This window comes from Nesoenas mayeri (genome assembly GCF_963082525.1).
Source record: "Nesoenas mayeri genome assembly, chromosome: 1".
NCBI lineage: Eukaryota > Metazoa > Chordata > Aves > Columbiformes > Columbidae > Nesoenas > Nesoenas mayeri.
Window position 1 is genome coordinate 137,927,747 of NC_137541.1, and position 143,353 is coordinate 138,071,099.

Sequence of the window (143,353 nt, forward strand, 5' to 3'; positions counted from 1 at the left end):
AGGTTTTTCCCACTGACTTCGCATTGACTCCTCCTCATCTTACTGCATCTCTCGAGGTTTTGTTGCTTCCTCTGTATTTTGATATGTAAGCGAGGTGGATGCACTGAGCTATCCCAAATGCACATGCACAAGGCAGAAGATACCTTCCTTCTTCCTCTTCTAAATTGTATTTAGTGCTGCCCACACAGACCCCAAACGCTACTTGTTCCTTTAATCTTGGCCATGGCCTCACTAGCAAACCACCTCCTGCAGGCAGGCCCCACAGCCTTTAGGAGGCTGGCAGGCAGCAGTGCCACTGCATGAGGGCTCTTGGTGTCCCCAGGTTGTTTGCATTAGCTGTGCTGGAACCAGAGCAAGTCCCAAGTCATGCACAGAAGTGGCCGTCTTCACCCCCCTCAGCTCCCCAAGTTATGGGGGAAGGAAGATCAGCTCAGGGTTTGGAGTAGGCTGGCAGCCTTGCAGCGGGCCCAAATCTGATCACAGACTACTGTATAAGCAGTAGCCAGGAAAACAAAACAAAACAAAAACATTTTCCAGGTTCATTATGGAGAGGGACAGGGAGATGAGGAGCAACAGGAAAAGAGCTTGCTTCCCGCTTGAGGTACTCTCTATTTTACCAGCAACCTGTCAGCATAAGCCAACACACATGCTCACAGCAGGGCTGTAAAACTTGCTACAGCATTTCAAAGCAACGCTAGGTAACCTTGTTCGTATATAGTGATTTATGCACATGCAATCACCCCACTACACCATCCCTACTTACATCTGCCGACATGTCCTGCCCAGTGCTCTCTCTTCTCTCAGGACCTCCTGACCCAGCAGCACATGGATGCATAGATGAAAAGGGAACGGACACCCCTGCCCCAGTGGATTATCTGTCAGTACCGGAAAGGACTGTAACCTAAACCCATCACCTTCCCAGTCCAACATAAACTCAGGAGTGGTGTTGAAAGACAAATCAAAGCGCTCTGCTCGGCCAGCTCCCAGCGCACCTTCCCTTCCTGCATGCTGTTGTGAGACACCATGTCCTGCTGAGAGATCCCCTTCCTCTCTCATCCACCCCACCTGCCCCCAAGCTCCCAGACCTCTGGCCCTCAAGATGAATCCCTCCCTGTACCTCCCAGGAGTTCAGATCTGGGGCTGGGCCAGTAGAATACCAGGGGAAGTACCAGCACTTAGTACCAGGAGAAGCTGTTTCGGTGTTTAGAGCCCTGCCCATCTCTACAGCCAGGTGTTTTATTGAACTATCAATTTAGCTAACAACTTTGTACAGTGAGGTGTTCCTAGTGCTTCATGCAAGGCTATGGAGCTAGTTGTGTAAGGTGACATATCCCTTTCTGAACCCGTTTGTTATACCCTGCCTGCATGCAGCCCTTTTGCCCCATACTTTCCCACTGAAATTCTCCAAAGCTGGTATTTTCTGACACCCCATCACTGTGATGCTTGGTCCCATTAAGCTACTGGAATCAAATCAGCCTTCTTACGTACTAAGCCACACATCAGCCACCAGCCACGCTCAAATGGTCCACCTGCCCCAGTGGCTGTTGCTGTGCTGTCTCATAGCAGCCACAGCCTTATGCCCTTATGGTCAGGAAGGGCACTGCATGAGAAGCATCTTCTTCCCAAGTGACCCTAGTATGGTAGGTCCCCCAGGCACCAGGTCTCTCTAAGCATTGTTTGACAGTGAAAGCCTCCATCCCTTTTCTGTCAGAGGATGGGGTCAGTAATGCTTAATCTGACATTGCACCTGAGCCTCCATCACCCCTCAAAGAGCCTTGCAACTTCAGTGGAAGGTTTGGTCAAACCAGAACAGCACCCTCAGCTCTATTTTCTGCTGAGCTATGCACCACAGCCTCATATGACTCAGGCAGCTGAGCTCCAGGCGAAAGCCGGGGAACTGGTCCCTCCAGCAAAGCCTGTTCCTTCCATCGGCTTCCACAACCCATGGCAGGAGAGAAAGGGCCACAAATGGCAGTAACTGGGCGTTGATTCAGTATCAGCATTAAGCCACAAATAAAACAGAGCATGCTGAACACAAATGTAAAGACGCAATTGTTGGACTTGGATGATCTTGATGGTCCCTTCCAACCAAAATGATTCTATAACTCTTACAGCCAAGAGTCTGGGATAAGGCTGATGAGCCCATTATCTTGTTTGTGCCAAATTCCTGCTTCCTACACCTTCCCACGACACACTTGCAGCTGGCTCCCACAGAACATTTACCTACACAGCTCCAGCCTGGCAAGTCAGGTCTTCCTCTGAGGAGCAGGAGGGGACCAGCAAGGGCTGCTCACCCATCACACAGGCTCTGCAGGGCAGTAGCAGCATCGTCTCCTTTCCCTGCCCATCTCCAGGAGCTGCACTGCAAACAGCCCAGGGCTGGGCACTGCCAAAGCACCGGGAGGATGAGGGGGACAGATCAAAAGCAGAGAGATCAAGGGAGGGCGGGAGGCAGGACCAAGCACACCACTATCCCACCCTTCCTGCTTCCTCCCAGGCTTTAGTTTAGTGCTCTGTATCCTAAATACATCCATCTCTCCCCGACAAGCAGAGAATTACCCACATGGATATTTCTCTCCACCAGCATTTATAGGTGTGCTGCTTATCTCCGCAACTGCTGCACTGTAATTTTCACCGCATAGCAGCATCCTGTGGATTTTTCCAGCAGTCAAAGCCACCGAGATCTGCCAGGTAGGGCACAGCTGCGAGGCCAGGTACTCCCCATCAAAAAGGGCTTTCCTGAAGAGCAGGTATCGAAGACTCTCTAAGCAAGAAGGCTGCTCCCACAGTTCCAGGTTCTCAGCTTCCTGGTGATGGAAATGGGAGGTGGAGAGAGCTGTACCCACAGGTGCTGTTGGGGTGAAATCCCCGCACATTGATTTGGCAGAGCACAGGCTCGCAACCACACAAACAAGGAGCACTGGCTTTTCCTCCTCTCACCGCTCCTCCTCCCTGCCGGGTGCAAATAAGGAGCTCTACCATGAATCCTGCACTTCATAATTCCTGTGCAAACTACCAGAGAAGACAGGAGGCAGAAAAACCTGTTCCCACTCCAGTCATGTCCTCTCCGCTCCCTCCCACCCCCCCGCCACACACCCTCACCAGCTGCATTTGCTCCCCATCCTTTGAGATTTCAGGTGTTCAAAGCACTCACCTACCAGTCTTTCTTCAGAAGTGATAAATGAGTTTGCATTTTACTGTGGCAGGGCAGATGAGAAAGGTCTAGAATGAGGGTGACAAGAAGTCAGCCTCAAAAAGGTTAAACCACATGTTTGCAGGGCCCCTCCCAGCCACAGCTAAGGAATGCTTGAAGGCCAGAAAAGCTTTGTTTTTGGTCTGAAAGGATAAGAGGAAGGAGTGTGACAATCGAATCTGGTTTCAGTTTATTTCCAGAATTTTACTGTACAAAATATGCAAAGTGTAAAACGGTTTTATGTTTCAGTTTAAAAACGACAAAACCCCATCCAGCTATAACTTAAGAGAACCCAGCTTGGAACAGAACAATTTACTAGGCTAGACCCACAGTGCATTAATGTCACAGACACCAGGAATTTGCTTACTTAAGTTCACGATTAGAAAAGAACAGAAAGACCATGTACCATTGCAGTTAAACTCACATGTGCAAAGAGGAGGAAAAAAAAAAAAAGAAATGCTGGTTAGTGTCTATTAATTAGAAAACCTTGGCAAAACCCATCTTACTATACACAGTTTGTGTAGAAAAAGAGTATTACACAGTGATCAAAAGAGGGCGAGGGAAGGGCGATCGCTCCTGCCCCCTTCCCCAAGACACGATAATGCTGAATCAAAGAAACAGGCACAGAAGAGTGTAAGATTCCTTCACAGTTACGTCTGTGCAGGTAGCGAGCCCCAGCGTCCCCCCGTGCACACAGGGGATGCCCCCCAAGCATCATCAGCACTGGTGAGAGGTGCATGGGAAGCAGCCGGAGGGAAGGACTGATTGCCGCTCCCGGCAGAGCAGACACAGGGCAGGGCTGGCTGCTGCCTGCAGGGCTCCGGGATAAAAATGCAGTCTCTTGGAGGGATGCAGAGGAGCAGGTAACACGAGCAGTACTGCTGGCGCTGCAGGGACCCGGCTCGGGAATATCCCAAAGTGATCCGCACCTGTCACAGGGCAGCTGTCAGAAACGGCAACTTTTGGTCATCATCTATAAGAGGCAGCAGCCTGAATGCAGGAGGATTCATATTCCTGTAAGAGACTTAACGGCCCAAAGCCATCTTCTTTTAGGAGAACAGAAATTTGGAGCGATTTTTAAATTTTTCTTTTTTTTTTAAAAAATACTAAACGGCTCAATCCCAAGCGCGCTTCCTTCTTAACACAGTTTAAACACCGAACCACCAAGCCTGGCTTGAGGCTTTTAGACATGTATAACACACACACCTATAAGAGGAAAAAAACCCACATAGACACGCACAAGCTGAATGAGAAAACAGACATCTGCACACACATCTCACAATCAGCTCTCATACAGCAGGGCAGAACTGAGCAGAATTGAGCAGAGGAACCTGGGATGAGACTGGAGCATTTCTGCAAAAGACTGCAGAACTTTTGTTTTACCTTTAAAAAAGGCAGGTTTACACGTTTTGGTAAGCAAGATAAAATTGGCTTGAAGAGGTTTCCACATTTAGCACAGTATGGATCTTCCCAGTTTCTTCAGCAGCAAGTGTTGGAAACAAACACATTTCAAACAAGACTTTTAAAAGCAACTTAGGCAGGGCCAGCTTTAGAAACTGCTTCCTCACAGCTTTTGGTATACTTGGCAACAGCAGATTCCCAAGGCTTTGTGTGGAGATCACCATCCCAACAGAAAAGGTTATGAGGCTCCATGAGGGTTGGGATTTGTTCAGATCTCCCTCAGATTTGTGCCTTATTGTAAGTTGTTCCCGAGCTCCAAACCGCAGCCCCAGCACCTCCCATCCCAGTGGATACTTGTTGTTCCTCACTAGGGAACTTCAGGGGAAAAAGAAATAATCCACAGCGAGTGGAGGATGAGAGTTCGAGTGACTGAAGTTGCTGGCAGGAAGATTTTGAGGCAGAGGTCAGAGGAATAGCTGAGAGAGGCTGAAATCAGATCTGCCCTTCTCTCCAATTTCCCCCTTCAGGGGGGATTGCTCTTCAAGGCACCCAGCGCAACCCCAAAAGCCGGAGCTGACCTTGTTCTGTGAGCAAGCTGCATCATGCCAACTTTTCATCATGCACGGTGCATCCCTCCCCAGCTCCCCTGCTGCCTACAGGGGGATGTGAGTGGCAGCATCTCCCCTCTGCAGGGTGAAAAGTGGTACATGCAAGCAGCTCCCTCACCTCCACAAGCTGACCACAGTGACTTGGGCAAGGACTGGTATGTGATGGAGGGAAGTGCAAGAATCCTTACACTTCTGAAAGTGCTGCCTGCTCTGCTCCCCTGAACAGGAAAGGAGTTTGAGACCTGGAGCAGCCCCACAGAGCCTATGCAGGGATGGCTGCAGTCACATGGCAATAAGAAGCCAACAGATCTGCTAACAAACTTGGCCCAGGCCTAGTTACACGGCTGGCAAGGTATTAAGGGTGTAATGTCTGCCCGCATAATCCTAAAAGCTGCAAGAAATCAGAATCTTTCACTGTTTCGCCACGAAACAGAAAGCCAGCCTTTGTGGAAACCCACAGCCATTTCCATCTGCTCCATCTGAAAGACTTAGCTGCATCTGGTTTTGGAAGATCTCAGCATGGCTTCGGATTTAAGCTCTAAAAAATCCGAGAGCAAAAAACCCAAAGCCTTTAAATTATCCAAACAGCATACTTGAGAGTCACAGGAAAAACGGCAACATAGAGGAGAGGAGTGGGGCAACACAGCACCCTATCAAATGGTCCAGCTTTTAGCGAAGGATGCCCAGTGCAAGGATCTCCTCTGAGGGGGACATTGTCCACTTCACCACAAACAGGGTTGTCTTATAAACCACTTGAATTCTAAAAAACAATTCCCAGCCAGGTACAAGCATCCAGGCGGGGATAGAGGAGGGAGAATATGTACAAGAAGACAGTGCAGGAGAGACATTTGGAGGAAAACAGCCTGGGCATGGCTGGCAAATCCTACAAGCTTTATTTGTGCTCAGCTCTTGGCAAGCTCTGCAGAAGTAAGGACTGCAGGATTTGGATCAGAGCTTCGCTCCCTGTGACTCAATTCTTACTCATTAGCTGGCTATAAACAGAGTTAAACAAACCAGTCTGCTCTCATTGCTCAGTATTTTTAATAAAGAGTCTGAATCCCTATAGATGCCACAGATGCATCTGTGGATCTCAAAGCACTTGACAAGTTGAGTTTAGCCTCACAGCACCCCAGTGAGGTAGCTATGACAGCGGTCCCCTGATTTTGCACGGAGAGAGGAAACAAGAGAGACCCTGAAAAATAAAATGTCATTTAAAAAAAAACACAAAACAAACATGGAATACTCAGGAGTCCCAATTCCCCATTTAGTCTATCCTCATCTCTAAGCAGGTTGCATCTCTAGAAAAACCATTTGAGAGGCCAAGTCCTCTCCTTCAGATTTCATCAGGCAAAGCACTCACACTGCTAACACAGGGAAGAGCATTTAATGTAGCAGCTGGCCCCTTGTTGACAGTGTCCTTTTCAGTGGCAGGCAGAAAAGGCAGCGCAGAACCACAGCACACAGACGAGAAAGCAGACTCAGAGCAAGCACACGCCGCTGCCGTCTGGTTCTCCATGCGTTCAATGACTTAACGCAATTAAGACAGGAGTTTCCTGAGCAGATAGTGTCAGACAACCCCCCGTGTGGGGGGGATAAAAAAGGGAAAGAGATCCTGGGAAAAGAAGAAAGTTTTGCAGAGGTGCCTGTGACAAGGTGCTCTCACACACACGTTGCTCCCAAGCCCCCGGCAAGGTGGTTCTTGTTCTGGCTTCACAGAAATGAGCCAATTCAGCCACAGGCAGTAGCCTCCACACAGACGGAAGTGCTCCATGGTCTCCCAAGCTACTGCGAGTCTCTCCCACCTTGCTGATTATGCACGTCGCAGAAGCCAGATACACACGTCTTTAGGAGAACAAAGCGTGAGATACTATATGCTCCCCCTCATTATTTTTAATTTTTTTAAGATAAAAGACTGAACCAATCTAATTTTTCAAAATAATACAACTGCGAAGGCCACAGTTAATAAAGGAGTCCCCACACAGACTACCGGAAATCCTGACATAGAAAGAAACCAAAATACTAAGTTCAGAGACAAGAAAACTCTACTTCCCATCCTTTAAGGGATGTGGGCATGATCCTGTAATGTACCGCACCATCTAGTTTATTTGCAACTATATCTGGCACATTACATGGAGAATACAAGACCCAGGTGACGACGATGCACTTGTAGAAAGGTGGAGGAAACTGCAGGTGTCACCTGGATGGGGAATCACCACTCCGGACCCTTGCTCTCCAGGGTGTTCCCTTGATCCCAAGAGGACTATCTGCAGGTGCTATTGAAGATGCAGCTCCCTCGCTGCTGAAGCTGGAAGATGCTGGACACCCCTGCCCTGTCCCTAGCACCCCGCTTATGGTCACTGCTCCCTTCCACCAGCTTGTGGTGGGCACTGGCCAGCCCACATGAGCCATGCCATGCAGGACTGGCAAAGATCCACTCCCTGGTCTTAGCTGGGCCACCTCCCACTGATAAGAGCAGAGACCAGCCCAGGGAAGGCCAAAGGGGATGGGAAGGGGTGTCACAGGCCTCCTCAGAAGATGATGCACCCTGGCAGTGAAAGGCACTGGCTTATGTACCTTGCTGAACTGGGGCCCTCTGTGTTAAGACATCTGTATGGAGGGCATGTCAGCTCCTGCGTGATAGAGACATTTGCATGGCAAAAGACTGGGCAGAATGAATCCAGCATTTGCATTCACACACACAAATCCACGGCCACAGAGCTGGGGGGCTCTCAGAGACGCCTGACCGAATGCAGGTCACTGCCAGCCTTGGAGGTGGCTCCAGAGTCACATGATACCCTGTGCTGGCAATCATTCAGACACCAGTTTAGGTTCATTGTTAAAAGCAAATTTTTCAAAACTCCGCAAATCTCAGATGACAGGAATCACACATGAAAGCTGCACTGATGGGCAAAGGCAGCTGGACAAACCAAACTGCAATGTAAGAGCTACGCATCTCTCACAGGAGCAGATCCCAACACTGAGCAGCAAAGAAAGGCTGAAAAAGGCAAGGAGATATTCAACATTCAGATATAGTTTGGTATTTCTTAGCTATAGCTGAAGGCGTACGGTGGGGAAGGACATACTGCAGTGTTTCCAGAGCACAGCAGCTCTCCAGAGCAAGTGCACATGGCTGAGGTCAGCCCTTCCCTGGCTCCTCTCCTCAAGCAGGGAAGTGCTTTTGCACATCTTTCCACCAGACACACTCAAAGCCAGCTAGAGAGGGAGGGGTGCATTCCTGCCTGCAGCCCCTTCCCCTCAAAGAGGCTGTCAGACACAGGGAGGGTCTGTAATTTATCTGAGGAGGAGCCAGCTACTTGCCTACCCTGTCCTGGTTCAAATACACAGCCCTTGCAGGTGCAAAAGGAAGCGGCAGTAAGGCAGACCCTGAGGGGACTGTGGCTGGAGAAACACATTCGGAAAGCCAGACAGAAGGGGACAGAAATGGGGAGCCCTGGGAGTGCCTGACAAAGATATGGGCAAGCAGGTGAGAGATAACAGGGAGCTGTGTCACACAGAACAGTTTCATTAACAAGCACTGGTAAAATAGATCTGCAAGATGGGCTGATCCAGTTCAAGACAAGCAATTTCAGATATAGAGAGACCAAAACCACCCCACTACACTCATACAGGTCCAGCACTGACACATGGAGGGGAGGAAAAGAATAAAAGTCTTCATTCTCCAGATTAGGTGGCTCACAGAGGCAGAATCCTCTCACATCCACCCTTCAATATCCTCCCTGAGTGAACAGGGACTGTCACAACGCCCCACACAAGGAGGTTTCTACAGCGGGGAGGTGAGCAACGCGCTCTTAGAAACAGCTACAGGTAGCAAAAGCAGAGACACAAAAGCAAAAGGGTGCACGTGGCATACGGCAGCACTCCAACAAAAATACCGACATTGCAATCATGTGAAGAGAGCATGAGATTTACAGTATGCCTGGAAAGGGGAGGGAAAAGAAAAATGAAAAAAAAATCTGTTCTGCCTCCAAGGCTGAGCTAACTGAGCCAAGTCACCCTGTCACCTCTTAAGATATTTCTTTCTAGATAAGATATCCCAACACCCCCCTCCCCTTTCCAAATAAAGTGCAGATGGTCAAATATTACTGGTCCATCATCTGCCAGTTTCAGTCAGCATTAGGGAAATTAAACCCAAAAGCACGATATTGAAAAAAAAATGTCCCCAAACAACCCACCCTCAAAATCCCTTAGACTGAAGTCTCAGACTGTAAGCGGAGGACAAATTTATGAGATTTAGGGTCTATGAACTCTTCTGAGAGTTTGATGAAGGGGATTTTCTTCACATTAACAACAAGGCTGAAGTCCAAGCACTTGAGGACAAACACAGTGCCGTCTTGTAACCCGCTTGTGACCGCTTCCTCGCTGACGAGCGTCCACTGCTTGGAGAACCAGCGATCCTTGTCGTACTGGAGGGTTGGGCACGGGTTGAGGTAACGCTCCAGGAATGCCTGCCAAGAGAGGGACACGCATTAGCGCCAGCCCCACACTAGCTCTGCATCGATGCTCTCTTCCCATCACCAGATACAGCTCTGCAAGCACAGGCTTGCCACACTGCAAACTGTTTCAGCTTCCACACTTCAGCAAACATCCTCTTCCCAGTCCCTCCCAGCTTTTCAGACCCCAGGAGCAGAGATAACCACTAGGAGATCCTCTCTGAGTCCATCCCAGCAAGTCTGCAAAGTTACAGCCCCAACTTCTTGCTGTCAAGACTGCCATCCAGCAGCAGTTCAGTAAAGCAGAGGTCATTTCTCCCCTACTAGCTGCATAACCCATCCCAAACAAGCAGATGAGATAGCTGGCCCTCCATTCTTCAGAATCACAGAATCACAGAATGTTAGGGATTGGAAGGGACCTCAAAAGATCATCCAGTTCAATCTCCCTGCCAGAGCAGGAACAACTAGATGAGGTTACACAGGAATGTGTCCAGGAGGGTTTTGAATGTCTCCAGTGAAGGAGACTCCACAACCCCCCTGGGCAGCCTGTTCCAGTGCTCTGGCACCCTCACTGTGAAGAAGTTTCTTCTCAAATTTAAGTGGAACCTCTTGTGTTCCAGTTAGTACCCATTACCCCTTGTTCTATCATTGGTTGTCACCGAGAAGAGCCTGGCTCCATCCTCATGACACTCACCCTTTATATATTTGTAAACATTAATGAGGTCACCCCTCAGTCTCCTCTTCTCCAAGCTGAAGAGACCCAGCTCCCTCAGCCTTTCCTCATAAGGGAGATGCTCCACTCCCTTAATCATCTTAGTTCAGGCCAAGCTAAGGTGGATAAGCAGAGGTTTCCATGTTTGCAGCCTGACTGAAGCTGCAAAACTGAAAGCAGAACGTGGGACACTGTTTGACATCACTTGTGTTTTCAAGTCTCCTTTGCAATCTTAATGGCAGCAGAACTGCTGGGCAAGGTCCCAGGGCAAGGTCCCAGGTGGATCCCAGTGAGAGGGTGCTCAACCCCATCTCTTGACAGCATTTCTGCTCTTAGCATAGTAAGTCCTGGGTAAGTGCTCAGGAGTAAACTCATATTTCTAACCCTTCTGAAGGATTGTGGGATGTTCTTAGAGGGGAAGGTGGAGAGTAGGAAGGGGATTGTGTGACCTGTTTCCCTCATCTTTCAGTTCTTTCCTGTGTCTACAAATCAACAGTCACGGGGGCAAAGCAGCAAAGTGACGTCTGATCAAGCGGCCCATGAATTAGAAACACTGTCAGACACACAGGGATTTAGGCAATAATTAGAAGCAGTCCAAAACTGAACACTGCAGAGGGAACCAAAAAAAAAAGTGGTCCTTTGCAGGTTGCCACCTGGATCATGTTGCTACCATGAGCCAGCTGGGAGAATTCCCCTTGACTCAAGGCCACCACCTTGAACACTTCTTTGGTTCTTCGTTTGTGGAACTAGATATGAGAACAATTATTTCATAGGTACTTTCAGAAAAAAAAAAGAGACAGAAGATGCTGTAGACAAAACATTACTTCCCTTTAAAACCTGATGCCACCTGCAATGCACTGATCACAGACAGGAACTATGAAAACCTCCATTTACCTCCCTTGACTGTTTTCAGTTCTGCATGCACACACAGATGTGCCATCCCTTTCTCCCTTCTTCCTGCATCAGCATTAGAGAAAGTGTTACCTTTGGTGTCATGTTATTGGTGATGCAGAAGGACAAGTGTTGCAAGATGCTCTCCATGCTGTGGTACTGTTGCTGGCGGGTGGTGCGAAGGTACTTCTGCAGAGCTCTTGCCATGGAGGGGAAGATCGCCTGGGCTGCTTCTCGGGGGTCCATCGTCTCTCCTGGAGCTTTCTGCTGTTCCTCCACCTGAAGGCGTTTGATGTGAGTGAAAGCCTCCTCTACTGCAACCACAAGCCTGCAAAAGGAAAAACAGGACAGCAAGACTCATAACAAGCGGGATAAGATGGGTCTGTGGTTAAGGCAAAGCCTGGGAGTCAGGATTTACAAGCTCCTATTCCCATCTTTGCTACTGAGTCACTGCCTGCCATCAGACAATTTACAGAAAATCTTCTCTGCTGATAGTTGGAGGGGTAAACAGCAGCTTTTCTTTCCTTGGCCAAGCCATCCAGCAATCGAGGGTCATAAACCAGGATTAACACTTCAAAAGCCCAAGTGTCGTACTTGTTTCTGCCAACACAGCATAAACATCAGCTACATGACTCAAATAAGTCACAGCTGCCCTTGCCTTCAGTGCATGCCTTTGAAAACAACGGTTCCAGCACACAGTACTGCAGCGTAAAGCATAAGGACAGGCAAGGAGTCCGGAAAAGGCTGGCTATAAACAACCGTGACCAGGATGCAGATTGCTTCGAGACTCTGTGCTCACAAGCTGCTGTCTGCTCGGATTTACACCAGCTGGATACAGAACTTGTGCTGCCGAGTTATCGCTCTGCACCCCTCCACTGAACAGTGACGGGGCTCCCGTCTTCACTCCTAACACTGCAGCTAGGGACACCTTGCAAACCATTCCCGTGTTGGCACAGGTGAGCAAACACCAAGACCACATCACAAAAATGCAAACAGAAGGATATGACACTTGCAAGTTAGCCCAGTACTAAGTAACAAGCAAGGGGCTACATTGCATTTAGTGAGGACAAAGCAACGATAACAGGTCACCCAACAAAGCTCTTTTGCCGCTCCAGCCAGGACTTGTTTCACACTAGACTTCCACTCAAGTCATCAACTACTTTCCACACTTCTCTCAATATCCAAAGCATCCTAAAGCCAGTGGAACTCCCTTGAGACAAGCAGAGGTACGGCACACGGCTTTCAGACTACATATGAGAAACAGCACGAGAGGCCTTGACCCCTGCCCATTTTGTTTAATTTGACCTGGAGGAGGTAGGGGGTGGAAATGAGTTTCTAATCTCCTCATGTCTTTTTGTTGCAGCTCTGACTTTCCTCCTTCAAAATATCTGGCCTAATCTTCTAGTGACTGATGGCTTTCCTCTGACTAAGCAGCCACTCTAATCAAACTCAGCATGGAATGGAGATGTGCCCGAGTTAGAATGCTGTGCTGCACAGAAAGGAAAGTTTAAGTTCCTATTGCTCCAAGGCTGGAAGAGACCCCAAAATAGAGCTGACATAGAGCACAGGTCAGACGGAAGCAGGCTGCAGGGACACACTGTGCCAGCACTTTCCCAATGAAATACAAACTGCCAAAAGGAAACACAAAACAAGCCAGCTCCCTCCAGTTACAGCACATTCCTTCCAAACACAGCTCAGTTCAGGGGTGCCTGTCCATAAGCAACTTGCCTCAAACTGTTAAGCATGTTAACTACAAAACATCAGTTAAGCTCCAAAGCAAAAAGAGGCACTATCTCGGGTCACCTCAACAAAGCATCAACTCTGCAATCGAGCGCAATTGGCAGAAAACATACATAAGGTCCAAAATAAAATGTAACCACTTGTGGTCTTTCCTCCTCAAGTCATTGAAAAGGGCAGTCAAACTGCCCCTGTTAGTAGTCTGCAAACACAAATATTCTCCTCGCCCATGAACAAGCAACACCAAGTGCTCCACTGATCCTGTCCCTGGATTACGTGAGCTGAGGCGACCAGCCTGGGCATGGGGGGAAATTATGGGAGTTCCTACAGCAAGTAACTACAGATTTGTCAAGCACTGGACTGTTCCCTAATCCATGACATTGCGTTAGCTTATCTGCATACTATACATAAGCTCTACTTTATGCATGTTCTTCAGGTAATTCCAGTTGCAAGTTGTTGCCATCACTTATGCATCTGGGTTTCACATGCTTCTTTGCTGTGACAGGTTTACAGCCCTTAATCATGGGTCCCTCGCCCCTTGTCAGGCTCAGCAAGCCCCCTGCGACTGAGCCTCGCACCCGGGACGGTTTTACCTTGCACGGCGTTTTTTCACTCGGCGCTCATGGTCAGCCTCTTCATAGTAGAGCTCGTTGTGACTGGAGTCCCTGCGACGTGCCGCGGCTGCGATCATGGCACGGGACTGCCCCGACACGTTGTTACCTGGGCCTTCGGGAGGCGAGAAAAGTGGTGTTACTGCCACAGGGCTGAGGCTGGGACAGACCAGCACCCCACAGCACCTGTCACAAGTGCTCTGTGGCTCCAGTTGTCCCAGCCAAATCTATAAACCCTTTTCCAGTCCTCAGGAGCTCTGGTAGAAACCCTGCGAGGCAGCACAGGCTTAGAGAAGGGGATTTGGCACGTGGAGGAGGAAAGTTAGTTGGGATGAAGGATCTCACGCAACATACACAAAGGCAGAGGTGAGGTGCACATGCCAAAGATGCAACTTACCACCCATTATATATGTTTTCAGTTTGAAGGCAAGGGCAGCTGGAACACATCACGTTTCAGCAACAAGACAGTGTGTGAGCACAAGAAGTGAGGAGTTGGAAAGAGGAGAAAGACAAACACAAGAACATCATGAGACGTGGAGATGAATGAACAAAAGCCAAACTCCAGGCAGTTACGCGCAGGGAGGAAAAACGGGAGGCGGAGGCAGCAGGGTCACCTTTAGACAAAGCACAGGGTTTTCCGGAAGGGCAAATGCTGTCAGAACAACAATCCTGCAATAGGGTACACTGGGGTCTATAAGTGTAGCAGCTTCTCATGGCACTCTGAACAGCACCTGCCATTACAGCTTCTGTTGCTGTTAACAGCTACAGCAAAGCTGCGATCTGCTCCGTAACACCCGACCAAGTGACAGAGCTGTCTACTACAAGACCTTAATTAGTGACCTTCAAATACAGTAGTAGGTTCTGCAGCTCCACCATGAAGATCACAGGTCTGGCTGTTTGGGCAGACAGAGGAAAAAAATGCTGCCCCAGAAGAGTTTATCGGACCTTCTACCTAGATAGAGCAGGGTCTACCCAGAGGGAAAAAGGAGAAGCCTTGGACTGCATCCAAGCCACCGTGAGCTGCTTTTCTGACTAACTGCTCTGAAAGCCCACACTCTCAACTGGCAGTAGTTAAGGCCAATCAATTGCACAGACATGCTTAAAATTGTTCTGCTCATGCAAGCGCAACTTGTTAATTTTTTCCTAAAAAGCACAAACCAGATTCCAAGACAGAAGCTTAAAGCTCGGCAGTGGGAAGGACGAGCATTCACACAGACAGCTTCTTAAAAGTCTAAACACTTCAGACTTTGTTTCACAGCTCTGAAATGGAAGATATGACTCAAGGGAGACACTCGCTCCCAAATTTGGTTTAGGACTGTAATTTGCCTCATTGACTATGCCTGGCAATGAAAATCCTGGTTTTGAAGGTGAGCCTACCCACTCTGTATAAGAGAGATTACAGCCTGATGTTTTTCCTTCCTGGCTGTTCCACTATCAAATACAAAAGCTGCCAACAAATTAGGCTGCCTTAATAGCATTACTCTCTTTTCACACGGAGAGTGTAAGAGACTGTCAGGATGCCAAGGTAAGCTGCAGCCAGAACTACGCTCTGCTTTGTAAAATGGACGGGAACCTTAAGGACACACCTCTAAGCCTGAGATTTCCACAACAGCCCAGGGAACTGATAAGTGCCTCAGAAGGGAAGGCATGAGTTTTTAGGCCCTGGCAAACTCATGAGCTTTGACATTTGGAAAGGCCTGCCAGCCACATCTGGAGCATGTTTCTGGTTCCTTCTCTTCCAACAAAGTTTTGTGAGGTAGGAGCTCCTAAGCTACTAACAGACTGGAAGTTTCTCCTCTAGGCTTGCAAGTCCCAGTGTCCCAGCAGGTGCTGCAGGAACAGTGACCCCGACACCTTCTGAAGAGATGCTGCAGTGCAGGAGAAGACAAGCCAGCCAGTAACCGGAATGGCACGTCCTGCAGCCAGCCTGTCGAGCCGCTGAGATTGAATGGTGGGCAGACACCCGCAGGATCGGGAAGCCCTCACTTTCCACACACCAGGCTTTGTTCAGAGTGAGAAGCTGCAATCAGAGACTTCACCTCTACAGAAGAGCAGAGTGAGTCTTGTTTGTCACCCCTCTCCAACCCAAGTTATTCTCTCCCACCTGAGAGCTTCTTCACTCCAGGCAACAGGGGATACAGAATGGGCATGCCTGCCCCTCTCACTTCACCCTGCTCCCCGCTTCCTCTGTCAGGATGGGGACATCCCACTGTAAGGATCTAAATATCCAATTAATTTTAGGGGCTCAGGAGTGCTGCATCAGGTTTGGGAAAACGTTTACAATAAGGTCTTTGAAAATTCTAAAGTCACCAAAAATTAAAAAACAAAAAACCACCAACCCTGCCCCCAAAAAACCCATCCATAATGCACTGAAACTTTACTGAAGGCAAAACAGTCATGTCTCGTGTTTCTCCATGTGACAGATATTCTTTGTATTTCAGTTCACACCCTGCACACAGAGGCACCTTGCTCAGTTAAGTCACTTCAGTCCCTTCTCCCTTCCAGCTCTCAAAGCCTTCCAATATTAACAAATTCATGAGCAGAATGTGCCGTACCACATCTTGTGACAGGCCTTCAGCCATCCTGCACTATAAAAGCTTCCCTACTCAACTTCAACTCTTCCATCAAGGGAATGCGCACTTACATAAAGGCTGTAATGGCTGCTTATCAAGCCTAGCTTTCACTGATAGGGTTTAAGAGTGTCAAATGATTAAGTCCAGTTTTCACTGCTCTGAGTGTCCACAGGGATCCACCGGGCCATCTTTCCACAGGCTTCTTTAAAGTCCAAAAAGTTTGAAACAGGTGTACAGAATGGTAAAGCTCAAGGGGAATAGTTATCTGTTGCTGAATTTCCACAAGCTGCTTAGCATCATGATGACTTGGGAGCAGGGCCATGCATAATTTACTCCTAAGGCTGCTGCTTCTTCCCACATTGGTATCAATCTCCTTCACTTTCTGGAAGGCTGCCTGTGGAAGTGGCATGGGAAACAACTGAGGAGCTCATTTAGGTTAAAATTTGTATTTATTGTACTAGCACAAGCAAGGAGATGGCCCAAGGGTGACAAAATGCAGGGGCTGCCTAAAACAAGCAGTGGTGTCGAAAAGTGCTTGACAAGCCACATAATAATTAAGCCTGATCCAAAACTTGGCCGTTTCACCTGGCAAAGACAAAAGCCTTATTGTGGGCTAAACACATCTGTAAAGTCATCTGGAACCGGTAAACTCAGCACTGTTAGGAAGATTTCCAGCAAGAGACAAGGATTTGGCAAAGCAAAAAGGTGAGAATGTGTGCATAACAAAGCATTAAGCCAACCCAGCCCTTCCCCATCCCACCCAGTCTCAGAGACTACATTTCACCTCACCTACCATCCACATTGTAGACTTTCAGTCCAGCCATATGCTTGGCTGCACGGGATTTGGAGGCTGTTAACAAAGCTGGGTTGTAGACTGTGAAATCTCTGTAGTAATTTTCCAGAACCACCAGTGCAGCTCGCTGGATGCTGGGAAAACAAACAAAAGAAAGAAAACCTAAGACCAAGTCCCCCAAAATGCAACAAGTTCTTTTGTTTCCTATAAATAAACAAACAAACAAACAAATAAATAATAGACACATTATTTGGAACAGGGTTGTCACGCCCACAGAATATGCAGAATGTTAATTACTCTCTCTAGGACCTGAAATTTCATTTAAGATGCAAGATAAATGTCTCTGCCCCTATCTCAAACAGGGGGAGAACAGGAATTCCCTACAAGGGCGGCACATAAACCAAAGCACTAGGCTGCCCAAAGTATGGGAAAGAACAGAACAAGAGCTCAAGCTGCCTAAAGCCGGTAGGTAGGGTAGATGTGACGCAGAGACCTTGCCCAGGCTGAAGATCAGAGCACCATGCTGGTTTTGCTGCAGCTGGCCAGCCTTGATGGAAGGCCCAGCTCAGGATGGATGCTTTCCCCTTTGAGTCATTTTCAGCCACACCTCGCAGCAGCTCCTCAGATCTCCTCTGTCCCAGCACTGACAAGAGCCCAATCTCTTCAGCTTTCACAGCAAGATAAGATCGCTGCCTGAGGAGTACGGCTTCGGCTTCGAGAGAAGGGATTACCTCAGTATTGCTTGTTAAATCCCAGGCAGGGACAGAATCAGGAGCAGTGACACTCCCTCTGCCCCTTTGAAGGGATGCCTCTACATAAAGTGATGACACATGGGAGCAAAACAACACACGTGCCAGCAACAGGAAAGGCTCAACCCAGAGGTATCTTCCTTTGCAATCATTTTGACAACAGAGAGATGTCCGTAGGCACTGCTACCAAGAAATAAGACAGTATTTCAAAACAAACCAGAGCTGTGGTGTTTAGAAATGCCAATACACACAGAGGATCTAGGACATGGATCTCTCCACGTTGCTCCAGCTCCATGTTCAGCCGGCAGTAGCATTCTCAGCAAAGAACCAAGATCGCCGATTCAGCCAGCAGGAATTTGCCAAAAACCGAAACTTAATTTCATTTTGAACACATAAAAATTATAAGGGAACTGCCAACACATTTGTTGCCAGTTAATTGTAAAGTTCACACTTACCAACAAAGCTTCTCCTAAGGAAAGCAACTGAGTATTCTCACACATGTTACAACATAGGAAGAAAACACTACAAGGATAGTAACGTGGGAAAATAAGACATAAACCAATTAAGACCTAAATTCAATTCTCAGCACTACTACTGAATCAGTGCACACTCCCAGAGGAGCAATTTAAATTTTCCCGTGCCTTGTGCTAATATTAAACTTCTGCATCACACCCCAGTAATTTAAATACACACACACACACACACACGCTCTGACACCCTCATTCTCCAGTTGCCCCCTCTTTCCACTGATCAGTGATTTAAACACAGATGCCAGCCCATTCACAAGATTTCTGTGAAAAAAGAACAAACCCAGACTTGTTCACCATGTACCTTCATCAGTCAGTATTATGGTACAGCACAATATAATTCATTAGTTGTATTTCCCGAAGATGATGAATTTAGCTTTTGAAGCAATTTCCACCTTTAGGACTGTTTGGTGAGGTCTTTTGCATCTAGCAAGAGCATCTCAAAAGCTTTACCTTTCAGATGCCAGTCCTTCATATTTCCTCATATCAGGTTTTTTGAAAGCAACTCCCTTTAAGCACTCAGCTACTGATATGTAATAAAAAGCCACTATGAAATCAAGGAAATAATTTTCCTTTAATGAAGTAGTACAGACTGACCCACTGCCACACACACGTAGTCACTGATACAGAACAAGGGAAAACCGGTTTCTTCCTCCCTGCCAGAGTTCTGATTTCTACTCTGAATTTGCTGCAGCTTAAAATAAAAATGTCATAACAGAAGCCATGCGGCAGCAGCACATATCCCTCTTTCTGATTGCATTCAAACACGACTAAGTTTTTCCATGTCTGCTTCCCAGAAAGGTAAAACTCCATAGAGTTTCATCTCGAAATACATTTGGAAAACTAGGACCAATTGAAAACAAGAAGATAAAAATCAGTTATACTCTGCTAATCCACTGCTCTCATTTCAGACTGCACTGGGACTTCCATTGGAGCAGTGGGAAATGTTTGGGAGGTGCTTCATTGACCAACTAGCTCTACTAGGACAAAACACAATGCATGACAGGATAGAATAATTTATTTTGATACATACACATTTTCCCTGGACCTCATAGAGCATGTTATCATCAGGATGCCAGCTTTCCCCACCCATTAACCCTTCCATCCCCTCACTAAGTAACCTACCCCATTCATTGGCACATGCACCCACAATCCAAACACAACAAAGCTTTTACATTGCAATAAGCAACCATCATTGCCTCGAAAATTAAAGCCCAGGTATTTTTTGCTGATGCAAATCCAGTACAGGCTCAGTCCCACATATGAGACACCCCAGTCACACAGAGGGTCTACCCTCTAGGGAGAGAATTTTAATTAAACATCAGTTTCCCACTTCTATCTCCCATATAGTCAATCGTAAGCATGTTAGGTTAAGAAGACAGCTGTACTGCGACTCTTCAAATTATCTTTCAAAGAAGAAGGGAAAAAAAAGAAAAAAAGAAAAAAAAATAAAAAGAATTAAAGAGAAGATTCTCCAAACAAGAAAATTAGAAGGGTCACAATAATTAGCAAGAGCGAGGAGAAGGCTGAATCAGAGCCTTCTGGGCTGCGTTGCTCAACTTCTTCACCCACATCAAGGGGAAGCCTCACCCTGCACAGCACAGGACAGCCAGCCCTGCCCCACGTGGGAGCTGCAGACCAACAAGAACCCCCTCTCGAACAGGCACAGCCATCCCAAATCCGGCAGAAAGAGACCCACCACACTTGTGCAATGCCATGTGCAAGGAGCGGGGGTAACCACAAGCAAATAAGAACCTGGAGCAGCCCTGAGGAGCAAAGCAAAAATGCTAAGGAAGACTGCAGTCTGCCGACAGAAATTCAGGTTTTTTGGGACTTTCCACTGCAGGGCAAACCCTCTCCTGCCTTGTGAGGAAGGTAAAGAGGCTGCAGCAAATCATCTCCTGACCCACACACCAGCTCCAACAGGGATGGGAGCTGGTGGCCATCCCGGGGCCCATGTTGTTCGGAGGCTGCTTCCTCACAGCTGTGTCTCTGGAGGGGTTCAGCATCACGTCAGTCACTGCGTTCATTCACCCCCCACTTCAGCAAACCGAGGCCTTCCTTGGCGTGTAGGATTTTGAAAGAATGGGGAGGGGCAGGAAGAAAACGAACAGAAAGTCTCAGTACTTAATTGCGTGCTTGGAGAAGGTCAGAGTGAGGATCCTCCTCACAATCCTATGAGGAAGGTCTGGCAGCCCAATATACTTCAAGCATCATAACAAACTACCAGAATATAGAAAAGCACATCAGGACACAAAAAGCATTTTCATGCAACAGTTCTGACTCAAAACCTATAATATGAGAAAAAGCCTCATGCACAGGCCAATGGCCTACTAGAAACCAAGTTTTCCTTGCAAGCAGTAAGGCTCTACGTTTTGGTACTTTGCATTTTGTGTAGATTGAGGGTTGCTTTCTTTTCTTTTTTTAATTATTATTACCACTACCCTGAAGAAGGCCATGTCACAGCACGCTGACAAGAGGGAAAGCAAACAAGCAGACCCAACAGAAGCACAGGGTACCTCAGTGGCATTTGGCAGCAAAGAAACACAGAGTCCTTTACAAACAGTAATGAATTAACTTTTACAGGGCATCCAAGGAAGTGGATGAGGGGACTATGCGACACAAAGGCAGCAACTATTGCCAATTTTTTCTCTCAAAAGGTAAGTCAGGAACCATTTAGCTCGAATATTTGCTGCTACATGGAATTTTGATTTGAGTCTTGCCATACTCGGCAGCTCAGAGGCCATTTTGGCTTTGTATTTGCCTTCTGTAACATAACTGTACCAATAATGAAATTGGCTTTTTTAGGAGATTTCCAGGAAAACAAGCCAGTGCTATACTGAAGCAAAGCACAAGTAATCTGTTTATATTATCAAAATACTGGCTTTGGGCCATGCTGGTTTCTAGTAAGAGTTTTGAGTCTTCTAAAGTGGTGAGGAAGGGTTAGTGAAAAAGAAAATAAGGAGGAGAAAAAAAAATTGAAGCCACAACTCTACACTCAGAGTTGCCATTGGACACACTAGGGTCAAACCCAGCTATGAGTCATTCACGTGGTTTTAGCAGTTTTGTGCTTTCCTGCTAAGCTAGAAAAGTAGCCTGTCATGGTACTATACCAACCATCAGCCAGACACCGCTGATCATCAGAGGCAGAGGAGTGCCTCATGCTTTTGCAACAGATAGAGATATAAATACACATCCAGAAAGAGCTGAGCTGTTTGCTACCAGAGCACTCACTTCCTTATCTCGCTATGGATGCAAATCCTGCAGCATCAGAGTTCAGGGTGAGCCACACACCTAAAATCCACAGGGACAGTCAGATAGGCCTGATCAGCCCTGTGCTAATTGGGGGCTGAAGAAGCCTGGGGTTATTTAATCAAATGGTTCCCAACACAGACTCCTCTCCTCCAAACAATTTTGTTTTTCTTTTTGTGTTCTCCAAAACAGATACAGCATCAAAACAAGCCAGGGTCTCTGGGCACACAAAATACATGCCACAGCCAGCTGGGAAGCTTTGATACCTCAGACAGAAGCTGAGCAAGGACAGCACAAAGCAATCTTCCACGCAGAGCTGATTTTTCCTTACTGGTTGTCTCCAGCCTACAAGTGCATCAGCTGTATCTGCTGCAAGAGGTGCTGAGGTCTCCTGGAACACTAAGCTGCTCATCCAGAGCACTTCTTACTCTATAGCAGCGCTGTCAGCTCATACCCAACAGGCTCAGAAAACTTCTGCGCCTTCCGAGAAGCACCCTACAATCATATCTGCCTCCTGGAAAACCCCTTTCCTTCACATACTCTTTTGCTGGGCCCAGAGATGGGGCTCAAGTTCCTGGTTCTTCACCACACTTGGTTGCTCTTCCAAAGCACAGTCACCAGGACTGAAGCCTCAGAAACAAAACTGGAAATACCCATCTGAAATGCAGAATTAAAGCGCTTCTCACACCAATAACATTCCTGATGGAAGCTCTTACAGAACGTATTTCCACTATCCTCTACACAGACTTGCCACTCCACCATGGCTACCATAGATAGTGGCGAGACCACCACAGGCTGCCCAGGCAGATGCACCCGGGGCAGCACAGTCACATCAGGGGCTGCCTCCCATGAGCTGGCAGGGCATGAGGGATTTGGTACTTACTGTCCTCCCCAAGCAGCACCTTGAAGCAAGGCTCCTGAGGGGACCGAGGTCATGCAGGAGCGCTTTGCAGTAGCACCGATGCCTTAGCTACAGTTTAGTCCTCTCGCGCAAACAGAGCTGAAGTCAGAGCTCCACAGAGATGCCAAGGCAAGGAACTCCTTCAGCGGCTCTGGCCAAGCAAGCAGAGCAGAAAAATGCCTTTTGATCGTCGTAACTACAACAGCATTTTCAGCTTGGTAGAGTCAGGAGAACAAGACTGCAAATTCTAGGAACATGAAAACCACATTTTCTTGTCAGACAACTACAACTGAAGTTTCTAACTCTGCTAAGGCAGCCAAATGCAATCCTCGCCCTCCCTGGAACAGGCACCAGGCAACCGAGATGCAGCAATTTTGTTTTAGATACCTGACTTCTGGCATTTGGTCAGGCCCAGAACAGAATTTGCAAGGTCAAGCCTTTAACAGGGAAGGAAAGCTCAGCATAGCTAACAGGTTGTCACTGTGATGGCAGCATGACTGCTGCCCCAAAGGAAGCGAACGTACATCTATTAATGGCACAATTTATATGGAGCCCAAATACAGAGTTTGTGCCATGGTTGCGCAGCAACCAGTCCCCATCTGTTCTCTCCCCTCCCAGTCTTTTAAAAATAAATAAACAGGATTTTAACTGTGTGTCCAGATAAGCTGTGAATATGGAAATGGGAGCTTTTGAAAAAGACAGTTTTACAGAAGGGTATGACCAAACTTTGGGGGGGAAAAAAAGAAAAAAAAATCTGCTCCTTTATGTCACACGATCCAAACAAGCTACTTATTTAAGCCTCCCTGAAGAACCCTATAAAAGTATTCCCAGGGCAGCACTAAGAAGATGCTGCTACAGATGTACAGAGTGCTAAGTTCTAGCAAGCAGCTATAAAACCACAGTAAACCCACAGGCATGCTCCCATTGCAATTCTCCTTCTGAGAAGCTTTACATCCTAATACTTCATGAAGTTAACTGGTCTTCATGGTACCAACATGTGGGCTGAATGTTTTTCCCAGTCACCTTTATTGGTAGAACTTCACATTTCGATGAATGCTTTCCCAACAGCTGCACTGACCTTGCTTCCAATTCCAACAGCTCAAGGTGGCACCTGGTATAATTAGCCAGGACAAAAACCCAGGATACTAGTAGTAATATACAGTGAGGAGAAGGAGGAAAAGAGCACAACTCTCTCAAAGAGTGGTACAAGTTACCAAATAATACAGTCTCCCAGAAAAAGACAGTCACTGTGTTGAGGTTGGATACTGTGACAGCACTGCACTTCTCCTCAGTGACACAGTAAACATCCCATTTCACAGTATACAGTGCCAAGGGACACAAAGATCATAGGGACACTTGTTACCTCCAGCATCATATTCAGCAGATTGAAAAATCAAATAAGAAATAAGCTGCAAAAGCCTAAAGTGAGTTTTAGAAACAACGGAGGACCTGGAACACTGGAGGAGCTTTCTGTGGGAGGTGTGGGACTCTTTTCACACAAAAGGAAACACTTAAGCTCCTGCTGAGCCTAAGCTGCTTCCCAGGTTCACTGAATGCAATTCTTATTGGCAGGGGTCAGCCTAGGTAACCAAAGGCTGTCTTTCACCCCCATGCAGAGCAGCAAAGGGGAGTTTGTTAGCATGTGGCAAAGGTACGTTGCACCAATTACCTCAGCCCATCCATGGGAACGGGTACAACAGGAGCAGCTTCAGGGACTGCATCTGAAAGAGCAGCTTGTGAAAGCCTGAGTGTGCGGCATGACAAACCTCTGCCCCAGAAGGCTGAGGAAGCCAGCTGCTGGGAGAGCAGGCTCCAAAGCAAACCACTCACATCCTCCTACGCCAAGACCGTCTCTCGAAGATGAACAGTGTGTGTGGGGGGGTTGTTTTCAAGCACTCACCATGCAGACACTCAGCAGAACCACTAAATCCAAACGGTACAGCTCACGGATTAGCCAGCAGACAACAGCAGCTTTCAGGCGCTAACAGCTTGGGTTGGATTTCAACCAGTCCCTCAGACACCAATAACCACAAGCAGATGCCCCAACAGCTCTCCAACTAGAGACATCCACTTCCCTTTGATCATGCATAACGCATTCAAACAGGCGAAGGTGCTACCTTCTCATCAAGCAGAGAGCTAGCCCTTGCTACCAGCAACTCACTGCCTCAGGGTCTGCTGCAACAGCAGAGAAAAAAGATGAGAGCAAACCACGTCCCAGACACCCACAGTGAACCAAACCAACGCCTGGCTGGACACCCACACTACAAGCTCAACCCAGTGCCCTCAGGAACCAGCCGTAGTTGAATCAGACATAGAGAGCAGTTGGATCCACGCGCTAGAGCTCAGAAATGGGTTTTCCAAGCACACTGACAGCACACCAAGCAGTCTGCCTGCGTGCCATGGTTTTGCAAAGCAGTAGGGTGTCCTTAAGGGAACTAGTGAGAATACTAATTTGCTTATTTAGGAGGGGAAAAAAAAACAAAACAAAACAACTACTACTGTCTGCTCACACTGAAGCAAAACCAAAGCTGTGAAAGGCTTCCTTTATCTACTGAGCAAATTGATGGGTTGGGAAGGAGGGCAGTGAGAAAAGAGCACAAAGGGGACAACTGAAGTGAAAAAATGATAAGAGGATGCTGCTGCCAGGCTGTCCCCATAAACCCACACAGCGTGGCAGATACAGGCACAACAGAGAGATGCAGGTGCCAATAGAGCAGGGACAAGCCGGCTTCCCTGGGCACTTCACGGGTGTGGCATCCAGCCCAAGCAGGCTCCACTTGTCCTCACCCAACTCTACGCAGACCTGTGACTGATTTGCAAGAGCCAGAGACATTGCTGAAGTCCATCTTGCAGTTAAGCCTGCTGGGTAGGGGAGAAGAAGCAAGGACTTGATGTTCTCCTTTCCCCAAGCTCAGCAGAGGAGCAGACCTTTGCAGATAGAGCCACCCACCACCAAGGACTGACTGCTCCTGCTCTACAGGCAGACTGTTGGGATGCATGTGTGCAACCTACGTCTTCACGCATGTAGCAGTACTGCTTTCAATGAAACCATCAGTGCCACAAGAGGCAGCAGTACTGCCTCTTGCCTTCTGCCCTGTGTCACCTTTGTACACCTCAAGCAGCAGAAGGACAGTTTAAAAGTTTGCAGAATTTGAGCTGGGTAAAATAATCCAGGAAGAAAGATAAACTAATTAAAAAGCTATATAGGTAATACAGAGATATAAATTACCAGTTCCACCATTCAGATCCCTGTGCAACCAGAAAAGATTTCTTTGGGAGGGGGGGTGAGAGAGAACCAGATTGTTGACAGGACCGATTTTGGTAACAGCATTATTTTAAGAAGTGAAGTGGAACTATCATCAAGCATTTATGTAACTGAAGGGCATACTGAGTATTTATGAGGGAGGTTTAATCTCTTTCAAAGATTTCTACACATTGCTGGTTACATTTAAGATTCAAAGAGTTCCACACAAGTCAGGGTGGATAGGACATCACCACCAAGGTGTGCTTTACCTTCTGAACACAGGAATCTGAAGCAAGACCAAGATCTTCCCCTGCATGCAAGGGTCTGACAGGCACATAGTGCAGACATGGAAGGGATGAAGTACAAACTCCCCTAGCCCTGAGCTACAGGGCACCCAGGAGCCTCCAACTTGAGCTGGTGCCTCACTCAAGCACCTAGGAACCTTGCCACAGCTGGCAATACACGGTACCCTGGATTACCACTTCCAGAGTCCCTGGGAGCAGTGTAATCCATGACAGCAATGCATTTCCTCTTCCCAACATTAAAATGCATGCTGTGCCTTTGATCAGTCTGAGCCTCAAAAGAAAAAAAAATATGCAGAAACTGGCAGGTATGGCAAGAAGTTTATGAGAGTCTACATTTTCAAAAGATAATTTAAAGCCTGACCAAGCATCAAATAAGGCCAGAGTCTTCAGACAAAGAATTCTTCAAGTTTCAGAAATGGATATGAAGCAACTAAGGGTGTTTGCTGTTGTTCTTCTGGTTCTTCTGTGTGCTTTTTGTTTGTTTGGCTTTTTTGTTGTTGTTGTTGGGGGGGGGGGTTAGGCAGGGGGCGGTGGTTGGTTGTTTTTTTGTGGGGGTTTGTTGTTATTTGGTCTTTTTTGTTGTTTTGTTTGGTTGGTTGGTTTTTTGTTTGTGTTTTTTGTTTTTTTTTTTGGGGAGGGGGTGGTGGGTTTTTTTGTTTGCTGTTGTTGTTTGGGGGGGGGCGGGGGGTGGTGGTGTGTGTTTGTTTTTTAAGTGAAAGCTAAAAAATGCAACTTTAATTCCAAGGAAACAACAAAATGTATTCAAAGATTCTGGGAACAGAACTTCAGTGTTGTAACAAGACTTGATGTTTAGATGCTGTTGCCATGAAACATCAGTATTCAGCTCTTGTTCCAACAGCGGCCTGGTAGGGTGTTCTCTCAGGAAAGACGACCAGCTCTTACTTGACCCCGCAGCAGGGGACAGGATTAACACAGCCAGACTTTGAATGAAGCTCACCATTTGAGTCAACATAGCAGCTGCTTCTTCTTCTAGGATTTCTCTCACAACACCTTGGAGCATTATTTCCCTGCAAGCCTAAACAGCCAGGCCTGAAGAGGCAGCATCAATGCTACCTGCGAGCAGATCCTTGCACACAGAGGAATATCAGCTCTCTTAAACCACATCCCAGGCCCCCCTGCACAGCACCCCTCCACTGCAGGGCATCCCCCACCCAGCTCCACCCCAGCAAGGTTTGCACAAGCAAGAGCTGCCTCATTTTATGGCCAGCGCCCAGAAACCCTACAAACAATGCTGGGTTGCCACAGGGAAGCCGTCCACGGTTCTGAGCTGAGTATCAAAAATCGAGCCCCAACAAGGATGTAAATGACCTTTGGCCAGGACTTTTGGGAGCACGAGCCAGCGGCAGCACTCCCCACACCGCTGTTAAGGTCTTTACTGCTGTGCCCGGAGCTTATTTTGCTGGTGAATAGCTCTTCCCAAAGCACCAGCCGAGGTCTCCACTTGAACTAAACTGCACAAGATGAACTTAAGCACAGAGATTCATGTAGAGAGAGCTGGAGGGGGAAATCAAGTTATAAGCAAAAATACTGCCTTCAGCTGGGTAGGGGAAGGGGGATTTTTTTTTTTTACTACCACCCAGCTCCCTATTAACTCTTCTATACTCATTCGGCACAGGGTCACTTCTCTTGGACATATTACTTGGTTGTGCTGTACAAGAACCATTTCTTGCACTTTTAACAAAACGTGAGCTTCCTCCTCCTTTTCCCCAAAGGGCACACAGCTCACTCCTTTGCAGAATATTTGTATTTCATCATTCACCACAAGAAATGGATGTCAAAGGTTGAGGGGGTGGATTTTTTTTTTGGAGCATTTGAAGATAAAAGTATCTTCATGGCCACAAAATTTGTTCTGCAGCTTAGGGAGACCATCTGTCTCTGTGGGTGGTACACACAGGCGATTTGGAGGGCACTGACAGCAGGGGAAAAGAAATTACATGACAAACCCCTTAAGTACAGGGTAGGCTGGAGTGCATGCTGTTCTTGGACTTCTGGGCAGTGTTGATTTTGAAAGATAACCCAAAAAGAAGGGAAATCCCTGCAGATAAAACCAATGGCATTTCCTCCACACCATCTCTTTCAGAGGGATGAAGCCTAGCAGCTCCCTGCCAGGGAGCAAATAATACTGTACTAACCAGGGGGATTAATAATTGACAGCAGGCCCTTCATTTACAGTAGGCTTGTAAACTTTTTAAAGTATTAAGTATTCAAAAAATGTGAGACCGCTCCAGGGTACAACAACCACCCTGCACCACTTGCCATCACCGCCTGGTCCATTTGCAGGAGCGCAATACGAGTGGTACCTGGGCTGTGATCTACTACACTCAATTCCACGCTCCTGGTGGAGAGGAGAGACAGTGTGTACAAAAGGGGCAGTGGGGGGTAATCAAATATGAAACAGGCAAGGAGAGCTGGGTAGAAAGATGACCATGGACACTTCAGTTCCCTGAGCTCTGTCATCTTTTATCAAAATGAAGAGCAGCTCTACATGTAAAGCCTCCCGAAAAGAACAAACAGAAAGGCAAGGGGGTAGAAAAACATGCTCCTTTCAAAAAAAGCAGAGCACTCTCAGGCTTTACCACATCAGAAACTCCCAGATGAGTTGTGCATGCAGTGAGATACGGACAGTCCATCCTAGACTTTCTCCTCCCTTCTAATGAGAAGCACCTGGCACTCCTGGTGTCTGCTGTTCACTACTGTCACAAACAAACATCCTCTTAATGAGGTGTTGCTCTCACTCAAGTAAGACATCCCATCTGGTCTTTGCTGCCAACACACCCCATGCGCCGTCAAACAGACCCTCATAAAACAGAGCAAGGCACCATCCCCATAACTCATCTGGAGCATCAAAGGAGACTGGTCCCTGCTCAGCAGGCAACAGCACACATTTTTTCAGGGGCTACCAGAAAATTCACTTCTCCAAGTCCACCAGTACCCTCCCAGCAAGAGCAATCAGGCAAACCGCTCTCTACAGCATCGTCCTCCTAGATGTGAGGCAGCAGACACAGGTGGGACAGGGAAAGGTATGCCCTGTGACTAAGAATGCAACTAGAATGCAGCTGGAAGTCTTTTGCCATTAAGTCATTATTGGTTCAGTCCCAAGTCAGAGCCTCCTTCCCTGCTCCATGGCATGGGATGTTTGAATGGGTGCTAATGCTCAACTGCCCATGCCCCACAACTGTTGACAGAGAGTTCTGCAAGCTCTGGAATGAGAGCATGGAGAAGCAGCCCAGCTGCAGAGATGATGAGTTGCAAATACAGCCCTTGTAAGCACTCAGTTATGTGAAGTGCTGCTGGAAAGACATTGGCTTGGAGGTCACAAGTCTAACACCTCTAAGTCAGTGCTAAAGAAGCTGCTCTGGAGCAGACAGCTCAGTCGGTTCAAGAGCTTCACACTTGCAGATGCAATTAACACCCATTTAGCTGGCTATCCCAGAACTTCTTGGGAGGAGAGACTAATGCTGGTGCTCATCAGGTTTGGTGATAGACAGGGTGGGGGGGGATGGACAGTCACACAAATGCTTATCAGGGTGCTTTGTACAGATTTCAGGCAGAAAAAATGCATTCAGGAATTAAGCCAATTTCACACACTCCATCCAGGCTCTGGCGACAGAGCTGCTCTGCAAAGTCGCTAGTTTGTGAAACATGCTAATCTAGGAAGATCCTGCAAATCAAGGCAGCAGGGCAGTTAATAAGATGTTTTGCTACAGAACAAGCTAAAAACCCATCAGCTCAATCTCTTTCATCACAGTGTTTATCACTATGGAAGACGGTGAGGGTTGAAGAAACCTCAAGGAGAAAGAGGGGGGGTGTCAGTGTAATTCCTGTGTTCACCAGGAACACAGACCAAGCAAACTGCACACAGGGCAGAGAGAAGAGCGAGCGCACAAGCTCTGAGTGCCTCCAGCTCAGTGTGCACCAGTGCTTGCTCTGCAGTGCCGCTTCTGACCGCCTGACTGGAAGCAGAAATAGCACACAATTGTATGGGATCAGTCACACTAGGAATGACCAATGCAATTAGACACACGTTATGAAGCGCCTTCACCAGAAAACCGCAAGATTTCAGTGCTTTTTCCCTCAGGCAAGAGATCCAGCTTCCTAAACCCATGGTTAAACTGATACATTTCTCCACACTAGAAACAGAAACAAAGGTGTTCATATGCCTTTTTGGGGGATAGTCAGATTTTAGGACAGCATAACCTAGAGAGAAGTGTTGACACAACTCCAGGCAAGAGAGCTCTGTACAGTTCAAGTGTTGACCAGGTGTTCTTCATTAGAGAAATTTCACCCTTGATAGGGGGAGGCATATTTGAGCAACAGCCCATTGTCACAAGGTCAGATGGCATGAGGTTTACAAATGCAGGCTGGGGTACGAAGAAGTTTATTCCTGCTCCTTAGCCCTCTACATGCTTCCTCACTAGGCAGCACAGCATCAGTGGCACCAAGGGACACAGACAAGAGAGCACTCATCAGATTAGATCAGTAAATACTAATAGCCTAGAGACCTGTTTTATAAGCAATAGCATCAATAGATACAAGTCTGCCAACCCAAAGTAGCTGGGTCAAAAGCAGCATCAGCATCCACCATGCAATTCTGGTTCAGCTCTGGTGTGTATTAAAGGTAAGGGCTCAAGAAACAGCTACTCTGGCACCTCCAGTTCAGCTGGGAGGCAGGCCAAGTGTTTTCCCCTTCCATGAAACACATCTACATTTACTTTGTTCTGTGAGCATGTAGAAGCCATGAGATTTCTCAATATGAGATGGATAGCTCCTGCAGGGAAGGTATGGGCTCTCCAGAGACAGGTGCCTGTTTTCAGGAAGCAGCTGCTTTCTTCCTGTATTTTTAAATCCCATTTCAGCAAATTTTCATCCAAATGCTGATGGGTAACATGAGTACAAGTAATGTTCTAACAGATCTTGTCCACACAGAGCTGGTATTTCTGAGTACTAAGGCTTCTCTTGATTAGGTGGGCAGAGAACATTAACCAGTTCACAGCCATCTGCAAAAGCTGTATCCTGATTCCAAAGGCCTCCCCAACCAGCTGGTTCATTGAGGTGAGCCCATGCCAGGAAGGGCAGAAAAGCAGACTGAAGCTCTAAGTACTTCATACTGTCCAACACATAATGAACTGTCATGGCCCTGCTCCTCATATCCCTACTGCTGGGATGAGAAAGTCCCACTCTCAGACATTTCTAATGTAAGAAAACCAAGACTACACAGGAGCTCAACATTCAGTCCCACTCTCAGACACTTCTAACGTGAGAAAACCAAGACTACACGGGAGCTCAACATTCAGTCTCTGTGTAAGATCATTAATTACCACATGTGTTTGAAGCCATTCATTTTCTTGATCTGTCTAGACTAGCAAAGCTCTAGGGTGGGGAAAGATAATTCACTGTAAAGAAAGGGAATATGTTTAACATCCTAGTGACAGAAAAGGAAGGTTTTCTCCTGCAACATCCTTCCTACATAGTTTCTGAGCCATCCAGAAGGAACTTAACTGTGGGTGACAGATGCCAGTGTCCCTATCTGCAGGGACAAACCGAAGCCTCAGCTGCAAATCCCAGCCTCAGTTCACAAAACTATCAGCCTTTCAACAGAAAAGTTCTCTCCACCTTTGTTCCCCTTTGTTGTTGCTGTCAAAAGTCTCACCAGCATACCCACCCAATCTCTCTCACATTTTCCTAGGCCTGACCTTTCTTGCATCTACTCTGTTCCCTGCTATTTACCCCTACATAACACCATAAAGCATTCCCGCTACATGGCAACCCTTCCTACCAGGAGCAGCAGAGCAGTCAGTGAGCTGAGACTTGGCACCACATTCACTGGGACTCCAATTTAATTTTTACCTCCCCCCCAAGCTCCTGAATCAGTGCCAAAGGGAACGCTCATTTTGGCAGTCAGGGCTCCCAGAAGAAAAGTTACAGCCAAAGTGCTAGGGGTGGGACCAAGACAGCCTATTAATAGGTTGATTATAATATGAATTTGGGGAACTACTCCCAAATATGCTTACCCTCCTGGACCCAGGGCCCTCAGGGGTGGACTGGAATACCTAACTCAGCACTTTCAGCTTCTTTGCTGCATTTGGAGCCAGGGAGAGTGGAAAATCCTGTCTGTACCCTGGCTGGCAAAAACATGGTTCTCTAGAAGGGTGGCTGAGCTATTGTTTTCTTCTCTTCTCCCCTACAAAGCCTATTTTCCTTATAGTTACATAGCAGCTCCCTCTGCCTCATCAAAAAGACCTAGAATTTGAAAACTTCCACCTTGGATTAAAAAGATTGGTATCTGCAATTTTCTTGTGGAAAATCCTGATCTATTTCAAGAGATAACACTGAGCAAGGTAAGATGTCTCAACATTCCTTTCGCCACCAGCTTCTCCAGAGCCCACTGGTCTGTTGAAACAGACAGACTTCATGGACAGCCAGGGAGCAAAACTTTTCAGATATTTGAGAGCGTGAAGAGGACCAAAGGCTGGACTGAGGCAGGAAGGCTTTGATTTCAGGAAGCAGGCAGATTGCTATACCTGTTTAAAACACGCTTCCTCCGTCCAGGTGGCAGCCCACAACCTATCTAAGCCCCCTTTACAAGTGCTGGGGTGAAGCAAGCACACACTGTGACAGAGAGCCCAGAGGCAGCAAAAAGTAGTATATGCACACTCCATCATAGCTACAATCACCTCTCCAGCACACCCACAAGGTGACTTCTCCAGTCTTCCTGAATAATCCAAACTGTCCTTTCATGTCTCCACATTTTCCCATCAGCATACCTTCAACTCCATCCCTGTGTCTCAGCCAGAAAGCCAACCAGAGGCAGCAGGCAGCTCCTTGCGACTCTGGCTGACACTTCACCAACAAGCACATCAAGACCTTTATGGAAACTTTGCAAAATCATGCTGCAAAGGTGTACAAAAGTTCCCAAATTTCTCACGTTTTGCATAAACATCTCACAATCCTAAGCCTTTAGAAACTGAAGGAGATAACTGCATTTACTACTTTCAGTGTTTATCACAACGGGGCCACACTCTGCGTCAGGACCAGCAGCTCTTGCCATCTGGATATAAGTAACTCTCCCTGTTGCTTGGAGAGAGAGAGAGAGAATGAGGTCTTCCTTAGTTGGGAGACACTTGGCCAACTCAAACCTACACAGTTCTGCCTTTACCTTAGTAAAGATGGGAAGACACACAGGCTCCAAACTATGTCAATACACATTACACTCATCCATGAGAAACTAAGGATAAAGCAACAGTAGTTTACCATTATTAGGCACCCTTGACAGGACTCCTGTAACAGAAGACATTAAAACACCTACATGCTGCATAGTTTGGGTTCAATATGCCCAACAAAATTACAATCAGCTTGCCAACAAATTAGAAGTTATTACTTTTTCATACATCTCAGATTTCATCCTAGGCTTTACAACTCTTCGCTGCCCTTGCATCACTCAAGTCATTTCAAAACCTACATGCAAAGAGAAAATTGGAAAAAACCACCATTTCTAACACATGTGCACTGATTCTCGAGCAAATTCTTTGCCTCCGATGGCAAGGTTACTTACATGGTTAAAGTCAGGTAGGCAGATGTCTGCAGGCGTAGGATCTTAAATCCTCTGAACACAAACCCACAATCTAGCACCAAGCAACCTGCAAACTCTCTCAAACCAAACCTACTATATAGACTGGGTGTATATAGGTATATACATACATGTACTAAGTGTTCTGTGTGGAATTCACTTATGAGAGAACTACCCCGGCAAATGTCAAAGCACAAAGCTGTGGCACAGGGGAACTCTTTGGTAGTCATCTCTCCACCCCCCTAGTCTTAAATGCTCCACTGGATCTGTCATGTACTACAGAGGTAGTTTTAAGTTTAAAAAAAATGTTTCACAAGAAAAACAGCAGAGATTATTTCATTTTTCAAACCCTGAAGGTGGCACTTCATTAAATCAAGGGGAACACTTCCATTACAGCAGGCTTCTCTTTCACATTTTACAGAGAAGGAATATAATAGGAGTCCAGACCTACTTCACCCAAAAGGCCTTGAGTTCTTCCAGTAAGCCAGAAACAACATCCAGCAGTCAACTCCCAGACTTGAGCTTCACCCACTAAATCTGCTTCAAAGCAATTCCACTGCTAAGCTAATGACTGCAGGAGACTGTTCCTACAGCAACTTGAACCAGAAGACATTAATCTCTCCATCTGCAATAGATACGCATGCCATAGGGGTCTGGACAGGATAAGCGGAACAGATGTTTAAGTGCATGTACAGTCTGAGGAATCATCTTCAGAGCTCAGCTGCTAGCTTAACAGAGCACAGGAACGAAGAGATTTCTAGAGAGCCTCACAGGACACAGAAACTAAGGAGACTGAGACAACTGCCCTTTCTTGCACCTTTGCTGAAGGAAGCATTAACCCCAGGAGGCAGGTGGAAGCAGGAACGCATAGATCATACCTACAGACACTACACAACTCTCAAACACTTCTAGATACATCTGACCCAGCAAACTGATCCATACCTATGAAAAAGAGAGCAACATGCTACAAAAACAAACCAGAAACAGCATAGCAAGTACCGCCAAACAAACACCTACATGTGCCCCAGCATTCAATTAAAAAATATTCCTTCTAAATGCCTGAAGTGCTGGGAGGTTTTGGCTGCATCAAGGCAGCTGCTTCAGCAGGACTAAATGCTATTTCCCTCAGGGCAACACAAAACTGTGGAAAACCACTGATCCTGGAAACAAGGGAGGAGTCCTCAGTCACTGGCAGCAGCCTTCAGATCCCACAGTGTAGCTACATGGCTAAGCCCTTCAAGGTAGGCCCAGCCTGTCTCAGCAACGGGCTCCAGAGCACAAACACATGAGCACAAGCACCTCAACTGGCCGCAAAAGTTGGACATAGGATCCAAACAACAGTGCTCCATCCGACCATGTTCACTGAGGTTCCTCACATGACTCTTGGCTGTGCAGGCCAATGGGGACACACGGACATTTTCAGCAGCACATTAGGTTGCTGAACGCTTCCTCATACCGGGCCAGTCGCTTCTCCCTTCAGACATTGCCACGTGGGCTGGCCTGCTGTCAGCTGGCTCCAAGGAGCGATGCTCTGCATGGCCTGAAGAGCTGCTCTCAAATTGACATCGGGCCCCTACAGCCAAAGAGCACAAAGCCAGCCCCAGCCACACAAGGAGGCCTCTACCCTTTCCTCCAGCAAGAAGAATGGGCAAGAAGCCCAGAGGATGATCTTAAGGACCAGACTTAGACCAATGACCAGCTTCAAGTTGCGCCATAAGCTCTTTTCATTTACAGAAAGGCACAGGACCCTTCCGAAGCAGGGACAACCCCTCCCACAGTTGCAGAAGGGAAGAGTTTGGTAACTCTGGAGAGACTCTAAGTCTCCCTTGCGGGAGGATTCAGCGACCAGTGACATCACATTTACAAAAGCACTTGATGCTTCACCTCAGAGCATTGTCACGTTTATCTGCACCACTGGACTTCAAAGGGCTCATACCTACCTTAAGTGCCCCAAGCTGTAGTATCGTGACTCCCCGTCGGTTGACCGAACTACTTTGACAGTGAACATGGGCTGCAGCTGCCGCAGCTCCAGAAGCACGATGGCCAGGTAGTGAATGAAGAGCAGAGCATCCACCAGAGACACCGCGTACTGCACTATTCCTTGGTAGTTGGTGTCCTTCGAGTCCAAGATGCGAACGCCGTAAAAGAGCCAGTAGGAAAACACAAACAGGAATATGAGGACCAACAGAAGGGCCCGAAACACAAACACCCTTGGTAAATCTGCCTTAGGCTGGCGGAAGAACAAAGCCCAGGTCCCAATCAGAAGAATGAGGAGTTTAAACGCCACAGAGATGAACAGTCCCTCACAGACAGTACCACATGGCTCCAGATCATCCCGCCACAGGATCTGGGGTAACAGAATGAAGGCGATGGGGGTAAGGAAGACAAGGAGTCCGAGAACAGCTGCCACGGTTAAGCCCAGGTAACGTTTGCAGTCCAACCCAACGCTGTCCTCCAGATCCTTACTGATACGGGCAATGTCCTCCTGGGAAATACTGTGTTCAGAGGTGCCTGTGATTGCTGTTGTGGTCTCACCCCAGTTGTCATCCTGAGGGAAGAAGAAATAAAAATAATATTTAAACAATTAGGTTATTCCTTCCAGGTCTTCTATTTTTCTTTCCTGGAAAAAGACTGCTACAGTAGACTTAAGTTCCAGAAAAAATATATATAGCAATCTTCAATACATTGAATAATCAACCATGAAAATTAATAAAGGTTTGGAGACAACAGCAACTTGTCCAAACCAGTGATTATAAACATTAGGTATTAAAAGCCTGTAACTGTAGAGCAGGTAGCTCAACTTGCTATGCCACTCGCTGTACCCCAGAGGTTCCTCTTCCAGCACACTTAATGAGTAATATCACATAACTGTTGGAAACTGCAGTAATCAACAGTTCCCATGTGCAGGGCAAGGACTAGCACCCTTCTAGCCCACAAATTCCACAGTGCAAGTACACCATAGAAGCACCTGGAAGGGAAGCTTTCATTGCAGTGTTTCAAGCCAGTTATTGTTACACAATCAACAACATGTTCACGCATTTTTTCCATCTGTCGCAGAAGTAACCGCACTTCCAGCAAGTTCCTCCACTTTGTTTTCTTTTGTCCTCCTTTACAGTAGCACTGCCCTCAATAGTTGACACATTCTAATAGAAGTTTAGTTAAACCAACAAATCACTGGTGGTCAAAGTGGATATTTTCAGGTATGGGGCTTTAAATTTAGAGGATCCTGGACTACCAAGTAGCTCTGGTACAGTCAGAACATTGTCAGAAGCTACCCAGCCACAAAGAAGCTTACCTGAAACACACTTGTCACTGTGGCAGTTGCACTCTTTCCCCCTCTGAGAACTGCTGTGGCAGTTGTACATCCCCCTCTCCTTCAATGGGGCAGTTAATGGCTCTTTTGTGGGACCCTGAGTCGGTTAGCCAGGGTCTTTAGCAGAGGAGGAGCTTCTGGAATGCCCACAGCCAGATCTGATCAGACTACAAAACTGGGTTCCCGCCAAAGATTCCCTCTGTGTGATCTTCGGGTCTGTGCCGGAGTCCTCCCCTTAGGCAGGAACACCATCTAAGGAAACTTTCTGAGACAGGGAGTGCCTCACCACCTCGTTTGGGTGAGTGATAATCTACTGTAGTCCTTGCCGACCAGGCAAGTGTAGTCCTTGCCGAATCAGGTGAGTGCAGTATCTGGGGCAGAGGGCTCTGGCTTTGTTTCTTGTGAGTGCGTGCATGCACATAGTGGATCCTCATTATTCTCGTTTGCTGCACGTCAATAATCTCCTCAACTGATATCTGAACCTTTATCTTATGTTATCAGAGGGATAACTAATTGTATAAACCCTGTTCTGGTCGGTTCCTTAGCTGTACTTTTCCAGCCAGAATGAAGTCTGTTTTGGAACTTGTTTTGTCCCCTAAAACTGACTTTGAGGTCCCTCTGTGACAGCCATATAGTCAAGCTTCAGATTACGTTACATTTTTCTGAAAGTCTCATCTCTTCCTTAGTTTATACCAGAGGACTTCTGCAAGCTAGTTCTCCCATCCCACGATGCCTCCAACTGATCCTTCCCAGTGCTGGCATGGCCAAAGAGTTACACTGACATGTATGGATTTGACTCACAGCTGCTGGTGCAGTGACTCATACACATGAAGGCTCCCGCTGCTTCCCACAAATACACACCAAGGAGCAGCACAGCGTGTGCTGTGTTGCTTGGCACCTGACACCTTTGTCGCTGCGACGCTCATTCAGAAGCGCACGTTTTGCTCTTCCTCCTGCCCTCCCGAGTGTATGTTCCTGCAGCCTGTGTCACTAATAGGATTTACACCTTCCTAAGGACTCCTGCAGCCACACATGCTGATCAAAGCATTTTGTTCTTAAGAAACAGACATAGTTTTAGACCTTTACTCGCTTCCTTAACAGAATTAGAGGAAAGAGTCTCCAAGAATCTTTGGGAAAGGAATAGACAGGGACAGCACGACTACTTTGAACAACTCCAGGGATTCAACTTCTAATGTACTCCAAGACATGAATACCGCCCATGCCTAGAGCAGTAGGGTTTTGAGACAGACCAGCCACAGTCAGCATAAGGAATTAATACGAGGTTTTTTTTGAGTCACTTCTCACCAAAACAGAGGCCTCAGAAGAGATATCTGCATTGTAGTATGTCCTGAAAGGCAGCATAATCCTATCACATTTCCCTCTTTGCTAGTGTCTCCAGTAAAGCAACCTAACCATTTCAACTATTTTATGTTTATGCACAAAACAGCTCTGCATAGTTTCCTCCATTTGATGGACTGAGAAACTGTGCAGAAGAGAGAAGGGACAGAAACACCATAGCAGCTTAAGACTACAGCCCAGAAGACAACAGGCAACCCTAGTCCCAGCCTACCCCTTATAACACGTCTTCCCACTTTAAGTGGCACAAGCAAAAAACTGTGCAATTATATATGGTTAAGTCTAAATCCAGCCCAGGAGGCACTGAAACATCCTGCACTCTATGTCTTGCAACAACATCCATCCTTTGAAAATGAATATGCACCTTCACATCAACTGCCAAAGCAGAGAGAGTACTGGATCCATCCTAGGTGCAATCTAAAGTCAGCGTTATTTCATTCTTTATTTAGCCCAGTGTTAATATACCAGCTTTCACCAAGTTCACCCTCCTTCCAAGCTATTTAACATTAATTTTACATTTCTTGCCTCCCTTTCCTACTGGGATACTGGTCCTAATGTGTTTTACATGATTACCCAGAGCAAGTCCTGCTTAAAAACTAAAGTGCACATACAGGTGAAAGGGCTGACCTGAAAAAACGCACAGTGAGATGATGGAAACAAGATGTTTCTATAGAGCTTGGCAGATGACACTCTGGAGACAAAGGCAAATTAGTGCCTCAGGAGTAGTCACATCAGCACTGGTGCTGTCAAAAATAATGCTCTCGGAAAAAGACAAAACTGATTGAGACCTTGGCTTTATGCACGAATAAAGGACAGCTACGATTCTTTACTAACAGCACATGAGCAACATTTTTTCTCCTACTGACATGTAGGTAAGTCATATGCTCTATTCCAGAAACCACACTCCACATTTCCATTCATTCCCTCCTTACCTGGCCCTCCTCTGCCCGAGAGGCGTCATTCCCAAGCAGCGGCTCTGCAGGAGGTGTCTGGATAGTGACGGACTTCTCAGACCGACTGCCATCTTTGCTTCGCGGTGATTTGTGCCTGTCCCGACTCCTTTTCCAAACAGAGCAAGAGAACAATGTTACCGGACAGTTTCTGGAGCAAGGCCTGGAACCTGCTACACCTCTGCCTGCAGCAGGTGCCCTGAGCATTAGGCTGCAGTCGTGCTTGCCCATGTCTTGATCAGTATTTGTCAACTGGTGACAAAAAAGCTTTGGAACTGGTAGAAAGGGACCTTGCCCAGAGCAGCCTACAACCTGGTGGCTGGCACAGTCTACCTCCTCAGTAATCATAGAGCAAAGGGGACAGGGGTACATCTCTGCCACCTCAGCTTCTCTCAAAACAGCTTCTGCCAGTCCTGCACGTGAAAGGGAAGCTCGCATTCTCCAAACTGGTAACTCCATTTGATATAAACTCATCTACACAGCTCCCCACCTGCAACAAATGTCTCACAGGGACACAGGGAATTAATCAACACAGCTTTAGGTCCTGCAACATGGAGTCTTGTCAACTAGGACTTTAACATTGCAGTACAACTGGTGAAGCCTATTTCCACTGGTTAATAATCCCCAGTCAACCTTTTACAAAGAGAGCAGGAACATCAAGGGTACCAGGGTAGCGCTGCCTTCCAGAGTACTGTTGTTAGACCTCATGGCTTCTCACCTGAGAACATCTCAAGATGAGCAAAGCCCCACCCAATCTGCGCACCAATATTTTCCTCACTCTTCCTGCCTGCACAGAAAAGCAGCCTTTGCACCAGAGACACTCACTGTGCTCGTGGACCAGCCTAAAGCTCAGGAGCATCCAGTGTCCCAGCTCTGCTCTCTCCAGTGCACCTCTCTTGGAATTACCAAAGCCCAAAGGTCTCATTGAATGAGACTTTTTCCTGTTCACAGGAAGAGGCTCTAGAACTTTTTAATGTTGTTTTGAGAACTTTGAAGGCTTTTTTCCACACTGTATTTTAAGTTTCAAGGGGCAACCCATGTTGGAGGCTAGGGGTGTTAAAGAAGGGAGAAAAGGCAAGCAAGAGATGGTTTACTCAACAACTGGACTGCAAGCAAAGAGACTTCATTTCCTAGAAGAATTCTTTTTCCAGCCACATAGGATAACTGCTTCTGAAATGCAGTTATTTTGAACCAGCTCAGTTCTAAGCTGTGAAGACTTTAATTAGCACACATTCTGCATGTAAAACTAATGATGATGCGGGAAAAAAAAAGGATAACATTTCCAAGTAATTGGAAGTTTTAGAGCAAGATCATTTTTGAGGATGCTGAACTACCACAACAGAGAGAACTTGCTATTCAAGTTCAGAAGAGCCTGACTTCTAATCCAATCAATGCTGATAAAAGACTTCTTGTGGACTTCAGTACCACTAAAATTCTATTAAAAAAAATCCCAACACACCAGCAACAGAGTAGCCAGGAGGGCAGTGGGGAGAGATAGGAAACATCATTGTTACACAATAAAGAAATGGCATCAGCAGAAGAGAAAGCAACTGGCAATTATCAGTTTAGAAAGTCTGACACATCTTCTCCCCAGAGACCCTACTCATTATTTGCTTATGCTGGCACTTTCTCAATCTTTCTGGCCATACATGACCCCAGAGTGCATCCAACAGGTTGAACATCATTAAATTAGCAGCATTATTGCTTCCAGTCTCCTCACTGGGTTCCTCATGAGGACTCTATGCACGTATCATCTCCAGAGCTGTGGCCCCGCCGCTTCCGTCCCGGTTTACAGTTATTTTCCACTAGGCATGTCTTAACTTAGAACAGCAAATAGTTAAAAATAAGCATTTCCTTACCCTTGTCTGTGGGCTTTTTTGGAGTGACCTGAGTAGTGGGAGTATCCCGAATATGTTGATTCTGTATCCATTGCAGCAGACATCTGCACGGAAGAGGCACAGATGTTCCTTAGCAGATGAGTTCCTGGTGCTCCCGAGGTGGAGTCTGTGGTAAAAGTGCTTTCCTGGGTACTCTTTGCTTCCCCGTCATCAGTGAGGCCTGGTCCTCAGGGAGCGAGTGAGCTTCATTTACAAGGCATCCGACCACAGGGGAGGGAAGGGAGGGTGCTTGGCTCCTCACGATCGACCTAAGGAAAGAAAAATGGGCATGGAAGTGCACTCTAAGCAAAGCAAAACAGCATTCCTACTGCGGCAATTCCCTCATCCCAGCTACATGTCACAACTCATGTACTGTGCCCAATCCGCAAGCCCATCCTGGCCAATATCTCTCCAGTTCAGAGAAATATACGCATTTGTAGAGCTTTAAATAAGCTGATAACATATCTCTGTTTTGCCAAGACTAGCCCTTTCATCTAAAAATCCAGAAGACTGTGTAAGTCATCACCTGGAAGAGACAGTGACTTGGAGAAGGCTCAGCAGCTTAGATACAGAAACTCACCCCCAGAAGAAGTACCAGGCTCAACTTCCATACCCACATCTCTTCACCTGTGTAGCACAGAGCCCAAATACCCCCAGATTCAGAACAGCAGCATTGTAGCCTATAAACAGGGGCAAGGGGTGGGGGGGCAAGGGTGCCTTTCATAAGAGAAAATGCAGGAGAGGATCAGACCACCATGTCTGAACCTGCTTTGTTTTCACAACTGCAAGGTGTGCCCATTTCACAAGCATTAGTTACTATACAATCAATGGCACTACGAGCACCTCCCTTTCTTTATAACCTTTGCCTCCAGAAGCTAATTTGGGCCTTGAAGAACTGAATTTTGTTAAAAATTATAACTATATATACACATGCTAATAACACTGAGGAGAGCTGATTAGAGATCATACCTAGCTTATATGGGCCAACACTTCTTACAACGTAGTTCCATTTGGAACAGAAGCTTATGTCTCATCAGTAAAGAGCAGAAGAGGGTCAGTTTTCTGGAACAACAGCAGGGCAACATCAGAACAATTCCTAAGAGTGACATGTCAAAACCCCTGAACCCTGAGGGGAAGAAGGGTGGATGTCAACCCCCTTATCCATACCCACATCCTGCGTTAGGTGGGAAGAAAAATGGAAACAATGGGAGTTTGTTACCCATTTGGGAAAACACATGCAGCTGGTGAAGACGTGCAGATGGAGGGTTGCAGCTAAGGTACCTTGGCACAGCCCAGAGCTTGGCACAAAGGAGCAGCCTCACATGCCTCCTGCCAATGCTGGTGGAATGGAGGGCCACAGCCATGCCATACTTTCAGAGCAGGCAAAAGATCACTTTAAAATTAAATTAGATCCCTCCGTTATTTTCTGCTCACAGCGGTTTTCAAAGCTGTTAGCAATAAACCACTGCTTTCCGCCTTCTCCCTCCCCAAACACAGAGGGACAACAACAGAAGTCATGCTTTGTACTAGTCCAACTATTCTTTCCAACTGTAAGATTCCTCCGTTAACACCTCCAGAAAAGCCTGTAAGCAAGCAGAGAGCTCTACCACATGCAAGCCATGCCAAAGAACAGAGCCTCTTCCCCACAGGGTTCCTTGGCTGGCGGTGCAATCTGCGACGACGTGAAGCAGTGTTCCCGCTGCACGGGGAGCTGTAGGTATTTGCACAACACTTGGGCTAGCCGGGGCTCTTGGAAGGGAGAAGGCAGGGGGAGACCTTTAGTGTACATGTATCCCCTGGCTTTAAGGCCATATCGTGCCTTGAGAAAGCTCCTTAAAGGCAGCAGAGAATCTGGGAAGGACAAGTAAGGATGGGAAAGAAAGGCCTGGTTTTGGGAGGGGAGGAAATAGGAAGTATTTAAGCATATCAAAGCATAAAGCCAAGGCACGGCACAGTTTGGAAACTGCACCATTACTGTAGCAGGAATAAAAATCCCCCAGCCTAAAACACATGATGTTAACACTCATCAGCTTCTTTGACTTGCACAGAGCCTGCAACTTATGGCTCCAGCAATAGGCTGGGACTCATTAAACCTGGTTTTTACCCCTGCCCTGCTAGGCAACCTTGGAAAAAATCCTTCCTCTGTGTCTGTCCTTTACCAATAAATGGCGGTGAGGCCACCACTGCCTTGTCTTCAAAAAGCACTATGATACCAATAGAGATGACTACACAGGACCTTACTAAAACTAGGCATTACAAAACAGAAACACCCTCAGTTGTAGGAAAGGTGATAACAAGGCTTGAATCACTGACTGTTTGTGACACTACTAGAGTCTCTTTGAGAACAACCACTGTCTTCACAAACACATACCACCACGTGTTACAGAACAGGGAAAGCAAGGAGAGCTGTTGGCATACATCAGTAAGAGCTACACATTTTTCTTAAGCTTCTAGAAAGTATCAACTCCTAGCCTTCTCCTTGAACCACGAACAAGATTCGCAACCCCCAACCCAACTCCTAGATAGAAGAAGCAGAGCTGAGACAGGGACAGGGAGCAGAGCCCTCCCATTCCCAGCAGCACAGGGTCACACTTCCCTGGAAACGTCAGAGAACGTTTCAGCAGGTAGACAGAGGCTGCTGTGGAAACGCACGGGCTGCCTAGACAGGAACTGTGAGCAAGCAGTGTCCATCTGATGGTGGGAGAATGTGGCAGCGCTGGGCATCAGGCACAGAGAGCAGACTTGTGGGAGGATCAATGCAGGAACATCAGGGCAGGCTGGGTCATGCCAACTTTCGTTTTCTGTGTAAACAAGAGCAACGGTTTTGACGCAGCCCTGTGAAAAGTCAACAAGAAGGGCCTCAAAAAACGTTAAACCTCTTGGATTGTTGTCAAAAGCAATAAGATGAGGTCGGGGACTCTGCACCACCTCGTGACCCCAGCTGCAAGATACACTGGTGGCTAAACAGATCTTCCTGCCAAGGTGGCTGCTGGGAATAAAATACTTCTTCCCAACTTCAGCTGGAAAAAGCAGAAGCTTTGGTGCTCAACGGAGGCAGATCTTCAGCAAGGTTTCCTAGATTTGGTCAACAAAGGACAGCCTGGGCTGCTAGCCAGACACCACTCCCAGTCTGAGCAGGATGAGATGAAGAAACCAAGGAGGGAGGAGCACCATCCAAACACACGCTCCTCATAGCCAAGCCAAGCAGGTTACCTACCTCCTGGTCTGTTTTACAGCAGAAAGGGGATCAGCCTCACCCCAGAAAAGCTTTGGGAACTACCAGGGAAGAGTCAGAGAGAGGACCAAAAAAAATAACACGCTAAACTACATTTCCAGGTTGGAGATCTTTCAATGGCATAGACAGACGTCAGCCCTGGATTAGCCACCACCTCAATAGTGCACACCACTAGAGCCTAAGTAAAGGTATTGAAGACAAGCTGTATGTGTGTCCTATGTAGCACAACCATATCCAAGCTAAGCACAGTACTTACACACCTCCACTACTAAACCACTATTGATGATTCTTATCATACCCCTCTGGGCAAGGACAACTGCTGCCTGAAGAAGCAGCCCCATCATTTGGGGCCTCATCCCTCCACAAACAAGTGTGAATGGAGGGCCCAATTTAGCCAATTGAAACGGCTTCACAAAAGATCATTACATCTTGCAGGATGCCACTGAAGGCATGCTCTGTTTGCAGAGCTGCTGGCCCTGTCTGAAAGAAAGCTCCTCTGGCCTGAGGGTACAGTTGTATTTCAGCACTGACAAGAAAGCTGGTTTAAGTAGCTTCCACCTCCACACCACGGTTCACCACTCTCGGTTGTGTCAACACAATTCTCAGGCAAGCAAACAGCACCGCTGAAAAACAAAACAAAACAAAAAATCCCTTTTCTCCCCCTCGCCACGCTTTTGTCTTGGATCCTTTCCGCGACCTAGTTCACAGCGCAGCCCCAAACAGCAAAACCAACAGCAGTGCAAGTGAAGGGCTGGAGGGAAGACGGGGATGTCTCCTCCGCTCCAACCAGGGCACTGTGTCACTGCACACCCAGCACTTCGCTCCCAGCAGGGCCAGCACTCTCACTGTGCCTTTCCCATAGCATCCTTCTGTCATCAACAAGCACGTACTAGATGGGAAACAACGCTAAGGATACTCCAAAGGAAATTTTGGGACTCTATTCTGGCAGTAGAGATGGCTGCATCCTGAATGACAGTGGAGAAATATAGCTATCCCTGAGTACTGCAGAGATCACTGTAATTACAGTTTCCACGCAGCTACACAACTCATTGTAACTCCCTCTTTTCATAGGCTCATAAATCTCCAAAAAGAGTTCTTTTGAATAACTATTTTCCATGCTGGGAGCCCAGTCCCATTTCCAGTGAAGTTTGCTTTGTGATCATCTTCAAGGGAGCGTAGTTTGGCTCCCAGCCCAAGGGAAATTTAAAAGAGCAAGTTACATCTTTAAATCAAAGACGGCAAACGCAAACAAGAACGCTCTTTTACATCCCATGCTTTCCCAATGGATTTTCCCCTGTTAAGTCGAGGCAAATAACTCCAAAGCTGCTCAGCTTTGAAATCCTTGTCTGTACCATTTCAATCTTACCTTTTTTAAAGCTCACAATCAGAGATGATTTACCAGTCGGTTCATGAAGTTACATATATTTGGGAGTGCCATATGGAGCACGAGCAGCCACAAGTGTCCGCGAGGACGTGGGCACGTTCGGCTCCACACGTCATCAGCCTCGCTTGTTAAACAGCACCAGCTGTCTATAGGGTAACGGATGCCCACGAGCCATCGCGCCAAGAAAGCTTTTTTTCCTTCATTCAGTGAAACGAAGAGCTTTACAAATTAAACATGCAGAACCCCAAGAGCTAAGCTATGGGATAGCGTATGGGTTCAAGAGTGAAAATAATTAAAAGGTGGCTAAGCAATGAGGAAGCCTTCCGACGCTGGCATTAACTTGGCTGCATGGTAGGGCTACAGCGTATTCCTATTATTCACTTCAGAAAAAACTGCAAGCAAGTTGCGTAACTTGCTATGTTTGACTGCATGTATAGTAAGACCTATGAGCAATGCCACAGGAACCTTCTGCTTTTGAATTTCCTGAGCAGGCCCCGATCCAGCCATTTGATCTGTACGCACAGAAGCCCGCCCATGCTAATCTACTCACAGAGCCAAGGATTTCAGTTTTAATGACCAATGAGCTTTTGGAAACAAGTTTGTTCCAAAAGCTTTCTATTTATTTTTGCATGTCATTAAATAATGTTAATTTTGGCCTTGAACGTACGCGTAAACCCGGACTTTTACTCTACAGCAGTGGCTCTTGATTTGCAAGCCCCTCATTCTAAACAAACATTCAGTACTCAGCAAATTCAAGCCTTTTAGCAATAGGTTCTCTTTCCTTTTGCTTCTCAGAGGCTTCCTGGAAAGATTTCATAGGTCCCTGGGAATTTCCAGCCCTTAGGCTGAAAACCATTAGTCCATGACAGGGATGTTTCAAAAAGAAGAGTCACTTGGTTAAATGAGGCAATCCACCTGCATGTTTAATCATAACATGTGACAACACAGGTCTGAAAAGACAGCAAGGCTGTTCCAATTGACAGCAGAAATGCCCGGCCACAACCACCAGCCAAGCAAGCAGTGTTTCCAAAAGGGAAGCCCCAGCTTCTTGCCTCCCAATTACACAGCTGGAAGTTGGGAAGTTTTGCACATGGGACTAATCAGTGAAGCACCTCCCTGGAGGATCTCCATTACCCAGGCCAAAAACCTGCACTGTCCAAGTTTCTGAAGCACAACCCGCACTCAAGTCTGTAGTGTAAATTACACCTCAGCTGTCATCTTGTCAGACTGGTGAAATCTCGCGATTCCTTGCTCATACATCTCTCCTGTGTTGCTAGACCTTCAAGTGCCTCTCTCAACCCCAGAGCCACACAACACGGTAGAAGGTACTGTGGTCTCACCCTCATGATACTAGAGCACCTTGGACCATGCACAGGACTGCAGTTTGCCATACTGCCATATAAAGCCCTACAGCCTTATGGAAACAAACGGGATCCTTCAGACTCTGCCTATACAAGGAGGTAGTACCTGTAACTTTATTTTCAAAGTTTCCTTTCAGCCATAGCATCTAGATACTGAGATAGCATTAAAAGCTATAAATTACAGAATGTTTCTCTGCTGAATGTGCACCCCCTTCTTTAGGATACTGCACGTCTTCCTGCATTTTCTATTAGAAGTTAAAAAGAAAAGCAAGTCTACAGACCCTGATCAAATCCCCAGTACACAACACAGTGGGACTCCACACTATGGAGTCTCCTGTCTCGCTCCACTTGCTCAATCCTGTACAAAGGCAACGCCATCCTGACCTTGCAAGGAGAAAGGGAAAGGGTGTTAACCCCTGAGGAAATAACCACTGTGTTTTTAATTTGACCTATTTCAGATAATACTGAAGTAAAGGCTAAAGACAAATTAAAAGCAAGCATGAGAGTTTTCACAAGGGTTCATTTTGTCCCTCTGACAACTTCCCCAGTGGCAGTACCAGATATGGAGGAGCACGACACCGTTCCACACCAGCAGAACTGGACATCACAGTTCCCCTCTCTGGTCTCTACACTGCACAACATGCCCTATAGCAGCAAAGCCACATTTCTGATACTACTCTTCACTTGTTTGTCAGAGATGGGGTTTGAAGGAAGGCCAGCTACCACAACAATACAACACGCAGTTTTCTTAGGACAACTACAGTCATCTTGGTAGCATTTTGCTAGTGGAGTATTCCAGTCTCCCGGTAACAGTAAGCCCTCCCTAGGTACACAAATCCATAAGATAAGGGCCACTAAGAACCTTGCCACTGCTCTGCAAAGGCCAGCAGCAGATGCAGGGAGCTGCTGGCCCATGACCATGGGCAGTCAGATGCTCGCCTGGGTGGTTTCAACACAGGCTGGAATCCCTTCAAAATTTCATCTCCTAGGGAGCACTCTTAAGGGATGCTTTCTGTAAGACCCTATTCATCATTTATTTTCAAAATTAACAAGTTAAACGATCACAGAGCCAACTCTGGTCCCATAGCCACAGCCAGCTACCTAGCCAAACCCCAGAGGAGGAAAAGAGCCAAGCGCAGTCAAAATGAAACTCTTCAAAGACTGTAAAGCATTGCTGAAGCTCTATTTCCCACAACTCCCCTCCTCAAAGTCAGGATGCCCTGGTGATGGGCTCACAAGAAATGTTATCACAGAATACACTCAGCATCATCCTAATTTGCTCTGCCAGCCAGTGTAACTGATTTCTTAACTCTTTCTCTCTGCAGTGCTCTTGTGGTCAAGTCCATATTGACAAACCCAGGGCCAAAAAACCCCACTGCTTCAAACTGCCACAGAATTGCTAAGCGAGTGCCCCCAGAACAAAAGCCTGCCATCAAGGCATTCATGCTTCCATAGACCCTGCAATCAAAGAGTTCAGCCCTTGGCATAAGAGAGTTCGTTTATAACCCTGACAGTCTTCTAAATAAGAAAACAATGCTGCTGTTTCACAGTGGCTCTCCAAAGCACGCTGTTACTGGAACTGAACAGCTACAGCAATAGCTTTGCCCTCTATTGGGCACACTCTGAAGCGTTCAGGTACGCGTCCCAGGCCAGCACTGCCAAGGCGCAGAAGGAGACTTCCCTCTCCATCCCTGTTGTTGGAGCAGATTTATCTCCAGCCATGGGAGCTTCCCCAGGCCATAACTTGCTGAATGGACACAACCCTTCAGTCCTGAGAGCCCCTGACTATGTGCATCGCTTTGCCAACCAAACACGGTTCTAAGCAGAGCAGCGTGACTGTGCCCTCCCTCCACCTGGCAATGACCCCCGCACTGCCCAGTACGATGAACCAAGGCATAAAGCAGCTTTTTTATACAACCTGGGCATGCGAGACACCAGCACAGCCTTCACCACAGCATGAATTCACTTGTGCTGGTGTGTTAGCAGCACACAGTTTCCTTCCTTCAAAGGAAAGGCTTGCCAGGGAAACTGCTGCCCACCCTGACGGCTACACCTACAGCCCTCACCGGCCTTTGAGTGCTGCACCCGGGGAAGCTCAGGTCTCTCCCGCCCGCAGCACCGGAGCCGCGACCCGCCGGCCCAGCAGCCTCACGGCGGGCAGGGCAGCGCCACGGCTGCCCGGCAGAGCCCCGGCCGGATGAAGGGAGGCCCGGCGGCTGCCCTCGCCCACCTTTCCCCCTCCGCTCAGCCACGGGAACCGGCACCCAGCCGCCCCAGGAAGCGCCGGGACACAGCGGGGTACCCTCGCAGCCGGCACCAACGGAGCCCGCCGGGCTCTGAGCGCCCTCCCGGCCCGGGACGGAGCCCTGCCGCCAGGCGCCGAAGAGGCTGCCCCAGCGCTGCTCCCGCCGCCCCGGCCCGGGCACCCTGGGGCGGAGAGGGCGGCGGGGTCCCGGCGGCGGGAGGGCGTGGTGGAGGGCAGGGGTAGCACCACCGCCCCACACGCCACCCCCATCCCCGCACATGCAGGCAGGCAGGCGACATACGGACGGACTCACCTCCCACCCGCGGCCGCCCCATGCCGCTCCCGGCACCGACCCGCCGCCGTGCCGTCCTCCCCCGGCGGCGGCCGCCGTCGCTGCTGCCGCCGCTTTCCGCTTCCTGTGCCCGGCGCCGCCCCGCCCTGCTCCCCCGTCCCTCCCCCGCCGGCAGCTGCACCGCCCCGGCCCCGCCAGAGCCGCATCCCCTCCGAGCGGCGTTTCCTTTCCCGAGAAGCGGCCGCCCTGGCTCCCGGCGGGACCTCAGCCCCCTTGCCTGCCCCTGGCATCACCCAGCCGGCCCTCGCTGGAGCCCTACGTGGTGGGGACCCCGGGCTGGACCTGCTGCTCAACCCTTCCAGGCCTGATTTCACCCTGCAGTTCTGTGTCCTCAGCACCTCAGCTCTTACAACATGGTCCCTCGTATCTCCTGCTGCTGTCTCTCCTTCTGAGACCTACCCATCGCCCTGCTCCTGGGCACCCACCTCCTGAGCCCCACAGCGCCTCCAAGGCTGAGCCCTTCCTACATCTCTCTTCCACCCAGCCTTGCTCCTCGCCTGTCCTTACGCCATCACCCTCTCCCTCAGCCGGTAAAACAGTCCCTTGGAGCTCTCCCATCCAGGACAACCACGTCCTCAGGTTTCTCTCCAAGGCCATGTGCTAGGCACTGTAGCAGCGAGCCTTCGGGACAGCTTGGTCATTTCCTCCACTTGTGGCCTGCAGCTGCAGCAGACTTTGCCCCTTGTCACGAGAGGTCTGCAATGCCCCTCAGGGAGAAAGGCCTGGTTTGCCCAAAGCCTCTAACAGGCTGCCCAAAGCCCGCCTTGGGCACAAAATTCCTTACACTGCTTGCTCAGGGCAGCTGGAGAGGGAACACGCAGAGTTCTATGTGCCATGCAACCATCTTTTCTGTATTCAGATGTTGCTCCTTTTTCATTTCACCTCTGGGTCGTCTTACCCTTTAAAAGTAGTTTTTGGGCTGTACAATGAAACAGCAGCTGGGAATACATGAAGAAAATCTAGACCTCCTAGATTCCACTTTGAACTACTCAAGAACAATCCAGTCTACAAAGGGAACAAACGCAGAAGATACTCAAGTTATTCCTGTCAGGTAGTTTCTCTGTTGCATTGTTGTGGGTGCTGTAGACATCTTTTATTTCTCCTCTCAATCCCTTTTTCTGAAACCATGCTATGGTTTGATTTGTGGCACTTGCGCCGTACTCAACACCCGTACAACATGGAATGACTTTACAGTGGAACAGTCAACGAAGAATTAGAAGAAAAGTTTTCATATCACTCTGATTTGGTAGTTACATCTCCTCCTGCTTCGCATGGCGTACACGCTTACCCAAGCCTGTGACTGACTGGCAGAAGCTGATACCAAGTGATAGGCTCCATCTTGTATTATGCATCTACATGTGTCTAAACTTGCCCAAGGCCCGAGTACCCTGCTGCATTCCAGGCGATGGCCCTGCCCTGGAAAAGCGTCTGACACCTTGCTGAAAGCTCTCAGCCTCGCTGGTTGCTGATGGCTCCCCACCACTTCACTATCATCACAGGGTTTGCTTCCTCCTGGCTCAGTGGTGGGGGAAATGTGACAAAAGACAACAGGCTAGAGCTTATGCAGGCCGTGCGTCAGGCACGGGGGAGAGACTTGGTGCAACGAGGAAGGTTTGACCTGCGCTCGGTGGGAAAAGGGAAAAAGGGGAGATGCTGCCCCAGCCTGAAAGGCTGTGGAAACTCAGGGGGAAACTTCAACAAGGGAAAGGGCACTTTTTCAAAGGTCTTCAACTGGACTGCTTTGAAAGCGACCAAGAAACTCCACTGCTAAGTCTGTATTTCTTCTCCTGCTACGCTAAATGATTTCTCAATACTGGTTTCATGGGCTAGAGCAGCAGGACTTGTTGCAGATGCCCACAGAAGGGAGATTGCTAAGAGATCTTACCTGGGGATGTATATAAACCTCAGAGAGGACCAGCACCTATGTCTTGTCCAGACCTAGCTGGTGTAGACAACCCATTAGACCCAGTGGTGAGGCCCCCTGGCACCCAGCTAGGTCAAGCTGTCACACAGAATGTTGACCAAGGAGGCATACACTGAAGAGAGGCTCAGGGGCAGATGCTGAGGTACCGTTACATGCTTATCTCTCATCGTCTGTTCAAACCACTGAGACATGAGGAAATCTTTTGCCTGAGTCGAGCTACTTGTGTGGTTGGGTCATAGTTCAAAAATTTGTAAAGTGCTATGCTCCTGTACACAAATGAACAGGTGAGATTAGATCTTTTTTTAGATTACCCAGAACAGATCTCATAGATTCACAGAAGAGTTTAAGCTGGAAAGGACTTCTGGTGATCGGCTAGTCCAGTCTCCCCCCTCAGAACAGGATCAACTAGAGCAGGTTGGTCAGGGCTGTGACTAATTGGGTTTTGAGCATTTCCAAGGATGGAGAGGGCATAACCTCCCTCTTCAGCCTGTTCCAGTGTTTGAACATCCTCACAGTTGTTTTTTGCTGTTGTTGTTTTGTTTTGGTGGGTTGGTTTGTTTGTTTTCATGTTTAAATGTCATTTCATGTATTTCAGTTTGCACCTCTTCCCTCTTTTCCTTCCACTGGATACCAGTGGGAAGAGTCTGCTCTCTCTCTTCTAGGATCATCTATTGTAAAGCAGTCAGAATTTTCATGCAATTTGACATGTAGGTTACACTCTTAAGTCATATCTTTGCTTAAAGACTTCCTTTTTTTTTTTTTTCCTTCAGGACCATTAGATTCTCTTAGATTTAAATCCACCTAGTTATCCTTGTATTTTTCTACTGATCATTTTTGTGGGCCAGATTCTGCCTTCTTTGGAGGCACACACATAAAATATTTTTTGTTAAGATACTGAGGCTGAATTTGCTGTAGATTTTCTCCATCACCTTGGAAACCAGTCTTCCTCTTTCCTTCTCCAAAATCCAGACTCCACCTTCCCTAACGCACAGTGACATATCCAAATAATTTTTGTCTGTGACATAATTCAGTGACAAAAATCACATATCTATAGGTGTCCGTGAAACCTGATTGGTTTCTCCATTTTTTTTGCTGTTTCCTGAGTAGAATGAAAAGATAATTTTTAAGTTACAGACCACAGAGATTCCTCACCAAAGACAGAATTTGTCTGCACGATGCTTTGAGAATCAGAGGCAGTGTCTTGTCAAGTAAGGAACATAAGCATAAACTGAGCCAACACAAGTACAAATGTCATTCTGAATTACCGCTTGTTCTTATACGGTGTGAGCTGCAGCCTCCACCATGGGCTGGAGATGGAAGTTTTTCACTGAGACTGGATGCCCCTTTCTAGTTCCTCTCTGATGAAACTGCGTGTATAACCCATCTGAACTGTGCATGGTCTTGCTCTGTGCTGCTGACCTCAATCTAGGAGCAAGCATCTGAAGTTTAAGTAAATGTGCAATGACAGATATGCACAAGGAGCCACATTTCACTTCTTATGCTGCAGAAAATCTTGTTTAGAGGAAGAGAAAGGCCAGAGCGACACAACTACAAAAGAACACCTTCCTTCCTTTTTGGGGTGGTTGCTATTTAGAAAGGGAAAATGCATAGTACTGCACAGCTGAAGAAACAGCATGACACATTTATTTTGCATAGTAGCTTGCATAAAATCTACTGAGCCCTTTTTATGGAATTAATTATCCAAAATACATTATTTCTGCCCACATAAAGAGAAATGGAGGTGGGCAGCAAACACTAGAAAAACTTTGCTTGGCTGAAATTCTGCAAAACCCAGTTAGAGATTCAGTTGAAATCTTACTTCCATTTCAAAGCACATAGAGAGGTAGGACTTTTATTTGGGTTCAGCAGATTTAAAGAAAGAATATTGTTTTAAAAAAAATATCACCCCGCCCCCCACTCCAGTAGCATTTCTTAAGTAAATTTAAAGGGGAAAAATAAGGTAGATTTCATCTCTACAGGCCAAGAGGACTAGAGGGAGAAAATAAAACATATTTTGTCTGACTTGCCCCTAAGTTAAGAGGGCTACAATTCACTGCATACCATGACCTTTCCTCTTGTGTGTGCCAGGGACCTCTCAGCGCCCTGTAGACCTTATCTTAGAGAGTAAGGGACATTAACAGGCAGGTAGTCATGCTCTCCTCTCCTGTATAACTCTAGTCAGATTTACAGCAGGGTGGTGGGCACAGGACAGAGGCACAGCCCTGCTTTCTTGCACAAACAAAGGAAAGCATGAGGCCTCAAATATAGGAATAACTGGCCATAGTGGTGGCAGATGCAGAACTTCAACCTATTCTGAGGGACTCAGCCACAAGACAAATCCTGTCCATGTCTAACTGCATGGTGACCACAGAACCCACGGGTGGGCTGGGATTTGGCCATAGGTGTGTGTGAGGCCGAGGCACAAGACTGCATGCTCTGGAACACTCAGGAATGAAACCTAAAGCATGGCAATAAATATACAGGAAAAGAATAGGCGGAAGAACAGAGCCTTCAGTCTGCAGACTGAAATTACGTGTTCAGTCAAGCTAGGAAAGAGAAAAGCATGACTGGTGTTTTAATTCTGGCAGAGAAGGAGCATTTTTCCAGGTTGGAGATCACTGCCCTGCTCTCTGAAAGGAGGCTGAAGAGCAACATGTGCTGCTGCAGCTGATTAACAGTGCCACCAGCCGGCCTGCTGGAGGAGCGCCAGTTCGCCTGATGAGGTGGGAAAACGAGGTAACGTACATCTACTCACCACCTTTCACCTGAGTCTTCACAGTCAGACTCCGATCCGGCAAGCCCTTTGCCGAATACAAAGGAGCTGTTCCTGGGAGCAGCTGCAAGAAAGGTCTTACCCAGAGCAGTGCTGTGCAGCGCTTGCTTACCTGAGCTTCAGCGGGGTCAAAGGAGATAATGAATCACTTGGGGCTTTCTGGTAGAGCTAAGAGTTAATGACAGAGCATCCAACTCAGGAAGGCTTCTTCTAGTATGGAACACACCAGCCTGTGTGATGAGCCGTGTCAATTCAGGCCTGAAATTATTAAGCAACCAGACAGTGCTGCAGAGGCAGTGTAAATGGCAATTAGATATTTAAAGACATACTTTCCACTCCTTGTGGGTTGACTTCTTGTTGGAAGCTGAACTTTACATTGAATTAAGTTTGGTACCTCACAGTCTCTCTGGTCAAAACACTTATTAGGAGAGCTACTATTGCCTGTTTGTACTGAGAAAAACCAAAACAAAACAAAATTAGAAAATGTGCTCAAACCAACAGTGCCAATAATGCTAAAAACTTGCAACATAGTAAAGCCAACATCAAACACTCTGCATTAAGATTCCCTTGAAGTTAATCAAAGGGTCATGGAACCTTTCACACAGCTTTTTGGACAGCAATAAGAACCTGGTTTTGACCAACAGCTGCAACAAAGAACCATGTAATGAAAAAGCAGTTGTGGGAAAAGGAAAGGTGTAATTTATAAAGCCAATCTCAAATTTTGGCAGCCTTGCATTCCTTTGCCAAGAATACTGGTCAGGATTCTGTGAGATTGTAAGCACATGATTATGTGGCTAAAATGTATATTTGAACAAATGCAAGTCAACTTCTGGGGAACTGGAACAGTATACACAGTTTATGTTGTGTGGTTGTCATGCAGTGTTGTTAATGCAGACAGCTTCCTTTCCACTGAGATGTCTATGCGGGCACGAACACACAGTCCAAGGTAACCAATAAAAAGCTGATTGAAAAGAGGTATAGTGAAACAAGGGATGGGACTTGAAGAGGGGGAAAAATATAGCCAAACAATACTTTATTCCAAGCCCTAGCAATAACTTAATATAAGGGGTAATAAGGGACCATCAGTGAAAGTTTAATTTTCCACCTCCAAAACAGATCTGGGATTGAGCCAACATCCTTATCTGAAGACTCTTTGAACTCCAAAGCAGTCTCACTCCTCTCCAAAGCCACTAACAACATATAAGTTTTCTGCCCAATGAAGGCAGAGAGATACAGGAGCAAATAACGGCTGTGTAAGCCATGTTTCTGAAGCGGATGCATACAGACTGACTGAGTGATGTTGAAAAGATCCTTGGCTTTTTGCATGTTTCTCAACAGAATTACTACATCTTCATGGCTTTGAGACTGTCATTGAAGATGAATATGGTTGTGAAGCAGAAGAGCCTTTATTCCTAGGGAAGTAGTATCTAACAAGAAGCGTTAAGGAAATACTGTTAAGCATCAAGGAGTGCCAGACAACATGTCCACTAAGAGATTTGCCAAGGAAGGAGGCAGAATGCTCTGAATACTATTGTCTTTGTTTCAGGTTTTCAGTTTCATAGAATTGCTGGCAGTGGCAGTATAGCAAACGCATGTATTCCTAGAGAAGTGACAAAACAGAGCCTCCTTCTGGTTTATTTTCTGTAAGGTGAAAACAATGAGCTGTTTTGTTATAAAAGCCTGTCCTAACACGCACCAACTCCACCATGTTCAGCCAAGGAAACAAGTTATCATTTGTGTGGTACATTGTAATTTTTTTTTTTTTTGACTTTTGCTACTTGGAGTCACTTCCATTACTCTGAAATTCCAGGCATCTGCTCCACAGAGGTGGCACATACAGGTAAGTTGATGGCTGTCAACAGAAGACCAGCATCTAGTCCCAACAAATTCTGACAGGCATACTGAGTCACACTAACTGGTCATTATCACCCAAGACGCTAAGTCCTCATTGTGGAATGAGTACCTGGATGAGAACAAAATCAGATAAAACAAGTTTCCAGCTGGACTGCAGCATCTGTGCCTGGCCTTGCTTGCTTGCTTTGTATCTACCAAGATATTTAGGGGATCGTTTCAGTATTAGATTGTGAACCAAATAAAACATACTGCAAAAGGATACATAAGAGTGGGGATACCCCGCGTCGCCAAGTATTTTCGGATGAGTCGCTCAGTACCATACCAGTTGAAACCTTTTGTTGCATACCCAATACGTGGAAGATGAACTGTTGCTGTGAAGGAGGGAACAGAGCGCACGTTCCTTAGGACAAGATACACATATAGAAAGCGATGTAGATAAAGAAGACTTCAAGCTACCCAACATGAACAGAATAAATAGATTGGAATACAACATATCTGGCATGGGGATCTCGCTCTTACTTCACTGCAGAAAAAACAGTACAGGAGAGGTGGAAATTGGTCATCGTCTTTAGGTGCAATCACACGTGTTAAGATTCACTGTTCTACTGCACAAACACTTACCATTCCTTTTCTTGGCTGCTAAATAAATCTTCTTCAGGCCCTTTTCCAAAGCAGACAGCTTAATGCCAGACAAGTTGTTGGACCGATCCCGGTGTTGAGCTACAATCAAGGCCAGCTAAGGAGAAAACACACAAAAACATGAAATGGAATCTATATACAGCACTAAGAGACACAGTGATAGCTGCTAGAAAACCACATTACTATTAGCTTTAATAAATGAGAAAAAGATCTCCTTTTCTCTAATGTTTAACTGCAACTTAGCCCTGTTCTGTATTCAGTACCATTATTATTGGGAAAAGAACATAATATTCATTTCACACAGCTTCAAAAACACATGGACAGAGGAAGACAAAAAGGAGCTTCGCATTCTCACCAAGTCTTGTCCTTTTTTCCTGGATTTTTTATCATCAATCGGGAACAGCAGGGTTCCTCCTAACTCCAGGTCTGTCCAGAAAACAAGAACAGAACAACAAGAAAAAAATCAATCCTGAAGAGTAAACCGTGAGTCAATGCAGCAGTGATTTCACTGTCACATTCTGTATTATTCTCTTTGGCTTTCTTTGTCTCCTCATCATGTTTTCAGCAGAGTCAGTCCCTTTGCCCAGGGAAACAAGACTGATGTTACCCCTCCCAAGATACACACATCCCAGTTAAAGACCACAAATGAAGAGACACAGGGAACAAGAAGAAACCATCTTCCAGGAAAATAGAAAGAAACACAGATCCACCTTACAGCAAGATGTGCATTCCTCACCAGCTGCAGGTAACTCGAAACTGCTAATACATGCCTAGGAGAAGACCAGTGCTTGGAGGGAACCAAAGGCTGAATACTGCCTGAGGTGACTTTCATCATTCTTAAAAGGACTTTGACAGAAGATAAAGGGCTCTTTCTTATATAGTGAAAAACATCCTGAGAATAATGAACAAGTTTGCTTTTTTCTTTTTTTTAATGTCTTGTAGCATGGATCCAAATGACCAGCCCCTATGCAGAGTGCTCAGACTCATAACAAGTCAAGTCAAAGCACTGGCTATATTACTACTTTCAGAACTAGGGATGCACATATCTAAAGAAAGATGAAAAAACATGAGTATGAAGGTATCCAGGCACTACACTCCTGCAACATCAGTGGGATTTAACCTCTTTCAAGTACCTTGGCCTAAGGTCATGTTTTAATCTCTTACCTTTCATCTTTCCTGCCATCTCATATATTTTCCTTGGCTGATCAGAACGAGCCTCCAGAGCTGTAAATAATCCACCCCTTCCCCAACGGCCAGAGTCATCTACAATGAAATGATAAGTTAGACTCCTTTTAGAAAGTAAGGCTGAAGACCACCCCTGCAGGAAAAGGACCTACTCTATACAAATGGTTATCAAAAGCACATAGGAGAATGACACACAAACTGAAGTCAGCTAGTACTCAAGGGACCATCCTGGAGGATAAACATCAGCCTTTGAGAAAAACAAACTTCTGACAGTTTTCTGAAAAACTCTGCAGGAAGAATTCCTTCTTATTGTCCACTGAGGATGCCCAAACAAGCACTAACTGTGGCTTTGAGCATATAAACCTGTTAGTATCCTTACATATATGCATATAGGTGTATAGAGCATGCACTACTATGTCTCCACATTGGTGCCTTGGGCTTCCCACAACTAGGTGTTTGTTATTTGCAGACTTCTACTTTTACTTGGCATTTCTACTTGAAACACAAGTTTTTGTGCTGAGTTTAACATAAGCCAGAGCATCTTATAATGTTCTGCTATAGCCCTGGCCAGAGAGAAGCTCCAAGACTGATCCAGGAGGAAATCTGTAACCTGAATTTCTCTCCCTCAGCTTCAGTGTCCTTAAATTAGGAGACTAGCCTAGAGCTGCTGTACTGTCAGTGTCAAGAGACAAGCACCAAGAGAGAGCAGCTCTGACCTCAGCCTCTGGAAATGCGTGTCTCTGCTGACTGTACAAGGGAAATGATTTTCAATATCTCAGTTCAATCCCTACAGCTTACAAGGGATGAAGAAAAGGCCCTCATCTCAGGAGGTACTATGTCCATTTGGCCACAGACATACAATTTCAAGCCATACAGCCACCTTTGAAGAGACTCACCCATTATTCCAGAGAGGGCATGAAAAGACCCATGTACACCTTGCTAGTACTTGTGTGGGTTGCACATGGTGGAGTAGAGTCTGTATTGCCTCAAGATTAAAACCACTCAAATCCAAATTATTTCAGTCTGGATGGGAATTAGAAACTACTGAGCTAATAGGGATGATTCAGCTCCCTTTCCCACCTCACCCATCCACATTCCTGTTGTCGTAAGTTCTACCTAGGCAGTGGACAATGATGGCATCCTCCTCTTCTGCTTTGGGGTGGGTGACATCTCCCATGACGTACTTGATGCAGTTCAGGTCTGCATCTTTGTACTCTAAATCCACATTCAGCCCAGCCTCATCCTCCTCAAACTCCTCCTCAGGTTCACTTTCCTCTGAAGGAAGGCAGGTAGACGTGTAATGATTTGCCTCCCACCAGGCCATTCTGAAAAAAAGAAGATGATGTTCAATGAAAATAAGAGTTGGGGGGATGCATGTTGGTTTAGATCTTTGCAGTGAAATACAGGAGACACAGACCTGCCTTACCCCTGCTCCCTCCCCTATTTTAGACCAGAACCAAGTTTACCACAGTTGCTATCTGTGATATTAAGAGCCACATGCCAGTGTGATAAGCCAACTGCAGGCATGGAAAAAGTGACCATATGACAAAGGGCAAGGAGCTACTCAGAGTGGTGAAAAGGAAGAACATCTAGGAAACAAGGCAGAGTAAGTTAAGACACATGCCACAGAGCCACAGAAGCCAGGCTAAAAATTAGGGGGCCAAATGTGACATTTCAGAAAGCTTCTCCCACAAGCTCACTGTACATTCAGATATGGGGTTCCTGCTCAGGCCAGTCTCTATGAATTAAATTAGATGTGAAGTCAGGCAGTGCATTCAGGGGAAAAAACCTTGCTAGGGGCTCAAGCCTTTTTTCCATCTTCACATCCTTATGTTATGCAGTTCGAGTACACACACAGAAATATCATGGTGTATGAAATTAACTCTCTTGTGAGGGTTGTCAGAGCCATTTTATCATCTCCTTCCCTCATCCCCAGCCCCATCTGCCAGAGTGGATACAGACCACGACTTGTTTTTGTCAATCGGACACACATTTCTAGAGTAGACGGTAACAGACATCAGCTTACAAGTAGGAGATATAGTACTCAAACCATACTTTTTCTTGTGTTGCGCCTCTGCTTTTGCCTTCTTCTTTTCCTCCATGAACCTTGCTCTCTTTGCTGCTGCTTCTTGGCGCTTCTTCTTCCTAGCCTCCAGTTCCTCTGCGCTCAACAAGTGCTTTCTCCTGGTTGACTGTTCCCGGAGGCCTATGAGAAGGGTCTGGAGAAAGAAAGAAGCACCATGGAAACCAACTGCTCATCTTAAAGCCATATCTGGTGCCCGCCTTAACCTACATTCCTTTCCCATTTGTCTGCTTGTCCACAGGCCTTAATCATCAGACCCCAATTGTTCCATAATATGTGGGTTTGTGACCTAAGTTTATATTAGTGCCCTGTACATCGTATCTCTGATCTGTTATCAGAATTGCTGGATTGTCAAGCCCTCAGATTAGAAGAGCCACATTGACATTCAGATCTTTTAACATTCCTTCTGCACGCTGTACGTAAAGAGAGAAAACTGTCAGTCTCATTTTCCACAAGCAAATGAAAGAGCATCATGTGCCTTGTCATGTCTTTTGTCTTACATTTGCTTTGTTCCGGAGAGCCCTCCCTTCCTTACTGGTCTCTTCAGTCAAGGCTTTCTGAAGATCCAAAAGCTGATCAAATGCTTTTTTGTCTTCTCTGCTGGGTTCTTTTGAGTAATCTTTGCCTTCATACACGTACATGTGATCTTTAAAACACAATTAAAAAGTTTTAAAAGTAACTGAAAGCCACTCACACCTAAGTATACAGTGAGACTGAAAGAAATTTGGCTTCTCTGTAACACTGTTCTACACTCAGCAGAAGAAGTTGTTCAGTCTCATCATTTTTTTTTGTATGACATGTCAGCATCATATAGAAACAACAGAATCGATATTTGCTTCCTTAGGCAAAAGCTTTTCATGTAAGTCATCTATTCTGGCAAAGAACCATTTTTCCTATTTCAGTCAATTAACTATTTGAAGATGTGGCTCCACCACTGTTCTCTTTGGTGATTCCATCTTTGCCAGTAGCAAATTAATTCAGCTGTGCTATCTAGTTACAGGCAACTCTTTTAAATGGATAGCAAACATTTTCTTTGGAGCTCCCAAACAAAATAAAAGCACAGAACTCTGGCAACCCAGAGTTACTGCTCATCAAGTGAGCTGTTTTCCCCAATAACTTTTACACAGTGTGCTCCTGATGTTCCTCGTTAAATTACCAACAGAAAATACCAGTCTTTGCTAAGTCTCAGTAAATAATTACTTGTTGCTAGAAACTGCTGCAGGATGGACAATCCCTAACCTCCTGGGCCATATTTCTGCTTCAGTCACAGATCTATATTTAAGTGCCACTTTGTACTCAAAACGGAAATTCAGTCTTCCTCACCATGACATTAGAAGAAGGGAAGTATCCTTAGAATTTATTCTCGTATAGTATTGGGCTATGAAAAATGAACCAGAATTGTGTGACATTTGGACTGGAAGTTGGAGTACTGAAGACAAAGTGAGTTTGTTCTAGTTGTTTAGACACCATGACTCTGCATTTCTAATTTCACATTCTGCAATTTTTTAAGGTCATTTCAACCTGTGATTTTCATGGCAAATAATCTCTTGTTTGGAGATAAATACAAAACACCTGCTATGTAGCCTTTCCTTAAGTTATTGTTATATCTCAGTTACTGTTACACCTCTAAAACTATAGATCTATCTTAAAGATTCTTTGTGAGAAAAACAGCAGCTACAATTTGAATACTTGCCCTTTTCTCATGAATTTCATCTGAAGTCTCAAAATATTTGAAGCACATTAATTCAACCCACCAGCCACCAAAACTGGGCAAGTATTGTTACCATTAGTGTTCAAATAGGCAAATGAAGACACAAAAACAAAGAAAAAGACCAATAAAAGCTCAGAAATAAGGCCACAAACAAAATCCAAGTCATGTACTTGTCCACTTTTCTTCTTGTTAACTGAGAAATGCCAGCCTTGCCTGAGAAAATTTCTCTACCAGCACCCAAGTGATATGCATTTCATAGGTATTTAGATTCTTAACTTACTCTCTGTATCCTCCTCTTCACTCTCTTGTTCAAGTGGCAGCACAACATCCATTACCCATTTCCCTTCTTTTGTCTCTCCAAGGATGTTTTCTAGCTCCACATCCTGTATAGTGCTCCCCTCAGAGGAGAGCAATTTATCCAAGCCAAATTTCAAGATTTCACTCAGCTTTAAACAAAGAGAAGGGGAAGTTCAGTATTAATATCTCATAATTGCATGCCAATCCCAGTGTCTCAAGCTTCTCAGGCTTAAATGCAAAGGATGTGTGAGCACAGAAATCCAAGCCTTAACGTTACCTGTCAAAATACTTATGCTTTAACATGTCTGGTTCTCCCAATACCTGATAGGGCAGGCCCCTATAACATATCTCCCTCAAACATAACTCATCCAGACTTGAACGGTCACTTTTGTTCCGTGTTAAATAACAAAATAGCATTCTACTGACTGCATTCAAGCAGCTTTCTTCAATAGGCAGAAAGAACAGGCTTGGTTTTGCCCCCAACTCCTTTAAAACAAAAGCTTAAATACCACAAAAACCCATGGGGAGAAAAACATCATCATGGAATTTCCTATGGGCTCAGTTCCAGTTCTCCCACGGAAACTGTAATTGCTGAGATACGTGCTGACAGGGCTGGGAGGGGAGGTGGCAGGGGAAAGGATACACTAATTCCAAACCTCTCCCAGGTTTAGCTGCACGTGGGGGATGTTTTCTCCTAAATGTCACTTTGCTTGAGGTTTTCAACCCAAGTTCTCAGCACAAACCTCAGCTTTCAGGTCTGAATCCTAAATCATGCCCTGACTCCCAAGATACTGTATTTACCAATAGGTCCACAGAAGGTTGACCGAGTTTCAGACCAGCAACCCAAAGCTGACTAAGTACCTATCATCAGGTCTGTTTGTGAGAGAATAGCACCAGAGGCAGCTAAGTTCTAGAAACAGTGAGTCAGCTTCCACTTTTGACTTCTTAAAATTAAACAAGTAAAACAAGGAGAGGTTCTGCCTTCCCCTCTTCTCCAAGAAAAGACACCCTTTTGCAACAATGGATGTGCCTCCAAAATTGTAAAAACTGTCTGCAAACATAAGATCTCATCTGGACCTGGGATCTTTTTGGTTCCTAAGATATGCAAAAGCTGTTAAGTCAATGTACATCTCCCCCAAAACAGAAGTGTTTGGCTAGGTTCATATCACACATAAATATAGAAACACTTTTGAACCTTCCTAAAGACATTAGCGGAGTAAAATTGAGGATAGAGCTCTATTTTACCTGTAACTCTGCTGCTGCCGGAGGCTTGGGTGCTCCCAGGGCAAACTGACCCCCTTCTACAATGGCATTTGTCAGCCGGAGCTTAGAAGCAGCTCTTCGGTAGATTATTTCTTCAATTGTATCTCGCCCAATCAGGCGGATAATTTTTACAGGCCTTGAAAATTTAAGAAAATTCTTATTATTTTCTTTTTCTTTTGAGGTGCACTAAAGCTGTTTCCTTGCATAGTGCGCTATCCTTTCACCCACTCCTTTGGTAGGGAAAAAAAGGCAAGAACAAAATCAACAAAGATAATCAGCAGAACTGTAATGCTCATACAATCACTTCTCGACAGAGGAGAAATGCTCAGTGTAAAAGGGCAGGCAAACCTCCAGATTCCCTCTCCGCCTCCAAATCAACAAAGCTCCCACCCTAAATGCATGACAAGGACAAGACTCCACAAGGCTGCAACAGAAAAACAAAGACATAAAATCCTCCCTGCTCTCCTTCATTATTCTTCAATTTACTGTATTTTAACCCTTCGTTTCTTATCGACAGGGAAAGCAATACTGAGAGACCGAGAGAATCAAAACCAAACCAGAAGTAGCAATATTTCTCACTTGTGCTGCCCAATCCGGTGAGCTCTTGCTATTGCTTGCAAGTCATTTTGCGGGTTAAAATCACTGTCAGTAAAAATAACTGTATCTGCTGCTGTCAGGTTCATGCCAACTCCACCTACAAAGAAGGTCACAAAATATGTCACCAGCAGAAAATAAAGGAGAAGACTGAGAATTTATGCTATGCAAGGTTCTGTCAAATCTGATCAACTATATCTAATTCAAACCAACTCTCAACCCCAAATCTAAGTCTCATAAGGGTCTAAAAAGATGGGTAAGTCTTCCATTTCCCACTGCCAGCTTTCTGCAAGAGCCCAAATCCAAGCTGTTCCGTGCAATATAGTAAAAAAAATAAAATAGGGTGCAAGTGAACCAACACGAAGGGCACTGCTTGTCAAGACCTCTGAACACAGATATTCTTCAGCTGACAGGCAGATTAACCCAGCAAGGACTGCCTTCACTGAGGCTACAAGGGACTGCCCAAGTCATGACTTGGCTGCAGCACAGAAGAAACTGGTAAATACGCTGCTGAAGCAGTGGAAAACACCAGCCTCGACTGTACAATAACCAGAGCCTAGGTATTAATATGACTTAAAGTTTTTCAGGTTAGAGTATGGGCTCTCATGGAATGAAAAGAAAAAAAATACAGTTAATTACATATTTTATAATACCCACTATTGTGACTACATACTATAGCTAAAGACAGGAGAGCCTGCTGCCTTACATTTCTTCCAGGTCATGCCAAGCACCTCTTCACAGTAACCAGGACATACCTGCATCTGGAAACAGCCATGCACCTCAAAATCTCTGTCCCTAACAGTGATAGAATTACTGTTCCCAGTTGAATATGAAATTCTTTGGACAGACATAGCAGAGTGAAGAAAAAAAATAGTAAAAAACAACTCTGAGCCTCGCTGACAAGGGCAGGGAGAGTTCAGGCACTGTGGTGAGAGACACACTCATTCCTGCCATCCAGCATTAGGTGCTCCTCTTCAGTCTCTGTGTACTCCCCTGAATGCACTGCAGCATCATTGAAGCCAGGCTTACCCAGGAAAGCCTGACTAGAAGCCCAAAGCAAAACTGAGTTCAAGTTTGATGCCTGAGATGAAGCAGTGTGGACCGCTCCTCTGGAAACGTGCCTGCCTCTGCGCTTGCTTGAATAGAGAGACAGGGAGGTTTGAAACTGTAGACACAGATCTGTCTGAGGAGCTAAGAGGGGAAGCAGCACAGATGCAGTCCCATGGTGTTCTCTGCCATCTCAGGACAATAAAACGCTCTCACATCAGTCTGTCTGCCAGCTAGAGAGCATGTCCATGTTCAGTGAACTCATGAAGCGATTCCACCAGCTTACTTAAAGGAAGTCTGTTCCTGCCTGAAGTCTGGTGCTTGCAGAAATAAGATGCTAGTAAAACTCCTTAAGCTCAACCTGGCACAGGGACAGGCATTATGGGACTTGGAATTAAAAAAGTAACTCAAGTGGCTGCAATATAAAAAGTATCTTGGCATCAGCTGCTGAAAAGAAAGCAAAGAAACCAGATGTCCTAGCTGAGAGACCCAAGTCCAGGATGTCTTGTCTCTGTCAAAAATCCCCCACATGAACAGGCTCTGCAGGATTCAGAACTCCCTAAAATCCTGCCAGAGAGAGGAAAAGAAGAGTGCAGAAGCAAGATAGGTTGTCTCTCCTTTCCTTACTTACCTGCTCTGGTGCTCAGTAAGAAGATAAAGATGGGCTGTTGACCAAAGTTCTTAATAGCAAGGTGTCTCTCTTCACCTCTGACAGAACCATCCAGCCGCTCGTAGCTGTAGCCTTTTCAAACAAGCAACATGTATGTTTCTGAAATTCTGTCTATGCTCTTACCCTCTTACCTCATTCGCTATTGTCTCACTGCTGTCCTGAATCTTTTTATGCTAAATCCTCCTGCCTCGATTCTCATTTTATTGCCTTCAACTCCTTCATTCTTTCCTAGTTAAATCTCATATAGAATGAAGTAGTGACCTTGACTTTCAGATTGACTGTTGGCAAAGGGTAATTTAGCTGATACTGAAATAGAGACCCTTTGCATTTAATTTACTGCTTGGAAACACAGCAGGAAAATTCAGAGCCAAAGTAAAAGAACGTTAGCACACAGTCCCATTTCAGACTATGTAGTGCTGGCTGTTGGCCCCACAAAACAGGCCAACAACCATTGGATCCTCCTCATGCAAACTCCTTCAATGTGTGCTTTCCTGTGAGCAAGCAGTATGGGATATGGCTCTACATTTGGCTTTATCCTGCATTATTAGTTGTCCAAAACCATAAACACCAAACAAAAGCCTCTTTCATAGGAAATCCTAAGTAGGCATGGAGCCATGTGGATTGAAACAAAAGAAAATGTCCCAAGAACACTGTGGTAGCCTTGCCAAAAATGGTCTGATCCAACCTGCCCTTGCAGACATGTCAGTGCCCCACTGCCAGCAACAGTTTTAATCAAAAATTAATTTCCTGGTATGAATGTGGCCCCATTTGCATTTTGTGCTGGACAAACTGAATCTAGAGCAAGCTTAGCGCCGTCAGTGCAATTACTTCAGGACTCAGGCCCATAATTGAACACAGGTATATAATGAAACATTGCTACCCTGCCATCTGTTAGCTCCATTTTATTGAGGAACCAAAGCTGAAACTACTTTAAAGAACAACATTTAAGTGTCAGCTCATTACAGGCAGATGGTAACATAGCAAAGAGCTGAACTCAAGACCCTAGAACTTACAGAGCCACTGCAAGAATATGGTTTCTATCTACTAGGAAACAATAAATTCTAATCACAGTCCTTTCTCAATCCCAGGCAGATGAACCAAAATCAGAGGAATAATATATGGCAGAGATCATGAGGATAAACCCTCTGCTGCCAAAGCACGCAGAACATACCTCTGTAGTCCATGTAGTCTTGCAGGATATCAAGCAGTTGCGTCATCTGAGAAAAGAGCAAGACACGGTGGCCACTGGAAGAAGAACGTGAGACACCATGAGTCTCAACATACTGTGACAGCACTTCACAGGGTGGCAGAGGGGTTACAGTAGCTCAACCAGTCAGTGTTACACAGCAAGGCCTCATCATCTCTGTAAACTAAGCCTCACAGAGTCACGGCCCATTCCCTCACTACATTCTCAGCCCCACATCCAGATGCCATTAATCGGCCTCATCTGCCATCATCCATTGCCATGTCTAGAGTCTGGACTCACAGAGACATGACAAAGTTCTGGCACAGCTCTGCTGCTGGCTGGATGCAGCCTGGTGAGGATCCAAAGAAGCCTGTCTGAAAGGATCCTCAGCTTCAACCTACTGTCATGACGTCTTCCTCACCACATGACCTGCCACACCAGACTGCTCTCAAATCACACACTACAAAGCATCTTAGATGCTGGGAAAATACAGTATCAACAGCTCTGTGACAGCGGAGCGTTTCCTGCTCCAGCAAATGACCTTCAAAGATCAAACTCTGCCTACAATCATGTATAAGTGAGACATCAACTCTCCTCCTTCTCAGCTGTAGGCCTCAGTGCTCTGTTTAACCAGACTTCACTGTACAGCAAGACATGGGCGTTTCAAAGTCCAGGTTTTGCACAGGGGTGGTCCAGTGGCAAAGACATTCAAGGGAGAGGCATCCACTCCCAAGATGCTGTACAGCAGAAGGACAAAGACCTCCATAACCACATCAGAACTTCCCAAGGTCTGCTGAAGCTCTGTCCTTTGGAACTAGTCAAAGGGAAATTTCAGTCCAATTAAGAGAGAAAGTAGAATTTGTGTCACGCAGGAGATACTGCTTCAGAGACCGCACAAGAATGCAAACGACAGCTTGATTTGTATCCCATCTGAGAGCTGGACATAAATACCCAAGGTCCTCAGGTTCCAGGTCCTGAAGTCACCAAAGCCCAGCACCAGGAGTTCTGAACGCCACTCCTAAAGCTGAAGTTTCAGCTTATTCTCAGTTTTTGGTCCAGTCAAATTTATTTTTCGCATTTGCTGTGCATTCTGACTCCCAGGCTAACACAGACATGGCAGCACAAAGGAACTCAATTGATGCACTGGAAGCCACTATCAGGAAACCCACGGTCAAACCAGATATGCTGAATACCAGGTCAGATGGTTATTTTCCCAGGTTCCCAAACATGACAAATACAAGCATCTGTGAGAGAGTTGGTGAAGTGTTTTGAGTGTTTTGCCCCTCAGTTCAAGAAGGACAGGGAACTGCTGGAGAGGGTCCAGCGTAGGGCAACAAAGACGATTAAGGGAGTGGAGCATCTCCCTTATGAAGAAAGGCTGAGGGAGCTGGGTCTCTTTAGTTTGGAGGAGACTGAGGGGTGACTTCATTAATGTATATAAATATGTAAAGGGTGAGTGTCACGAGGATGGAGCCAGGCTCTTCTCAGTGGCAACCAATGATAGGACAAGGGGTAATGGGATCAAGCTGGAACACAAGAGGTTCCACTTAAATTTGAGAAAAAACTTCTTCTCAGTGAGGGTGCCAGAGCACTGGAACAGGCTGCCCAGGGAGGTTGTGGAGTCTCCTTCGCTGGAGGCATTCAAAACTCACCTGGACATGTTCCTGTGCGATCTCACCTAGGTGTTCCTGCTCCAGCAGGGGGATTGGACTAGATGATCTTTTGAGGTCCCTTCCAATCCCAAACATACTGTGATACTGTGAGAAATGTTTAAAGGAAAGCTGCAAAAATATTTTAGATTCCTCTACCATCTCTAATGTGGCTCCCTGTAGTGACATGACTTATTTCAAGTGGTCAGTAACATGCAATAAATAGGGCAGTGCTTGCATTGTGATGAATATATGCTCAATCTATGGCTAAATAAGGTAGTTTGCCTTCCCAGTTTACTTCTTTATGTCAACCTCACCCTATCTTCCTCACACCAACATGACATACCCAGCATACAAGAATGAAAGGAGTTTATCCAACAGACACAGCTTGCCACTGGCTTCAATAATATGCTCTCCAATCTCAAAGGGTTCTGGCTCAACACCTGGAACAGAAAGGAATTTCAGAAGCAGACATAATACTATGAAAGTGTTACAACAACTCAGGGGCCAAACTCATTGTATCTGCACTGCCAGCTATCACCAAGCAGACCCCCACAATGCAAACACCCTCAGTAGTTCCCAAAAGCATTTTGATTTCATTGTTTCCGTGAGAGTAGATGCATCGATGAGAAAACAAGCAGAGAGCTGCAGTAAGAAACTCAGACTTCACGCAGCCCCCTTACTTTATTCCTCATTATTGATGAACTGTCACATGTTGGAACTGGTCACAAACTCACAGCTGGTTCTGATTCAAGTACAACATTGTTTATTACTTGCTGCTTCTAAGCATTACACTGCCAAGCAATAATAGAAAAACATTGTGTAAATCAAGAAACTTATTTCTATTTCAAGAGAGAGGAGTGCTTTCTTACCATTGAAAAGGTATGGGTGGGCAACACACTTCCGAAGCTGAATTAAGACATTCTGAAGTGTAACCTTCCTTCCTGTTTCACTTTCAAATGCATCTGTAACAAAAAGCACAGAAAAGGATCTGAGCAGGAAAGCCCACACTCCATCAACGGGTGTGACTGGGAATGTCTGGGCACCAAGCACTGCTCTGCAGAGCTTCTGCACTGAAGTATCTCTCTCTCTGCATATGACATCTGCATTTGAATTTCCATCTCACAACTAACACATCTGTTTTCATGGACCAAACAAAATTTCTCTCACATTTTTTGGACAAGTCTTTAGAAAAAGACCCTGATGAAAACTACTGCTATTGGAAAATTTGTAGAGATCCACAGATCCAAAAACTCCCTGTACCACTCTGAACACAAAAACATGGGACAGGAGCAGGCTTACCTAGCAATAAGTATTTTTGATTACAGGCTGGCCCAAAGCAGAATCCTGAAGCCAACCCACCCCAGCTCTGCAACAGCTCAGCTCTAGATTAATATATCTCTTATTTTATCACAATATAAGACTGCAAATCAAGCAGTGCAAAGCAGTGAATTTGGCATGTTCATTCTATGCATATTCTGCAGGCCAAAGTATCTTCTCCTTCAGTACAACAGAGCACAGATTTACAAAAGGATATAATTCTGTTTTTAAAATTAGTTGATAGGGTTCAAATCCATCATTTACCTAGATCTTTCGTCAAAATGGCCTTGTAGTACTTCCTTTGCAGAGCTGACATTCCATGGTACAGAACCACTTCTACCTTCTTTGGCAGCTCTGCAGCTACCTCAGACTTGACTCTTCGAAGCAAAAATGGCTGCAGAAGATTGTGCAATTCTTTGGCTATGCAGAGACAGGGAAAAAAAAAAAACAACAGAGGAGATTACTGCATTAAATGTAAGGAATTTATACAGTACCTTCACAATTATACTTTCAAAATAAATGCATAAGGAACTTTACATCTATTAGTTAAATGATTCAAGCCCAATTTTACGAACAGAGAAAACAAAACATAGCTGCATACTTTAAATATATAAGAGCTACATTAAGGTAAGTAATAATTACTTTTAGTGGCTCTGTTTTAAAGCTAGTCAGCATTAACAAAAAAAAACCCCACAAATAAAGGGGACACAACATTGTCTGCTTCTTAGTCAAGAAAACAGCTGGTTCTGATGCAAGTACAATATTGCTTATTACTGACCTGGCTCACTCTCCTTTTCAATCGCTTGGTAATAATCAACAAACTCTTTCACTTGTTCCCTAGGAAAGACGTCAGGCTCAATAAGGCTGAGTAACGAGTACAGTTCCTGGAGGCTGTTCTGGATTGGAGTGCCTGTGAGTAGCAGGCTGAAGCCTACTGAGAACTGAAAGAACGAGCAACAAAACAAAACTATTAGGAGAAAATATCTGCAATGTTACTTAATACACAGCTCCACCCACGCCACTCTTAAGCTTAACATAAAGATGACAGGTGGCACAGAGCTGCCCGCAGAACGCTGCAAATGTCTGCCAAAACCATCCAGCATGGATGGTGTGACATTCAAACAGCTCCACCAAACTGACTAAGATGGCACCAATGCAAGGAAGACAGTGTAAGCAAAATAAGAACAAAGTGCAAGACCGACACCATTAACATTCTTGGATCCATGCACCCTATATACTGCACGCTCAGTGTTAGGTAACAAGATGACTGGAAAATGCTGTCAGAATAGGACAGTGAAATGAACCTGTAAAACACTATGTTCCATTTCTATTTGCTGGCTAACTGGCAAACACAGCAACGTTATCTGGTCCAAGTTGCTTACAGCAATCCTTGTAAAGAGACTTGGGGAATATGGTTAACTCTGAAAAAAGTCTTCTCACAAGACTGGTGATAGAAAATACGTTTGAAGGAGAGCTAAGGTAAATCACACCTATTTCTTTGTGACTACAACCAAAGCTCCTGAAATACAGACAGCATGGGCAATACATTCAGAAGATACAAGACTTCCAGGAATTTAATAAAAAAAATATTTTTCAAAATGCTGTACTTCTTTGTTGATGATGTGAGCCCAGACTTACTGCCCATGTTTCACTGCCATGACAAGAAGTGTAGCCTTCAATCAGGCATTCATTGTACTTCGACAGGGTGCTTTGGAAGCCAGAGCAATTTAAATTAAAAAGCGTGGCTCCAGTAAATGGGACAATGGAAGTCAATAGTTCATTACTGGATGTCCCATGAACCAGGCAAGCGTTCCTTCACTCTCCCACAGCTGGAGATAAGACTCTTGTTGCTTTATATTGTCTTAGGTCAGTCAGACTTCTACCACTTCAGTAGCACAGCTGCGGTGGGGCACTATGTATGGCTGCTTTACATTTTTTTGGTCTCTCAAATTACTCCAACATGTCAAGCCCAAATGTGAGTCAAAATGTGAGATAAGCTCCCCATACTGCCCACCTCCATGAAAAGCCAACTCGATAGGCTTTAATCTGTCTGCCACTAAATATGGGAATCTGTTCACCAGCTCTGATGGCAACTGGATGTGGCCCAGACCTTAATAAATACTCAGAGGAACAGAGAATCTGTATGCTGTACTGAAGAGAAGAGAGGCTTTAGACACTAAAAGATGGAGGAGTTATTTTACCTCAGAAAGCGTCTTGTAAAGCAGAGAACTTTGATTTTTCAGTCTGTGAGCTTCATCTACAATCAAGGCAGCCCAGTTAAAGCTGAAAAAATAGCATCTTCAGTTAGAGGCAGACACTTCATTCTTGTCAGTGCAGAAACACTGAAATAAGCAGTGGCTCTGCTTGGCTGAACTTGAGATGGCCCTATGCCATGACCCAAGCAAACATCACAAGCAGAGTGGGAGGAATTGACAAGTACTGTTTTTTCAAGAGCCAACTCAGCTTCTTAACTGTAGTCTGGATGAGGTTTTCTGAAATCAAAACTAAGTAAATTCACTTGAATTTGTTCCTTCTCTCTCCACCCCCATTTCTATGGGGAAAATGATATAAGCCCAAGTTAGTCAAACATTTAAGGAGGTCCACAATTTGCAAGAAACGAGATGTGAAACTAGGCCCTTGCACCTGTGCAAAAACACCAGCAACTATGATCAGGTAGTGATGGCGGAGTGATTAAGAGCTTTTTGCAAATCACCCAAGACAGAAGCTTCAGCATGGTCTGGACTTTATACAGCTATATGCAGCATCTCATCAAGGAGGCTGCAGAATCACTGGTGACCTAGTAGATCCACTAGGCTTAATATAAACTCCAGATCTTTTTCGACCCTCAGTGTTTGTGCCTGCTTACCACTAGGGTTTCAACTCTCACATGACAGAGTGATTTCTGTATGGCTAAGACCAGCTGATGGGCAGGCGAGGGAGGGAAAGCATGAACCTCCAGCTTTTCTCACCCACATGTTTCTCTTTCCAGTGCAATACAAGGGCTGGAATCACAGGGATCTACATTCTCCTCACAGCTCTTCTGTGTCCTTTGATTCCCCTTCTTTGCTATTTAAGAGTGGTTCTCTACTGCCAGGACAGTGAAATGTCATTTTTTTTATTCTACAAGCTCAGCAACTGAATCTCTCCACATTACATTAGAACAGGGCTCTTCCTCAACTAATTTGTGTTGTTACACTGCTTGTAAGGAGCGGTGGTGGTGAGACATCTGGTAACTCTGACCCACCTTTAAAAAGAGCTCCTACAGAGAACAAGGTACAAATGATTAACAGACACTTTTTCCAGAAGGAATACTAGAGGGCAAAAACCAAAAACCTTGAAGGCATGGCTTTGAGGTGATGTGTTACCATTAGAAGTAGGAAACTGCACTGGAGCTGACATGTGTGTGATACTAGGTCTAGTTACTTGCTCTCCCTAGGTATTACATCCCAGGGCTAAGCTGCAAAATAAGCAGGATCATATGCAGCAGCACAGGACATTATATGAAACTGTAAGGACAGTATGGCCATGGCCACCTTTCATAAGGTAAGGCTTCTACCACAGGGTGTTCATTGAGCACAACTTTCTGTTTCCACCTGTGGCCAAGGGCAGGTGCTTTGCAGAAAGACAACAGGGCACCCACAGTGGGCCTGACTAGTCCCAAGGTCCAAAATTCTGTCAGTGGGGGCCACTGGGTTTCTGCTTCTACAAAGATCCTGAGCCATTCATGATCTCTGGTTGCCCCCAGAATGTGACACAGCACATACATCTTAGGAAAGTTCACATACATCTTAGTTGACATTAAAGTTTCTTCACTGAAAGTTGGCAAAGGCAAAAGCTCTAATCACAAGCAAAGAACACCCTTGACTCTTGTGAAACAAGCATGGGATCTCACACACATACAAGCATACGCTTAAGAAGTCACTGACAGACATGCAGAATTAAATTTGAAAAAATTAAAACCAGACTCACGATTTTAGAAATGCTGCATCTTTCAGACAAATCTGCAATGAAAAGAAATGAACTGTGATTCATGTCTTAAGTTAATAAACCAGTTAAGAAACAGAACATCTTTTTGTCTACTTACAAACTATAGTGGAATGGAGCAGAGTGGAATGAAGCCACTTATTACCTAAGGGAATTAACATGACAGCTGTTGTAACAACAAGCTGTTGTGATTCTACATTTTAACACTTGTCTGGCAACACACCAGAAGTATAACCTCAGAGAATTAATGAAAATTTACACACATCATAAATGCTCTTCACTTCTGTAAATTTTTCATATGTTTCTCACTCAGTAAGAAACACCACACACCTTCAGCATTGCAGTCTTTTGCACTCTAACCAAACATACGCTTCAGCGGGTTACTCTAAGATATTACAACAACCTAATAGTATCCCAAAGTGTAGACATTGCTTGCCCAACTTCAGATTCATAGGAAGAGAAATCAGGTCACTCAAGAGAAATCCTTAAAAAGCATGGAATTTTACAATTAAAAGCAGCAGAGACAAGAAAAAATCCTAGCTAAGTGAATATTTCAATACAGACAGTTGCCTTCTTGGACTTGCTTCAGTATGAGCCCCTCCATTTATCCCATTTAGGACAAGGGTTATCACCGCTACCCACTCCCACTTGTGCAACGTGGAAAAAGATTCAGGTTCAGCGTTGTCAGCACAGGTCACACAGCTCCCAGTGGGAAAAGACCATAAAATACTTGAAGAGAAGGAAAGCAAAAGGGCAAAGGAAGAACAGAAGAGGAGGAGGGGGTCAGAAGGAGCTGTAAGAGACGCTTTTAATCAAATTTCAAGTTCATGAGTTTGTTAAGAGATTGTTAAAATAAAACCAAAGTGTTGGTATGAAGTAACACCCAAGTGGGACTCATAACAGAAAAATAAGGGCTTTTTCCCAGTCCAGATAACTAAGCACCAGATTATGCCAAGTCCAAAGCAGTGACCAAGGAAGAAACCCTATTCTGGTTGGTTCCATTTACAGCAGGACAGGACCTTCTCAGGAGACCTCTGATCAGATTCTGCACAAAGTCCTATCAATTGCAAAAGGAATCTCAACATTTTGCAGTCCAGGAATGAAAGATTTGTCTGAGAAGGGCATGCTGAAGAGAGCACAAAAAAGGCAAATGCTTTCTAAGTGTTCTTGCATTACTTGACTAACAGAATCTTAATAAACATAACACATGTATATTTCTATTAAATATTAAAGGTCTGTAAGGCACTATACAAAGACAATGCCTTTGCCTTTTTCCATTTAGCATTAATTAAAGATGGACATGTGTCTGTTTTCTTTACTCAAGGTGTGATACAGCTATGCAGTAAAAATGGAATTCAAGTAGAGTATCTTAGGGACACAAAATCTGCATGAACTTACATGAGTTGGTGAAGTGGGTTATAGACTAGAAAAATCACCGAGGAAGGTTAGAGACGAGTACAGAGGACAAGACATGAGCTGGGTGGTAAAGAGCAATGGAAAAGGCGAGGAAAAACTTGAGCCCTCCTTTCAAAAGACAAAGACATCATATACCTCATATGTTGTCAAAAGTGCATGGAAGTGAGACTGATCTTTCAGGTTCTGCTGCAGTTTGGGTCGTTCCTCCTTGTTGCCTATGTATGTCACAAAGGAAAGTCCTGGAGCAAACCTGTTGTCAAGAGAAAGACAGAACAAAAACAGTGAGCCTGATCTTTCATGTGTTTATGATCCTGGACCCCATTTTATGACCCTGGACCCCAATACCAAACATACCTACTGCATAGATAATGAGAACCTCCTGTCCACTACACTACCCTCCCATGAGATGCATTTGGATCTCAAAATCTAACCCTTTCCTGACTAATTTGCATCTCAGGTTGGCACCTCAACTCCTGGTTCTGGTTTGGACAAGTCCAAAATAAACTGCATTGTTCTATGTCTCGAAGTCCAAGGCAGATGACTGAAAACCAGTTTCATGGCACATTTGCTATCCTGAACTGAAAAAGCTCAGGAGAAGCAGCGGAATGAATACAGTTTGCCTAGCTGGGATCAAAGAATTGGCCTAAATCATGCTAAAATAAAGGCAAACAATGACTGCAGCAAACAGGTCCAAGTCAGGGCCTCAAGAATCTATCCTCTTCATCAAAAAAGCAGATAAAACCAGTTCTACAGAGGAAGAGTTGGGATCTTAAAATTCTTCCTCATTTAATTGCACCACTGATATCTGCCTAATGTTCCTCCTGGGTAGCTCTTCACTGCTGATCTATGAAGGGAGGCACTTTCCCCCAACTATTCCAACCACAAGTCTATCCAAATCAGGCCAGCTCACTCCAGAATGTAACCTGGACAACTTCAGACGCTGAGAGACAGCACTGTCCAACACCCTCTCTCTTAAAAGGAAACTTTGGTTTCCATCTTAATGTATGCATTCTGAGCACAGCCTATGTGCCATCAAAAGAGCCATTGCACCCCAGTGAAGATGGATTGCATGCACAGATGTAATATATTTTGCATGCACATGTGAGCATGCCAAGAAAGACGCTGGGTCTTACCTTTCATCGTACAGAATCCTGGCTGTCTTCAGCAGATTTTGCCTAAGAGAGGCTGAGCATGGCGGGTTACAAATCAATAAAAAGTACAGAGCTAGTGGGAGCATTTGGCCTGAAAGTCAGCCTTTCTTTTTCATAGCTAGCACGTTCATTATTTGGATTTAGTTTGAGAACAAGAGATAACACCCCAGAACAGAGTTAATGTTTTTAATTGCTCTGGTCTGAGAGCCGAGGACATTCTAAGCTCTGCCCACAGGTGTGAGGCATCAAGGAAAGGGGCATGGATGGGGCAGAGCTTGACTGACATCCAGACTGGTCAATAAGAGTATTCCATCTCATTAGTGTCATGCTTCAGATTTAGGGAGAGTTGCTCTTCTGGGTTGCTCCCCTTTTCTCTTGGTCTTCTGCTATCTCTTGCTCTCTCTGAGGTGTAGCCAGGGGAGGTCTATGTGGGATGTTTAGTCCAGCTTTTGCTATTTTGCGAGGCCTCTGAGCCCTTCTGCCTTTTCCCTCTTTATTTTTTTTGACATTGGGGACCAGGTGCTGCTTGCTGGGACTGCCTGCTCAGTTGTGGATGGAGTTCATGAGGAATTGCCTTGAGTATCTTTTATTTCTATTTTATATATATATCTGTGTGTGTGTGTATATATATATATGTATATATTTACTAGTAGTGTATTAGTATTTCATTATTTTATTAAACTATGTTTATCTCAATCCAAGTTTCTCCCTTCCCTTTTCATTCTCTCCCCTACTGGGGGGGTGGTGGAGAAGAGCGTGAGTGAGCAGCTATTGTAGTTGTATTGCTAGCTCAGGTTAAACCACAATATACATATACCACAGCATTGTAAAGGCTATGCATTAACTGCAAGTGGTGTTTGCATTGGTCTGTTGTTTTGGTAGCTTCCTGTTTTACCTTTTTTCCTTTTGAAAGGAAGAAAACTGTTGGACTGAGCCCAAGAGAATCTTTGCAACTTGCTGTGCAAGAATATGATGAGCCAGACAACTATTGAAACTTACCTCTCCAGTTCCTCCTTCCAGTTGCTCAGAACAGACAGAGGACAAAGTATCAGAAATCTCTCTTTGTTTGTTATTTTTTTTGTCAAATAAAGAAGAAGACAAATAGTCTAAAAGGCAAGAAAAATATTTTTTTAATAATAAGAAAAGGGTTAAACCCAATAACCTGAACCTGCCTGAACTGTCTTCCTCTTAAATGTTTTAGCTGGTTCCCACCAGCTCTCTAGCACAAAACACAGCTAAGAGAATGTCAAGTGAGATCCATCATCAAGGACAAAAAAGTGACCTTGCTATCTGGAGCCCCTTTCCAAAGGCTTTTCTCCACAGTCACAAACAAGAAGATCTACCATACATCATTTTTAAAACTACCAGTTTGTTATTTAAGACCTATTGAATACTATCAGCTGAACCAAAGCACAAACATTTATTTTCCAACAAAACTGAAACCCATTAAAAAACCTACCAAAAAAAAAAAAAGCAGCACTGAAAAATTTACACCTGTAAATTTTAATCCCTGTGTTGACAAAAACAAAAATCATCTTGCTGCATGTTCATTAAAATTACATCAACCTCTCTTTACTAACTATGTATTGTCCCTTCAGGTCTGCACACTGTGAATGACACATTCAACTGTCCATCTAAAATGACCACTTATCTTTTTACAAAACACTGAAACCTTTTTGGAGTGTCACTCAGGACCTCACAGGGATTTAAAGTGATTAAGAAATGAAAGAATGAGGTTTGTCTTTTGACTATGGACTTCAGGATGGGGCTGTTTAATTGACCAAACATTAGGGTGATTTTCCTGCATTTTGGAGAAACACTGGGCTACATTAGACAGAGATCATTTTCCAGAAGGAGACAACATACCTGACAAGTCTTTCCAAGACCCATCTCATCACCCAGGATACAGCCATGCTGGACTTCGCAGCATTGCACCAGCCAGTTTACACCTTCTATTTGATAGGGACGAAGCTTAATGCCTGGGAATAAAATAAATTTGTTACATTTACATAGTTATCCAATACACTCCATACACAATCAGACCTTGAAGCCACCAGAAATGGGTCCAGTGCAACCAGGCCTTCCCAAACCTTGTGAGAAAAGTTTTCAGCAGAAACTGGTTTACCCTGCTGGAGAACAGAGACACCAGTGTTACAATAAACCCATTAAAGTATATTCAGGAACTTGTACCCACAAAAACGCCCCAGGTCATTACAAAAGCCTGTACAAGGAACCTAATCTGATAGTTAATCTGCTACTTTGCATTCCTAAAAGGCAGCTTGATTTTCAGCTCCAGCCACTTTTTTAAAAATATAAGTACTATATCCAGGGACATGCTTTAGGCTACCAGTAACAGCCTATCTACTGTTGTATAATAATCATTTCTCCACAAGATGTTATGCAGCTTTCCTGCACTTAAGTGAGGGCAGACCTGAGCTGTAGGTCACTGTAGCTACTACCAGCATTGCAATCTTTATTATAGGGCACAATATGCCAAAAAACCCCCACCAAACAAGTCAAGTAGGAGTTCTCAAGATCCTTCCCTGTACCCACACTCAGGTGTCGTGTGTTGTTAATAACATTGCGACATTGCCACCCTCTCCTCTCTGGGGACACTGTTAAGTGGGTGAAGTAACTCACCAGCCCGCATGAAACACAAACCCAAATTAGCAGGGGGACTGAAATATGGGCTGCCCGCGGCTAAGGAAAACGTGTAAGCGGGATGGATAGCCTGGGCACTCCGCTTTAACATCCACCCTTCGGGTAGCAGAAAGCACTTTAAAAACATTCACGCTCAACATCCATGCACCTCGGGCCCGACCGGCGTTGCCCTGTGGATCAGCTCCCGAAGCACAGAGCTGCCTAAGGCTGCACTGGGACACCGCACGGGTAAAAGCCGGGCCCAGGGAGCCAAGTCCCGGGTCTCAGCTCCCACTTAACTGCAAAGCCGACGGGCGCACGACTGACCTGGGGAAGGTTTGCACGGAGCAGCAACACCACTCCGTGCAGCAGCTGTAGCGCACTTTTACACGTCCGGGAGCCACCTTTATTTACAGCTTGATTTATTTCAGGCCCGAGGGCTGTTAATGAGGGCCCAAACTATCCCGTGGCAGCCACAGGGCCCCTCCGCCGCCTCCCGCCATCCTCGCACGGAAACCGACCCCGCGACGCGCGTCACCGCTCCCGCCTCCCCCCGGCAGCCCCGGGTCTGGCGGCCCGCTGACCTGTCAGACCCCACCGCTGAACGTCCGCCTCCTCCACGCCCGGACCCGCCGCCCGGACGCTGGCGCCGCGGCGAAGCGCCTGGAAGAAGCGGGACATGGCGGCTGCCGAGGGCGGGATGGAGCCGACGGCTTGTCAGGCACCGGCGCTCACCGCGCTACTCCCGCCACTCTTCGCCCAGCAGAGCGCAGGCGCCCTGGGTGCGCGGGCAGGCCCGGCCCGCGGGCGGGGCGGAGCGAGGGGTGGGCTCGCCGCCGCCGGGCTGGGTGTCACAGCCGCCATGGCGCCGCTGCTGCTGCTTCTCCTGTCGCTGCTGCCGGCCGCTGCCGCCTATCTGTGCTGCGTGCGGCGGCACACGGGCAGCGCGGAGGCCGTGCTGCGCCGCCGGGAGCCGGGACGGGCGGAGCCGCCAAGCCGCAGCCCGCCGCGGGACCCCGTGAGCGCCGGGAGGGAGGGAACGGGCGGGCGGGCTGCGGCGGGGAGCGGGCGCAGCGCTCACCTCTCGCCTCCTCTCCACAGTGGGCACCGCGGCTGTGCGGCACCTGGCTGCGCCTCTTCGTGCATGTGGCCAACACGGTGAGTGAGGGCGAGTGGGGGGTCGGGGTCGCCGCCCCCGCCGGGAAACTGACGGCACGGAGGGAGCCGGGTAAACAAGGCAATAAAACCTGCGGCTGCTGGGGGAAACCGGCCACGACTGCCGGGGGTTGCAGAGGGAGGAAGTCTCAGGGGGAAGCTTAAACTCGCGTTTGTAGGGGAGTTGTGGGGAAGTTGTGGTTCTCTGCGTGGTTTCGGGTTCACCCTGTCCCCCGGGTGGGATGCTGTAGGGGAGAGCTGGTCTCTGCGGTGGGGGTGTCATGAGGGTCCTCTGGTATGGAGAGCCTGAGCTGACATCAAACTCACAATACAGCTGCCACCAGCCTTCCCCAGATGTGAAGGGATTCGGGTCCCTCAGTCCTGTGAGTGGGGTTTTCAGGAAGATAGTGAAGGCACCTGTTCCCCCAGAACTCCTCCACAAGTGGGCTTTGTGGTGTCTTTCATAGGATCACAGAATAGTTTGGGTTGGAAGGGACCTTCAAAGCTCACCTAGTCCAACCCCCCTGCTATGAGCAGGGACATCTTCAACTAGATCAGGTTTGCTCGGAGCCCTCTCCAGCCTGGCCTGGAACGTCTCCATGGATGGGGCATCTACCACCTCTCTGGGCAACCTGTGCCTGTGTTTTACCACCATTGTGAAAAGTTTCTTCTTCATGTCTATCCTGAATCTCCCCTCTTCTAGTTTAAAACCATTACCCCTTGTCGTGTCATAACATACCCTTCTAAAAAGTCTCTCCCTATCTTTCTTATGAGCACCTTTAAATTACTGAAAGGCTGCGATAAGTTCTCTCCTGAGCCTTTTCTTCTGCAGGCTGAGCAACCCCAACTCTCTCAGCGTGTCCTCACAGCAGATGTGATCCATCCCTCTGATCATTTTTGTGGCCTCCTCTGGCCCCTTTCCAACAGGTCCATGTCTTTTCTGTACTGAGGGCTCCAGAGCTGGACACAGGACTCCAGGTGGGGTCTCACCAGAACAGAGGGACAGAATCACCTCCATTGACCTGCTGGCCTCGCTCCTTTCCTTTTGATGCAGCCCAAGATATGTTTGGCCTTCGGGGCTGCAAGTGCACATTGCCAGCTCATGTTCAGCTTTTCATCCACCAGTGTCCCCAAATCCTTCTCTGCAGGGCTGCTCTCCATCCTTTCATCTCCCAGCCTGTATTGATACCAGGGGTTGCCCCAACCCGGGTGCAGGACCTTACACTTGGCCTTTTTGAACCTCATGAGGTTCATATGGGCATACTTCTCGAGCTTGGTCAGGTCCCTCTGGATGGTTTTTGAGCCTGTGGGTTGATTCCTGCCAAGACCAGTGTGGAGGAGGCACAGCCACTGTATAGCAGGGTGCTGCAGGGAGAAAAGCCTCTGTCCCTTTGGCAGTGAGTGCCTTGCAGCATCATCTACCTGAAAGCAGGTGGATTTTGTTGCTGCTACTTGGCCTTTCTTTTTGTGCTGGTGTCAAGGTTAGGCATGAAGGTCTCATTTCAGCAACATGACCTGTTACAGAGCTCAGTGCCTGGTTGAATCTGGAGTGAAGGCTAGTGATGGGCTCTGCCTTTATTTGTGAGAATACTTTGCAAGTGTCTTTCTTCCAGGATATAATAACCAGAATACCTTTTTACCCTTTGTTTTGTGGCTGTTTCTGGTATGTGGCCCTGGGCTTGTTTCCTTTCCTGGCATCCCCCTTGGGTGAGGGGGACACTCATCATCTCAGTATGTTACAGGATTGTGCTGTTTTATATTAGATGCAGATTAGGAGCAACGCCTTTCCAAAAAGAGACTGTAATTCTTATGGAATGTGTGAGGCAATATATCGCTTCATGGATCTAGGAGTGTGAGCCTTGCTTCAGACTTGTACTGTATTTGTACATCCCTTAATATGTTTTCAAAGTGTGTTGTTGAGCTATTAAGACAGGCTACAACAAGGCTGCTCTCTTTGGGACTGCTGCTATTGCTACACTGGGAACCAAGGTATTCAGAGTGTTTTCAGCTGCCTGCTACCATTGAACCTTCAAATTTCTCGTGCATTTCCAAGCTCACTTGTTTTACTGCAGGAGCTGGTTGAGTGACAGGAAAGATCCTAGCAGTGGGATAAACAAAATAATAATTAGCTTCTACCTTATCCAATGTTTGCACAACCTGTGAAACATGAAGAAAGAAATGGATGGGTGCTATACACGTGCCTCTTAAGAGTGTTGCAGCCTGCAGCTGCAGGCTTCCTGGACCAAGCCAGGGAAGGACAAAGGCAGGAGAGACAGAAGAATACACTCTTTATAGTTATATAAATATGAGAGGTGGGAGGGGAAGCATTTCAGCCCATTTTGTGGCCTGAAATACAAGTATTTGCGCTATTTTTTTACTGCGTAGCATTGCATGCTCTGTAGGGTGCTCTGAGACTCCAGCAACTGTGAGCACATTCAGTGTTCCTTGTCTAGTGGGGAAGGTGTTCAGGTCAAAGTTGCTGCAAACCAGTGTTTCTGCTTACTTTCTTCTAGGCTTTTGGACAGATCTGCTTACTGCCGTTCTTAATAAGGTAAGAGTGCGGAGATTTTCCCCCTCTCCAAGTTGTTGGGTTATGTTTGTTGTTTTTGGTTCATTGGGTTTGTTTTTGTTTGTTATTTGTTTGTGGGTTTATTTTGACGTTAAAAGGTGCTTGCATTGCACACCACCTACAGATTATCTGAAATGACCTTTTCTAAGAGGGAAGCTGCATAACAATTGGAGAGTGAGCAAGATTATTTCATACATGTTTTTTACCAGATTATATTTTTTTAACTACTCTGGTTTGAGTGGGTCTCTGTCAGAAGAAATCAACTCTTTTCACACTGGAGCGGGTGCATAGAAACCCAATTTGCTGGCTTGCCTTTTGCTGAAGAGCAATCTTTCTTTCAAAGCTTGCGGATGTGCAAATCTGCTGTGTTTATCACCAGTAGTGATAAAAGAATAGTAGTGCTGGGGAAATGACACGAAGTTCAAAGGTTTTGGCAAGTTCTTTTTAAAGATATTAACTATTTTAAGCCAGCCTTTTCTTCTCTCTCACTTTACGTTTTTTTTAGAAACTGTGCTGTCAAGTGTACGTTGCACTGAGAGCCATTCAGGTAAGAGGTGTGAGGAACCTCAGGCTCGCACTTGGCTCATGTAGTTTGCTGGTCATTTGATGGGTCATCTGTGCAGATCCCAGGACACTGAGAAATGTATTACACACAATTTGTACGCCAGCGTTTTTACTTGGGGCGTGGGCTTTTTGAGTGAATTGAACCCAGACAAGTGGCTCTGCTGTTATACAGCAGATCATTCCTTGACATCTATGACAGTCTTGACTTCCTTGCTTTATGTGTTCCAAGCACTGGGCTTGTGCTGCGATCCCTGTTGTATCTGGTTGCGAACTATGTTGAAGCAGGTCATGGAAAAGCCTGAAAAGGTTCTTGTTTTAGCAGGATTAGTACTTGAATGTATGGTATTATGAACACTATGAACTATACTATTTTCTCTTTTTCTTTTCTTTCCCATTCTAATTAAGTGAAGATTTTCACCCTTTTTTTCCCAGCTTGGGTTTACGGAGGCCAATTGGCCTTATGTCAAGAGGTAGGAGACTTTATTAAACAGAACAGATTTGATGCTGCCTGTTGGAAAGGTGTGAGAGATTATCTTGTAATGGTTGCAATTCCCTGCTGTGAGAGCAGACCGCTAAGACAACATGTTCTTGCATAAGCTTCCCTCTGAACAATCTGAAGAATTAGTCATGGTAGAGCTTGCAAACTCTAGCAGTGACTGTCTCTCTTTCAGGCTGAACAACTTCTCGCTCATGCGTTCCCTTGACATTCATGAAGATCCCACATTTATCCCAGAGGTTGCTGCAGAGGTTACAGAAGACAAGTCTGAGGCTAAAAGCACTTCAGATGTTATTGAGCAGCTGATAGATGGAAGGTCAGTATGTGATGTGTAAGAGTGGAGTGGAAGAACACACGTGTTAGCACTGTTACATTAGTGGGAACCTGCTGTTGTCAGTAATATGGATTAAAATATTTTTCCACACTCAGCTACTTTACAAAACAAATAGTGCTGTTAGTCATCTTTCCTTTTGTAACTTATAAATCACCGGTAGTTACAAGCAATGTGAAGTATTAGGCTTTGTTAGATAGGTTGCTTGGATAAATGGCTGTTAAGCTTCTTGCTTGCAGCCTATGCTTGATTAAATCCTGCTAGATTCCAGGCAAAATGTTACTCAGGCTCGCATGTCTCACTGATGTCTGATGCTGAGGTGGGAGCAGCTGCGCTGCTATGAATGTTCTCCCCATCTGGTTTTGGTTCTTAGTTGTGGGCCTATTGAGTAGGTACTGAGAATGTCTATGAGCTGCACTTCGTTAGTGTCTCAGAGAGTGGGTTCTCTGTATGTATCTCGGCTTTTAGCAGGACTAAGTTTGTTCCCTACTTGAATTCTTAAGCTACAGCAAGGAAAAACTTTAATCTCCTTCGCTTTAGACGGAAGGATATATTTCCTGCAGGCGTGGGTCCCAGTGAGTGCAGCCTTCTGGTCTTGTGTCCCCAGCTTTTCCAGTGATACCTTGAGTATTATGGAGCAGGTTACTGGAGCCTTACCTCTTCCCTCTGTGGCACATTGTAGTCCTGTTCCATGTCCTATTCCAGGATATGACTTCTGGTTTAGGTGATGATAGGGAGATATCTTAGAAGTAGTAATTGTAGCTAGCTCTTCAGATGATCTTATGTTCATTCTGTTGTGATGAGAAATGGTCTATTTCTCATGTGCTAGAGCCATCAACTTAGTTTTTAAGCAGTTTGCTGATGTGTATCCTTGTGTATGCTGCATAGCACCTTTTCCCCCTCCTACACCACACACTGGATGTGCTGCTGGCTATCTCTGGATCAAACTTAGAATGATAGAATCATTTCGATTCGAAGAGACCCTCAAGATCATCAAGTCCAACCATAACTTCAGTACTAAACCACATCCCTAAGAACCTCATCTGTATGCCTTTTAAGCCCCTCCAGGGATGGTGACTCCACCACTTCCCTGGGCAGCCTGTTCCAGGGCTGCACAACCCTTTCCATGAAGAATTTTTTCCTAATATCAAATCTAAACCTTCCCTGGTGCAACTTGAGGCCATTTCCTCTTGTCCTGTCACTTGCTACTAGGGATAAGAGACCAACACCCTCCATGCTACAACCTCCTCTCAGGTAGTTGAAGAGAGTCCTCAGGTTTCCCCTCAGCATCCTCTTATCCTCTTCTAAACAGCCCCACTTCCCTCAGCTGTTCCTCATCAGACTTGTGCTCCAGGCCCCTCACCAGCTCTGTCACCTTCCTCTGCGCTCTCTCCAGCACCTCAGTGTCTTTCCTGTAGTGAGGGGCCCGAAACTGAACACAGGATTCAAGGTGGGGTCTCACCAGTGCCGAGTACAGGGGAATGGTCACTTCCCTGGTCCTGCTGGCCACACTATTCCTGATACAAGCCAGGATGCTGTTGGCCTTTTTGGCCACCTGGGCCTACTCCTGTAATGCTGGTGCAGTGAGTAGCCAGTGTAAACCTGGAATAAATTTTGAACAGTTTAATGACTGCTGTATTGTGGTAGAAATATGAAGGAACTAGAACATGTCAGCAAGACTGACCCTTTATTTCTGGGGCATCCTAAGTGTGTCTGGTGTCTGGCATGTGTGCAAGGAGTTCGATAGAGTGTGAGCTGAAATGTGTGGTCTAGTAGTCCAAATGGTGACCAGCCAGTTGACTGTGAGTGAATGATGCCCAGCCTCCGTTGGACTGTGATGCTGAAGTCTACAGGTCCAAACAGAGGTGGCTTTGATGGTTCACAGTTGCCTCTTTAATCCTTTCTTTGCAGATCTGATTCTGCTAGCAATGGGTTTAGCTTCAAAGGGATCAAAGACTACCTGGACTGCTACCGGTAGGTGAAACTGTGATCTGGAAACAACCTGTCTCGTATGTTCACCTGGTGCGGGCTGCTACTGTTCTACATGCTCTCTTTGTTAGGATTGTCCTTGAGGTACCGCCATTTAACATCACCCTCTACACTCCTTTCCCTCTAATAGAATAATGAAGGAAGGCCAACCAGGAGAGCTGGCATAAGTTTTACAAATCCTGCAAGGATATTTAAATGCTGTTTTCCTTGGCTGATGGTCAGTTTTCTGTGGGAGACATTTCTACATACCTTGTTTGCCCAAACGTGAGTGAGAAGGGGAGGAAGGTTCATCTGGATGATGCAAGTTGCACGTACTGTGGGTCTCTGAAGAACCCCTTGGTTCCCCAGCTGCTTGTGCTCCTGTGAGCAGCCTGCTTGCTGTTACCCAGTAAGGGTGTCCAGCTTCGAAAGAGCTGGAACCACATCCCTGACTGAGGCTCTGCAAGCTTGTTGGCTGCTCAGTAACTCCTGGTTGCCTGTGGATGTGTGCTTAGATAAATTCTCTTGTGCTCCTAGCACTTGTTCCTCAAGGGCCACCTCTGCCAGCAGGCTGTGGCCTTGGAGCAAAAGGCATCCGCGGTCTGGTGTTATAGGCGCATCCTGACTGTGAGGCTTTTGTGTCAGCCAGAGATGTGTTTGTGCTAACATAGCCTCTTACCAGGAGGGAGGGAAGACCTGTTTGCTGAAGGTGGGCTATGACAGTACTGCTGGGAGCCCGTTCTCAATAACCGGAGGCCTGTATAATGGGGGCTAGGCCTCTTGGTCTTAGTTCATGATTCTGCGAGTTTCATAGCCTTGGGCTTTCAGGAGCTTGAGGACTCTCTGTAAAGATTTCCCTGTTTATTTGGTTGTACAGGAATATCTGGGTAACTGTCCTAGCTCTTGCCCCAACTCTAAAGGGTTGGGGATGTGGTGTGTAGGCAAATTCTCCCCTTAAGGAAGGCAGTCTTCCATCTTGATGGTGTCAACTGTGTTGAAATCATCACCGCACACAGATTCGTATCTAGTTCTTGTTTACAGCTGTGACAGCTGCCGTCTTGCTACGTGAGAGACAAACCCTGTGTGTGGATGTGGTGCGGGGGTCTTGTAACAAGGTCCCAACTTCTCCTGTCCTATAGGAGTGGGAAGCTGACGCCCTCTCAGGTAGCAAAGAACATCATTGCCACGCTGGAGGACTGCGACAAATCCACGCCCCCACTCAGAGCGATAGTGCAATGGGACCAGGAGCAAATAATGCTGGTAATGTCTGCCTTTGCTAGGAAAGGAGCCTCTGTCACCTCAAGAGCAGTAGCATCCATTAGAAGGGGCAGAAGTTCTTCTTATATATTGCACAGAGAAATATGTACATTTTTTCTCCCTCTTTTTGTGGAGGACTACAAACAAGTTTGCTTTCCATCCTGCAGAGAGAGGTAGCATTAAAGCAATCTGTTTCCTGCTGGACAACTATGTTTAAAACAGGACTTCTGTGCTTATATGACATCCGTTAGCATAGATGCTTCCAAGTGGTAGTTGCCCATAAGCATATGGTGGAAAAAGGAAGAAACAAACTTAGTTTGGCTTAGTAGCAGCCTGAGAAAGCCATTTTTGGTATCCATTCTGATACCAGTAATGACCTTCAACTCAAGTAAATATATATAACATACAGGTTTTTTTTCTCTGTGCAGATGGCTGAGGCCTCCACTGCTCGTTACAGGAATAAATGTACCCTGTCTTATCTGGATGGCATCCCAGTGTGTCTGAAAGAAGAGTTCAAAGTGGTGAGTTTCCTTGTCTAGCTATTAGCTCATGCTGCAGGTGGTCAACCTGGACAACTCACTGTGACAAGGTTTTAAGACCAATTCCTCAGCAGAAGCCGGAGAATATGTTTGTAATAAAGGGTAGTATGTGGGTTTGTAATGAGTGGAATTAACAAGTTTTGCCAGGTGAAGACAGATCTTGGGTACAGCAGACGTGTTCCATATCTTGTGCTGATCTTTTTAATCCACGTGGAGTAGAGGGTGGGGGTGGGAAACAGTCCCTCTTGTGATGAAATGAGAATTTATAAAAGGATCTGTAGCGGTGGGTGTAACTGTTCTGCATTTCTCAGGCACTGACTCTGCTCCACTGGCAAAGTGTCTTACCTTAAAGGACACGTGTCAGAAATATGCAAGTTACTTTGAAAATCCCCACTGATGAAGAGTTGTGCCTGTGGCCTAACAACGTTACTATTAAATACTCCTGGCAGTGTCGTCAAGCTGTTGTAGGTTCTGCAGAGACCTACCCATAGGGTAGGAGTTATGTTTATATACAGATTCTTCCATTGCTGCTTTGGAGTAATAAGTATACCCTGAAAATTAGGCCAGCTGGTAATTTGGCATTTGTCTAATCTTGGTGCCTTGCTTCAGAGCACTGCAGATCTGAAATGCTGCAGCTCTGTCCATAGAAAAATGGAAAATAGATATCCTGTGTGCTGTGGGTCCCAGGTGTCCTGCAGCCTCTGGATACAGCAATTGAATTGCTGTAAGAAGGCAGACTTCTTGACCACCTAGGTGCTTTCTGCTTTTTTGTGTCATGGTATTAAAAGGACTCCTCTGCGTCGGAGAAGGACCAAATATTGAAGAGTTAGGTGTCCCTCCTAACAGAAACCAACACAGGATGAGTTGAAGAGTGAAGCTCCCTAGCCCTTACCTCTGTGGGTCCTAATGTCTGGAATCTGTTGTGGAGTGGAAGTGCGCCTGTGAAGCACGTACGTGTGCCTGCCTACCTTGCCAGGGTTTTAGAATGAATAATAAGGTATCTTCTTACTAAGGTACCTTACCATCAGCGAGTGGGAACAGTGTATCTTGGGACAGAGCCTGAAACAGAAGATGCTACTGTGGCCAAGAAGCTGCGAGAGGCTGGGGCTATCATTATTGGAGTCTCAAACATGCATGAACTAGGGACTGGAACAACGGGATGCAATCCTAATAGGTAAAAATCCCTCTCCCCTCTCTTCTGCCCCGTCTAGAATGACCTAAAAGTCTGTCCAAAACTGGCAGAAAATGATACGAAAAGAAGGCAAGCATGTGAGAATAAAACTGCCAGAAGCACCCTGTGGAGGGAGAACCCTGTGGGTATGAAAACTCAGCATTGTAGATTAGAGGATCGGAGTAGCTGTGCAAGTCTGAAGGCTCCTGAAACCAAAGGAAGGAGAGGGTCCAAGTGGTGTCTGCTGAGTAAGGAACTTGGTTTGCCAGGCCTTACAGGCCTAGAGGTGTGAACATATATGGGATGAGTGGTAGCAAAAAAAAACAGTGACAGAAAGGAAATAAATAGTAACCTAATGCTCAGTCACAGTAATGGCGAAAGGCCCAGAACAGTGAGAAAAGGTAAAATCATCTCAGCAGAATGTAGTGTTTTTATTTCCTAGCTAAAACAGGAGTTTGCTTTATTATTGCAAATTCTCCAGCTATAGCCAAGCTGAGAACTGCTGTTCCAGAGCAGCAGCCCTCACAGCCTTGATACAAAGCCATGTGCAGGGCCACGCTTTGTGTGTGTGCAGCTGGGGGGAACTGGGGCTCCCCTTCAGCTGCAACAGCATGCCAGGGCATTTCCTCACTGTGTGAGGCTGGCTGGACTCTCTGCAGCCGGCAGCTCTCTTTGGTCTCTGAGGACTGGGGCATCTGGGCACTTTTGGAACTGCTGCTCTGGGATAAAGGGCAGAGCTGGGAGTGCTGACTTGCTTGTCTGTAAGAATTGCTGGCCACCAACTGCTCCACCTTTTGGAATTGCGTGATGCGCTGTGACGTGCAGTCACAGTACAGTGCTGTCACAGGCAGAAGAGCTGGAGCATCATCCTCTCTTGCTTTGACTCTGCTTCTTTTGGATAGGCTGCTTATGGTACCAAGAGATTGGACTCTGAGGCAGAAGTCTTTTCTACATCTTGTTTTCAAGGGACATAGCATTATCTGGGATTACATGGTATCTCTTTACTAAGATCAGAATCTCTGAGCTGTGTTTCTGGATCTTTCCCTGCCCTGTAGTGCACATGGTCCTTCCTAGGAAAAGCTTCAACATTATTTGTCTGCTTCAGGTACCACAAGATCCCTCGGAATCCCTACAAGCCTAACCACTTCACAGGTGGGAGCTCCAGTGGGTCAGCAGCAGCTGTGGCGGCAGGTAGGTGGTTCTAAACAGAGTTCAGGAGTGGTGGGAGGAAGGTTCTGAGCCAAAGTACCTCAGGCATTTGGTTTTTATGAGGGTGTTTAGAAGCTGGAGTGAACTCTTAGCTGAACAGAGAGCTCTGTGTGCTGTCTTGGCTACAGCTGCTGGTAGAATGGACAGGACAACACTATGTATTTCTGATCACATGCCAACGTGTGGGATTTTTTTTGTAGGTCTCTGCCCAGTGGCTATTGGCACAGATGGAGGCGGCTCTGTGAGGATTCCTGCTTCGTTCTGTGGTGTGGTGGGGCTGAAAGGTAGAGACCTTTAATCATGGAAGTGGGTGTATCTTGTTTGCTCTATCAGATAGAATGCCACAAACAAGTCAGGCACAGTCCATTAATTCCCGTCAAGCAAAACTCGACCAGAGAGACTCTAGAGTACAACACCCTGAGAGACGTGTATTGGCCTGGCAGCATGGAAGTATTCTCAGTACTGGCTATTGAACAGATGTTAAAAATAATTATTTCCTTGAGTCAAATGCTAAGAAAACATGCATGCAGCCTTTCTACCCACTCGTCCATCTTCAATCTTTCTTCTTGGCTGGGAAGTGTTCCCAGCATAGTTATGTATCTGTAATGAGCTGGTGAAAAACATCTCCACCCACAATAGTTTGCCATCACCCCTATTATATGGAGAGGCTGATGCTGCTCAGATTTGTTTCTGGTAAGTTAAACACGGTAATAGGCTTGTATGAAGCCAGTATGTAGCCATTCCCTCTTATCTCAGTGTTACAAGAAGTAGCAATGCAGTTTTTGCAGTAAGAATTAATGTTATCAAGGAGAATGTGCAGAGGACCTAAGAAATGCATAGGGCAATGTCTACAGTGTGGAAAGTGGCATGGCAGGATTATCACTTGGAAGAGATGCTGGCTTTTGGGAATGATTTATCATTCCAAAGGACCTCAGCTATTTCATCTGAGACTCAGCCATTACTCTGTTTTTCCATCCTCCTATATGTGATCAACTTGATTAATCTTGATTCATCTGAGGAACTTAATGATGACGATGACAAAAATGTTACTGATCAGAAAGGCAATAAAAGTACTCTCAGAAGACAACTGGTGTTAGGCATGAAGTCTCACTGGTGAAGTGGGTGAGATCTCCCGCGGGGGTGGTATCTCGTGCTGTTGATAATCCTGCTCCTGCTTCTCCATCCTCCATACCATAGGTGCTGCTTCTGCATATTTAAATGCATATATTTCAAAACATCCCTGCACATATTTCCCCTCAACTAAATAATTTATTATGAGGGAAACCAGTTTCACTATTTGTGAATGAGTCAGATCATGGTCAGCAGAACAGGGTACTGAATGATGAGCGACTGGGCTCCAAAACACCAAACCTAAACGTGACTGGCAGGGGTATGTTGCTAAGTGACTGGGTGCACCAAAACCACCTAGATCAGATCTTACCAGCAACTGCCAATATCTAGCTAACTGCCCATTTCTTTTTCTCTAGGTACATTTGGGCGCATCAGTTGTCACGGCAGCTTGCCACTCTCCTACTCCACAGTCAGTGTAGGTAAGAGGAACTTGTGCTCCACTGCAGGGACCTTGTTGTATGGTGTTCTCACAGGGGAGGCAATCTGTGCCTACAAAAGACCTAGGGAGGAAGGTATTATTTACCCCTTGTCACATTTTTAGAACTGACCTTTCCTTCACAGGCCCTATCTGTACCTCAGTGGCAGATGCAGCCATTGTCTACAGTATCCTTGCTGAGCCAGATCCGCTCTATCCATATGGTAGGTAAGCCCCCTCCTTCCCCGAGCCCAGCTGCTCTGCCTTCCTAGGGGAATCCTAGATGAAAGGAGTAACTCTTGTTTGTTCCCTGCAGGACTAAAACAGCCCAAAGCAACCCTATCTGGTATGTGTGCTCCTGACCTGAAAGGCCTAAAACTGGGAGTGGACTGGACATTTTTTAAGGTGCGTGCCTGTTCTATCTCTCTCTGCTGCTTTGGAAAATGAGATTTTTAAAGAAATTCAGTGCATTCACTGTTCTCTTGCCTGTCATCATTGGAGCTTCTCATATTTAGTCCTATAATTGGAAGAGAATGTAGTATGGGTGAAAACATTGACAGGGATAGGTTTTTTTTGTAAGCCAGCCTTTTGACTAAAAGTCTGATGGAGGCATGAGGAAAGGTAATGACAGTACAGCTGATGGTGGTATGCTTCCTTATATTGCTGTTGTCATTGGAAGCAGTGCTTCTGAGCTGATTATAAAAGGCAGTTAGTTTAAAATCAAATGAGGAAAATTAGTGTATCCATTTGCTGACAATGCGGTAGCTGCTGAGGTCTATTTCATCATTCCAATGTAGAAACTGGGCTTGCAAGCTAGTACTGCTTGGCAATTGTAATGCAGCCCCACAAATGTGGTCAGGATTTCTTCCCTGAAGGAAAATAAGGACTCTTTCTGTCTCTACCCAAGTGCAAAGGAGGAATATCCTCTCTTCTGGAAAAGAGCTCCTTTTCCTTAGGAGCATGACCTGCAAGCTGTTCTAGATGGAGCAGCCAGCGTAAGGCAGTCCTGAAGGGCTGCATTTCACTGCCATTAGGGACAGGAACAAGGAAAGCTCCATGAGGACCCAAGTCCTGGCAAGTGTGCTCACCAAGTAGAGGAGGGCAGTGACTAAAGTCTACTTAGTTCTTTCCTCTTGTTCTCTAGGCATGTGATGCAGAAATCCTGTCCATCTGTGAGAAAGGTAAAGAGGAAAAGGCTGTAAGTCTCTTATTCTGCCTAATGTCATGGTATCGCGTGCTGCTTCTCTTATGTATGCATTAAAAAGATCTCGCCTGAAGTCCTAAAAGGCAGATGCGTAAAGAGGTCTGGCTAGAGCAACGGCAGTAGCTTTGTATTAGGGAAGCCCTCCTGACTGCTGAGGGTTAAAAAGCTCAGCAGTTGTAGGCTTGTCAGGTTACAATGGAAGAATGCAGTCCAGTGTGCTAAGCCTCTGTCTGTATAAAGACAGATCTGTGCTCAGTAATACTTACTCTGCAAGCTTAAATGGTAAACGACTTTTAAGGGAGTGACTTGTTTCACAACATAAAGTTCAGTAGGAAAGACAGGGCTGGGTATTTTTTTTTGTGATATAACCCGTCGTCTGGTATTTCCCTGAAATCAGCCAAATGGTGCCTTTAGGATAGCTTTGTCAGATTTTAGGCTAAGCAGAATTGACCCGTGGGGGTGGGGGGAAAAAGATTACAGTGCCTGGTCTAGTAGTCGGCCTCCTATGCATTGGAGCTGAGATAGTTCACAGTATTCAGGTTTTGTTTGCCTGGATTTTCTTCAGCCTCCTTATTTCCATAGAAACACTTCTTCATGCATAGAGTTTTCTGAGGAGAGATGCACCACAAGCCAGTGAAATAGGCAAGCCTGAGTATTTGTGAAGAAGTTGGGGTCAAAGAAAGGAGGTGATTGTTTTTAAACCGCAAAAGATTTTATTTTTCCTGAATTCTTGGTGTTCCTGAAGTGCATCAGGATTTACTGAACTGTACTGTTGACCTGATCTCTTGAGTATCCCCTGCATTCCTCTACCACTATGGTTCAGAAGAGGATTTGAATGGGAATCTCATGATGCTAAATAATCACTTTGTACTGATAGAACACTGGTCATGTCGAGTGCTCAGGGAAGCATTGTCAGTCCACCTTTACTCTTTGGGTTAATTGGGCAGCTAGAGGGAGGAGAAGAACATGGCCAAAATGTAGCAGATAAGTTAAGAACCTGTTTGAAAGCCCCCTACTCCTGGAATACTGAGATCTGGGTAGGCTGAAGGCTTTTACTGACGAGAAGCAGCTGCAGCAGTCTGCATGCCACATAATGCACTGAAGATGCTTGCCTTGTGATGCCCGATGACGTCCCTGACTTCTCAAGGGGGTGGGGATTCACAGCCCTTATGTGAACTTGGGTGAGCTCAGGGATGCTGTCTGTGCTTTACCTGTTGTGCATGCAGCTGTGGAGCACCTGCAGAGTTTGGGAGCGAGCGTGGTTGAACTGTCTCTGCCAGAGATGGAAGAAGTGCGAGTAGCACATGTAATCTGCATTCTCAGTGAGATGAGGGACTTCCTGCAACCTGACTTCAATAAACATTTCCAGGAAATGGTAAGTAGCAGTAGCTTGCATCAGTGCCAGTAGTTGTCTCAGCTGATACAGAACATGTTTCATGTCAGTGAGAAACCTGAGGCTTTCCTACTTTTTCTATGACAAACCACCTGTTGGATGACTACTGATACAGGAGAGCAGGCCTGGAAGAGAACTCCTGGGCGCTCACATTCAGTTTCTTGCAAACAGAGCCACGATCATGTTCTCTCTTTCAGAATTTGGACACTCGGGCTAACCTGGCCTTGGCTTCCCAGTTCACAGCTCTGGATTATATTACGGTAAGGAACATACGGTGGTGAAGGCTGAAGGGAGGCATCTAGCAAAATTGTAAGGGTGGCGTAGAGGATTCTCTTACCCTCCCCATACACGTGGAAAGATACTACTCAGCTGTACTACCCTTTGCTCTGTAACCTTGCTGAATGGTGGGGCACCACAGAGGACATGGGACACCTGGACTTGGTGTCCTGCCTCTTGATTCCAAACTGCAGGAACGGTGTCTTCTTTTGCAAAGGCATAGGCTCTGATGGGCAGTCTGTCAACATCAAACATGAGCCTCATGAACCAAGAGGGCTTGGTCAGACAATAGTCTCTCTGCTTCCAGGCCAATCGACAGAGAACTCGGAGCATGAGATTTTTGCGAGAGATCTTCACCACAGTGAACTGTATCCTTACACCAGGTATTGGCAATCTTGGCCAAAGAGCTGGTCCCCAACAGCTGTATGGTGCATTTTAAAAATAGTCACTCTTTTAACTTTCCCCCGATTTTAGGAGCATCCCTTTTGTGCAAATACTTTGCTGTGCCCCAAACCTTTAGGAGATAATGCAGCCTGGTTTGAAAGACTGCTGTCTACTTCTGTATTTGCTGTGTCTTTCTAGACTTTCTGCCTGCACCCATGGCAGTGAGAAACACCTTATTGGTACTTGAAACACAAGCTGCAGAGCCAACACATTTACACAGGAGGGACAGGACATCTACTTATGTATGCAAATGTTCTTGCTCTAAATAGAAACTTAACTGCTTAATTCATAAATCCCAGCAACCTGACTGTATTCCAGGAGTGTGGGTTTGCATCACCAATGTATATCAAACATGTGGCTTTAATGAACTGAGCTGATCCTTAAAGAATGCCCACTGCCTGACTCTTCCTTTGCTTGTTAAGCACTGGATCAGGTTGCCTAGAGAGGCTGTGGAATCTTCATCCCTAGGGATATTCAGAAGCCATTCAGACATGGTCCTGGGCAACCTGCTCTAGCTGACCACCCTCGAGACAGAAAGTTAGACAAGATAACCTCCTGAGCTCCCTTTGAATCTCAGTCATTTTGTGATTCATTTACAGCTGTTGCTTGCACTGCCCCAAGAATCTATCAATCTGACCTCGTGACTGGGAGCAGCGATATGTCCCTCACAGTCCGGTCCATGAGGTAAGAAGGGGTGCTGCTTGCACTGTGAAAGCAAAAGTTTGGGAACAACTTCAGTTAGCTGCACTAACTGAAGGAGCTCAGGCTGTAGAGCAGGAGAGAGAGATCCTGGCTGCCTCTCACAGAAAAAGATGCCTTTGCTGCTGTTTCAAGGCAGGAATGCTGATGACAGCTTTTCCCGCAGGTTCATGCAGCTTGGTAACTTCACTGGGATTCCAGGCCTTGTAGTCCCCATTGGATATTCTGCTGCTGGGCTTCCCATCAGCTTCCAGGTGAGTATTGGCTCATTGTGTATGCTGGGTCACATAATCCCCAGCTGGCTTTGTCCACAGCCACTATAAGCAGGTTCCTACTGTTCCACACAGCACACTTGAGGAGGTGGCAGGTACTGGTAATAGAAGTTGTAACTTGTAGTTGAAGAGATTTGTGTCACAGTGACTCACTCCTGAATGGCGGGGGGACTTTTTGGGTATATGGGAAACTGGTTTCTCTGTCTTCCTGTCTACTTGCATCAGTACCTAGTATCTGTCACTACTCTTTCCTCTCTTTTTCCTGTTTCTCATTTCTGTAACTTCTTTAAGTCTTTCCCTCTTGAAATGGGTCTCACGTGAATGAAAGGTCCATGTCTTGTAATTAAGAGTCACACAACTGCTTTTATCTCAAATGCAGTTCTGAGATAAAAGGGAAAAGCATGTGTCCTTCAGGTGCTGTTGAGACAGAGGCATGAAATTATGTTTTCCAGGGCTTTCAAGAGCATCTGATGCTACCATTTTTTTTTTTTCTTCTTTTTCCTCTTCCTTTCTCTCTCTGCCTCTCTCATCTTCTCACAGGTCATGGGAAAATGGTGGGATGAAGCTGTTCTTCTGAGGATTGGCCTGAAGCTAGAAGAGTTCCGTTGCCAGACCAAAAAACCATCCATTTATTATGATGTCCTCGCATGATGGAGTGACCAAGATGGGGAATAAGTTGTGGTTTGTTTTTTTTTCCCCCCTGACCTGACCAAGTATTACAGTGGACTTGTTTTCAGTGTTCATCTAAATAAGGTTTAGTAGCAGGTCCATTTGTGGAATGGGCAGGAACCCTCATCTAAGCAGGCACTGACACTAAGCAGACATAATTTCTGTTTTCTGTTGGTTATTGCATAGTCCAGTTTACACTGGGGAGACCAGCTGTGCTGGTTCATTCCTCACTGTGCTTTTGCCAACAGGAGAAGCTGCAACTATCTTCTGCAATGTCTTTCCACGTAGGAGTCTTGTGTAAAGATGGAAGACAATTTCATCTACAGGACTGCATGCAGGCAGTTCATACTGCTGTGTGTGCAAAAGTACAATCTCTAGACCTTAAAGCTTCTCACAGAACTCCTCTTCATCCAGGACATAACCAAGGTGCTGTTTTGAGGGGGAGAGGCAGCAAGTAATGGCTTGCTCCCTTGAAATGAGGAGGATCTTGACACACCTGTAATGAGGTAGTGTGTGTTTTGGCCCCTTACTTAATCCCTCAGAGCAAAATAGAAAGCCTTTAGCTATAGAAGTGTCACCATGCTTCTGCCCCTTATCCTGCAAACTGCAAGGGGAGGAAAAAGCAGAGCACGAACCCTCATCAGCTCTGTGACCCAAAGCCCTAATTCAGGATTCTGGCTTTGCTGAGCATTTCTACTTCCCAAGCTAAGCCTTGGAGAGCCTCTTCTCTCACACTGGTTTCTTAAGTATAAGCCTACTATCATTTATGTGTCCAAATGGAAGAAACTACTTGGTAATGCTGTGAAATTCTGTTTAAGGGGTGCTGAGCCAGCTATGACAAACAAATGATGTTTGTAGGAAGTGCTACTGAGCTACTGCAAGAATTGAAGCTAGGTGCAAGAAAGCTGCTGCACAAAGCCATGTGCAGCAAAGAGCCTGGTCTTGATAAGAAGCCAACCCCACTCTTATCCAAAATGTACTTTCTGAAGTAATCAAGGCAGAATAAAGACATGGATTAAAGATGAGGTTATACCACATAACGCATTTCTGTTTGGTTTGGAGTAGTTTGGGGTTAATGCCCAGAGGCGTCTCCTGTTGCCTGCCTCATCAGGTATCCTGGGCTTGTCATCAGGCTGCTGGAGAAGCTGTCCTACAGCCAGGAGCAGAGACGATTGTTGTATTCTTACTTAGCTTGGAAGGAAAGAAGGAACAGAAAGTAGTTGCAGTTTCTCCCAAACTCAGTACACTTTGTTTGGTCTTGATTTCCCCCACATATATCCACTCTTTAAACAGAGCTAGCACTTTACTAATAGCTAAAGTTAGGTCAGATGGCATCTGAATGGAAGGACATTGCATTGTCATCTGCTCCTTCATTACCTGACTTAAAGCATCAACTCCTCCCATCAGCTGTCACCAGCATCTGCAGTTAAATTTATTATATGGTGAATATTGTCTTTTATCTTCAATTCCTCTATGTGATACTGCCACAACTATTTTTTCACTAGATTCTAGTATAGTTCAGCTTTATGAAGAACAGTTTTAAAAGCAAAGTTTTTCCTCTGTTATTACTGATAAGTTATTAAATACTATCAAAATACCTTAGAGTGAAATACTACTGAAGTGCATTGTATAGCAATAAGTGTTTGACAAGAATAAACTTCTGCAAGGAATATTACTGCTTGAAGGAAATGGCTGAATATTCCCTAATTTAATGCTATTACTCAGGGATTAGAGATGGATGTTTAAAGTATTCAATTACCATCCTGCTAGATGAAGGTATTTCTTTCAAATCCCCGCCTAAATGATATTACATAATCGACTGGGTTGGAAATGTACTTCCATATACTGGATTCCCTCAGAAGCGAGAGGAAATCTTTGGGTTTGACCAGAGTGCTGGCGGCTGAATGCCATATACTACCCTGAAATTATAATTTCAATCTTTAGTTCATTCTCTGGGCAGAGTGAGGGAGCTCAAGTTGCTAGGAGGAGAGGCAGGAGTTAAAGAGTTTGCTATTTTAAAAAAATAATACTTTTATCCTGCTAACAGTGGGAAGAAGAACGAGCCGAGAGCTTTTACTGACCGACGGCAACTTTGTCTTTCTGCACACCACTTCCTCCCTTTCCCTAAGCTGGTATCACATCACTGCATGACTTCCCTGCTACTGAGGTTACTAAGATAAACTTTACTCATCCCGGTGAACGGCCCCCATGTTTCCTTTCTTCCCCTGGCTGGAGGCTTATGCAAGTCCTGCAGCAGACCAGTTCCTAATGAACAGCAGGTCTCTCCCCGCAGTACGCAACAGCAAGGCAGTTATGTGAGCAAAGCAGACACAGTGACCACACACACAATCCTGTTGCTTCACATAGATATATGTATGGGTATAGATATACTGTATATACACATTGATTTTTATATATATATATATTTTTATATATATATATAAAATAACACCTTGTTTATAAAGCGACATTTAATTGCCACTGGTTCCCTTCCCGCCCCACAAAAACAATAGTATACAAAATATAAAATATTTTAAATATTTATAAACGCCGCAAGAAAAAAATAGAACTGTACGAAAATATTTTTTTTTTTTCTGAGGTTCCCTCCCTACCCTGTGGTTGGGGAAAGAGAAGGGGTACACGTTTGGCCGGCCTAGTGTGCCTTGAGTCCATAGTTGTTAAGAGGGTAGGAATATGCCCTGCCTAATACTATCCGGTCCCGGAGGAGCTTAAATAAGACATAATAATTGCAGAAAAGGATAAGGGCCATGGAGAGGGTGTGGTTCCACTTCTCTGAGCGCAGCAGTGAGTAGAGCTGGTAGCAGACCACGCTGCCTTCGATGAGAATCAGCAGGTTGAGCAGCCGTAATGGACGGTGAAATAGGAACTGCAGGAAAACAGTTAAAAAAGGACAGAGTTCTATGATTTGTTGCAGTGTTAAAGCAAGGAGGGGTAAATAAGTAATGTTGTCAGGCACCACTGTGCTGGGCAGAAGGAACGTTAACACTCCAAGTACTGCTAGCTGCTACTTGGGGAAAGCAGCGTAAGAAACAAGGCACGTAAAAGTGTCATTTTGCTTGAGAAGGGGAGGACCTATTGGCCAGAGGACATACTTTCCCATTTCCCCAGAAAATGTTAACTAGAACCCTCTTAAGAATATGCTACTGCCTGATGAAGAGCTGAGAAAGCACTGCTAAGGCAGCCATAGCTTCTGTCTTGCCATCACTGTAACACTGCAACAGGAAAGCCCTTCTGCTGCAAACCTGTATTTTTTTTAGCAGCAACAGGCTGTGGCGAGGCACTGTGCTCTGCTGCAGCTAGGTTTGAGCCTCTCCTCCCCCGCACAGACATAACACGTCAAGCAAGAGAAGAGATACTTGCATAAAAGCGGGCATGGGACACGTCTGAAGGCACTGCTACGTTGTAAGGCCCAACCGCTTTGTACAGGCATCGGCTACGTCGCACCAGAACTCCTTGTGGCCATATTGTGTTTTCTGACCAGCTGTGGGGAAAGAATGCCAGAACGTCAGCGTCTGTGCTCCCAACTCCCCAAATGTGGGTTCGCAGAAATGGACTGCATGTTGCAAAATACCAGCCCCCCTGCCACAAGGACAAGTCCTTGCTCCCACTGGAAAAGCATAGAGAGGTGATCACAAACCCACCAGATGGACTCTGGGTAATGTGAACAAATTCTTTCCAGTGCAAGACCCTAGCCCACTGCATTGGAGGAGACCACCCCCTGCCCCTGCACAAGCTGCTTCTCCAGCAGCCAAGAAGAAACTCAGCGTTTGTTTCTGGGGAGGAACCAGCAGTGACCGGAGGAGCTCAGACAGGTCTCTAGAGCACGTTTCTGTTTCTAGGGAACTGAAAGACCAGCAGAGTTGCATGGGGAATGGAGAAGTGTCCTTAGTAGATAAGCACTGCTGATATTTACTCATCTACTAGAATGTCTTCTCAGCCCCTTTCTGGACATGCCAACCTCTCTCCGTCTCCAGACTCACATGTGCTGTGGAGCATTGCTGTAGGAACCATGTTCTAGTTTCTGCCACTTGCCGAGGTGGGCAGCTGATCTGTGGAGCAGGTCACAGTACTTGGGAGGCAGCAGCTGAGTGGTCAGCATGACAAAGGCATTGATCCACACCATGATGAGGTGCTCACAGGACCAGCGCATGTCGTAGTACTGGGTGCTCTGCAAAGAGACCAGACGAGAACTTGGCACCGCTGTCACAAAGCAGAGGAAGGAATGACAAAGGACGTACTGCGTGTGCATCCAGCAGACCCACACCACACATGACAGGCATGCGCTTTTGGACCAGTGATTTCAGAGGGTAATAGCTTAGGAAACACTCAAGACTCCCTTCTCCTTGGACTTGAAGGAGAAAGGGCAAGGGGGATGATGCTGCAGCTGGTGCATCTCCTCCTCCAGCAGCAGACAACAAAGGGCTTTGCTGCCACAGAACTGCCCCAGGAGCACCAATTGCACCAAGACTACTACATGGATTGTGGAGCCCTGCCCATTTCACTACACCAACTGGAGCTCGTTCAAGTTAGAAAAACTACAGATTAAAAGATACAACCCCCACATTGACAAGAGGTTCTTGGATTTAGCTTGCCAAGCGTCCTCGTTGGCTCTGCTTTCTAACAAGCTGACCACCAAAGCCTCTGATCCAAGCACTCGAAAGCCTGGATGTTGGATCTGAGACAGGTAACAACAGGTTCCCTTTCCTAGGAAGAACACAGCTATCCATCTGCCTAGGACAGGGGGTGGGAAAAGGGGAGTTAGTAAGTGGGGTGATGGGACTAGAGGTGCATCACATTTATGGCAATACCTATCCGCCAACCAGGAGCAGTACTAGTGCCCTCCGGATGCAGCCATGCTCCGCTATCCGGGCTGCCAAAGGGGAGACAGAGAAAAGGGGAATTAACCAGGAATCTGGCCTGGCAGCAATTCACACAACATACAGAAGGAGACGGCAGGCAGGGACACAGAGAGCCAGACAAAAGGTACCTTCACAAAACACAATGGCAGGAATGCCACGTAGTAGGCACTGAAGAGAGAGTTGAAGAGAACTTCCTTGATCCTGCGGTTGAAATCTGCTTTTAGGCACTCCACCTCATTGCGGATGAGATCTGGGGAGAGGGGGCAGCTGTGGGTGGGGATAGATGTAGGATTATTGAACTGTTCCCTCAGGGATTCCCACAGAAGCGAGAGGAAATCTTTAGGTTTGACCAGAGTGCTGACAGCTGAAGCCCCATCATCCACCATCTGGTCCTGTACCAAGTAACCACAGTCCGCAGGTAGGGGCTGTGCTCTGCTGTCCTGGTGGAAGCAGCATAGAGGAACATAGACACCAAACCTGCAGGGAAAGAAAGGAAAAAAGGGCTGAAATTACAGCCATCCTAACATGAAGCAGGGGGCACCTGCTCAACAGATGGTGGCCCTTATGAAAGGGACACCACACAGAAACCCTCACTCCAGAAGCTAGTGGCCAACCCTTCTCCCTCATAAAAGGCAAGAGGCTGCAGCTTCAACAGGTGTGCAGAGAAGCTTCTTTAAATCCCATTTGTGGAACCAACGACCTCAATGGCTCATTCTTCACTCACAGTCAAGGCCCCTCATGTAAACAGCATACTGAAGCCATTTGCTTCATCAGCTCAGTGCCACCTCCTCGCATCATCCCCAGCCACTCCTGCTTCCCCTTTGATCATAAAATGAGGAGACAAATTACAGCCAATGGCTCTGCTTCCCATAGTGGTTCATGCCACCTCTAAGCAGCTATGCTCCCCCCACCATGAAGGTGCAAGGCGGTATCACTCACGGGTAGCCCAGGAATAGAAGGTTGAGAACAGAATGGCTGCGGAAGAGGTTGACCAACGTCCAGCAAAGCACCCAACCACAGAGGGTGAGCAGCACCAGGCGCACCATGTAGTGAATCACTGATGTCGCACCCACCTGAGAGGCCTGTAAATGGAGAAGAAACATTCAATGGCCCTGTAACACCACTGCTGGAACGTGAGCACAGGGGTTGCCTGTGGAAGAGAAGTTGGGAGGGGTGCCAGGAGGCACTCTGAGAGGGATGGCTGCCCTCTTCCTGCCAGAAGCAGGAGACCAACTCTTACAAAGACAGAATACCTTTGTTTTTATTCAGGAGTTGTAGAATCCAAAAGTTTCAAATACGCACAAGTTTTTGAGTGCGACTAAAAGAGGGCCTTTTAAAAATCAGAGTTGCAAAGTCCCGTATTGCTCTGATAATAGTCCAGAATAGACTGAAACACATTTCCTCTTGCTCTTTCCTTTAGAAGGATCAGGTGTCACCATTCATTTTCCTAAAGGACTGGAATGTCGCAGTTCTCAGCTAAGGGAAGAGAATATGGTGCATCTTGGCAATCCCCAAACTAGATTTGCACCACTCATCTCTGCTGGACACACAGGCTGCAGTCCAGTGAGGAGGTACCACCTTAAAAGGACAGCAGGAAAGCTTGTTCCAGTCTCCGGCGGGGAGAAGGCAACTGAACTATGAAAACATTCTTAAGGGTTAGAGCCAATAGAAGGGATGTGCAAAAATCTGCATGGAAGGTTTCAGTGCAGAAATTTCAGTCTACGGGAGGTTTTACGGAGGATGTGAACATAAATGAAAATGGCAGGAATCTGAGATGAAAAGAGAACTTCAGAGATCCCATGTTCTCCATTTACCTATTCAACAGCACATAACTGTTCCTTATTTTTAAAGTTATTGCTTGGTTGCTTAGCCTGGAGTTATATTAACCAATTCAGTGGACAGAACTTCCATTTTCTTCAAAATGACCTTTCTCAAACAAGTATTTAGCCTGGTTCTGCTCCCACAAACACAGAGAGTCTCAAAATCTGAGGTGACATGACCAGAGTCTCAGAGTTATTGAGTAACCAGGACTGGAAAAGCAGTTCTACCAGCTATTTGTATTTCACTTTAGCATACTGACCTTTCCCCCTCTAATCTCCTGCTCATTTTTCCAGTCCTGACTAACATCCCTATTTGCCATTCTGCTACCTGACTTGCAATTCTCTCAGCCACTTCTCTGGCACAAGGTAGTGAGGTACAGTATTGCACCTGCAAGGATACAGAAGTAAGTGGGACAATTTCATCTCAGTCTAGCTGCAGAGGCAACAGAGCTACTCAATACTGCAGGACACGAATGGGCCCAAGGAGAAAACTCCAAGGCAGAAAGGCATCCCCAAAATCTTAGTCCTTCACACCCAGACTTGTTCTGAGGGAAGAAACCCTCCAGCTATCCAACTTACAAAACCTTCTCAGGCCATAGATGGTCATGCTCTGCAATCAGTACTGCAGGCAGGAGAGGGAACAGTGGGAATGTTACCTCAGAGATGAGGGCCCACACCAGCCTCCGCGCCAGCATCACTGTGATGAACGCCGCCAGGTGGTAGTCAATGAGGTGAAAATTCTGAAGGAGGAAAGAAAAAAGGTCTTCACCAGGGGAAGGGACTCTGAAACCACCCAGCTGGGGTGGAATTGGAAAGCTGGCTGTTGAGAGCACATTAGGACCTCACGTAAGCATTCCCCAAATCTCTCTGTTAGGGATGAGGGAGAAGGGATGAACATCAGTAACATAGGAATGTCTCCAGAAGCAAGACGATCTCCACATGGGGATTCTGACCCACAGAGAGATTCCCACTGAAAACAAAACAAGCCCACCTTTCAGGCAGGTATCTTTGGGGTCAAAGGGATGTCTAGGACCAGGATCCTACTATGGAGAACAGCTTGCAAGTTCTCCTGGGAAATGCCACTGAGCAACCAGAGAAAGGGCAGCTGAAATGGAGCCCAGAGTGAGCACACCAACTCACTTTAGCTCTTGGTCTCAGAAATGGTCTGTAGTGACCAGTGCTCCCTGATAATCAAGTTGATCTGAGAAAGGTCATCTTCATGGGCCATAGGTCAGTATTAGAAGTTAACGTTCACTCCAGTTGCATCCAGTTAGATACAGCTCTTGGACCCCTTATGATTTTCCAGTGAAGCCATCAAATGTGTTCTGGCTAGAACAGTTAGCAGACTCTGAATACTGCTGTCTGGGACTTCAAGGTCATTTTGCATGAAAAAGAGCGCTTGACCTCTGATGGGAACAAACAAGTGACCATTAAATCTTTTCAGGTAGCAAGCCTCAAACAGAATGCTTTTTCTTCAAAGAAAGCTGTGTCCAGCATCACACAGCTGAATTTGAAATGAATAGCTGGGTAACTGGAACACCAGCACCACCTGTGGGTATAGTTAACTACAGAACCACCTCATACTTCCAGGCAGCAAGGGCACAATATAAATTGAAGGACCACCTCAGAGGCTTCCATCAGATGGGGTTTGCTGACTCAGGTACAGGTCACTGCCAGGTTGTGCAGCTTAACGGGCCAGGAAGGAGACTGAAACATTTACATAGGCTGAGGATCTGACCTCTCCTCAACTCCTCTGCTACCGACCTGCTAAGAGACCTTAATGAAAACTTGCGTCATCTCCCTTCTCTCAGGCTCTGTTGTTTCCACTGGGAAGGGGCACCCACAGCAGGAGAAAGCAGGCTCCTGGGGTCTCAGCTCCATTTCAAACCCTAGAGACTAGCTAGGCCATACAAGTATCTGCAAGAAATTTCCACTGAAGGAGTCCTGCTGACACCTCTCTCTCACCTTCCATGTATTTTCTCCCCTGTAAAATGGGGTTGACATGGCCCTGGCTGATGGGGGTGCATGTGAACTCCTTTTCACTTCTTTAATGTCAAATGCCTGGTGATTCCTGGACTGAAGAAGCATGAAAAGAAGCTGCGTAATGAAAAAGCGTAAGTGATGGCATTTGCTGGGGAACTCACCAGTGAGGTGCAGGAAGCAGGGTGATTGTATGGGTACCACCAAACAGTCTTGTAGATGTTGATGTACTGAATGAAGAGGGCTACCAGTAGGTAGATGAAGAACAGGAATTCAAAGAGAAGGCTCCCATCCAACGGCAGTTCGGGGATCCGGCAGTGCCGTACAGGCTCTGGAGTAATCAGCGCTGTGATTGGAGGTGCAGAGAGGCTGATGGCACTACCATTCCTGAAGGAGACAGATATCGCTCATTTGGTAAACGTTCTACATAATCTCCTACCATTTTCCATGACAGAGAGTGCATGAGGTTATGAATTTGGGACTGGGCATTGCTAGAGGAGAGATGGCAGCAGCCTTGCATTCATATCTGTGGGACAAGACGGTTGGTGATATTCTTCATCTTCTTAGCCCAGACAAAACCCCTAGCCAGTATTTTTACCAGACAACAGACTGGTCTGCCAGAGGTGCTGCAGCAGTATTTCAGTAAACTTGCAGATGGAGGAGCAGAGGTAGAGAGTAAGGAGGCAACTCCAAGTAAAAATCATTGAGGACTCTGTGCCAGACCAAGCACTGAATGTTGGCTCCTTCCACCCATCACTAGGACATTACAGTAGCACCCAGCCTCATTCTCCAGTATTGCAAAGTAACCATCATCATTCTGCTCACAGATCCTCTCTTGAAAAGAGAGGTAACTAAAAATGAAACGGAGGACTTTGGCAACCTTGCAGAGACTGACCTCTCAAGTCTTCTCACACTTCCTTCCTCCCTGGCCTTCAGAGGAGGCTCGGACAACTAGAAGCTCCAGCAGGCTAAGCTGATGGAGGAAGTTCAGCCATAAACTACGCTGTGTCTGACTGAAACCAGGACAAGGGATGCTCCCCTAGGACCTTGGGGCACTGAACTCCAGGGTCTCAACAGTTACTTGTTCCTCAAGAATCCAAGACCGTGCCATCTATCTCTCACAGCCAGGGAAGTATTTAAAGGCCAAAGCTAAACGGCTTGGATCTCTCTACTCTGTAAGGATGAACCTATACCAAGTAGACCAGGCCCTCAACACGGAGCAAATAGCTTCACTAGTCTTCTAACATCTGTATCGAAGAAAGTAACACTGTGCCCTTTTAGTCTCAAGGCCAAATGTGGAGACCTAAATATCACTGGATGTTCCTTTTTCAAGCCCCAACTTCCCCAGAAAATGGAGATGAGCTTTGCTAACTGTGAGACTTAGTTTCATCTGCAGCCAGTAGGGATAAAACAGAATGTAGGCATCCTCCTGCCCTGCCTTTCTTTCACGTAGGAGGGGGACTCACAGATGAGTTGGACTTGATCCTTGTGGGTCCCTTCCAACTCAGGAGATTCTACAATTCTATGAACCACCTCGCCACGGTGATTTTAATGCATGAAGACAAGAGGGACCACAGAAGGAAGCCTGTGCCACAGCAGAGCTTGGAAGAGAAGCTGGAAGAGGTTTATCACACAGGGCCCCTTCTTGGAGGGGCCATCTCCTGATGCCACTGCAGACAGCTCAAGGTTTCCACTTCTCAGTTCCTTGCTTTAACCACAAACCCACACTCCCGGGCAGAATTTAGAGCGGATCAAGGCTCCTGGCTCTTAGCACTATCCTGGCCGCAGAAGTCTCAGCAACCCTCCCTTTGTCCTCACCTGTTTCTCAAACCGGTACCGTTTCCACAGCTCCCACCAACCAGCGTCTGGAGAGAAGGCAAAGCTGAACGGCTTAGCTGCTGCCGGCTGGGTCCCCTCCTTCCACCGGGCATGACCAGGAACCAGTCCACTTCCAGTGCCTCCAGCAGGCTGTGCCTCGAGACCCAGACAACGATCCCGAAGCCTTCCCAGGTCTGCAAAGGAGGCAGAAACGTCACTTGAGCTGCAAAACAGTGGTCACCTAGTTCACACCCCAGCCAAGCGAGTTCATGCAAAGGGAAGCCACTCTCATATGTGCAGAGCCCTGTGGGACACCCATCACCACCTGAAAACATGGTGCCATTTCAACAGCACTGGATCAGCATCCGCCTACATACACAGCACGGATGCCACTGACACTGTGTCTTTAAAAAGGGGCTTCTTAAATTAGCCATCAGCGACTGCTTGCGGTTCCTGTGGGCTGGAAAGCACCACTGAGCATCTCCAGTACTTGAGACCACAGGACTGCCTGCCTCATTTCAAAAGCAAGCCTGGGGAAAGCCCTCTCCCTGTTCTGCTGCAAGGAGCTAGTAGAGCTTCCCAGGTCTTCTCTATCGCCCAACACATCACATGGCAGGGTCTGATGCTGGACCCCCTCTTGCGAGAGCTTAGAAAAAGCAACCTTATTAGGTCTCAGTGAAGTTAATTGCCTGGTTCAGCTCCCTTCTGTGCTATGAAAGCCCCACTGACATGATGGTAGGACATCCATTTAAAAGTGGTTCTAGCTAGCAGCGTAGTGCAGCAAAACACACATGTATTATGCATGTCCTTCAAATGCACACAGAGGAAATAATGTATCCCAGCCTTCAAAAAAAAAAAAAATTAAAAAGGCAAGCCTTTAAATATTTACTTATTTTTATTTCACTGGTGTCCCCCACAAGAGGAACATGTCTCCTATGAGGACAGGCTGAGAGAGCTGGGGTTGTTCAGCCTGGAGAAGAGAAGGGTCCGGAGAGACCTTATTGCAGCCTCTGAGTACTTAAAAGGTGCCTATAAGAAAGATGGGGACAGACTTTATAGCAGCGCCTGTTACAACTGGACAATGTGCAGTGGTTTTAAACTAAAAGAGGGGAGATTCAGTCTAGATGTGAGGAAGAAATTTTTTACACTGAGGGTGGTGAAACACTGGAACAGGTTGCCCAGAGAGGTGGTAGATGCCCCATTCCTGGAGACATTCCAGGCCAGGCTGGACGGGGCTTTGAGCAACCTGATCTAGTTAAAGACGTCTCTGCTCATGGCAGGGGGCTAGACTAGATGAGCTTTGAAGGTCCCTTCCAACCCAAACTATTCTAACACTACAAGGATTTCAGTAGTCAGGTAAGTTTCTGACAGCCAGCAGATATGAGAGAGTAAGGGGTTGGAGAGTGAATCTAGAAGTCATTCCAAGCACACGTGTTGTACGGAATCCAGACATTTAGCGAGCATCTCTCTACAAGGACTCTGGTTTGTCTGCATGTCTGGAGCCTAATCACCTGCCCTTTTGGCAAAGCATCATAACCAGAAACACCCCAGGGTCCAAAAAAAGTACTCACACCCTCTGGGAAACCCTGGGTCTATCTTTGAAACTTACAGATGGAACCTATTGTCTATTTATAATTCAGTTATCACCCTCTTTAAAATCCTGGCATTTCTGCCAGCTGTGATTTCTCAGGAAGTTTGCTCAATGAGTCATACCCGTGTCACCATGAATACATCCTGCAGGAGAACTATTCTAAAAAAACCCCTCAAAGAATTGTCCTTTGTATTGAAATTTCCCATCCTTCGTCTCTACTTCAATAACCAATTTTCAAAATTTCAACAAAAAAATCAGGATGTTTCAAAAGTTTAATGCTTTCCACATACCCACATAAAGGTCACTTGCGCAAAAAAAAAAAAAAAAAAAATAAAGCAAACCAGAGACCCTGGAAAAGGAATAAAAACCACACACACACAAAAAAAAAGACTTGTGAAATTGCATGAAATGAGAGAGCAAACATAAGACAATTTGGGTTTGGAGGAAAATAATGCATTTTGGCAGACTTCAAAATTTTCATTATAATTCCAATGACAACACAACAGAGAATTGAAGCCTTCCTTACCCTTCTAGTCAAAACTCTGAAGTAGTTTCAGAAAACTTTCTCTAGGATATTCTAGAGTTTTAATTGGGAATATTTCTATTTCAGGAATTGAATATAAAAAGAAGAAAATTCTCCTGCATGCACAAGATGAGCAGAGGCAGCAACACACAATGTCATGTTCACTTAGGACATCCAGACACTTTACATAAGCAGCTAAGGCAAAGAAAAATAGATAAAAACCTCTAAAAGGAACGACTTTGAAAGCCATTTTAAGCCAAATTAAACTATTACAGGGACTGTGGAAGCTAAAACAATTGGTCTGATTCAACCTACAGATTATTTATTATAACGGATGCAATACATCAGTGGTCTAATTAGTGGTATTAACAGTGGAAGGTATTTTATGCCTCATTCAGTAATTCATGTAAATAATTTAACAGCTCTAATTAGTATTATCCCATTAGTATGCTTCACATGCTCACCAATATAGACACTTGGACACTGAGTAATCACACTTCCACCCTCTTGTTTTGCAAACCAGTAAAATGCAGCTTCCTACCAGTAAAACAGAATGTCTGTGGAAAAGGAGCCCTCCTTAACGCCAGTGCACCATATTTTAAATCCACTTGAATAAGCCCTTTCACAGTGATCCACGAACATATACAGACTGGGCAGTTCCTCAAGCCAAGCTTTAAATAACTTCACTGGAGTCTGATCAAATTAGGTAGGTGTCTATCAGAGCAAAATCTGCCAAATAACCATTCCTTTTTTGTTTGCTTTTGTTTTGTAAAACTAGATACACAAAACTGAATCTCCCCAGATCAGTTTGACTCTAAGACTGCTTTTTTTGGCCTTGAACCAATCAACAGCACTCCTTTTTTGAGGAGAATGACATGGGAAAAAGCCTCTTGATAGTTTTCAATTAATAAACAAAGACATGATTCTACTGTGAAAAATATTCTAAGACGAAAAAAAAAAAAGTGTCCAAGTGTCCATGACCCTTTATGCCAACAGATAAAATTCCTGTATGCATCCAAGTCATATTAAGAATTAAGAGCCCACAAAGGGAGCTGGGAGTCCACCAAGTCCCCACTCCATCAGCGATCTTCTTTTATATAGTCACAGGTACAAAAACTGAGTAATGGAAGATAAAAGCTTTTCTTGACAAGACTCTTTAGTCCATTAATGCGATTCCACATTGTTCTTCCTAGTTCACCTATAATATCCCACAAAAAGAAGTCACATTCTTATAGTCCATTCATCCTCAACATCCCCAGAACAGAATCTGCCTAGTTTCCAAGATGTCCTCTCCTCTCTCAGGCAGACGTGGGCATCATAAATACACACAAGAAAGATTTGGAGACCAGCTACAGAATAGTGGACAGTGGTTCTATCTGTGCAAGGGAACAGATATGGATACAGCTAGCTCTTGAGTCCTAGAAAGGGACCACGGTCTTTCTTCAGGACAGAGACAAAACTTTCAGCTGTGACATGGTTCTAAGAAGATCTAGGAATGTAAGGCATCAGACCTTCTGATTTCCTATCCATCAGCTTCACAGTTACCCTGATGAGGCAAGATCAAGGCAAGGAAGAACCACAGCTGAGAGCAAGGCTTTGTTGATGAAGGGTTATGTAGATGAACTATTCACCAGCTCAGAGGTGGATAGTTCAGCATGAAGCCACGTCCTGCTCCCCAGGGACCATCAGTCAGAATCATATTCCTGCATCAGCAGCTGCCCAAACAGCTCTTAAAAGAGGCGAATCAGGAGAGGGTCAATGACTCATCAGAATGAAAAGTCTGCCTGGTTCCCCATCTCTTTGCTGGAAACGCTACAATACTTAGCCTGTTATTTTGATGGCGTTGACGTTTTTTTAATTGGAGAAAACTCTGAGCCTCCAATCCTCTCGGGAAGCTTGCTCCATCAAGATGTGAGAACTCTCAGAGCCCGGAAAACATTCAAGTGGCTCTCCTTGACTCCACAAGTCCTACAACCAGATACTCTCAAGAGCACAAAGGGAAATCTGGCCACCCTCATTGCAACTCTCCGCCTTGATGAAAGCACCTTTCTTCCTGGCCAGTAAGCACAGGATTTCTTGTGGTGAAGCAACACATTGCCTCTGTGGCTATTTGTGAGAGAGCTCTGCCTGCCTCCTCCTCTTCCTCCTCAGCAACATAGGAGCTCCCAGTATTGTCTGGGTTGCTAGCAAAACTTCCCATTCAGGGTGCCCATGCTTTATAGAATAGTCTGGGTTGGAAGGGACCTTCAAAGGTCACCTCGTCCAACCACCCTGCCATGAGCAGGGACAGGTGCAACTAGGTCAGGTTCCTCAGAGCCCCATCCAGCCTGGCCTGGAATGTCTCCAGGAATGGGGCATCTCCCACCTCTCTGGGCAACCTGGGCCAGTGTTTCACCACTCTCAGTGTAAAAAATTTCTTCCTCACATCTAGACTGAATCTCCCCTCCTTTTGTTTAAAACCATTCCCCCTTGTCCTGTTGCAACAGACCCTGCTAAAAAGTCTGTCCTCATCTTTCTTATGGTCACCTTTTAAGTACTGAGAGGCTGCAATAAGGTCTCCCTGGAGTCTTCTCCAGGCTAAACAACCTCAACTTTCTCAGCCTGTCCTCACAGGAGAGGTGCTCCAGACCTCTGATCATTTTTGTGGCCTCCTCTGGCCCCTCTCCAACAGGTCCCTGTCTTTCCTGTACTGAGGGCACAGGAAATTTACAGCTCTGCAGGCATGGAAACACACCTGCCACCTCTGCGGTGCCCCCTCGCAGGGAAGCACAGTGTAACACAGCTGCTGAGCACTGACACAAAGCACAGGGAACCACCAGCACTGACAAAACACTAGTGATGTTTCCAGCCCCTCTGGGTGCTACTGGTAGTAACAGGAACCACAGCTAGCGTCAAGTGTGGGACAAAAGGATAAAGGAACTGGGAACGGTGCAGGGAAAGTACACGCGAAGGAGGGTGTGAGCAGCAGTGCAAGAAGCAGTCATTCAGTGCCAGGGCAAGGAGCACCACTATCTTCAGAGTACTCATTCCTGCATCTAGCCATCTGGCAATTCTTCCCCCCGCTACAGTACCTGCCTGTTCCCCTGCTGTCAGGAGCACCAGCTTCTAGGTCATTTTCCTTCAAAAAGGAACATATATCCTAGAAATGGACTGTCTGTATAAGCCCCAAGGCATGAGCTCCCAGAGCACAAAGGCAAGGGACCATTTAAGACCTCGCTGGTTCACCCTGGCCTGAGCAAAAGGCTTTGTCCCCAGGGCAGCCACTGAACAGCACGGCCAGCACCTGCACAGCTTCTGAGGCTGCTGACTGCCAGTGCCCACAAGCAGCCCCACAGGTGACAACAGCTCACTGTGTCCCAGACAGTGGCTTATTTATAAAACCTTGTTTGTAAGGCAGCAAAAGGCAGTTACTAGCCCCTGGTGAAACCATTTCTGGAAGGATGGAAGGAGGAAAATCAGGTAGGATTCTCTAACCTTTGGGATTGAATATATAACATAACGTAACCGTTGTGACTTTCAGCCGGCCAACAAACAGCTCTTTCTCCTCTTCCTCCCTCCTGCCACCATCACTCTCTGAAATTGAAACAAGCAATGTACAAAGGTCACTGGGCTACTGATGTCCTCACTTCAAGTCACTGTAGCGGGTCAAGCTAACCCCAAACTTAAATTTGTCCAGCAATCCTAATGTCTTTGCGTATTATCAGTGAATCCACCTTATAGTCAAGTTTTCTTTCAAACTGCTCTGAGTCCTAGTTACTATGGCTTATTTTTACTTCCTTTTAGTGTGAGCCTTTTATTCATTTATTTATGCATCACACTTTGACAGCTGGAAAAACTGAGACACAAGCTGGAAAATGATTCACCCAATATAATGCCAAAAAAAAAAAAACCAAATCAACAAACAGAAAAATACAACCGACCAAACAAAAAACACAAAAAGCTCCCACCAAAAAAAAAACCAAACCAACCAACCAAAACCAACAACAACAAAATCCCCACAGACAACAAACCAAATAAAATGAGAAGAGAGCCTAGGCACAGTAATGGCTGCACACGTGCCTTGGTCACAAAGCCACCATGTCAGTGCCCTCGCATCTGCCACACCAAAAGCTGAGAAGCTGCAAAACTTCTGTGGAAGCCTTAACTTGGTTTGGGAATAAAAAAGCATTTAGTTGTTACAAGAGAGGAAACAACCAACAGGTTATCAGATGGAAAGATAAATATTTGGCTTGTGCAGAGCTCCCCCAGCGTTAAGTCAATACAACCTTTCAACTCAGGCTGGCTCCAAAGGCACACACCCCTCACCTGGCCCAAAGCTCAGCACTGGCCCCAGGGCTGGGAGGGAAAACCAGTTAGGAGGGAGGTCTACCAAACCAGCAGATTTGCCACATCCTTGTGCTGTATGGAGCGATGGATTAAGAAGGAGAGAGACAGAAACCCCCCCTGAAGCACAGCGCAGGGTTGGGCAAGGAGGACGAGCGCTGAGTGGTGAATCACCGCTGTCAGGTGATGCATCAGCAAGACTAATTTTTGCTCAGTGACTAAGAGCCAAGAACATCTTCTGTAATAACAAAACCAACCTGGCAAGACCAAGTCTGTAGGCTTTTCTGATACAGCACAACTCTGGCCAAAGAGGCTCCACCTATCAGTCCTCTAACCACGTGCCAAAACCAAGAGGTGGCTTTCACCTTTTGGCAAGAAAAAGGCAAGATTTCACAAAGAACCTACCTACCGTATGACTCATTTCAGCTATCTTCAGCACGGAAGGCTAGAGCTAAGCAGAAAGACAAGTGGAGAAAATAAAAGTTCTAGCTAAAGACAAGGTGAAGGCAGTGCCTGCCATGTCTGAGTGCCCCAGTATTTCAAATACCCACCAACAAAAATGGGAGCAGGAAAGAAAAGTTTTCCAGGAAAAGCCTCTCCAGGTTGAAGTGCAGTAAGCTCAGTTCAGCTCATTTTGCAGATGTGCTCTTTAAGGATGGGGCATGGATTTAAGTTCTTAATATTCTATATCAAGAAAATTATCCAACAGATTGAGAAAGCAATTCTTTAAAACGGAGAAGGATTTCCAACACAAATCCTGTACGTTCTTTAAAAATTCTCTCAAAGACCTTACTTCAGAGAGTGCAAGGAAGAGCTTTCCAGAGGTATGCAGGAGATACAGTCCTCTTCAGAACACAGATGAGTTCAAGTCTTTGTGAATTGGAGGAAAGAAGATACACACACGAAGCGCTCTTAATGAACATCTGGTGAGTACAAGAACAAAGCCGCAGTTCCTGCAGTTCCTGGAATAATAAAATAATACCTTATAACCATATAATTACCTTGTGCAACTAACTGCTCCAGGAGGTCAAAGTAAACAGCTTAGTAAGACTTTAATGAATGACTAGAATAATTTTATGAATGAAGACAAGGGAAATTATGTTCCAAAAAGGTGGAGAGAAAAAAACAAAACAAAACCAAACCCACAACACAAGATCCTCAGGGCTCAGGAGCTACAAGTGGCTGATAACACACTTCTCACCACGGCAACAGGACTGCTCAGTTAGCAAGACGTTAACATTTTCTTTGGCTTCTTTTGACATATACAGCAACACTCACAGCCAAATACTGGATCTAGGAATAAAGCAAGCATTGGCTTGTCCTCGTAGGAGAGCAAGACAGAATTGCAAAGTTGAGCTTTTCCAGCAGAAGAGGGAAATGCAGGCCTGACCAGTTGGGTCATGGTCTATTTTGGTCCTACAGTTCCAATGCTTCTAAATCGTGTGGGGAAAGGGCAGCAAGTCCAGCCTCATCCACAGCAGGAGGCTCAAACCAAATAGCTAGTGAGAATTAGATCTAAGGTTCTAGATCTAAGGTTCTTAAAGACAACGTGCACTGTCATCTGTAAGCTCAGAACAGTTCCAGCTTCAGATACAAAACAGGGTTTGGATATGTAACAACACAAAAGTTTTCAGCTTCAACTCCACGCGCCCGTTACATACAGAAACATAAGTTCACTTTAGAAAGGGACACCGGCTGGGAAGCAATGCCAAATCACAAGGGCGATATATCAGCAGACACAACATGGGCAAAGCTATCAGAGCTGGCTCTTAATACAATTTATCAACACGCACTCCTACATCCATCTTGCACCAAAGCTCTTCAGTAAATACTGCAGGCAGTCAGGGAACTGCTAAAACACAGACACTGATGAACACTGCACAGTGACTGGGGAAGGAGGGGAATTTTAGCTACAGCCACGGAGACTTTCTTTTCCAACTTCTTGGGGCAAACACGCAGCAAAACAGACCCGTACAGGGGGTGGCAGAAGACAGAAAAAATAAAAGATGCTCTTGCCTTAAGAGCCCATCTTATCATTTTCAGCCAAGCAAGCCACCAAAACATGCGTTCTCCTCCAAACCCTGAATACATACACATCCTTCAATGGCCTGAGTACAGGACTGCACACCAGGGACTCTCTGCTTTTAGTCTCTTCAACTGACTTCCAGGGAAGTTGTTTTACTGATTTAGACCTCAATTTCCTTATCCCAAACAGGATAAACTGTTCGGCAAGTATTTCTCCTCCCAGGGGTCTCCATACATAGTAGTGAATATTTTTTACAGTATTATTTTAGTGCTTTAGACAAGCTTTTTTAAAAACAAACAGAAGCTGCTTTCCTGCTGGTTTTGCTCATCTGCCAATCCCTGTGTTTAATTTAATGGAGAACAGCGATGATGACAAATCACAGGGAGTCACTAGGATTTTTCTATTTTGTCCTCACATAGCTAAAAATAAGGCAGGCATCTGCCATCTGTAGCCATGAGTTTGAAGGCATGGAGTAAAATGCAAGGAAGAAACAGCTTCTCGAGTCTTACCCCATGTCATTGCACTGGGATTCACATTGGAAAGGATCAGTGCAACAGCTACTTGCATATCCCTGATACTGTGGAAAAGCAAAATTATTGCAGGGAATTCTAAATAAATGGTAATTTGCATAAATCATAAATTCGCATTAATACATAGAACACATATGAGAATACATCACTCCCCTGTAATCTCCTCCTAAATAACAGCTATACAAGCTTCCTGCAAAACAGTAAGGGTCTTCAATTCAACCCGCATTACTCAGGTAGGCAGCACTCAGAACATTGTACAACTATTTACAGAGCAACTAACATTGCAGTTCAGGAAAATGCAACAGGACACATTAATCCCTGATAGAATTAATTATTCCAAGACTAATTTAGCTGCCTGAATCTGCACACACATTCCCTTATAAGTATTACGGGGTTACTGATGTCTGCTGATAATTTTGCTTTAAACCAAGCATTTCAAACCTCCAGCACACGTGGATGCCGCTGCGTCACGTTAGTTAGCACAGTTTTTCTGACTGGCTTGCGTAATACTCACTTCCCACCAGAAGTCTCGTTTTCCGCTTGCAACGCGTTCAGCCCAAAAAGTCAAAAAAAGGTTGGAAATTACTCTCCAACGGCTACACCCCACAAAGAATGGCAGGAAACCTTTCAGGCAAGTTTGTGATAGCTCATGAACTATTTGCCCAAGTCACACGGCTACTAGAGATTCACCTCTGATTTTAAAAATCCACCTGCTGAAAGCCATACTGCTCATCTAGCAGTAGGTATCTAGTTGTCAAATGGTTAGACATAAATGGACTGAAGTTTCTAACACCATAAGAGACCTCCTGTGGTTGGGTGAATAAAGAGGAGAGAGCGAACTTCATGGCACCATCCATTACTGTGACAGGCCGAACTCTGCAGCCAGAGGGAGGATTGAGGAGATGGCAGAGGAAAGGGATCACTGAAAGAAGAGGAAGGTTGACTGTCATAACTTCGTATCTTGCTTACAGTTTCTTGTGCATAAGGTAGCACTGCAGTACTGACGTCAAACTGTATGAGTTCTCCAACTGAATGGCAGTGCAAGGAGAACAAAAATCGGACCACAACAAAGGTAAATATGTATAACAGAATATCATGCTGCACATTAAAGTATGACAGTAATACTAGAGTCCAAAGATTCCAAGTATTTAAGTAGCTTCTGCAAGCCAAATTCAACCCTCCTCTCTATTTCTCAGTCCATAAACATGCCAGTACATAAAATTTCACAACAGACAAACAAAATAATGGTCAGAAATGGGTAATATTTTTAAGACCAAATGTTCTAATAGTAAACAAATTCAGCCAAATCTCTGATTTTCATCAGTGCTAAAATGCACACACATCTTTGTATTGACAGTATAGTTCCTCTTTAAATCCAGAGTACGAATCCAACCCCTCCAACTCAAGGGTTTCACATCCATAAAACTAAAACTGAATCACATGTTTGTAACTGCAAGAAGAAAACTTTTTTCCAGGATTCTGTGATGCTGAGGCACAGGGAAAGCACTGAGACTGAGGAGCAGGATAGTCTCAAAATCAGTACTATCTTCTTGCTTTGCACCATATCCATCCTTAGGAGCTGTAACTCTATAGAGTTGTACTGAGTGGCCCGACTGGCTTCTGGACTGAATACTCATGGAAATTAGAAGCCACCTCAACAAACATTTCTAGCATATATGCTCTTCTTGTATTCTCAAACATCTAGATTTGATGGCTATAGAAGAAAAAAAAAGGTTAGTTTTATGCTCTCCAGTCTTGAGTTGCCCAAGTCAATTTGCAATACAGAAACTTTCAAAGAAAGATCTGTGTTCAGTGCTGCTTAACTGCAAAAACAGCAGAAGGGTATGTTTTTTCCCCCTCAAATACTGCATACATCATTTGATTCTCTCTCTAAAATTTCAGACCAAAAAGCGGTGTCTGAAGCAAGCATAGACAAAAAAGAGATTAGGCCTCTGCTTTAACAGTATACTTATATTGGCAATGTTACATCAGCACAAATATTTCTAACACAGGCAGGACACTACAATGAGAATAGCTTATTTCCTTAACTACCGCAGGATGATATTAGTGTCAGTTCAGCAAGGTGCTAACCTGTACCTTGAAAGAAGTTTTGAATATAATTTATTTTCTTACAAGCAGAATAGCAACATACTCTGCAAAAGTAGGAAGCAAAATGTTTTATCCCAGTTTTACAGTCAGAATGACTGTAAAAAAATAAAAGTAAAAAATAAATGTAAAATAAGAGGCCTGCCATTAATTTAAATTATCAATGATTTTGAATGCTCAGGTTGAGGCAATATAGACACCTCTATTGGTAGGAGTGTGGATAACCAGATCTTCTGAAAACCAGGTCTCAAATGCCTGCAAGTCACTAGATCTACAAAGAGAGCCTGGAATGAGCCATACAGGTGGCATACAGACCTCTCTGGTCCCAATATTAGGAGTACACATCACGCTGGACACAGTTAACTGCATCAGTCATATTACCTGAGCTCCTCTGCTCTTCCAAATAAATTAGAGTTGGGCAGCATTCCCATCCTACATGCTGGTTTCCACTGCAAAACGCAAGTCAAAGATGCTCAAGAACAGAAACGAGGAGTAACTGTACCTACACCTGAAGAACTTCCAGTCTGATAAGGATCAACAAGGAGCGGGTGAAGTTTCAGCACAACTCCCAGAGGGGTCAGCAGCACCTGGCTACCACCTTGGCTCCAGTGGGTCCAGGTTTTATTAGGAGAGTATTATCTGATCACAATATCAAGCACCTCGACTGAAGGAGCTGGTGCTCCAGAGGAAGAGCTGGAAGGAGAAATTCACGTCAGAAACAAAGCCACTCCCACAACAGGAGTGCCAGGAGGTGAGCAAAGGAGCAGACTGTGGGCTAACGGGCTGCTGTCCTGCTCAGTTCTCAGCATTCTGTGAAACTGGAGCTGAGCCATTCCAGTCCCATCCTCGTACTACTGCATACCTCCCCCAGAAAATTTCTTCCGATCGCAGCAAGTTAACAGACCTGAGCTGGTTACAGACGCAATGCCTCGTTTCCAAAAAACTTTACAACTCACCACTTTATAACATAGATATCTTATTCTTTCACTTACAGTCATAACAGATAGCAGTGACATGGGAGGGCCATTATTCACAATGAAAAAACATGCATGAGAGCGATCATAAATCGCAAACAAAGCTGCCTCTATTTCCGCTACCCATTGACGTGTTAAAATGGTGCTGGAGTAGCAAAGGAGCTACTTCATGTAATAAGGAAAGTCACCAGTCTAACTGCTATCCTATGTAACGGAAGATGATGGATACACCATTTCCTCAGCAGTACAAAAAAGAACAGCACCCACATCCATTCTGGAAACAGTACCTTATGGGGGGTTAGGTTTGCCACGACTTACAGAAGATTGCCTCAGTTCTTCATCTGCCACAGGACGGTGCCCTCTCCTAACCCCTTCATAGGACTGATTACGTATGGACAGCGTTTTAAAAGCCCAAAGCGAACCTCCCCATGACCCCAGACCAACTTCTTCGTGTTCGATCCTCAACCCTCCTATCGCAGAGCACCCAGCCCTCAGCAACATGCTCAGACATCTTGCTTTAAACCCAGACACAGCAGGAAACGTCCAAAACGAGAAGCCCGGCACCCAGTGCGGTAACTCACCAGCCAGGAAGAAACAAAAACGGCAGAAGCCCCCGCACCTTATAAACACACACACGCACCCCAAGTTACAGGTAGGCGAGAGGCAGCACCGCACGCCCAGGGCAGCCTGGGGGGCTCCATGGGGAGCCGGCTCGGCCGCCCAGCCCCGCACCACCCGGGCAGGGTCCCGGCGGAGCCCGCCGCCCGCTCCAGTCGCTCGGGCTCTTCCCGGAGCGGAGCTGCCCCGAGGGAGCAGCGGGGCCGGTACTCACACATCCAAGCGCGGGCGGCGGCGCGGCTCGGACATCAGCCGGCAGCGGGGTCCCCTTCCGGCGGCAGCGGCCCGGCGGCGAGCCCCGACCCCCGGCAGCGCCCCGGTCCGCCGGCGGGGGACGAGGCGGCGGTGGCGGGTGCCCCACGGAGCGTCTCTCCTCCCGCCGGGCAGACGCCCCTCGCCGCTGCCCACCGGCACCCAGCGCCCTTCGGTGGGGCAGGAGCAGGGGCAGGCAGCCGCGGCCACCCTGCGGAGAAGGGAAAGGGAGGGAAGAGGAGGAGGAGGAGGAGGAGGAGGGCGGGCCCGATCTCGGCACCCCGGCGCGGCCCTGCACACCGCCGGCTGCCCGCGCCGCTGCTGCCGCCGCCGCAGCTGCCCGGGAGACGTGGCAGTGAGGGCTGATGCTCTCATCACAGAGCGACAGGCGGCAGCGGCAGCAGCCACCGCGGCGGCCGCCGAGCCGCGGCCGGCCCAGGGAGGGAAGGGCGCCGCGGGGGCGGGGCGGCCGCGCCGCGCCGCCATCTTGGTGGTGGCAGCAGGACCGCCGGGCCCCGTTACTGGAGGCGTCCGCCTCAGTGTCGCCGCCGGGTTGTCCTTTGTGCTGGTGTTTTACACCCCCACAGCACTGGGACGCTGGGCAGATCCAAGCAGGAGACTCCGGGGGTGATGCTCCGTCTCCTTATTTGCTGCACCAAGAACATTTTTGTTGCTGTAGAAGCACAGGTAATGATAAATCCAGAAAGCTCCACCTTTTGCATCATGAGATGCCAAAAAAAAAAAAAAAAAAAAAAAATCGTCATTAACTGCATCATTAACTGTTTCATTACAGCCAGCAAATCCCACGACTGCACATCAGCAGCTGAAAGGTCCTGCTGCCATTGCCATGCTCAGCTGAGGTGTGATGCAGATTGATGCAGATGCCCAACTGGAGAAGCCCTGGGCCACCTGAAGATGTGAGAAGGTGAGCACAGGTAGTCAGGGCAGCCTCAGGCGCTGAAAGACCCAGTGAGGAGCGAGCGGTGGGGAATGGACAGCGGGCAGTGTCTGCAATAGCCACCAAGCGGCAGCAAATAATCGAAGGTTGGCGGTGGCTGACACCAAACCAACCCAAGGCTTTCTTGAGCAGCGTTCAGCAAGTGACTTCTAGGCCAGCTTGAAGATGCTAGCCCGGAGCTGGGGAGCTGAACTGGTGAAAAGGTATCTCTTTCAACTATTAGCTTTCACAATCACAAGAAAACTCTCCCGGGGAGTGAAAGGAAGTATTGCAGGAAAGAAATAATAATGTGTAGCAGTAGACAATTCTGCATGGGGATGCACCACTTAAAAGTTCTATCCTGAGAACCTGGTAAGTCTATCTTAAGTGGCACAGAGCAGGCCTGACCAACCCTCCCCTCTATTTTGTTTTACTTTTTAAACAATGGTCTGGAAAGGGCTCTGATAAAGTCTCATTGGCATATCAGTGTTGGTTGGGCTTCTTTCCGATACAGAATTTTCCCTCATTCCCTGTCAGCAGATCAGGGCCTGTCCCTTGTGTATTCACTTTCCTTCCTTCAGCTTCAAGAGCATCTTCAGATGATTTTCATGTCTATGCGCTGCCACACTCTGAACAGACCGCATGTGCCTGACCCACTGCCCTCACACCTCAACTTTGCTCATCCTTCTCCCTGTAGCCACAGAGGTGAGCAGTGACATCCCAGCTGTACCAGCAGACTGTAGCCATAGTCAGTGTCTGCACCTCTGTAATACACACCTTGTGCTAGGAAATCTGCCAAAGTGTTTCATTGTTCCAGATCAGCTAGAAAGCAAACAAACAAACCAAATTAACTAAAATGTGAAGTCTTTCAAAAAATAAAATGTTCTTAAACTCAGTCCAGGTGTTTCTAAAGTCTGAGGCCCCTGCTCTAAGAGAAAGCTGCTCTTTGTGCAAAATATGCTCAGGAGATCTTAGTTGATGGAGCTGTGCAGCACAGCACAGTAAGGTAGGAGAAGTCTGTGGCAATTCAGCTGGGGGAAAATTCCTTCTTGACCACAAATCTGAACACCAGTTTAAGTCTGGATACATGTAGAAGAATCTTATAGCTACTAGGCATTTTGACTCAAGCAGCTTTGTGTTACTTGTCAAAGTTAGGCTAATGACCTGACAAAAACTCTGAATGCTCTAAGGTTTACACACCCTCCTCCCTAGCATAATACTTATTTATGGTTATGCATACAGAATTCAATGAAATGGTATGGAGACTTGGGTGTCTCATCTTTTTCTTTCTTGTACTTACATGGAAACAGTATGAGCCCAGGACAATTTACTCCCATCTATCCTTGATAATGCTGTTTCAGAAATACTTTGCATTTATCTTCTAAGATCCTTGTAGCAAATCTATGGTGTGTTGTGTTTTTATCACTAAATTCATCAGAGAGCTGTTTTCATGCAAGGAAACTGTAATCCAGACTGAAGTAAGGAAACTAGTACTGAGGAACAAGGAGCATCTCAGGCAGAATGTAAAAGATGAAACCTCCCTTGCTTCATTTTGTGAAATACCTCCAGTGTTTTAACTTATCCTTGCATGGGACTTTATCATATGAAACATTGGATTACCTCAATGAGAAGCCCAGAAGGTACAGACACCCATGTTCAAAAAGACCCTTCCTCTCTGATTAAATGTATAACTGCTACAGGGACTTTGACAAAACACTCATCCTGAGTCACCGTACCACCACCTTCCCCACTGGCCAGTAGCACACTTGATTTTGCCTATTTTACATCTATTCCTTCTTTCTTAGAACTCTTTTCCTCTCCGGTATTTCAGGTTAATGCCCTTCTCATCTGCTTCTCACTTCTGCCACACTTCGTGTCTGTTTCCATTGTCCCTTAGAAGACCTAAACCCTTTGTCACTCTCCCTCCTGTTTCAAATCCCTTTCCAGCCTTGTTGATTTAACTCCTTCCTTTTTAATTTTATCAAACGTCTCCGCTACCCTTTTACTCCAGGGCTATTGCCCAACACACTGTAGGACATAAATGGCTGTGACCCTGAACAGTCCTGTGAATTTACCTTGGGATATAGCTGTTACTTGACTTGGAGAGTCAAGCCTTACCTTGACAAAGACCCAATTTCCATCTCATGTACAGGGAGGTATCCAGACAAGGTTGGGTACCACTAACAGTGTAGCTGTAGCAACATGAAAATCAGCATGAACCAATTGCTTGAACATCCACCAGTTGCTGGGATGACTTTTGAGGCCCACTGTAATCTCCTGGTTACTGACACCACACCATTTATTGGCAACTGATCCAGCTTTGCTGACTTGTACAACTGTGACGGTAAGTCATCAACACCAGGGAACTTCTCCATGGAAGTTATTTTGTGCTGCCAAATGTTTATTTAGTCTATGCTAGGATTTGGCTCCAAGAATTAAAACAGAGTGTAGCTGAATAAGACACAGGAAAAACAGGAGCACAAAACTCTGGATATAACACGACTGTCTTAACACTCTTATAGAAAATAACAGTGTCATGGGGATCACGAGTCACCGTTGTCTAAACACTTGAGGTGGAACATCCTTTTGTGCCCACACAGACACCAGTTGGATTTTGTGTGTAAAACACTGCTTGGGAAGTCAAATCTCCCTTCCAAAGGTTCCTCTGTATCACATCTGCATGCAAGAAAGGGTCACTGCTGTTGTTCACCTTTCAGTGCCACACTGCACTAGGCAAAGAACCTTCATCCAAAAGATTTATCATGTAAAAGACCTGTGTTTAAACTGGGAGATTAAAGAACAGAGACAAAGAGAAAGGGTGCTTTCACACTTGCTGCAGGGAATAGCGTCCTATGTGGACTTTGTACCTGTGTCCATGAAGATGGTGCTTCTACAACCTTGTTAGGTGACTATTTCACTTGAGATCACTGATGTCTATGTGATTAGGAAACTAACCTGCGGGGCTTTAAAATCTACTCCTGCTCAGCAGATAGAAACACCGCCAGAAAGAAACCCAAAGGACCCATGTTCTGATTCTATTTGCTCAGAAATTATGCTATTTCTGTGACACTGTATTGAGATAAACTACATCCAAGATTGCTTCATTGGTAATGTTTTAGTAGCACTAAGAACCTGCTGGTACAGATTTGATTTCTGAGGGAAACTGTTTATGCTGTGCTAAGGAAACTGATGAGGTATCAGGCTTTCTGTCTGATATCATTGCCTCTTCCCAGACAGGAAAAAAATTGTCTGTTCATCACCTCAACATAGTGATGTTGTTCAACATGCCATATACTGTGTGTCCTTCTCCAAACCGGAGATGTAGCATTCCACTGAAATACCCACTACTAAGTTTACAGATAATTACTTCTTGGATGGCATTATTTCCACAACTAATGATCTTTGGTCTTTTTCAAATATCTCAAAAATATCATTTTACAGTTTGAAAACCACAAGTCCCTGGGACATGTGGGAAAAATAGATTGTACTATATTTGCATGTGGTGTGGGGCTCAGTGATACACGACTGATATTCTGGATAGCTTAAGTTCAGTTCCTGCCATATTCTACAAGTGAGATTAAAATCCAGAGCTAAAGATCCCACCTAGGAGAATGTGAATTTTTGAGGAAGGGAAAAGGTAAGGTTTTGCTTAATAAAATATTAAAGATAGGTCACTGAAGGAGACCTCAGCACCCTTTTCAATACAGACTCCTTTCTCATGAGAGGGTTTTGTTTCTTACAACAAGCATAACATTTAGTGGAGCGGAAAGAAACCTGATTAAAGAAAGTTTGACAAATGCTAAATTTGCCAGATAAGAATACTTGTGGAGGAAAACACGCAGAGGGACCTTGCGTTTACCTTCGTTGGCCTGTAGGAGGAGCGAGAATGTGATTGGCTGTGTGTGTTGGGACACACAGACGATGATTAAATCTGCAATAAGCATGTGGACAGACAAGCTGGATAACGCCAATACACACTCGGCTGGATCAAACAATGACGAATGTTACTGTCTGAGCGGAGTGACTCCTGTATCTATAGCTCTGATTCTCACAGCACTAACAGAAACTTCCTATCTTTGAGACGGATGCCGCTTTGGCAAATCTGATTACAATCAGCAAGTAGTATCTGGATTTGAGAGTTACAAAACGAAAGGCTGAAGGAACGGAGTCTCTTTAGCTTGGAGGAGACTGAGGGGTGACCTCATTAATGTTTATAAACATATAAAGGGTGAGTGTCACGAGGATGGAGCCAGGATCTTCTCAGTGACAACCAATGATAAGACAAAGGGTAACTGGTACAAACTGGAACACAGGAGGTTCCATATAAATTTGAGAAGAAACTTCTTCTCAGTGAGGGTGACAGAACACTGGAACAGGCTGCCCAGGGGGGTTTTGGAGTCTCCTACTCTGGAGACATTCAAAACCCGCATGGACACCTTCCTGTGTAACCTCATCTGGGTGTTCCTGCTCCAATGGGGGGATTGGACTAGATGATGTTTCGAGGTCCTTTCCAATCCCTAACATTCTGTGATTCTGTGATTATAAAACCTAACTAAAACTATCAACAGGTGTGACTGATACCATTAGAAAAGGGGTCATTCACACAGTTTTTACTGGAGCACTACTCATACTTTTTAAAATTTTGGATTATCAATATCCTTCACTATTTACAAACAGAAGGAATTTAGGATTATCCTTCAGTCTCCCTTAGATCTAATTTCTGACAGTTTTAGTGGAGGCTATACCGCCTTGCAAAAACATTTGCAACATTTTGCTTCCTTTAATTTCTTACACTTTTAAACAGAGGTTTTCTCCTCTCTAGTTATTTTAACAGAAGTAGTTTCTCACCGTAAAAACAGACGAATGTTGCCTTTTTCTTGAAGGGCTTTTTAGTGCTTGACAGTAGATTCCTCTTGGGTGCAACTTCATACAGTCTGGGTGGAGTATTCTAGTTCATGATGGGCAAGTATCCAGCCTTACCCTAGAGCCAGGTAGGCTCAGCAGGACAGCACCATGGTCATCACTTTTGCCCCCCTTTTGCTTGTCTTGCTGTTGTCAATGAAATGGCTTTGATATTTTGACCAAATAATATTTTAAAATTGTGGGTTTTTTTGCAGCTGGGCAGTTACACTGGAAAGCTTTCCCTGGAGAAAGAGCAAATGTTACATTATAGCAATATGAATTTTAGCCAATCCAAAAGGTGATCTAATTTGTATTGCAAGCAAAAATACCTTTGATTTTGAGGCTTTTTACAAATGTTAAGAAAACTTACTAATTAACAGGTAAACATTTTCAGCCATCTGCAAGTGGGCGCACACACTTGAAATGGGTTTGTTTCCACTCTACTAGAGTTCGACACAAAAAGCCCTTTTGTGGTTCCACTTAAGATTAAGCAAGGGGAACACCTTTCTCTTTCCTGAGCAATTGGGTTTTGGAAACGTGTATTTTAAATTCTGATTTTGGAGATTTTAAGAACTCCTGCCAAGCCCCATCTAATTTTGCTAAAGTGCTAAATACATTTTGAGAGGAAGGTGAACTTTCAACTTTTGACGAGTACCAGCAGTGCAAATGCTGCGGTGCCCACGGCTCCTTGAAACTCCTCTGCAGCTCCAAAAAGAGCCAGGTGCGCCTGCATTCCCACAGCTGGCAAGGCCGAGCAGAGTTCTGACACCCAGCCACGCACCCTGTGGGCATGCTGAGCTGCCGCCACCATCCAACCTGTGTCACTCAAGTTAAGCCTTATGAGTTTGCGCTGAAATCCTAAATCAAATAAGCGAGTGTGGCCCGCTACGCCCATCCCCGCCGAGAAGTATAAGTTGGGGAACGACCTATTGGAGAGCAATGTAGGGGAAAGGGACCTGGGGGTCCTGGTGGACAGCAGGATGACCATGAGCCAGCACTGTGCCCTTGTGGCCAGGAAGGCCAATGGCATCTTGGGGTGTATTAGAAGGGGGGTGGTTAGCAGGTCAATAGAGGTTCTCCTTCCCCTCTACTCTGCCCTGGTGAGATCACATCTGGAATATTGTGTCCAGTTCTGGGCCCCTCAGTTCAAGAAGGACAGGGAACTGCTGGAGAGGGTCCAGTGCAGGGCAACAAAGATGATTAAGGGAGTGGAGCATCTCCCTTGTGAGGAAAGGCTGAGGGAGCTGGGTCTCTTTAGTTTGGAGGAGTCTGGGGGGTGACCTTATTAATGTTTACAAATACGTAAAAGGTGAGTGTCACGAGGATGGAGCCAGGATCTTCTCGGTGACAACCAATGGTAAGACAAGGGGTAACCGGTACAAACTGGAACACAGGAGGTTCTACTTAAATTTGAGAAGAAACTTCTCAGTGAGAGTGCCAGAGCACTGGAACAGGCTGCCCAGGGGTGTTGTGGAGTCTCCTCTGGAGACATTCAAAACCCACCTGGACACATTCCTGTGTAGCCACATCTAGGTGTTCCTGCTCCGGCAGTGGGATTGGACTAGATGATCTTCTGAGGTCCCTTTCAATCCCTAACATTCTATGATTCTGGGGAGGGGGGTACACAACGACGGCCACCGCGGGGTCGCTCTATCCCTGCGGCGGGGTGGTCTCTGTGGCGGGAGGCGGCCGCTCTATCCCCTCGCTCTATGGTTGGCGGTGGCGGAGACGCTGAGATCTGCGGCAGGGTTGGGGTCTGCGAAGGCGCTTCCGCCGCGCTACGGAGCGCAGCCGGCGTGTAAGGGCCGTTCCCTTCAGGTAGGAGGGGACCGCCTCACCTCCATCCCGCCCCTCGCTTTCCCCCGCCCCGCTCCCTCTACTCCCTCGTCAGCAGCCGTGGCAGCTGCTGGGCGGAGCGGAGCGGTGAGGGCAGGGCGCCTGCGCGCGGGGGCGGCGGTTGGCCGGGGCCGCCGGTTGGGCGGGGGCGCGCGGCGGCGGCGGGGCTGAGTGTCCTCTGGGGCCCCGTGGCGGGAGCGGCGCCCGGGCCGTGTGCGCCCTCAGGCGTGGGCCCCGTAAGTACGGGCTTGGGTTGAAATGAGCAGGGGAGCGGGTGGAGGGGAGCTGCGCTGCGGTGGCGAGAGTGCGAGTGCGGGAGAGAGCGGGGCTTTGGAACTGGGTTAAATTGTGGAGGGAGGGGGAAAAGGGTGGAAGTGAGTGGTGGGGATAGCCAGCTTAAGGACGGTGTTTCAGTTTTAAATCGTAGTGAAAAGAGCGAAGGGGGTTTGCTTGTCTATGCCTCATACACTGAGCGTCTGCTGCATGGAGGGAACTTTGCTTCGCCATCTGTGCCCCTTTACTTTTCGGCAGTCCCCTGTATGTGCAGGGAATCCCTCTGCAGTGATGTCTCATGAGCAACGAAGGGAGGACTTGGGGATGTGATCCTGCAAATAAGTCTACTGGAACATACTTTCATTCCAGTGTAGTGTTGCTGAGATAATTTGGAACAGTTGCATATCTGAAAGTTATGTACCAGGTGGAAGTACTTACCATGTCAGGCTCAGAGATCACAAGTCAGAAGGACAGAGATAGTGCACTGGTATTTTCACTTTAACCAGAGCTTTTCAGTGGTTTTATGGAAAAGTAATTAAAGTACTTGTTGTTATTTTCTCCATTTCACACATGGAGAAACTGGAGCACAGGCAAGTGATGCTGTTAACTGAAATTTTCTCACTGATGAGATATAGACTTCTCGACTCATTGTTCTAGATATTATTTTGGAGGAGCCAAAAGTGATCAGAATGCTTGAGAGGAGTCTTGCAGAGGTTCATGGGAGCCCTCATTTGATGAAAATGCCCCAGGTGGGCTAGTGCTGATGGAAATGTGTTTGCAGGTATAGAGGGGATGCAGAAATGGGCTACTAGCTGGAGTACTTGAACAGTTATAGCTCTGACATGACTGGAAACTTTGTGGACTTAAGATTTTCACAGCACTATGGTAGTAATAGTCAGAAAGGAGAATACATATGTTTGATTTCTTACTAATACGTGCTTGTCTCAAAGAGTTAACAAGGAAGATCTCTTGTCAATTTAACGTTTCTTCTACCCTTTCACTTAACAGCTAAGGAAATTCCCAGGGGACAGCTGAGTCAGTTTGGAAGAGCTCAGTTTTCAATAGAGAGGATTAGAGAAAAGGAAGGTGAAAGTTTGCTGTCATTGAGATGGCTAGCAATAAAAAAATAAAGCAGAACAAAGAAACTTTATGATCTGTTCACTTTCTTTAACTGTAAATATTTACACTTTTTATCAGTAAAGTTGGTAGTTACGTGAGATGCTCTTTCTCCTGAGATTTTTTTTTCTGCAACTCAGTGATGATTCCGTAAGTCTTCTCTCATTAGTTCCAAATACTCTGATTAAATTTAGAATACCAAAAAGCGTGTCTTCAGCTTTTTGTATTTTTCTCTGTCACTATTCAACTTATATAATGTTTCATGAACATTTCTTTAACACTGTGAAGTATATCACCTTTCATCCAAAATCCTGTTACTGAAAATGAGTTTTCTTGATAAACACTTTCTTAGGTATGATTAATTATGTTTTTGATTTATGTAGGTATTTCCTTGTCATCTTTGTAACAGCTGTTATTTCATTTTAACAAATACTTTTCAGTTGGAAGTTAGGAATTTGTTACTTCAACTTTGGAAGGCTTAGGTTTTTTCTTTTTCTCTCTGGTTTGAGTTGCCACATTCTTCTCTTTTGAATGATATGTAGGAAAAAATAGAAGTTGATGGGTACTTGATTTCTGTTTTTTAATTATGTGATCCTAAAACTAAGTTGCAAGAATGAGTTTGGTGAACTTGGGATCTGCTAGTTTGAAGGCGGTATGCCTGGAGATTCTGAAGCCTGGTCGAATTACTGCCTGCTTTGATGCAAGAGTTCGGTGAAAAACTTGCATGTTTAGGCAAATATGTAGTCCAGAAGGCACCCAGCAGATGTGCAAGTGAGCTAGCCATTTTTTTCTTCAGAGGCTGTATTTTTTGTGCTGTGTATAAATGGGACCTTGAAAATTTTGTAAACAATGCGAGAGAGCTTCCATCACTTTTTTCTTTGTAGTTTTTACCATATTTAGGTTTATTTTTTAAGTTTTGTGCCTCTGTTTAGTTTTGTTTTTCCTGTTGGAAGTGTTTTGGCATACCTACAGTAACATGTTTTACAGCTATCATTGTGTCCTTAAATATTTTTTAGCATATGTGCAGTGCTGCTGCTGAGTGCAGCAAGTGGGTAGTATTTATTTGTCAGGTAGCGAATTGTGGGGTAAAGTTGTCATGCATTATAATTCAAATAATCCTTTTAAACAGCTATCACAATGATTCTAAATGTGTACAGTTATAATACTGTGTTCAGTTTGAGGCCCCTCATTATAAGAAAGACATTCAGGTACTAGAGAGAGTTCAGAGGAGGGTGAGAAAGCGGGTGAGGGGCCTGGAGCACAAGTCTGATGAGGAGCAGCTGAGGGAGCTTGGGCTGTTTAGCCTGGAGAAAAGGAGGCTGAGGGGAGACCTTATCGCTGTCTGCAACTACCTGAAAGGAGGCTGTATCATGGAGGATATTGGTCTCTTCTGCCTAGCAGCAGGTGATAGGGCAAGAGTAAATGGCCTTAAGTTGCACCAAGGGAGGTTTAGATTGGATATTGTGAAAAATTTTTCACGAAACGGATTATCAGGCATTGGAACAGGCTGTCCAGGGAAGTGGTGGAGCCGCCATCCCTGGAGGTGTTTAAAAAGCATTTAGTTCTTAGGGACATGGTTTAGTGCTAGAGTTAGGTTAGGTTATGATTGGACTCGATCCTGAGGGTCTCTTCCAGCTGAAATGATTCTGTGATAACTAATAGCAAAATGTTAGGATCCAATGTTGCTGGGGCATCTGCAGTGCTAATCTGGTGTTCCCCTCAGTCTTCAGTCATGCAGTTTACTTCTGAACTCTTGCAGCTAATAGTATTCGTTAGTGAGATGGGGAGAGGTTAATATAACTTGCACAGTAATGAGAAGTGAAGGGCTGGAAAGTAGCCACTTTCCCCTGGTCTGCTTCTGAGTTAAGTATCATCCCCCTCACCTTCTCTGTTCCCCCCCACTGGAAAGAGGTAGAGCCCTGAGGCTGTTTGAGTGAGGAGGAGGAGGTTGTTGAGGGACAGAAACAATTTAACCCCGAGGGAGTAGGAGAGAGGGAATCCACATAACATCTCACTTTTAGTTCTTCAGACTCCCCAGCAAGATCTGGTGAGATGGGGATAAGAAATTAGTAATGGAATGTGAGGAAGAGTCATGCACTATCTCCCACTGCTCAAAATTTTACTGAGCTGCTTGTTCAAAGAGTTTAATAGTATCCTGATTCTCAGGGTTATTTTTTAATTAAATGCTCATGGAAGTAACTCTAAAATTTCTTGTTGCTAGGTTGAACTAGAATTGTTGGAACAGTTTTGAATTCTGTCAAACACTGTTCTAGGCCCTAACACTTCAAAGGATGTGAGACCTCTTAAATTGTATGTTTGAAGCTTTCCTCCTGCATAAAAATCCATGTGCAGATTGTTTGAAAATCATTTAATAGCTTAATGAAGTCATGCTGTCTACACAGTTTCTTGACAGGTGTCTTTGCACTGGTCACTGACGATTTGTAATCCTTACTGAGATAAGACTGTAAAAACGTGTAAAAAAAAAAAAAGTGAAATTTGTTCATGCCTAAGGAAGCTGCAACTGGAATGTGATTAGTGCAGTTCTCAAGTTGAAGTACCTCCATGAGAAACAAATAATGGAATTCTGGTTTTAGCTATGCTTTCATAATACGTGTACAACTTACTAGTTTTCATTTTTTACAACTTTATTTATAGGTACTTGTAAACTGAACATTATAAATGTGGTAAGTAGCCACAGGGCTATGCTTACTCCAGCTTCTGTCCAGTATTGCGTTATCTATCTGCAGTTGACACTTTGGTTTAAAAATGTATTGTGAAGTACTTAAAGCTGAAATAAGAGTGTGCACTGTTGTAATGTAGTGTTTTTCTCAGATGTTATTTTTTGTACAGGAGGTAAGTGGGGAATTGACAAAAAACCTCAACAAATTTCTGGCCAAAAGGGCAAAGTCTCTGACATCTGGCAACCATACTGACTGATGCCACTCCAGCAAGGCAGCAGCTGCCAGAAAAAGATAGGATATTGCTGAGTTGAATCATGACTTTAGCTTTCCATTATGCATGAGATTCTTGTGTTGACAATAATCTGTTTTATCATGTGCTTTTTCAGGATATTCCACTGACCTTGAAGGGAAGGTGTTTTTAAAATATGTTGTGTTTCTTTAAAAGATATTTCCATGTTAAGCAGTTGGGTAGTTACAGGCTGTGCCAGTGCTGTTTGCTGCTGCCTTGCTCGTCCCTTTGACTTCACTCAGCCTTACAGTGCTGTGTCTTTTACAGTGAAGTCAGTGGCTCGGCTGTGGTTGTGTAACAAGAGAGGCCATTCATAAATGTGTTTCTTGGCCTGGAGACATTAAATTGCATTTCCTAGCATAAAAATCAGAGTTTGTTACATCTCAGGAAAGTGAAAACTCTGCTGGAGTATTTGGAGGAGCACCTGCTCAGTTGGCCTGTGCTTGGTAATGATGTGTTGTGTCATTTGCAACAAAGGCTGTGTACTTGTTTAGTAACTAAAACATAAGCTTTTCCTTTGGTAGTCTCAGACATCTTAATGTGATGTTTTAGGCATTGAGTGTTTGCCAGGAGTTGGGCCTCTGTTCTATAAGTGAAATGTGACAAAAATGTCTGCTGCTTGCTTGCTAAGTTGCCTGGAAATGTTAAAAGTAGCTGTGTATCCCCTACCTAATATTTGAGATAAATGTAAAACACTGGAGCAAGAGTAACGCTAAAACCAAGATTCCTCAAGGGTCCTGTATTAAATGAAAACATCAACTGAAATTTCTTCTGCATGGGTGAAACTGTTGCCTCAGGTTTGTCTACCTGAAGATGGTTTTGTGTAGCTATAGTGAAATAGTTATGCCATGTAGCAGTGACTGTCTAGATCAGGGATATCAAATTAATTTTCACTGGGGGCCACATCAGCCTCGTGGTTGCCTTCAAAGGGCCGAATGTAATTTTAGGACTGTGTAAATGTAGGAGTAGTTACATTTATACAGTCCTAAAATTACATTCGGCCCTTTGAAGGCAGCCACGAGGCTGATGTGGCCTCCAGTTAAAATGAGTTTGACACTCCTGGTCTTGGTGAACAGTCAACAAGTGTCAGTCAGTTAATCTGAGGTGGTAGAAGTGTGTAGTTACTATTTTGAACATCAGCAGAGGACAAGGAAGCCCACGGGTATAGCTCATGGGCGCAAGCTGTGGCTGGAGGTACAGGGTGGAGACTGTCACCTGGGTGTACTAGTAGTCAGAAAATGGCCCACGTTCTTGGAAAACAGGTATGGGTAATCATTAAAAAGCCATGTATCTCAAGCAACATGCTTGATCTTTTAAACCACTTTTAAGTCAGTATTTCACTTTAGCTAATGAAATGCTGTATTGAGTGTAGGTGGCATGGTGTTGGTAGCAGGGATGGTGGTGCAGGGGTGGCCAGGGGCTGCGCCCGTGCTGAACACAACCAGTTCTAGACAGCCCCAAAATGGACCCACCACTGGCCAAGGCTGAGCCCACCAGCCCATCTTGCGGTACCTTGGGGAAATTGTGTGTAAGAAAAGGCAAAATGCTGTGCAGCAGCAATGAGAAAGGAGGGAGCAAGAGGGAAAGAAAAAAAGAAAAAAAGATGAGGGGAAAAAAAAAAAAAAAGAAAGAAACAGCTCTGCGAGCACCAAGGTAGGAGGAGGGGAGAAGGCACTCCCTGGTATGGAGTGGATATCCACCCTGCAGCCTGTGGAGGACCCCATACCGCAGCAGTTGAATGACCCCTGAAGGGGCTGCAGCCTGTGGAGAGGAGCCCATGCAGGAGCAGATTTTCAGACAAGAACTGTGGCATGTGGAAGGGACCTGTACTAGAACCAGGTTGTGAAGGGCTGTTGCCCCGTGGGACAGACTCACACTGGAGCAGGGGAAAAATGTGAGGAGGAAGGAGTGACGGCGTGGAGCTGTTATGGACTGACTCCCCGTTCCCCAGCTCCCTGCACTGTTGTGGGGTGGGGATTAGAGGAGGTGGGAATAAAGGAGTGAAGTTGAGCGTAGGAAGAAAGGAGTGGTGTGAAAGCATTATAGGTTCTAGTCTCTGACTGTCCTACTCTATTTTGAATTGGCAATAAATTAATTTTTCCCTGAAGTTGAGTCTGTCTTGCCTATGATGGTAACTGGTAAGTGATCTCCTTGTCTTTATCTTGATCCACGAGGTTTTTCATCTTATCGTCTCTCCATGTCTTGTAGGGGAGTTGGGAAGTGAGGGAGTGACTGGGTGGGTGTTTGCCAGCCAGGAGATCAGTGACACACATCCAAAGGACAGTGGGCTTCTTGCAGACCAGTGCTCAGGGGCTGCTGCTTTTGTCCAGTGCATTCCCTGTGGAGCAAGTTGTTCAGCTCTTTGATCATACACCAGTGCAGGTTTGAACAGAGGAATAGCACTCCTTAGTTGCGGTAATATTGGGTGAAGGAACAATGGTATCCCTGTTAGGGATAGGTGAGATGCTCCTATTCTCCTTCCTGCATGTCAGAGTTAAAGATGTGTGGAGGGTCCTCTTTCAGTCCTTTTCTGCTATTAAGTTCTTTTTCTATTTGCTTGTCAAGCTTTTCCTAATTTATATCTGTTGCAATTGCTTCCTCCATGATGCCCACATGCACGGAGACAGTAAGTTATGTAAGATAAGTATCTAGGTTATTTCCTGGTGTGTTACATTATTCTTTGTCTTTTTTACTTCATAGTTCAGGGATTTGAAGCTGCCAGTACTTTTCTTCTTTTGCAGTGACTATCAAGCAGTTATCAAGTAATAAATAGCAAGAAAAGAGTGTGGAGCCAGCACATCTGTCTGTATTCTCCGCACAACTGGAATGTTTTAGCTGACAACAACTGTTATTCTGATCAGGCCCCACAAATGCACATTGATCTGTTGCTTTCTAACTTGTACATTTCCTCTTTAAAATTGTCTGGTTTGAGACAGTTTGTGGAATGTTACCGGGTATTGATGTATTATCATCCTTCTAAAATAATAATTCTTATTAAATTGAAAGCTGAAGTACTGTTTTTCTGGAGGTACTTGTACCAGGTCTTCCAACATTCTTCAATGGGAAGGGTAGGCAGAAGATTGCAGAAGGTTGCTAGAAATACTGCTCACCTCCCCATGTTTGCATGAGGGCTGGTGGTGGTGTGGGGAAAGTACAGTTTGGAGACTGGAGTGATGAGGAAGGCGAGACATTGACAGTCAAGATCCAGGTTGGTTTTATTTTTTTGTGGCTGACCAGTTGAAACACACAGTCTTACAGGTTTTTTCCACACTACTGTCTGAAACAAGGAAGCTTTTTTTTTTCCCCGAAAACTCTTGTGTAGTCCTAATAATAAATACAACCTTTGTAGGCATAGGCTCCTGGGGAAGCTTTGAAGTATCTGCCCACTTGGAATGTACATGTTGCACAAAGAGTTCAAATAGGTTTGAGTTACAGGAAATTAACACTTGTCTTGGGGCTGTAGCTATCCTTTCTCACCCCACCTCTAATACAATCTGCTTTAACCACATACCCTGAGTCCTCAGTCCTTTCTAGGGTGTTTTGTCATAATCTGTATGTTGATTGGAAACATGAGAAAATCACACCCCTTTCCTGACACAGGTGAGCTCATAAATTCTTCTAACGTAGGTGCAACTCTAGGGAAGGAAGTGTGTTTGTCAGCTTAATATATAGCAGCTAAGGAGAAGGCTTAGGTAGGTTGTCAGTCAAACTCTTCCTGGCAGCTGTGTGCCGTACTGGAGCTTGGCCAATGTGGCTGACACTGCGGTGCTACTGCCCTGGTAGCCTGGGAGGGCCCCCAATGGGCAAGATGGTAAAGGGACGCCTCTTCTGTTTCCATCCTGCTGATTCTGCAAGGTTGATAGGGGAATGCTGTGAGGCAAAGTGGTGGAAAACGCACCAGCAAGGGACAACCTTGTAATGATGTTACCTTTTGTGAAAAGACTGGTCAATAAGCCAGGCTGGTTGGAATACCCTTGCATAAAATACACAGTTCTGTTTGTGCTGCACTGTCATCAGCAGGTATGTCTGGGCAATAATGGAGGGCAGTGCAGTGGGAGCAACTGGACTTCTCCATGACAAGAGGACAGCTTGATTCGTGTAGGAAGAATGGCATCTCTACCCTTAAAAATCTCCAGATAAAGGCTCTGACAGAAATTGTGGTTTGCTTTTAGGAGCAAAGGCTTCTGGCACAGTGCTCTGCCAAGAGATGCCTGAGTGCCTCAGCGCTGGTTCTGCTGCACCAAGAGGACAGGAGAGAATCTGTCTGCTGTCCTGGGCTGGGACAGGAGCAGAGGGATGGATGTGCAGGATGGCACTAGGGACCCTCTTAGGTTTTTTTTTGAGTGGACTCTTTCCTGCAGCATGTGAAAGGTAACAGGTCTCTTTATGGCATGGGGTTCTCTTTATGCCGGTTGTGTAGCACTTTCCATACTTCTTGGAGTAACTTCTATGGGCAGGAGGGATGTTGCAACAGTGAGTGGTTTAATGCACTTGATTCATTTGGCTTGAAATCGTGAAGATGTGGTGGAAAGTGGAGTGGAAAGGGTGTTTGTCTGATGACTGGGTTTCTTTTTTTTTAATAGCCTGTGGCTTCATTTCTCAGGGCAGTTGGTGGTTGGTTTTGTTTTTTTTGTTTTTTCTAGTAGGAAGAGGTAATAGGATTATAAAACTATTGCATCAAGGAAATGTTAAAAACTATTAGCTCAATGCCCTACTAAAAACTAATCTGCTGAAAAGAAGGAAATGCCTGCAAAAGGATCAGGTTTAGACTCTTGTGAAACTTGAGGACTTGAGCTGTCTTGCATAGAAAAGCCGATGCTATACAGTGATCTTTCAACCTTGTCAGTTGTAAAGAATTTCTTTCTTTCTTAGAGGGTTTAATGAAGATGATTGCTATACTTCTTCATGTTACTCCCAGAGCTAATGCATTGCTGCTTTTGATTTGGGCCTAGATAAAATACTAAATAACAGTCTGTGTAGTACAGAGCTGATAAATGCAGTCTCAAGGAACTATTTCATGCTTCATTTCCTGCTTGAACTTATGAGAGTTTTTTCAAGTCAGGTTGAAGTGTATCTTTCTTACTGCTGAACTTGTTCTGCTGTCCTTGAAATTTGTGCATAAGCTTGTGGAAGTTGCATGATAAGAAACTTGTCCTTATTGTCAGTGTGAAACAGGCAGAGTCTGAAGGTAGTCTGTGTAAAATAAGTATGAATTTTCCATGCATCAAATGAAGGTGTCTCTCTGGAGCTTCTTCTGCACATGTTCCATCCATGGTGAATTGTTTTAAATACAAACACCGGAAAAATAAAATTCAGGTAGAAAGTGTCTTCTCATTGATTCTTTTTTTTTTGCTGTTTAACATATTTTTTCAATAAGTAATCACATGAATCTAGGCTTTACCATGGTTATAATGACAATTTTTATCTCAAATCTTTTTGGGGAAAAATAAGTGTTTGGAAAATAATTAGCTTTTATCAGCTCAAATTGCATATCAAGTTTTGTTTATAAGGTTACTTTCAGTCACTAATATCTCGATCAGGACTACCAATAATCCATCTTTCTTCTGTTATTTTCTTTGTCTACCTAGGAATTTTGCTGAGATGAAAAAGAATGTTTTTGTAGAGTTTCTCAGTATCTCTGAGCTTAGTAATGCTAGTGGCTTCAATCAGGTGGCTGGACAGATGCCCAGTGTGTATGGGTAGGTGGACCCTGCAGCCCTTGCATGGGGAATCAGCTTGCATGTGTGTTGCTTGCCTGCTCTGCTCACACAGCATATCGGACTCCAGTGCATGTGTGTTTATGTTTGGGAAAACCCTGAATGAAAACGTATGGCTCTGACCTTTCTGGTTAGCTTAGGAAGAAGTCTTGTCCGTGCTGGAGCCTTGTGTATGATTTTGGGCTGCCTGCGTAGAGGGGGGTTAAGTTAGGGCTTTGTGTTTGTGCCAACAGGCTCAAGGATCAGAACTGAACCGCCCTATTCATGGAGGAGTCATACAGCACTGCATTTCTCATCAGTTCCTACACGTAGCCTACTCTGGACAGTGCTAGGAACCTTGGAGAAAGCAAGTAGGGTCTGGCATATGTTTCAAAAAGCATATCAGGCTACAGAACTTGAGTCGGCAGACAGCTGCAGAGCACAGACATAGTTATCAGAACAGATACGATGTTGGTAAATGCAGACCATGCAGTATTTATGTGGGTCAATATGATTATGGATGTATTTGGAAGTATAATTGTAGTGTTTGTCTAGATGTGTGTCTGCATATAGATGGAGACCTTTCTTATCTTTCATTCATTTAGGAATTCTGGCTAATGTCACATTTGGATAACTGTGTTTTCTGTTTAATTTTTTTTCATGGAAGGATACCATATGTGTTTGACTTTGTGGCCTGAAGTGCTGTGCCTTTGCAGTCAGCTGTAACTTTCTAAACTAGGTCTGGTTATGCTTCACTGGGAATTTATTTCACAAGAAGAGTTGCACTTTTTGTTCCTATGAAGTTTTCTTGGTACCTTTGATGAAGGTCACATCTAGCTAGAGACAGGTTTGAAAGCTATAAGAAGGGCTTAGTTGCACCAAATGTTTTCCCTCCCGTATTTGAGGGATAGTCACCCTGAGTTACAAAATATAGAAGAAGGAGGAACCACATTTTCAGCATTTTGAGGGTAATTGTTTTGTTTAGTATTTAATTGAATTATTGTTTGGATATGTTTTAATGTCTGATTGCATGGTCTTTTTTTCACTCCAACCAATATATCAACCATGGTTTAGGGATATCAAAGATGACAAGAAGGGCTTCTTTCTTATAAGTACATGAGTAACAAAAGCAAGATGGGGGAAAATGTGAGCCCATTGCTCAATGAGACTGGGGATTTGGTAATGCAGGATGTGGAAAAGGCTGAGCTACTGAATGCCTTCTTTCTCAGTCTTTACTAGCAAGACTGGGATTCAGGAATCCAGGGTCCTAGAGACCAGGAGGAAAGGCTGAAGCAAGAAAGATGTACCCTTGGTGGAAGAGGGTTACTTAAGAGATCAGGGAATACTTAGGCGAACTGGATATACACAGGATGCACCCATGAGGACAGAGGGAGCTGGTTTATATCATTGCAAGGCCACTCAAAAAATCTTTAGTCGATCATGATGACTGGGAGAAGCACCTGAAGCCTGAAGGAAAGCAAATGTCACTACTGTCTTCAGGAAGAGCAAGAAGTCTGACCCAGGGAACTATAGGCTGATCAGCCTCACCTCAATACCTCAGAAGGTGATGGAGCAGCTGAGCATTTCCAAGCACATGAAGGGCAAGAAAATCATCAGGAGTAGTCAGCTTGGATTCACCAAGGGCAAGTCATGCTTGACCAGCTTGATAACCTTCTATGATGAAATGACTGGCTTGGTAGACAAGGGAAGAGCAGTGAATATTGTCTGTCTGGACTTCAGGAGCGCCTTTTAACACTGTCTCCAATAAGGTCGTTGTAGAGAAACTGTTGACATGTGGGCTGGAGAAGCAGTGAAGTGGATTGAAAACTGGCTGAAGAGCTGGGCCCACAGGCTGGTTATTAGTGGCATCAAGTCTAGTTGGAGGCCAGTAACTAGTGTACCTCAGGGGTCAATACCAGGTCCAGTCCTGTTTAACAGCTTCATTAATGATCTAGATGATGCAGAAGACTGTATCCTCAGCAAGTTTGGAGACTACACCAAATTGTGTAGAGTGGCAGATATGCCAGAGGGTCATGTTGCCATCCAGAGGTAGAAATAACCCCCAAAGTATTGCCAGCAGGTTGAGGGAGGTTATTCTTCCTTTCTACTCTGCACTAATGAGGTTATGCCTGGAGTCTTGCATCCATTTCTGGGCTTCCCAGTACAAGAGAGACATGGATATATTGAAGAGAGCCCAACAAAGGGCCATGAAGACGATGAAGGGACTGGAGCATCATTCCTGTGAGGAAATGCTGAAAGAGTTGGGACTGTTCAGCCTGGAGAAGGGAAGGCTCAGGGAAGAACTTCCCAGTGTGTAGAAAAACCTGAAGGGAGAGGGCAAAGAGGATGGAGCCAGGCTCTTCTCAGTGGTGCCCAGTAACAGGGCCACAGGCAATAGGCACAGCTGAAGCACAGGAAGTTCCATCTGAACGCTGGGAAACACTTATTTTACTGTGACAATCCCTGAGTCTTGGCAGAGTTTGACCAGACAGGCTGTGGAGTCTCCATCTTTGGAGATATCCAGAAGCTGTCTGGACATTGTCCTGGGTTTAATTTTATCTGATTTGAAGTTATGAGGAGCAGAGCATCTGCTCCATTATTTCATGTGAATTGTAGAATGACTGTTGGGCTTTATTAAGGTTGAAGTAAATCCGCTTTACTAATCTAGTCAGTATTTTATTAAGGCTACTCCATTAATAATGATTTTATCGATATGTTACAATTCTGACTTTTGTAGTCTAGTTTTTGTGGTGGTTGGTGGGTATTTTTTTGGTGGGGGGAGGTGTTTGGTTTTTTTTTTAATTGGTTTGGTTTGGTTGTGGGTTTGTTGGTTTGTTTGTTGGTCTTTTCTTTCTTTCTTTCTGTCTTTCTTTAACAAGACCCAAACTCTGATGTTCTTGACTCTGGGTTAGTTGCCTGAGTTAGCAACCCATGTATTTTAAGCTTGCTGGTAAAAGGTCACTTTTTCAAATCAAGAGTTCTTAGCGTGAAGCAGTAAAGCAACACTTTCCAGAGGGGCAATGATCAAGTTTTCCTTTCATATCTCTAATGGGGAGGTTTTTACTGAGGCTTAACCTCTTGCTTGTCCTTTTATTTCCAGATACTCTCCTCTTAAGTTCACGAGTTCTCCCTTTTCAGTGGGGGTCATAAAAGTGACAGCTCTTCACTGTGTTTCTCAGTCTCATTTATTCCTAAGGGTACAGTTCTTTATCATTTGTTAGTAGAATCAGACATTTCTGTGCATGTGCCATTCTTGCATCTTGGGAAGAAAAAAACGAACACCTTTTAACCTGTGAAGTAATAAAATAAGATAAATTGATGTGTGAATTGATTCATGTATGGTTTTCCATTTAAAATACCCCAAATATCTCCATGCTTACCATATTTTGAATGACATACTGTATTCTCCATAGAAAACATAAAAATACCAAGCTGCAGGTTTGTGAAACATTGATTATGCCCCTCTATGTGCCTTGTGATGAGCTGAAAATGACTAATTGTGATCATGCATGCAGATACCTGCTGCTCTGTTGAAGTGGTCAAGTGTATTTTAAGTAAGAGCAACATTCTGACACTGCCATAGAACTCAGTGAAGATGTAGATTTAGTTATGCGAAATAATTCGCACCAACAGTAATACAGTCTGATTGTATTTGTCAGATGGAAGTACTGTGAACTTGCGGTAACATCTGATTATAATGGAATCTTGCGAAGCTGACAAAGGAAATAGATATGTATGAGATTTCACCTAACTGAATAGGAGGGGAGGAGAGGAGAGCAGAAATAAGGTTGGCGCAGAAAGTTCAGAGTTCATGTTCATGCTTCAACATCCTTGTACTTCAGCAATTTTACACCTGTGTGCTCTTCCTGTTATTTAAAACCAATGAAACAAGCAAAATAAGTATTTCAGAAGCTTGTACTTGTGCCTAATACTATCAGTTGCTTCCTGATGTTTCATTATGTCTTTTTCCATGGATAGTTCATTTCTAATTTTTTATTTGTAGGGAAAAATAACTACTTGGGAGGACAGCCCATTTTCAGTAATCTCTGCATCAGAGGTAAGCAACTGTCTTAACTTCTTTTTAAGAATGCAGTCCACTTCTGATGAAGTGGGAGACTATGAACTTAATAAATTGATTTTTAGCAAACACCTGTTGGTAGTCATTCCCTGCACATTAAGTTCAGTATCTGAACTTTATGTTGTCCTTTTCAGCCTGGATTAATCTATAACACATTTGGGTTGGGTGGTGGAAAAGGTAATTCTCTCCCAGTGCACCACCTTTGTGCTGCAATACTCTTGGTTAATTGTGGAGAGATTACCCCACTTGGGGGAAGTGCTTCACCTGCTGAATAGTAACTGAGACATTATAAAAGGTCACCGTTTAGGTTATTCCGTAGAAACTTGCGAGTAGAGTTCACATGAGCAAATTATAACGTCTTTGATTTAATCATCACAGGCCTTTATTACCTGTGAGGTCCACAGCATTTACTGTTCTCTGATCATCGATGTAGCTTATTACTGATTTTCCATATGCAACTATTGCAGAGTATAAACTGCTGGGGGGGTGGTGGATATTTTCTCTTTATTTGAATCTCTATTTTTTCAGTGATAATACACAGTGGGCTAATAGGGTAGAGCATTTTGGACTGTTGTTTCCCCAGTTGCTGCAATTGTGAATCGAGTCCAAAGCAATGATGCTGAAATTGAACAAAGCTGCGGTACAGAATCACTTCTGTCCTGCAAACATCTTTCTCTCATATGAGAGCTAACTAGGAAGTAATGCAGGCCTGAAAGGCACACACTGATGTTTCAGCTGGTAATAGTCAAAACCAAAGGTTGTCCTGCTTACTGCTCATTAGTTGAGCTCAAAAATGGAATTACTTAACTCAAACTGTATCAAAATGATATTTCTGCTGTCACCTCTTGGGCACTCTTGCTGCTAATTTATATTATTACAGCATGTTTGCCAGCAAGACTCAGCAGAATGTAGGAAGTAAAAGTCATTGCTGAAACAAAATATATCAATAGAATTCTCAGCATTTTTGTCTTCCATTCATGTAGTTTTCCCATTTAATTTCCTTCTACTTACTCTTTATTTTCCTGTTTAGTCAGGGGGGTTTCCTCCATGCCTGTGGCAGAGTGTGTTTGAATTGACTCTAGAAGCATGGGGAGATTTTTAACTAGGTTTAAGCCATTTTCTGCTTGAGCCGAGTTTAAACTTTTTGATTAATTTTTTTAATTGTCAAACAGTGATTACTCTCCTCTGTTTTCCTGGGTAAACTGAGTGTTGGGCCTCTCAGTTCAAGAAGGCCAGGGAAACGCTGGAGAGAGTCCAGCGCGGAGCCACGAAGATGATTAAGGGAGTGGAGCATCTCCCTTAAGAGGAAAGGCTGAGGGAGCTGGGGCTCTTTAGCTTGGAGAAGAC

At 45.6% G+C, this 143,353-nt stretch overlaps 4 protein-coding genes across 5 annotated transcripts; 1 reads left to right on the plus strand and 3 right to left on the minus strand.

The window, feature by feature from the left end:
• Positions 1 to 8,898: 8,898 nt before the first annotated feature.
• On the minus strand, positions 8,899 to 41,097 carry VANGL1 (VANGL planar cell polarity protein 1; the record flags this gene model as incomplete). The annotated part of the gene is made up of 7 exons (XM_080362647.1): positions 8,899 to 9,668; positions 11,350 to 11,584; positions 13,587 to 13,719; positions 16,971 to 17,104; positions 35,477 to 36,084; positions 39,138 to 39,264; positions 41,015 to 41,097. 7 exons carry the CDS (start codon positions 41,095 to 41,097, stop codon positions 9,408 to 9,410), a joined length of 1,581 nt encoding a protein of 526 aa, XP_080218773.1. The 3' UTR covers positions 8,899 to 9,407.
• A 14,531-nt stretch (positions 41,098 to 55,628) lies between these two features.
• Positions 55,629 to 79,676, minus strand: CHD1L (chromodomain helicase DNA binding protein 1 like; the record flags this gene model as incomplete). Its single annotated transcript, XM_080358895.1, has 23 exons — positions 55,629 to 55,733; positions 56,423 to 56,531; positions 56,782 to 56,896; positions 57,155 to 57,225; positions 57,964 to 58,062; positions 59,101 to 59,309; positions 60,040 to 60,203; positions 60,568 to 60,713; positions 62,059 to 62,224; positions 63,321 to 63,474; positions 63,918 to 64,032; positions 65,611 to 65,721; positions 66,821 to 66,894; positions 68,831 to 68,927; positions 69,357 to 69,449; positions 70,069 to 70,224; positions 70,583 to 70,745; positions 72,006 to 72,087; positions 73,774 to 73,805; positions 75,340 to 75,454; positions 77,355 to 77,461; positions 78,222 to 78,334; positions 79,580 to 79,676. The coding sequence occupies 23 exons, from the start codon at positions 79,674 to 79,676 to the stop codon at positions 55,658 to 55,660; spliced, it is 2,664 nt and encodes an 887-aa protein (XP_080215021.1). The 3' UTR covers positions 55,629 to 55,657.
• Positions 79,677 to 79,857: 181 nt separating this feature from the next.
• On the plus strand, positions 79,858 to 98,427 carry LOC308040404 (uncharacterized protein; the record flags this gene model as incomplete). Of its 2 annotated transcripts, XM_080344381.1 has the most annotated exons (20): positions 79,858 to 80,013; positions 80,097 to 80,153; positions 82,664 to 82,701; positions 83,955 to 84,095; positions 86,022 to 86,084; positions 87,218 to 87,338; positions 87,764 to 87,856; positions 88,888 to 89,048; positions 90,151 to 90,236; positions 90,455 to 90,538; positions 91,742 to 91,804; positions 91,947 to 92,024; positions 92,117 to 92,205; positions 92,945 to 92,981; positions 94,231 to 94,379; positions 94,595 to 94,657; positions 94,981 to 95,056; positions 95,717 to 95,801; positions 95,983 to 96,070; positions 96,629 to 98,427. In XM_080344381.1, the coding sequence occupies 20 exons, from the start codon at positions 79,858 to 79,860 to the stop codon at positions 96,737 to 96,739; spliced, it is 1,839 nt and encodes a 612-aa protein (XP_080200507.1). In that variant the 3' UTR covers positions 96,740 to 98,427. The 2 variants fall into 2 exon arrangements, with proteins under 2 accessions (XP_080200507.1, XP_080200508.1); XM_080344382.1 differs by lacking the exons at positions 79,858 to 80,013; positions 80,097 to 80,153; positions 82,664 to 82,701 and adding an exon at positions 83,223 to 83,266.
• An 824-nt stretch (positions 98,428 to 99,251) lies between these two features.
• Positions 99,252 to 120,434, minus strand: TMEM39A (transmembrane protein 39A). Its single transcript, XM_080363282.1, has 9 exons — positions 120,161 to 120,434; positions 107,256 to 107,449; positions 105,602 to 105,824; positions 104,114 to 104,197; positions 102,577 to 102,719; positions 101,766 to 102,114; positions 100,759 to 100,946; positions 100,139 to 100,259; positions 99,252 to 99,644 (listed from the first exon to the last, which is right to left on the minus strand). Exons 2-9 carry the CDS (start codon positions 107,366 to 107,368, stop codon positions 99,411 to 99,413), a joined length of 1,455 nt encoding a protein of 484 aa, XP_080219408.1. The 5' UTR covers positions 107,369 to 107,449; positions 120,161 to 120,434; the 3' UTR covers positions 99,252 to 99,410.
• Between the last annotated feature and the right edge of the window lie 22,919 nt (positions 120,435 to 143,353).

Coding starts and splice junctions, on each gene's coding strand:
- TMEM39A (XM_080363282.1), bottom strand. CDS start 107,368: ATGCCCGGTGGAAGGAGGGGACCCAGCCGGCAGCAGCTAAGCCGTTCA. Junction 100,260..100,758: donor AGCAATGCTCCACAGCACAT/GTGAGTCTGGAG, acceptor CTTTCCCCACAG/CTGGTCAGAAAACACAATAT. Junction 99,645..100,138: donor TGTCCCATGCCCGCTTTTAT/GCAAGTATCTCT, acceptor GTTTTCCTGCAG/TTCCTATTTCACCGTCCATT.